This window comes from Lactuca virosa, chromosome 3 (assembly GCF_052849685.1).
Source record: "Lactuca virosa cultivar CGN04683 chromosome 3, Lactuca_virosa_CGN04683_v6, whole genome shotgun sequence".
Lineage (NCBI taxonomy): Eukaryota > Viridiplantae > Streptophyta > Magnoliopsida > Asterales > Asteraceae > Lactuca > Lactuca virosa.
The window spans coordinates 366,479,898-366,624,076 of NC_136428.1; the positions used below are offsets into that span (position 1 = coordinate 366,479,898).

The following is a 144,179-nucleotide window of genomic DNA, read 5'->3' on the forward strand; positions in this document are numbered from 1 at the left end:
GTTGCTTTAGTTTTGAAAACTGTTTCTACGAGTTGATTTCTTAATCGTTTGGTAAAACTGTTTTCTGTGTTAAAAGCATATTGAACATATAATTATTTTATACAAAATAATATACTTTGAGCACAAGTTTCCTTGTACTTTTGCCTATATTTCCTCCCTGAAAACCTGAAAAAAAAAACTCGGAAAAAGCATAGGGGTATGAACTCACCGTTTTGACGCGGGATTTGAGTGTAAGTTGCTAGGAATTGTTGAGTGTCAAATAAAACCTTGGGCACAAACGGATCCTATTTATCATGTAAAAGTACACATATGCATTAGGTGAGGGCATAACACTATTTGTTATGTAAGGAAATCATCATAGGGACCAGGAAACACTTGAAACTAAGTGTTAGAATCGCATGTGATTTGAAAATGGGGAGTTTGCGGTCATAAAAGGAGTGTACGGTCAAGGGTTTACGGCCCAACAGGGTTTACGGCCCATATGTTTACGGCCCAAGTGTTTGCGGTCCATGGGTTTACGGCCCATGGGTTTATGGTCGTAAACACTTGGTGAAAGGTGCGATTTTCGGTGTTTCAAGGTCCTTTCTAGCCTTCTGGAAGTGTCCTAAGCCTCGTGCCTAGTTCAAGGAAGAGTTTAAAGGTCAATAATCGACCAAAAATGGAGTTTACGGCCATTGAAGGGAGTACGGCCGTAAACCCCTGTGTTCATGCGTTTCAGGTCGATTTTTAGGTGAAAATCGATGGTTTCTAGTAGATGACTAGTACAGATGGTAGTTACCTACTGTTAAGAAGCTTGGAATGAGGTTTTTAGCCACCAAGAACTAGTGTGTGTTCTTGGTGAGAGGGAAAATCTAGAAAAAGATGAGATTCATGAGATAGGAACATGGATTTACCACTAGAAGTGAGATAGAAACACAATCAAAGTGAAGAATCACTTACATTCTTGAGGGTCCTTGAGCAATTTCGAAGTTTGTAGAGAGAGAGAGAGAGAGAGAGAGTAGAGAGAGAAAGCTCCTGAGATGTGTAAAGTGAGAAATGAAGGCCACTCATCCCTTATATAGGGGTGAGTTTACGGCCAAGGGGTGGGGTGGAGGGTTTACGGCCGTGAACAGGGTTTTTGGTCGTAAACAGGGTTTACAGTCGTAAACTGAGTTTGCGGCCGTAAACTCCTCTCGAAGGGGTGTTTGGCTCGGATACTACTCTTTGACTTGGAAAAACACATTCTTGGACCCAAACTTTGATTGAACTAAGCTTAGAATATTCCGTTAGACCAAAAATAATACTAACATGAACGGAAATAAATCCGAATTGATTTATTTAAAATGCAAGGTCCTTCCCAAACTAAGAAATTTGACGGAATTAAATAAAAACCCAAATTTCATTAACGGAAACTGGGTAAGGATAACGGAAAAAGTTTCGGGTTGTCACAAAAGAGGACTTACAATTTAATTGAAAATGTTTGGAAATAAAGGGGGAATGGTGTTTTCGGAGGGGAAATGGATGAACTCGGTGGGATGAAGATTTGAAGATTTGAATGTGGTTGATGAACTCGGTGGATGAACTCGGTGGGATTTATGAATATGGGATGAAGATGTGAGGGTGTTCTTGGATGAAGATTGAGAGAAAATTTGGCAAGAAGGTGGCAAAAGTGTGAAATGAATTGGGAAATCGGTTAGACACACACACACACACATACACACACACACACACACACACACATATATATATATATATATATATATATATATATATATATATATATATATATATATATATATATATAGGAGAGTGTTCGGCCTTATTGGGCCCAAACCATGAAAATTTGGTCCTTAATGGGCCTTAGTTTTGAGAATTCGGTCCTTCATGACCGAATTCACCCTAAAATCGGTTCTAAAGTCAACAATTTGAGGGATGTTCGATTTCTTAGTCAAAAAGGCAAGTGAATTCGATCCAATCTCTTTAAAATGAGGTGATTTCGGTTTCTTGGTCAAAAAGGAAAAAGGGAATTCGGTCTAACCCTTAAGGAAATCAGTTTTGGTGTTTTAATAAGGATTTCATGACTAATTACAACATTTACCCCTTTATGTTATCATAATTCATAATTAGTATTAGGCTATAGAGTTGAAAATGCAACCTTTGATTAATTTAGTGTAAACTGTGATCAAATCATATGTGATTTTTATGTTAAGCTTTAAGCTTTTAGTATTCTTCTTTACTATGAATTAGGTTCTAGAGTGAAGGGTTGCAATACTTATTTAAACTAGAGTAAGCTATGATTGAACTAGTGTGGAATTCATTAACTTTTATTGACTCGAAAGAACGGGTTGTCACATAGATCGAGTTCGAACAGCTAAGGTGCATTCATTAAAAGTTGAATTCGATATTCTTAACATGAAAGAATCCGAGATAGATGATGATTTCTCAGCGAAAATAAATAACATCATGAGGAACATTCAGGTTTTGGGTGATACCATTAACAAAGAATACATGGTCAAGAAGATCTTATGAGCCATGCCTTCAAAGTTTGCTTACATTGCTTCAACCCTCAAGCAATTTTCTGATCTTGATACCCTGTCCGTTGAAGTGGTCATTAGGAGACTGAAAGGTCACGAGAAAAGATATGTGGACATGTTGCAATCGAAGAAAAGGGATTGTTACTTATTCAATTAGAATGGATAGAAAGACAGGAGAAAGAAAACGAAGAATATGCTCATTCTTCACAAGAAAAAAATCGCAACAACACGCAAATCGAAAATGGACGGGGAAGAGGTTGTGGTGGAAATAATGCAAACCGTGGAGGTCGTGGAAGAGGCAACAACCATCAGTCTCATGAAGACACTCGTGGTACGTATGATAATCGATACAAGAGTCATATTTAATAATACACTTGCTAAGAATTTAGGCTCTATGCTACAGAATGCAAGAACCCAAGACGAGAGAGACACCAAAAAGCTAACATAGCCCAAGGTCATGAAGATGATGTACTAGCTCTATTAATGGTAGTAGTCTAAAACAGTGAGCTCGAAGATGAAGTGTTATTGAATGAAGAAAAGGTCAACCCAAGATTGATAACAAAAAGTAAAAATGCAACATCAATGCAAGATGTGATATCTTGATAATAACGCGAGTGTAACATACATGGTCAACAAGAGGATGTATGATTAATTATATATGTGTATTTATTTATATGAGTATTAACTATAATAAAGAAGTTGTAGTTTGTTTTACCATCCGTCGGTAATTACTTATGAAATACTGACAGTTAAATTAAAATTTAATTTTTAAAAACTTTTGTTATTAATCAGTTTGAAATGACCGACATTTTTCTGAAAATTGGATAGTACGTTATTATTCCGTCAGTAAGTCGTCAATAAACTAATATTTCACCTTTCGTCACAATTTCGTCGATATTATCGGTCTAAATTTTATGTTGTCAATTTTAGTTGTAAAAACCCACTTTTCTAGTAGTGTTTCCGTCCTATGCAATTCTATAACCGCATGCCTCCTCTTCTCTATATCATCTACTAAATTTGATTGAAGTAGAGAGCCATCATGTTGAAAACAACGTTAGTATGGATGGGTATGGATCTTTGCTTAGTATGTAGTAAGATACTCTAAAAATAAGTATTAATTTGAATCTGTTTTAAAGAAAAACAAATAGAAAGGGAAATAAATATCCTTTTACCTTTTATTATTATCCATCTTCCTGCTCATTAGATAAAGACAAATGCCAAATTAAGAGATGAAATTAGGAGAGATAATTAGTGGTTTTCACATGTCATTATTCTATATGAACGTGAAGTTAGGTATAAACAAAATATAAAAACAAAATGTAGAAGGATATTTAATATTATTAAAGGGATATATATATATATATATATATATATATATATATATATATATATATATATATATGTATATATATATATATATATATATATATATAGAAAAGCACAACCAATTATCCATGTATATACTGAAAAACACGTATATTGTCTTTAAGTTCAGAAAATCCCTTATATTATTATTTATGTTTCAAATAAAACCAAATTGAAAATATTAGGAGAAATGACATGCAATAAAATATGATATGACATACATATCTTTCATATTTTCTCCATTATATGTGAAAACATGTTGAACCTCCATCAATTTCAATTACTTTTTCTAGATTGTGTTCCATGTATGAAATTATGCAATTGATTTCTCCTTCCTTAACTAATTTTTTTTATCATATTTAACATCTAGGTCATATTAAAAACCAATACTTTGGTTTTATTTGAATGGTAAATATTAACATAAGTATTTTTCAAACATAAAGATAATATAAGGGTTTTATAAAGGTTTTTCCGCATATATATGTATAAATGGTTGTGCTTTTCTGCATATATCCCTCAAAAGAAAAAAAGGTTGGTCATCTCGACAAAGATAAATAAAATTTGGAGTTTTACAAAAGCCTATTGGACTTGGGTAGGCTCTCAAAATTCAAATGTATGGCATGGGAAATCATATACAAGAGCAAATCTAGAAATACTATAGGGAGGGTAATCAGGGTAAATAGATTCTAGAAGGGGTGAAGTCCATGTTTTTAGTGTATTTCATTTCAGGTTTCTGTTCTGGATTTCTTTAAGTGTAACATCCCTATTTTTCTATAATATATATATATATATATATATATATATATATATATATATATATATTGTTTTTCGGAGTACAATGTACGGATAATACTTGTTCCCAACTGTAATATAAAACTCATTTGTCCAACATTGTAAGATATAATTTCCAAATGTAATAAAAAAACCCTTTTTTCTCAATCATTGTCAAAACATAGTCCAAACTATTCAAATCTGAGTATAAAATAGAAGATGCAAAAATCTAGAAACGACATGCTGATGCACGTGTATAGTCATGCCTGGCCCTTCCTACGGTCTGAGGAAGTACTGCAAAATAGTTAATCAACAACTGTAAGCCAAGGCTTAGTGAGTTTTCCAACATACCATATACAACAATATACATACAAGCATATAAGCACCGACTATCTAGGCTCACAACACTTTAGTTGTTCTTGCCATCAATTCACCATTTGGACTTCAACATAATGTTGCTCTGCCCACATCTTGGCATTCCGCACAAAGCTGGAACGCCTTTGCCCCATTCTAGTCTAACATGTGTCCTGGACTCACAACCTATCAATGTTTTGTCATTAACACGAGTCTATAGGCTCGTGAAATGTTGTTTACGCCCTCAACTCCTCATACATATACATCAACATATATAATAGACAAATAGATAACTCAACATCACAAGTAATAGTCTACAAGTCTACCTGCATACAAGGACACATATTTCAGTATATAATATAATGAGAAAACACACTCGAACAACTACTCGTACAACTATTAATGATCCAACCAGTGAGTAAGTGCTCCAAACACGAAACGCACTATAATTCTATAACTGATGGGAAGCTAAGGAAATCTGATAACAAAAGCTAGATCATACAATAATCCGAATAACACTAAATGACTATTAAATAAGGATTAACCAGTCAAGATAGTCAGGAGGTAGGATAATTTTGGCATATAGCTTTTCTGAAATCCAACAGCTAAGCCAACATGTCTATCATAGATCCTTCAATTTTGGCATATATTTTTCTTTCATTTTATATAAACAATATCTAATATTTATATAGTGAAATGATCTTCCAAAATTCATATCTTCTTTATACGACGTCCGATTTTGTCGTTCTCTATACTCACGGGTTCATATTTTCATCTACTACAACTTTCATATGGATAAATTTAGCTAAAAGTAATTATATATCTACTTGGAATTTCATAAGAAAATATTTATATTCCTTTATGATGTAAAGTGAAAACATGGTGTTACAACTCTCTTCCACTTACATGGATTTCATTTGCAAAATCTAACTTTTATAAAACTTAAATATAATGCCTACGCACCAACTCCTTGGGGTTCTTGAGACCAACTCGGAACCTAGCTAATCTCGCCATATCATTTCCACCCATATGTACTTAACCAACCACTATACTTCTTTTTCCACCTCAAACCTATCCATGAACTCCTTGAGAAGTCTCCAAAACTAGGGAATCGTCGGTCTGAGCTTCACGAATTTGTACTCTACAACTGATGATCACTTCTTGATGTATGATGTCGATCCATTCCTTTGACGAGGAAAAATGCTAATCTCATTCTGAACGAGTACCTAGTGTAATTCGTTCATAACAACCTACGAAATCTACATTCCTGATCATACCCATAAAGGGCGTCTGGTACACCGTCCTAACTTCCTTTCAGAACACCTTTCCAAGGTATACCCTCCCTAACAACTCACAACCTTAAATTTTAACGAGTTTCTCCAACTAGTTTAGGGGATTAACAATGTGAAAATCAACCTAGGTTACTAAAGTGAACTGACTGGTTTGAAAACTTCTAGAACCAATATTGCAACATTGGTAACCGACTCATGATAAATCTCTTATTTTCCAAAACCACCACATCACAACGAACACTATGTCACCAATATCCTTCCCATAAAGCGCTAACTACTCTACTTGTGTCAAAACACAACTAACATTGAGCAAATCACACATACGCATGTTCATAATAGATCACAACACCATCCAACTACTGGGACTGTAGACTCACGGTATGCCACTATTTTTTTTATTATCATGCATCAGTCTTGAAGACTCAGGCCTAACACCTCCATGGGTCTGTAGGCTCGCAACCATTATCCTACCGACCTAAAGGAACCCAGTCATCATCCCCTTTCTTTGAAATATACCAGTCACAACACATAGCAAGATACGTACTAAACTAAACACATAGTCAACCCTAAAGTCAAAAAACCGATGCATCGCTTGAAGAATATATAGCCGCACGTATTCAGGAAAGAAGATAGACATTCAAACACTAGTTCCTACTTGAAAACAATTAATCAGACGAGAACAAAACATAAGGCTCTTAAATTTCTCACTCAACGATCTACCAACCTAATGTAACCTTTAACTGAACGAACGTATCTAGGAAATTACACTATCCGCCAACGATCCTATGTTTTTTCTATCACACCAATCAAAACCCTGCACCCAAAAATTGAATAGCTTGAACAAGTCTCTGATGATGTCCTACTAACTTAATACAACCCTAAATCCCAGAGGGGGTTCTTAGGTTCCCCACTGCATTACTGGTTAAACCTTTACCAACATCACATCAACACCTTTTTAACTGACGAGGCATCCCCAAAGCTGAATCTCCACCAACCACAAACCACCCATGCAGGTTCTTAACGAGGAGTCGCTCTTATACATGAACCCTTAGTAATTCATGCTAGAGACCCCTGGTTAACCTCGGTTGCTACAGATAACATCAAGACCAACCGGTAGAACATCAAGACCTTCTATAAATGGACATAATCCAACCTGAAATTTCCCTTCTAGGCATCCCGTATTCTACCTAAACACACATCAGATGATAAATAGAAAGGTCATTGGAAGAAAACACACTCTTTTATGACATCGATCCTCTGACTGTAAATCCTTGGCTTTAGGGGTGAGCAGCAGAATAGGATACCCGTTTTCAGAACCGAAACTGACTCAGAACCGCCGATTCCGGAACCGAAACCACATTAAACGACTCCGGTTCCGGTTCCTTAAGTTGTGGAACTGCCTTAAGCGGTTCCGGTTTCGGTTTTTATTTTTTCGGAACAGTTACCTGCTGGGTACCCGTGGGTACCGAGTTTATTGTTCTATTAAAATAATATATACAAAACACAAATGGTCTTGGATATTTACATTTACAACGACAAAAATATTATGAAAAGAATTCTACTAATAAAAAGTGTTCAAATAAAATTATTAGCTTGTTTATATTGAGATGAAGCTTAAATCGGTACCTACTGTATTTGAGTTGGCTTTAATTTTTTAATAAGGTATCAATATTTAATAAGAACTAATAAGAAATACAATTAAATCATATTGTAATTATATTCTGTTTAGAATAAAATAAAGAAATGGCCAGCGTCGGACGTGTTTTTCTTCTTTATTCAATCCACATGTTGCTCAATGCGCACAAATGAAGATGGTGTATAGGCCGATATCCCACATCGCTTGGTTTAACAAAACTTGAATAATTATTTAGCTTATAAAAAGAGAATACCCCTTGTTCCATTACCATTACAGCCAAAGGTTTCTGTAAAAACTATAAATAGGATGCAACGTTCATAGAACATTATACATGAGTTCTCTAAACACACAATTATGAAGAATTTCATGATTTTTTTCTTTAAATAGTTTGAATTTAATGGAAAGCGGGTACCCAGAACTGGAACTGGAACAGTTCCAAAGTTTTAAAAACCGATGTAACCGGTTCCATTTAGATCCTTATTGTGAGCTAACTAAAGTTTCTATATCTATGCCTCCCCCGAGTGGTCCATCCTTATTTTGCACGAAAGCACTCGACGCTTCCTATGGTAACTACTCGACTTACTGAATTCCTTGTCTAGCAGCTTCATTGCTGTGAGGATAAATCTTATATCCTTGAAGGCATGGCCCTATATCGTTCTCTTGGATATCCGAGTCGTACCTGAGAATTCGGTAATTTCCTGGATCCTACCTAACACTTGGAAGGAAAGTTTAACCATTCCTTGAGAAGCACACCGGGAAACTTATAACCTATGTGTATTCTAGTAGAAAACTTCCTTATCCTTTCATCCGAATAAGAAAACAAAAACTATTAACCCTCACCTACTTGTGTTGCAACTCTCATAGACCTTGAAATCGACACCGAAAGTCGAGGTGCCCCTCGCACTTTCGCCCCAATGGTCGATTCTTCCCCACTTGGGTTCGAACCATCATTTGTGGCTAAACAAAATCTATCAAAGCCTAAGTTGGCTCTGTCTATGTGATTTGTAGCCCCCTTTCGACTTGGAAGAAAATCCTGATTGTCATATCAGTGAATTTGATGCTCCCAACGTAGCATTACTGTTTGTGCCCACGACGATTGATCTTCTCTTATATCATGACCACATACCAAATAAGATCACGACAAGTACAAAGTCGTCCACCAATGCACACATATAAAAATGGTAGAAGAGGGAATTAATATTTACTAACATAATGGAAATATCTAGTAACAACGACGTTTGCTGAACTCAATACCATCCTTCCCACTTCTTTGGGACAATCAACCTTGTTGTGTTCCAACTGACCCTCTAGTAATGATCCTCCTGAACATATCTGAAACACTTGGATATAAATGCATGAAAGACACTATCATGCATTTTTCCACACAAGCCACAACGATCACAACTTTCCTAACTTCCTGAGCGAGTATCAAACTCTTAGACTTCTTAGTTGCCGGTGGTGCCTGAATTTGCTTATTCTCTTTAATTCTTTGTGGGACCTTCAATCCGAACTCTAAAATCAAACCTCCGACTTTTACCAGATACATCCTCTCCTTTCAATGTTGGGTCGGAAATTCATTCCCTGACGCAGTCTCTACCTTGACCACATTAATAAACTAAGCGGTTACATCCTAACGACTCTCCATTTAATTATGCAAAAAGTAAACTGGACCCTTGCCTCTACGGGGCAAAAATAGTATGAAAGACCCCTTGCATCTACTCTATCCATCGCATATGAAGAACTTGATCCTTCCTCCTTTATAATCTCGGGCGGTTCATACGCAACCAGTTCATAGTTGTTAACATCTCTAGACCATGGCTTACTCAGCCCGACGAAGGCCGCAATCGTTATGTCGATCACCTCGATCACCTCATTCATAATTCTCATGACTAAAGTCGACACTATAACGAACCAAGTTCTTGGGACCTACGAAAAAACTATCTTACTTATCCATGTATGCATTATTCAAACATGATCCATCATGGCCACTTGGGCTCGAACCAGAACCACTCTTCTAGACATCACCATACCACAGGTAAACATGGAAACAACACAGAGCAAATTCATAGTGTTAAACACACTATCTACCTATCTACTAGTTCCTTAGTAATTTGTGACTCCTCCTGATCCAATTTTGTATCCTATGTTTCCGGTAGTACAAGCCTATACTACCTTTCACACCTATGCGCACTTGTTCCAAGAATTGTCCCAAAGTTCCTAAGTCACTACACATGACAATCATTAAACATTCTAACATAAATGTATATATCCAAGTGAGCACATACAAAAAATATTTCTAGACTCCACTAGGATTTTTGCATCGCTACCAGGCGCCCTACTTAATGAGTATATGCCCTATAAATCACATACTTAACTTCCTAAACTTTCCTTATAGGATTACTCCCACATATATGCTCGTATTAGCATATTTTAACACTTTTCCTAGGTTATTAGGAATACCACATCGCCCTGCTATCAGCCGTGGAAGAAACTTCTAATAATGTAGACTAGTATCTGTCAAATAGAATTACATGCAACTAAACTTAAACAGTCTTTCCACTGAAAGATCCTGCACTACAATGGCTAGACTCAGACAAGAGTTGTGAAATAGATCCAAATCAAGCATTCTAAAACTATTTAATTCTATGAGCACGTAATATAACGCATTCTCTAATTAGGTAATTAATATCAATATAGGTCTCAAGTAGCATATAACAAGCATCTCCTAAGGTTATAGGGAATCTTAAGTATCAGACAGTTCTATCATGTAATTCTTGAAAATATCCTTAGCCTACACACTAGCATTTATTTCTAGTAGTTCTCATATCAAAAAATATACACTACAAGAAAAAGGTGCTTCTATGACTAAAATATCAAAGACTGATTAATCAGTCTTGGATACAATGTATCTAGGACTAATGAATTAGTCTTAGATACTATCTAGGACTGATTTTAATTTGTGAATCATTAGAGTCTGGCCAAACTTATTCGAGACTGAAATTCAGTCCCTATTATGTTTGCATCGATTTAGGTTTGGTAGGAAACACATTAGGGACTGAATTTCTGTCTCGAATAGTTTAGCGCAAACTTTGACTTTGGAGGGGAAGTTATAAGGGACTGATTTTCAGTCACTGATAAAGTTGTGTCAGTCTTGATTATGTAAGGAACTTATTAGGGACCGAAGTTCAGTCATTAATACAATTGCACCAATTTATCCTACAGACGAGAAACTTTATAAAGACTGAATTTCAGTCTCTAATAGACATGCACTATTTGACATTCGAATGAACACATATAATTGGATAGATATTTGTATTTAAGAATGATTATTTAGTCATAGATGCCATATATCAAAGACTGATGAATCAGTCACGAATACTAATTCGAAGAAAACTTATTAGGGACTGAAATTCAGTCTTGGATAAACTAAACACATTTGGCTTCGGAGAGAAATCATTAGGGACTGAATTTTAGTCTTTGAGACACCCATGCCCTCCACTCCACATCATCCCATCTATTCCATTTACTTCCAGTAACCACCACTCGTCAACACATATAACCACCATCTTTAAGCTCCGACTATGGAGCGTTAGTTTGTGTTTTAGTTTGTGCTACTCAAGTGATCATTTTCAAGAAGGGTGTGATGGGAAGATGAGTGGTTTGGTCATTTTCTTAGTTATTAACAATATATAAATAATCAATAATCAATGAGGACATTTTATATATGGTATGAACCGAGACTTCAATAAAAACAAACAATGAGGACGATCCAAGTTAGAATAGAAAATGTTGGAAACTAAATGTGTAAATTAATACAAACCATATGGACTATTCATGTGATTTACTCTTAAAAAAGAAGGTTTTGAAAATCGGATTGTAGACTGAACCAGCCGTCTTACATGTTCGATGGTCCAACTTGTCCAACCGGTTGGACCGGTCTCAAAAACCGGATGATGTCATAATTATATTATTATTAATTTTAAATATATACAAAATTACATAAAATAAAAATAATAAATATTTTTTTAAATTTCCTTTTTTACCAGTTCAACCAGACCGGTTCTTACGGTTCTTACCGGTTTAACCGGTTCTTACCAGTTTTTAGCGGTTCACATGACGAGCAATTTTTTGGCCTCTAAGAACTGGATTCGTGACCGTTCCCGATTGAACCGGCCGGTCCGGTCCGGTCCGATTTTAAAACATGGTAAAAAAAACAAAAATTTATAGCAATTTGTATAAAACGGAAATAAAAAACATTGAAATTCAGTTAAAAAATATAAAAACATTTAATTCTTAATTGAAAAGTACGAGTCCTAAATTATTAAAAAATATAACAAATAAAGTATGAATATTGCAAATAAGGAGGAACACGCCTGTGGTTTGGACGGGATACGGGATCAACACGATCTTTTCCGGAATTGCCGAGAGCATGGATATAGATTACTGGAACGGTTATTCAATCACATTCGGCCGCACAAAACCCTATCAATACCTTACCAAAATTGAAGCAAGACTAGCGACTGCAAGGAGTCAAGGGCTTTGTGAATTATTCGTCAATTCAAGGTAACATTATCTGTTTGTAGCTTTGATTTGATCGACTTTCATTTGGAATATGGTTATGCTTGGAATAACATATTGAAAGTCAATTCCAAAAAGTGTGATATGAATTGTCAACAAATACAGGTCGTATAACATGAATTCATTTGATTTGGAATATCGTTATGCTTTGAAGATGATACTCTTTTCTGTTAGAAATCTTTTCCCATTTAGATTTGATTAATTGTCAACAAATATAGGTCGTATAATATGAATTGGTTCATTGCAAAGATTATTGAATAAATTACAGAAATGATTAGCAACTATAGGACTTCTTTTCAATAAAAAAGAATCCAACTGTAAAAGCAATTCCAAACCCATTACATAATCAATAATAATAGTTAACTTTGTTTGATGAACACGAGAACACCCAAACTTAGACTTCTTTTCATCAATCATATCTATAGAGCTTTTGGCTTCCTTACTCTATAACTGTTACCTCCTTTCATGGCATCTGTTGGAATAATCAAAATCTAGGAAAGGTTTCACCCAAGGGTATTTTGGGTAAAAACCATCATATTTTTAGTTTTTGTGTTAGATTTGGATTTGTTTTGGTTTAGTATGAATAGGATATGTATCAATGACGTTTTAATTAAGCTTTATTCACGTTTTTCTAAAAAAATCTTGGAGTACAAGCAAAATTTCCCAGAAATTTTTTCCCCTGTTTTGTTCTCCTGTTCCTCCTTTTCCTCCTCTGTATCATGTTTTTTTGTCCATGTCCTGCTGTGATTTCTATGTTTGTTTATTTTTTGTGACAATCTTTGTGAAAATTTCGAGTTTCATGTAGAAGATGGTGAAGAAGAGTTTGTGGAAATTGTTGACGTTGAAGCTTTTGAAGACAATTTTGATGATTTTACTGATTATGATACTATCCCCAAAGAAATTAGTGAGGAATTACCTGAAGATTTAGAAGGTTTAGATGATAGCAATGAAACAAATGTAGCCCTATGTGATTTTCAGACGATGAATATGAATAATTGTAATATTTTTCTACTTTGTTGGTGTATTTTGTAATTTGTTACATTTTTAAAACTTATTTACTATGATTATGGATAATTGTATTGTATTTCTACTTCATTGGTGTGTTTTTAATCTCTTAATATTTAAAACTTTTAGACGATGAATATAAATAACTGTACTCTTGACTAACTTGTCTATAAATCACATCCTTTGCAGATAAAATGTGGATATTTCTAGTGATGATGACGATTGTTAATCTCGGAGGTTCTAAGCGTGTAAGGAAAGAACCACGACAAATTTCAGTCACATCATCAGGTGAAGGAAGTGAAGGTGAACTCGATCCAAAATTGTGGATGCTTCGTCGACGTAAACGTGTTATGGCATCCGTTGATGCAACAGGTAAACCTTATATGTTTTTACTATTTACTAAAAAACGAGTTAAAGAAAAATTTAAATGTAATGGATTTCAGATTTCTGTTTTTGACCTGATTTGTGTTTTTAACTTTAAATCTAAAATTTTGGACAATGTACTTTTTACAACCTTATAAAAAACTTACACAATGTATGGGTGTTATTTGGTTGGGTAATTCTATTTTCTGGTTATTCGGGTTTGGGAAATGTACTTTCTAATTTCTGCAGGAGGAAGTGGTCCGAGAAAAAAATCCTCAATCAACATCAAATTTGCTTGTTGGTGAAGGAACTGTCTCTAACACAACTGAGCCAGTAGTTTGCCAAAATACAGATTCTTTTCCCAAATCGGGCACTACAGGTAAAGATCATCAAACCATGCATATACACCCATGCTTTACACAATTTCGTGAAGATAGATTACAATATCATTTTCTTTTTTATTTTATAAAATCCACTACTATGTCTTCTTTTGCATCCTTTTTTTAGTTTTTAAAGATCATCACACCATGCATATACACCCATGCTTTCTTATACAAGATAACAACAATTCCACTATGATTGCCAGAGAAGAAAACCAGAAAGAAAACCAAATCCCTGTTTGTTTTATTAATTATCTCCTTCAATTTAGTCTATATCTCTTCATCTCTATCTATCCTTACATCATAAACGTAAAATTGTTACATCCTTTCATGGAATCTGTTGGAATAATCAAAATCTAGGATAAGTTTCACCCAGGGGTATTTTTGGAAAAACCATCCTATTTTTAGTTTTTGTGTTAGATTAGGATTTGTTTTGGTTTAGTATGAATAGGATATGTATCTATGATGTTTTAATTAAGTTGTATTCATATTTTTCTCAACAAAGCTTGGAGTACAAGAAAATTTTCCCATAAATTTTTTCCCCTGTTTTGTTCTTCACCTGTTCCGCCTCTGTATCTTGTTTTTATGTCTCTGGCCTGCTGTGATTTTTGTGTTTCTTTCTTTTTTGTGATAATATATGTGAATTAAGTGATTAATTCCCAGAAATCTTTTATTTTATTTTTTATACAGTAAGTATGAAAAGTGAATGTAGGTCTATAGCATTCATATTTTAGTGTACCCTTAGTTTGAGCACTCAAACAATGTTTTGTGTATTTGTAATACATGTTTAGTAGACCATCCACGTTTTTTAACTACACTTATGTTTATACATTTACATGCTTATGGGACTACAACAACAGGAGGGAGTGGTTCTAGAGAAAATACTCAACTGGCTTCATTAGCCACAGAGGAAGTAGTTCCAAGTAATAGTAGACAATTTATTCTTTTATTTATGATATTACAAATTATGCATTAGATGATGTATACTTTCTGTCGTGTAGATCAACCACAGAGGCGGAGGCGAGGCCCTAATATTAATAAAAAGGCTTCACAGATTTTGGAAAAACAACCTATGCTCGAATTACATTGACAAGAGATACCTATACAAAGAAATTCATTGGGGATTCAGCAATATCTTTTGCAACGGAGGTTGGAATTGTGGTGCGGAGCTTTTGTCAAATGGAATTCCATACATGGGAGAAAGTAGCAAAAGAAAATAAAGAAGAAATGATTAACAGATTACGTGTAAGTTAAATTTCATTTTCCTCAATATATTCATTTTTTGTCAAAATTTAAACTTCATAAATGGAAGTAATTTATTATTAAAATTTTATTAATAATGTTCAATTTTAATTTATGTATTCAATATAGGAAAAATTTGAATTACCGCACGAAGATAAAGTTCTGATGGAGTATGTAGATGAACAAATGCGGAGGCAATGGAACGCACACGAAATATTTTCAAAGATTATTGGAAGAAAAATGGAGGAATGACAGATCCACAATTTGCAAGATCTAAAATGAAGCCAGATTGTCGTAGCGAAGAAGATTGGGGTTATTTGTGCGATTATTGGGAATCGGATAAAGCGAAGGTAATTATTAAATTCTATAAACCTTATAATTTCATCTTAGAATTCTTATTCTATTTCTTGTAGTATTATAAAACATGCGCTGTCAACTATACAAAAATATACACCTGTAACAAAATTCTCTCAATCTTGCACATACACATTTTATATAATTAACTCTTATTTATATATTATTAACCACGCATAGTTCAAATTTTGTAGCAATATGCTGAACAAATGAAACATAATCGGGGAAAACTTGTTATTCCAAGTAGAGGAGGCTCAAGATCGATAGCAAATCACAAATTTGCCATGGTAAACTATCAAATTAATTCATATTTAAATTAATATATTCAAGATAAATTATTTTTTACCTTTACTTATATTAATCTTTATTATTGCAGACAAATAAAGAGACTCAGATGCCCCCCAACCCAATCGAATTATATCATAAGTTGCATTTTGATCCTATAAAGAAATGGATAAATGATGAGTCACGCATTCAATACGTAAGAATGATTTCTTGACTAATATTGATTTTTAGTTATAATATATTGATATTGTTGTTATAAGTTATTATAATATGTTTTTATGTTGTATTAGGAAAATATTATCCAACTCAAGGAAGAAGAATGCGCCAAATTAGTTTCGGCGGGAACAAGCATTACTCAAGAAATGGAATACGACATAGAGAAAAAAGTCATTAAAACTATTTGTGCCAAACATAAAACATTACTATCTGGATGGGAGGCTTCAAGTGGACCTGTTATGAGGAAAAAAGATATACATCTCTTATCAACCGCATAAACATCTCAATCAGCCTCAAAAGACGAAGAAGATATGAAAAGTAAGATTGTTGCACTTGAGGAGGAGGTTCGAATAAATGAACAAAAAGTCAAACAAAGTGAGGAAAAATGTGAAAAAATGTTCCAGTTTATTATCTCGAAGTTCCCGGATACTCAAAACATATTATGTCCACCCGATGAAGATGAAGCCCGTGCATACGATGACATAACAGATATATCAGAGCAAGCGTAGCAAGTGTAACATTCTTGACCATTCATTAAAATTTGGAACTTCTTTCACTTATGGTTTAGTCATTGACTAATTTCTTAGACATTTTTGTCTGTTCTTTTAAATTTGTACATGATGTCTAAATTACGGTTTATTTATCTAGTACTAGTTCATTTGGTGTATTAACAAGCGCATTGTTTATATTAGTCACTATAAATGTTAGTTTAAGACTAAACTTTGGTTTGAAACTATAGCAGGTTAGGGACCGAATGACATTATATATGAGACTAATATTCAGTCACTAGAAAATCAGGTTAGGGACCAAACGACATTGTATCTGAGACTGATATTCAGTCACTAAAAATCCAGGTTAGGACTAAATGACATTCTATCTAAGACTGACATTCAGTTACTAAAAAATCTGGTTAGGGGCTGAATGAAAATGTATTTGAGACTGATATTCGGTAACTAAAAAATCGGGTTAGGGACTGAATGAAAGTGTATATGAGACTGATATTCAGTCAATAAAAATCAGGTTAGAGACAGAAGATGATAACATTTAAGACTAATATTTAATCTTAAATAGATATTATCAGGGACTGATATGACTTGAGTAAGGATTTTAATGAAGCGTATTGGAGACTGAATGATATAGTATGTAAGACTGATTTTTAGTCCCCAAAAGTTATTATCAGGGACTGATCTTATATGAAATCGTGGATTTAAAGAAAACACATTTAAGACTGAATTTGATATTATCAGGGACTGATTATCTGTCTTTGATACTATTACATATTAAGGATTGATTTTCAGTCCCAGATTTAAAAAAAAAATACACTATCTAGGACTAGGTTTCTGGGACTAGGTGACAACCGTCAAAATTCGAGTTAGTTCTAGATTTGATAAACTTAGTTGCACATATAGGCACAACACATATTAGACTTAGTAATTAGAAGCTAAGTTATAACCTACTAGAAACTTGGAAACAAATAGAAACAATGGATGGTGTACTTAGATTTCACCTTGATATGTGAATTCTACATCTACTAAGCTGTAGTGACTATCCATATTTGGATCACTCTTTGACTCGAACAATATTTCATGAATCATGTACACACATCATGCACTTGACCTAGAAGTAGAAGTTAGTTCAAAGTCTCATAGAAACTTAAGTCAAATTTGAAGACTAGGACTAGTATACTTGATTCCTCAATTTCGCTTGAATCTCGGAATCACTACATAGAATGCCAATAAACCGATAAAAATAAATTACAAACATTATTTATAACTATAAAAGAGTTATAATACCATAAGATAATTTAAAGTCTCAAATATTCTATTTATTTTGATATTCAAAGTTTATTAAACTCCAAAACCCTAAAAGCCCTAAAAACTCATATTTATAAACTTTAACCTTAAAAATCCTATAAAAACAATTATGAACCTTATAATATTATCTTATCATAATAATTATTATGAAATAAAATTCAATGAAAAATAAAGATTTAGTTATTAACATTTACCCTTGATTTATAAGTCAAAAATCAAGAGTTTTATGCATAAAAACTAGGTTAAGGTGCACATTTTATAAAAAGTTGGATATTTTTATAAAAGATTTGAATTTTTATAAAAGAAACAAGAGAGAGAGAGCCTCTCCTCCCCTAAAATCGGATCCCTCTCTCCCCATATCTCTCTCACACTCTCATTCTCCAACACACACACACACACACATCTCTCTTCTTTCTCTCTCTAGAAAACTCTCTCTACCTTCTCTCTACTTTTTCTCTCCAAACACCACTCCATTATCTCTTCCTCCCTCTAAGAACCAAGAAATTTTCCATAAAACAAACCCAAGAACACTCCTCAAACTCGAAATCTTCATCATCTTGTGGTATTCTTGAAGGTAAAATCGATTTCTACTTCACTTTTCCTTCAAGTTTTGCTCTTTTTCTTACACTTTCTCCTTCTTCATCTTCTTCAAACTTGTTTTCTTTTTGTTAAAATGGTTTTTACAACATGATGGATGTGTTTTAACACCATGCATGTATGATAAACAAGGTTGCATGTTCATGATCTTAGTGCAAAAATCGATTTTAAGGAGTAAAACATCAAACTCAAGTTAAGAGTTTTTGAGAAACAAAATTTTGTTCATAAATGCATGTATAAATTTTGATAAGTTTTAATCTTTTGATCTCTGGAAACATGACTAAAATATGAGTTTATCATGATATATTTAAAATACTTGAAAAGATTTACTCAAGGAAATGATGGAAACCCACTTTTCTAACCAATCATCATGCATGCAATCTGCCAGATTTCTTTACCTGACTTTAAATTGTCATATCTCACTCATTTCTTAGCCAAAATTCGTGATTCTTTTTCTGAAATATAATATTTTGAGGTAGCTTTCAAACCCATCTGACCTCACTGGAAAATTCCAATATTTCGATTTGTACCAATTTTTACAAAACTGTTGCTCAAACAGCACTTTCCTTATGAACATTTGTTTTGTGTTGCATGTTCAAAGGACTTATTCATCACTACAAATCATTCAAAAATTATTTTAAACTCTTAAGATCATGTATTAATAGGAACAAAAAGATCTTGATTCAAAAGTCTTTGTAACATGTTGCAAAAATTGTCAAAGTAACATCAATAATCTTTACATAAATCACAAGAACCAAGTTTTCTCTATACATTTTATTAAGTCTTTAGGCATGGTTTTCAACATCAAAAATAAGAAAACAATTTTTAATTGTTGTTAAATTGTATGAAGATGCATTCTGGAAATTTTCAGCTCAATATATATTTTCTTTATTTTTATATGAAAATAATAAGAAAATAGAGTGTTAAATCATATAAAATACTTACACTAGTAAATAAATTCTGGAAAAATTCTTGGATGGTTCTTTAGGTTAATAAACATCTCCCATGAAGTTTCAATGACTTTTGTTACAGTTTAATATGGTTTTGAATTTTCTTTTTGTTTAGCCCCAATAAATCATAAAACCACCTTAGACAATTGGAAAAGGCTGTATAACAATTTTCGCAGCTTCTACCAGAGGTATAAGACTTAGAAAAATATTTTCAGAATTTTTCATAATGCATTCCTATTTTTCTCCGATTTTTGTACTTATAATGGCCTAAAAATAGAAAAACTAGTTCTGCTCACCCAAAATTCATGAAAATTTACCAGAACACTGTTTAGTACATTAGGAGGCTACATAAAATTTTTGATGATTTTTCTCTTCTGTATACTATTTTTCTCCTATTTTCTAAGATTAAATACACTTAAATACACAAAATCGGATTTCAATATATAAAAACCACATTAGGTATTTTTCCCAGATTATTTACTCTGTAAATGAAGTGTACAAAAATTTTGGTAATTTACTTTAACTGTTTAATAATTATTCTCCAATTAATGATTATTTAAGAGGATAAAACAAAGACAAATAGAAAGACTAATTGAAAAATATATTTTATATTTTTCACAGCTTCTACATGTATAATAAAAGTGTTACAAAAAGTTTGGGTAATTTTGGAAACTGTTTTCTATTTATCCCCATTTTTATTAGAATAAATGCATAAAAATCATAAAATTGGGTTAAACAGTTTAGAAACCCCTTTTTATATTTTTCTCAACTTAATTATGTGTAATGACATTGTTATAAAAAGTTTGGGGTATTTACATAACTGATTTCTATTTTTCATGAATTTGTATCTATTTAGAGAATTAAATATGTGAAAAATGGTTATACATATTCATAATCCATGAAAATTTATCTAGAAGTTTTTTAGTACATTTAGAACCAAAATCTGAAGTTTGGTAATTTTTATTAACTGTTTAGTATTTTTCATGATTTTATGGTTATTCAAGAAACTAAAATCGTGAAAAATAGTTAGACAAATCAAAAATTCAAGAAAATTTATCTTAAGGTGTTTGACATCAATTAAAACTGAAATGCAAAGTTTGGGAAAGTTTAGAACTAAATTGATTTAGTTTTGAATATTTAATCATTGGAACACCTCTAAAATGTTAAATATTAACATTTCAATAATGAAAATTTTCCACTTAAATTGTTATATAACAATTGATTCTTTGAAATTTAATTTTCACAGAAAAATGTTTGTAACTTATCAATATTAAATTTTGACATAACATTGGCATAATTCTATTGTAGTAGTAACTATACTAGTGTTAGATTTCGATTAGAGACTCACTAGCGAATACCATTATTGTAGGAATCGGTAGTGGTACACGTGGAACGTAGTTCAAGGCATCATTTGCATCATCTCAATGCATTATGAGTATTCACGCACTCCCCTATTTTCAGTTTTTATGTTTTGGGGTGGAAAAGCATGTCCCGAAAAACTATTATTTGAATGTTGTATTTAAATTGATTTGTATGAAACATGATTGCTATTTTATTGCTATGTCTCTCTATGTATGTCTATGCAACACGGAACATGAGAACTTATCGTACTCAGGCCCTTCCCTTATCTCTAACCATTAACTCTTTGAGCCAATGGTCATTATGGATAGCGCTATTAGGAATTGACAACTCCTCACTCGCCCTATTGCTGGAGTGCATGATACCATATTCATCTATGGAACGATAAGCATAGATCTTGATAGGGCTTCAGTCATAGGTTTGGTTGAGACTCATTGTTTGCTCATACACATACAAACTCGTTTCTCGTTATAGCAATAAACTTGTTATTAATTATAGCAATGAACTTTGTTTCTCATTACAACAACGAACTTTTATTACTGAAAACTTATATACATGTTTTAGCAATGAAATTGTTTGCTCCTTGTAGCAACGGAACTGATTGCTCATTTTAGCAATGAAACTTGTTTACTCGTTTGAGTAACGAACTTTATCTTCCATGAGAATATGAATGTTGCATCTTATTTGGGCAACATACTTTATCTATCACGATGACAAAGAACTTTGTTTTTACAAACTTATTTACTCATTTTAACAATATACTTTTATTATTGGAAACTTTTATCAAAACTTTGATTTCAATTCATGGAACCAATATTATTTTGTTTATCTGTGAGTACTCACCAACTATTTTTATAGTTGACGCTCGTTTTACATGCTTTTTCAGGAATCATCGAGTAAGTGGCACTTAGGGACACATCATTGTTAGGAGCATTCGCATGTGTTGTATTTCAATTTACATTGTTATTTCTTTTAAAATTTGTTCAAACCATTGTAAATTGTAAAGATTTTTAATACTATGGTTGGTGTTGTCTTCTAACTTTTGCTATGAAACCCTTTGTACTGCCACGCCCTGTGTTTCCGCTTTAGCGGGGTGTGACAGGAAATGGTATCAGATCCGAAGGTTATAGAGAATACCGGTTTTCCTTTGGAGAACCACAACTATAGCCAAAAAATTTCTAAGCGTTTTTAAAATACTGAACATACTACTGGTATAACTAATTCGAGTATGCATTATCAGACTTTAATTAAGTATAGCCTGGCCAACTATGCTTAATTAAGGAAACTTAATGTGAGGCTTGAAACGGTTATAGTAGAATTATGTTCAAAACGATTTTCAGTTTGAACTCTTGAAAAACAAAGTTTTTCGGTGTGCGTACGAGCATTGCATATTATAGGCATTCATCTAGGTACACTTAGAAACTAAGTGCACTTTTACCACAATGTCTTTATTTAGAAATATTCTTGTCCCTTATCAAGTGCTAGGTTAACCACTTAGGTTATATCACTAGCCACTCTAGGAGCAATGCACTTAGTACTGAGAATGAGTATTCCTTGGTAGCTATTGACTTTAGATGTAAGGTTAGTAGCTAGATATACACTAGTAATAATCATAAGTCGAAACCTGTACGAATTATTCCTCAATACCTCTTCATCGTCTTCGTACTAGAGTTACAACTATGAAAAAGTGTTTCGATATCGACACGAATGATAATTGGAGCATCGCGTAAGGAGGTAGATGAGTCGCCACTAAGTAATCATTTGGATACCATTGGTGGGCATTCCGGATTCGACTCACGAGGAGACACAGAGGTTTAACCCATACGTGAGACCTTATTACTACGCTACGATTTAGCTCTAGGTTGTTTCCACCTTGAGCTTAAAACTTAACATTGGATATCCATTTGACCTCTATAAAAGGTCGTAAACTGTATTGAGACCATAAAACGTTTTTCAAACAATTTTTCTTGTCCTTTATCTTGGGGGAAAAGACATCGGCACTCGCCTTAGACTCGCATTAGTATTTAGGTACGATCAGCTACACTAACATACTTATTCCTTACTTCTTAATCTTCCATCGAAAAATTATTTGGCTTCATCGTTTTTATTTATCATCAATAAAATATTTTATAACCACTTCATTCAACTTAGTATACATTTCCTAACAATTTAAGCCATGTTCTCGCTAAAACTCTTTTGACAACTTGCTTTAACTTAACGCTTTTCTTCAAAACTCAATTTAACCAATATTGGTTTTTAACATTGCTATTTCAATTTCAATTCAAATCCATTTCAACGGATAGATATGCTTTTAAGGGCATATAAACCATTTTAAACCTTGCTTACCATTTTGACACGTTTTCGAAAAACTTAGAAACATTTTCTTTTATAAAAGTGTTTAAACTCTATGCTATAAAACTTAAACATATGACATTGAAGTTCATATTATGTGAAAAAGTTTCATTGAATCTTCAAAACACTTTTATTTGACTTTTTAACAGCTTTCTCATTTAGACATTGTAATTTATTTTAATGTGTTTTCTCGAAACCCAACATGATATTTATGAAAATTTCTACTTCAAACATGTTTATAAGACATCTCTAATGCTTGTATTTCAAAACATAGCTTATTTGTGTACTTTGCTTCAATATGGTTTTATAATCTATAACGTTTTTAAAATTTATTGCATTTGAATAATTAGTGCTCACTTTTAAAATTCCAGTGACGCACTTTCGACAATGCACAATTATTCATCTAAATATGTAAGTTTTTACCTTATCCGTTTTAACCATTGTTGGACACCAGTAAAAAAAAAGTCAAAATTGTCAGATTTTCAATTGCCATTTGTAGGGCTTCTTTTTTTTTCACAAATGGAGTTTAACTTAATATGTAACTTATGAATTTTTAGCAATCCTTAGCAAACACTTTAGAACTCCCTAATGTCTATTTAATCATCAATATACATCAAATATTGAAGTTTGAAATATATCTCAACTTGGTTTTTAATCTACCTATAGGTATTGTTCTTATAATTTTAGCAATAACAATCATTGCCGCCGCTACCTTCCTTTTTCTTTCCCCCGCACTTGATTTCTTGCTCTCCTTATGATTTTAGATCTCGCACGCCCATAATAGTAACATAATACATTGTCTAATTTTGTTTCTTTCTATTTTGCTTCTCCTAGTATCATGTTCGTACACATACAGACTAGAAGTCTACCCTTTTCGTTTTGAGCGATTTATACGTGTATAGTCGTGAGACATAATTTTGATTTAGTCAACTTTGATATATTCAATTACGCCTTTTACCATATACATCTTGTTTTTATTTTGAAATCTACAATAAACAAGTATTCCTTATTTACATTTGCCCTTTCGTTCTAAATTCGGAAACTTGATTTAAAATGCAAGTTTCATTGTATTTTTGCTTATAAGTAATACAAAGATGAATACCCTTATGCTTATAATTTTTCTATATCTGAAAAATATATGTGAAAGATATATTTCCTTATGTTTCTTCTTTTCTTTAAATACATCAAAAGTTTTGAATTTTACGATTATCTATTCTCTAAATGATTGTTTTTGTGGAAACACTAAACTATGAATGCACTATTTTCAAAGATTAACATTTTTACACCTTTCTTAAAATAGTATTTTACTTTGCAATTTTCAGTGAGTCCCTAAACTCTCAAACTTGTTTTCATAAATAGTCTGACCCGTAAGCTTGAATTTGTCCTGACTTAGACAATTGGACAATTTCTCAAAAGTTTAATACAAATATTTCTATACAAATTCCTTTAATGACGACTTAAACCTTTAACCTTAATTAATCTTTATATTATTTTACTACTTTGTTGGATCGCCACACATGTATCTTCATTATCTTGGAATTATTACACATTTTGATAATAGTGAGATTAATTATCATTTTTAAATACACATTTTGATAACAGTGAGATTTTTATCACTTCTAAACACTTAAAATGCTATCTACACAATGTGATTTAACTTATCATAAACTTTCATCGCTTCTATTTGCAACAATGACTCTCTAAATATATTTATTCTTCGAATAAGGTTTTATTATTGTAAGAGTAACCGTAGTAGTAATTATAGCCTCGGAGATGCTCAATCATTTCGTAATTTATTTTGTCGACGACACTTAATTAGCCTTTACATTTGAGATGTACCAAAACTTCGTTGCCTACCCTTACTACGTATTTTTAGGAACTTACCCTCGACCGCTTCTCTTTCATTCGTGGTACCCCTTCTTATTTTGGAATATATCTTTTCCAGATTTAGTAGCCAACCCGAAAGTGAACAAATTGTTCCTAATCTCTTCTTTTTTTTTAAGCGGCGAAGTTACACTTAGTGTTAATTTAGAATGCGACTTAAGCATCAATGCGGATTTAACGCTCAGTGCAGTTGGTGCTTCAGCAAAACTTATAACGTTCTTTTAAGTTAGATAATATCTAACTATATAATCTTTTTAAACTAGGTCGCCATGGTTGGATCATGATTTCCATGATCCTAATTTCTCGCAATCTAGACTGTAGAACTCGAATTAGGGAACCATTAATTTGATTATAGCTAAAGAGTTGGGCTGTTCCCTTGAGCAATTAACCCAAAATAATCAAAGAGCTCTTCAAGTTATCATCTCTCCAATTATACAATTGTATTCGGCTGAGTTCTAATAGAATGTGTCACGAATTGAATTTCGGGACGAAATTCTTTCAACCGGGGGAGACTATGACAACCGTCAAAATTCGAGTTAGTTCTAGATTTGATAAACTTAGTTGGACATATAGGCACAACACATATTAGACTTAGTAATTAGAAGCTAAGTTATAACCTACTAGAAACTTGGAAACAGATAGAAACAATGGATGGTGTACTTAGATTTCACCTTGATATGTGAATTCTACATCTACTAAGCTGTAGTGACTATCCATATTTGGATCACTCTTTGACTCGAACAATATTTCATGAATCATGTACACACATCATGCACTTGACCTAGAAGTAGAAGTTAGTTCAAAGTCTCATAGAAACTTAAGTCAAATTTCAAGACTAGGACTAGTATACTTGATTCCTCAATTTCGCTTGAATCTCGGAATCACTACATAGAATGCCAATAAACCGATAAAAATAAATTACAAACATTATTTATAACTATAAAAGAGTTATAATACCATAAGATAATTTAAAGTCTCAAATATTCTATTTATTTTGATATTCAAAGTTTATTAAACTCCAAAACCCTAAAAGCCCTAAAAACTCATATTTATAAACTTTAACCTTAAAAATCCTATAAAAACAATTATGAACCTTATAATATTATCTTATCATAATAATTATTATGAAATAAAATTCAATGAAAAATAAAGATTTAGTTATTAACATTTACCCTTGATTTATAAGTCAAAAATCAAGAGTTTTATGCATAAAAACTAGGTTAAGGTGCATATTTTATAAAAAGTTGGATATTTTTATAAAAGATTTGAATTTTTATAAAAGATACAAGAGAGAGAGAGCCTCTCCTCCCCTAAAATCGGATCCCTCTCTCCCCATATCTCTCTCACACTCTCATTCTCCAACACACACACACATCTCTCTTCTTTCTCTCTCTAGAAAACTCTCTCTACCTTCTCTCTACTTTTTCTCTCCAAACACCACTCCATTATCTCTTCCTCCCTCTAAGAACCAAGAAATTTTCCATAAAACAAACCCAAGAACACTCCTCAAACTCGAAATCTTCATCATCTTGTGGTATTCTTGAAGATAAAATCGATTTCTACTTCACTTTTCCTACAAGTTTTGCTCTTTTTCTTACACTTTCTCCTTCTTCATCTTCTTCAAACTTGTTTTCTTTTTGTTAAAATGGTTTTTACAACATGATGGATGTGTTTTAACACCATGCATGTATGATAAACAAGGTTGCATGTTCATGATCTTAATGCAAAAATCGATTTTAAGGAGTAAAACATCAAACTCAAGTTAAGAGTTTTTGAGAAACAAAATTTTGTTCATAAATGCATGTATAAATTTTGATAAGTTTTAATCTTTTGATCTCTGGAAACATGACTAAAATATGAGTTTATCATGATATATTTAAAATACTTGAAAAGATTTACTCAAGGAAATGATGAAAACCCACTTTTCTAACCAATCATCATGCATGCAATCTGCCAGATTTCTTTACCTGACTTTAAATTGTCATATCTCACTCATTTCTTAGCCAAAATTCGTGATTCTTTTTCTGAAATATAATATTTTGAGTTAGCTTTCAAACCCATCTGACCTCACTGGAAAATTCCAATATTTCGATTTGTACCAATTTTTACAAAACTGTTGCTCAAACAGCACTTTCCTTATGAACATTTGTTTTGTGTTGCATGTTCAAAGGACTTATTCATCACTACAAATCATTCAAAAATTATTTTAAACTCTTAAGATCATGTATTAATAGGAACAAAAAGATCTTGATTCAAAAGTCTTTGTAACATGTTGCAAAAATTGTCAAAGTAACATCAATAATCTTTACATAAATCACAAGAACCAAGTTTTCTCTATACATTTTATTAAGTCTTTAGGCATGGTTTTCAACATCAAAAATAAGAAAACAATTTTTAATTGTTGTTAAATTGTATGAAGATGCATTCTGGAAATTTTCAGCTCAATATATATTTTCTTTATTTTTATATGAAAATAATAAGAAAATAGAGTGTTAAATCATATAAAATACTTACACTAGTAAATAAATTCTGAAAAAAATTCTTGGATGGTTCTTTAAGTTAATAAACATCTCCCATGAAGTTTCAATGACTTTTGTTACAGTTTAATATGGTTTTGAATTTTCTTTTTTTTTAGCCCCAATAAATCATAAAACCACTTTAGACAATTGGAAAAGGCTGTATAACAATTTTCCCAGCTTCTAACAGAGGTATAAGACTTAGAAAAATATTTTCAGAATTTTTCATAATGCATTCCTATTTTTCCCCGATTTTTGTACTTATAATGGCCTAAAAATAGAAAAACTAGTTCTGCTCACCCAAAATTCATGAAAATTTACCAGAACACTGTTTAGTACATTAGGAGGCTACATAAAATTTTTGATGATTTTTCTCTTCTGTATACTATTTTTCTCCTATTTTCTAAGATTAAATACACTTAAATACACAAAATCGGATTTCAATATATAAAAACCACATTAGGTATTTTTCCGAGATTATTTACTCTGTAAATGAAGTGTACAAAAATTTTGGTAATTTACTTTAACTGTTTAATAATTATTCTCCAATTAATGATTATTTAAGAGGATAAAACAAAGAAAAATAGAAAGACTAATTGAAAAAAATATTTTATATTTTTCACAGCTTCTACATGTATAATAAAAGTGTTACAAAAAGTTTGGGTAATTTTGGAAACTGTTTTCTATTTATCCCCATTTTTATTAGAATAAATGCATAAAAATTATAAAATTGGGTTAAACAGTTTAGAAACCCCTTTTTGTATTTTTCCCAACTTAATTATGTGTAATGACATTGTTATAAAAAGTTTGGGGTATTTACATAACTGATTTCTATTTTTCATGAATTTGTATCTATTTAGAGAATTAAATATGTGAAAAATGGTTATACATATTCATAATCCATGAAAATTTATCTAGAAGTCTTTTAGTACATTTAGAACCAAAATCTGAAGTTTGGTAATTTTTATTAACTGTTTAGTATTTTTCATGATTTTATGGTTATTCAAGAAACTAAAATCGTGAAAAATAGTTAGACAAATCAAAAATTCAAGAAAATTTATCTTAAGGTGTTTGACATCAATTAAAACTGAAATGCAAAGTTTGGGAAAGTTTAGAACTAAATTGATTTAGTTTTGAATATTTAATCATTGGAACACCTCTAAAATGTTAAATATTAACATTTCAATAATGAAAATTTTCCACTTAAATTGTTATATAACAATTGATTCTTTGAAATTTAATTTTCACAGAAAAATGTTTGTAACTTATCAATATTAAATTTTGACACAATATTGGCATAATTCTATTGTAGTAGTAAGTATACTAGTGTTAGATTTCGATTAGAGACTCACTAGCGAATACCATTATTGTAGGAATCGGTAGTGGTACATGTGGAACGTAGTTCAAGGCATCATTTGCATCATCTCAATGCATTATGAGTATTCACGCACTCCCCTATTTTCAGTTTTTATGTTTTAGGGTGGAAAAGCATGTCCCGAAAAACTATTATTTGAATGTTGTATTTAAATTGATTTGTATCAAACATGATTGCTATTTTATTGCTATGTCTCTCTATGTATGTCTATGCAACACGGAACATGAGAACTTATCGTACTAAGGCCCTTCCCTTATCTCTAACCATTAACTCTTTGAGCCAATGGTCATTATGGATAGCGCTATTAGGAATTGACAACTCCTCACTCGCCCTATTGCTGGAGTGCATGATACCATATTCATCTATGGAACGATAAGCATAGATCTTGATAGGGCTTCAGTCATAGGTTTGGTTGAGACTCATTGTTTGCTCATACACATACAAACTCGTTTCTCGTTATAGCAATAAACTTGTTATTAATTATAGCAATGAACTTTGTTTCTCATTACAACAACGAACTTTTATTACTGAAAACTTATATACATGTTTTAGCAATGAAATTGTTTGCTCCTTGTAGCAACGGAACTGATTGCTCATTTTAGCAATGAAACTTGTTTACTCGTTTGAGTAACGAACTTTATCTTCCATGAGAATATGAATGTTGCATCTTATTTGGGCAACATACTTTATCTATCATGATGACAAAGAACTTTGTTTTTACAAACTTATTTACTCATTTTAACAATATACTTTTATTATTGGAAACTTTTATCAAAACTTTGATTTCAATTCATGGAACCAATATTATTTTGTTTATCTGTGAGTACTCACCAACTATTTTTATAGTTGACGCTCGTTTTACATGCTTTTTCAGGAATCATCGAGTAAGTGGCACTTAGGGACACATCATTGTTAGGAGCATTCGCATGTGTTGTATTTCAATTTACATTGTTATTTCTTTTAAAATTTGTTCAAACCATTGTAAATTGTAAAGATTTTTAATACTATGGTTGGTGTTGTCTTCTAACTTTTGCTATGAAACCCTTTGTACTGCCACGCCCTGTGTTTCCGCTTTAGCGGGGTGTGACAGACTAGCTTAGGACTAGCGAAATCTGTAAGGGTCGAAATATTGTAATGAGTCGAAATATGTGTTGATGTCTTCGAACATTTTTGTAATGTATTTTACTAAGGCATTGTATTCGAAACTTAATGTTTAGTCCTTAGTATATTTTTTGTACGCTTTTCTCTCCTATATATATGAGTGTTTACTAGATTCTTAGTAACGAAGTCTTTACAGAATATTCACTTGTACTCTGTAAAACTTGAAAGCGTAATAGAGCCAAACAGATCATATTTACATTCTGTGTCCAAATTTCATATTCATACTTTGAATTCAACTCTAATTAATTCAATACTCGATTCTTTGTTTCATCAATTGGTATCAGAGTAGGAATCATAATCTCTGATCTGATTTTTACTTTGTTCAAAAGGTTTTTGAATCAACTTTTTGATTCAAAAGTTTCCGCACTTTTTGAAAGTGAAAATTTGTCTAGATCTTAGTCTGTGATTCGATTCTGCACTTAATTCATTGAATCGAGTGTTCTAATAGTGATTTTGATTTGAATTAAATAGTTTGTTGTCAAATTTTCAAAGTTTCTTAAAAATTCTCAAGAATTTTTCCGTACATCAATGGCGTCTTTCAATTTGAATTCCATGACTTTATTTTCTCATCTTCTAGGATCATCCACCAAAATTCCTATGCTCATCCCTGAGTATTACGATCAATGGGCTGATCGTATGCAGGATTATCTAAATGGATTGGATGAAGAACTGTGGAATTGCATTTCTGGCAATCTCAATCCACCATCGAATGTTCAACCACTTGGATCATCTTCTGAAAATTCTGAAGTTGAGAATCAAACTGATCGTCTGAAAAAGCTAGAGAAAAGGTGTGTAAGAGAGCTAAGAGGAGCTTTGCCTCCAGTTGTGTACAACTATGTGAGGAGTTGTACAACTGCAAAGGAAATCTGGAACAATCTCAAGGAGAAATTTGAGGGAAGTGAGAAGACAAGAGTTAACTCTGTGAAGCAATGCTTAGTGGAACTGAAGGACTTCAGACAGAAAGAAGGTGAAACGATTGAAGTTTATTACGATCGTCTTAATGAATTGATATATCGATGCAATCGATATGGTATCACCAGGTCAGCCATGGAGTTCAATCTAATCTTTGTTATGGGACTTCGTAAGGAGTGGCGTAGTGTGAGTATGATGGTTAAGAATCAATAGAGCTTTGATACGTCAACTCTGAATGATTTGTACAATCAACTGAAGACTCATGAAAGCGAAGTGAACGAAATAGCTGAAGAAACGAAGGCAAGTTTGGGAGGTCCACTAGCTTTGGTTTCGAAGATCTCTGAAAAAGAAGCTGAGAAAGACGTTTCGGATGAAGATGAAGGGTTCATCATGAACTTAGATGATGAGGCAATTGCTTTCTATTCAAACAATCGTGTGAAAAAGTTCTTCAAAACGCCTTTCAATTCGAAGGCAAAGTTATCTGAGAAAAAAGGGAGTTATGTGAGTAAAAGTGCTGGGGATGAGAAGAAAAAGGAAGAGATGAAAGATACGAAGCCTGTTGAGGGAAAGACAGAGAAGAAGTTAAAGGGAGATGCTGGGATTGATTGTCATTATTGCAATGGTGCTAATCACCTTGCGAATGACTGCATGCTTCGAAAGAAGGATGAAAGGAAGAATAAGGTCAAGGATGAGGCGTACTATGCTGAGAAGCTGGAGGAGGTTCGTGCTAAAGCCAAAAATTTGTCTCTGGTTGCAAAGGGTGCGAATGAGGATGAAGAAGGTACTTATCAAATCTGGTCATCTGGATCAGATGATGAGGAGATGCGAAATCCAACCCACGGGGCAATGTTTGCAAAGATGGAGGAAGAATCAGATGAGGAGATATACGAAGTGCGTGGGAGATGCTTCGTATCAAAAGCTGCTGACAAATCTCCGATGACCACAAAGGTACGAAATATTCTTGAATCTTTCAATATTCCAGTACATGCTTATAATTCTGAATTAGTATCTTTCGATGAAACTGTTATTTACTTTGATTCGATTGTGGTATCTGCTAGCAATGAGGGCAAGAAGCTGTCTATGCAGTTGCTAGAGACACATAAGAAATTAGATTCGAAAATCACTAAGATAGATTGTTTAGAACTTCAAATAACTAATATCATGGTTGATAGGGATAATTTGTCTAGTGATAATAAACTGTTGTTAGCCCAGAGGAACATTTACTGTAACTCTGCTAAAAGATTGTATGGGAAATTAACTGAACTTCATCATTCATGCGAAATCAGTAAAGAACAACATAGAAAATTGCTGCCATTTTTAGCTTTATGAAAGAGCTACGGTAGATAACATTTCGTATGACTGTGAAAAGGAAATAGCTGATTTTAACAAAGTTCCGAATGATAAGTATAGATATGGAATAGTCAAAGTTGATGAAAGTATTGATGCGAATGAATTAGTTAACATTGTGAATGATACTTTGACTAAATCTGAACAAATTCAAATTTTGAAAAAGACTGTGAATTCAACGTCTGATTCTCAATCTAATTTTGCTGATATTATAGATAATTCTGATAATATTAGTGAAATTAGTGAGTTTGAAGATGTTGATTGTTCTCAGTTGTCTGTTGTTAATGTTGCTTCAACATCTAAAGGGAAAGAAAAAGTTAAGGATTTGATGGTTGAAAATGAAACTGATATACCCTCAACTTCGAAAGTTTGTGAAATGAACTTCATGGATCTCAAAGATTGCCAAACTGATGATAGTGATGATGAAGAAGTAGAGAAAGTTTCGAAAGAAAAAGCATCCTCAAAGGAAGAAGAAATTCCACGAATAGTTGTTGATCAAGTGTATGGTGATACACAAAAGTTCGAAAAAGTAATGAATGAAAAAGGTGAACATTATCTTGAAACGAACACAGTGGTCTATCCAAATTTCAAATGCACAAATGATGTCATTTTTCCAAATCAAATTTTTGTAACTACTGGAAATGTTGAGAATATCAAACCAGAATTAAAGAAATTGGTTGAGGAAGATAATTCAAAAACAACCGAAGAAGGTTTGTTTGCAAATCAAAACACAGTTGAAAACAACTTAACAAAGAATTCGTATAAGTTTCAACGACAAAAACCACAAAACCAATGAGTTGAAAAATCGAAAATTGAAAAAGAGAAAACAAAAAATGTTGAAAAAGAAAATGAAAAAGTTGTCAAACTGAACTCTAAGGAATTTAAAGATCAAATTGACAAATTTTCGAAGGAAAACAACATTTCGAAAAGACAAGCAAGAAAGAAAATATTTTGGCAAAATGTTGAGTCTCAAAAATTGTCTTAATCACAATCAAACAAAAATGTTTTCAAAGCGAAAAATTCTACTTTTTCAACAAAAACTCAACAATCATCTCAATCAAATTATACAAGGTCTGAAGTGAATAAGCAAACAAAGTTTTCGAAAATTTCTAAATCAAGAGTATTTTCAAATAAATCTAATTCAAATCAACAAATTTTTCAACAACAACATCTTAAATCAAAAGTTGGTTCATCATATGCTTACTCTTTTGTAACAAAACCCAAAGTTGATTTTGTACCTCAAAAGCCAAATTTTCCTAATCACACAAAAACAGAAACTATGAAAACGTCACGAGAAAAAGGAATGACTTCTAAGAAGAACATTGATCATTGGCTTGAAGGAAAAGGAAAAATGTATCAGTCAAATGCATATTCAAAGGAGCAAATTCATGATGCATTTGAAAAATATATAAATACTTCTTCGAATGGAAGTTCATCATCCAAGGATTCGAACATCACGGTCAAAGCTTGGAGACCAGTTACAAAAGCAAAGACAGTTCAGTCACAAACTCAAAATGCGAAGGGTAATGTTAGTAAACATTCGAAACTATCAAACATTTATGTTTCGGTTCCTTTAGATGATGAAGTAAACTTAATCGATAGTCTCAAAACCAAGGTTTGTGATTGGGTTAAAAGTTCTAAATTACATTCGAAAATGAAATCTAATTTCCAAGGACCCAAAAAGCCTTGGGTACCTAAAATTTTCCATTAATTGCAGGTATTGTGTGACGAGCAATATGATAATAAATGGTATATTGATAGTGGTTGCTCTCGTCGCATGACTGGAAAGAAGGAGAATTTACGAGATTTTCGAAGTCTCAAAAATGCAGGAGTAGTAAAGTTTGGGAACAATCAAAAGTGTCAAGTCAAAGGATATGGGAAAATCATGAATGGACAATTCACAGTGAATCATGTTGCATATGTTGAAGGTCTTCAACATAACTTGATTAGTGTTTCTCAACTTGTTGTGGGCACTGGCAATCAAGTTCTTTTCAACGAAGAAGGAAGTGTTATTTCGAATGTTAACACAAACGAAATATTACTGAAATCTAAAAGGAAAGGTGACATGTTCGCTCTGGACATCAATCCAATTGTAGGCAAACCAGCTGTATGTCTTCTTTCGAAAGCCACATCTGATCTAAGCTGGTTATGGCATCGAAGACTTTCACATCTCAATTTTCGAAACATCAATAAACTTGTGGTACAAGATCTGGTAAGAGGTTTACTTGTACTGAAATTTGACAATGATTCTTTATGTGCAGCTTGTGAAGTTGGCAAGCAACATAAACAAGGTCATCCAATAACAATTGATTCGAAAATTGTTGCACCACTGGAGCTTTTACATATTGATTTGTGTGGTCCTTCGACTGTTTCAACTCTTAACAAGAAACAATACATTTTAGTTATTGTTGATGATTTTTCAAGATTTACGTGGGTTTATTTTCTCAGGCTTAAATCCGAAGTTGCACAAATCATGATTGACTTTATCAAGAAGATGGAAATCACGTTGAAGAAGACTGTTCGAAAAATCAAGAGTGATCATGGAACTGAATTTAAGAACAATGTTCTTGATTCATTTTTAGTGGACAAAGAGATTTCGCATAATTTTTCATCTCCATACACACCACAACAAAATGGTGTTGTAGAACGAAGGAATCGCTCACTATGCGAAGCAGCAAGAACCATGTTGGCATACGCGAATTTACCTCAATATCTTTGGGCTGAGGCGGTTTCAACTGCATGTTTCACTCAAAACAGATTGTTCATTCATCGTCGTTTTAATATTACACCATACGAAATTCTGAATAATCGTAAACCAAATGTGAAATTCTTTCATGTTTTCGGATGCAGGTGCTTTATTATGAATCTCAAGGATCATCTTTCGAAATTTCAAGCAAAAGCTGATGAAGGGATTTTTCTTGGATATTCGCATAATTCTGTCGCATATCGTGTGTTAAACAAGAGGACACGAAAAGTGGAAGAAACTTTCAATCTCACGTTTGATGATTACTATGTTAAACAAAATGAGCATAAATTTTCAATTCATCCAATTTTACAAGAACCTCACAATGAATCTGAATCTATACAAATGGATGATATTGATTATGATTTGATTTTTGGAATTTCAGATCATGCAGTCGATGCTGAAATTCATGCTCCTGATAATCACATACCCGAATTTACGAAACTTACTGATAATACAACATCAGATCCTCAAGAAGGCGAAAGTAAGCAAAATAATCCAGTGGAGGGGGAGCACTTGGATTTGAATACTCTAAATGATGAAGAGCATTCTTTCGAGGGGGAGACAGAACGATTGAATGCTGATGTTGAGGGGGAGCATGTTGTTGAGGGGGAGCTTGATGGTGAGGGGGAGCATAATGTTGATGATGCTTGTTCAATTGCAGGCTCAGAAAATGATGAAATGTACGAAGATGCACCTTTGGAATTTGATCCATCATATCCACCATTGAAGTACATTTTGTGAAAACAACTGATCAGTTAGCTGATATTTTCATGAAGGCATTAGATGAAAAATCTTTTGTGCGAATTATAGAAGGACTTGGAATGATCGATGGAAATTCTGTTCCATGCGAAAAAGAAAACTGATGGTGGACAATGAATGAATCAGAGGCGCTGAATAAAAGAGAATGCAAAGTCATTCAGCATTCAGCGGTTACTGTTCCTGGTCAACGCTTCGACCGCTTCGAATTCGCACGTTTGTCACTTATTTTAAAGCGTTGAGTTAGTGGTTACTGTTCATAGTCAACGCTTCGACCGCTTCGAATTCGTACATTTGTTACTCATAAAGAAGCTGTTTGCAACAAATATAGTATCTTTTTCAACTTTTCGAAAAATCAAAAATTCAAAAAGATTTTCTTTTGTTTTGTTCTTAAATTTTCGAAAAATTCAAAAATCCAAAAAGATTTTCTTTTGTTTTGTTCTTAAATTTTTGAAAAATTCAAAAATCCAAAAAGATTTTCTTTAGTCTTGTTCTTAAAATTTTCGAAAAATTCCAACATTCAAAACGATTTTCGTTTATTATGTCTTTATTTTCGAAAAATCCAAAACCACAAAAATAATTTGATTTTTACTTCTTTTTAGTATTTTGTTGCAGATATTGATCACAATACAGAGGGGATTAAGCTTGTCGTACTAGGATGAGGTACAATTTTTTTTTTGAATTAGTTAGGTTGTCCCTAGAAGCATGCTGCTGCATGTTGCCCAAAAGCCTCCATGACTCAATGTGTGTGTACGAAAGCCTTAATGAAAATTTTCATATGAAAATTTCTTCCCAATCAGGCTTATATTCACATTAGTCTCTGAGCTACCTGACTCTTCTCAAAATGAGTTAAGAGTTTTCTGTTTGGTCCAATATCATAACAGAGGTACACTTCATGTCTTATACCAATCTTTTTCATCTATAAAGTTCTTACACGATCACACACAAAGACATATGTCCGAGAGGTCTCTGATCAAACCCGTCGAGACTTAGATATATCAAAACTCTGTGTTTATGATCTAACATCATGAGTCCGTGATGAAAGTGAAACCTAAATTTCTTGCAAAATTAAGGAATTGATGGGGAACTAAGTTCCAGATGTTTACGAAACTTTTGTTTCTGTACCAAAGTTCGAAACTCCAAATCATATTCATTTCAAATGCGTGGTCTTGATCAAACATTCGAAACCCACGATGTTTGTTACCCAACAAGGTCCAGTACATAATTTTTTTCTTGAATATGATTTTCGTGTGAGTTTCATTCGAATGTCCTAGTCATGATTAAAATTTCTCAAAGCAACTTGTCACTGACTACACTGGTTAAACAAGTAATTTTTGTTACACTTTATCACCTTATGTTTAGATTGACATGTAACGAAATTTTGAACCTACCCACGAAGCATTCTCAAAAGAAGCCCTTTGATACTTATCCAAAAGTATTCAATTGTAATTCACGGGAACATACACAAGCAGTTGATCATCTCTCTTGATGATTAACGAAGCAACCTTTGCCCGGGGTTTACCAGCCTTCGTGTCAAATTAAATTTTTGACATCACAAAATCCTAAAATTTTTATTTCTTTGTTTCTTGTCTAACTTTCTTTGGAACACTGCACACACGAAATCCTTGAGGTTCTGAATAATACCAACTTAGGGTGATGATTTCGAACATCTGGCATATGACTTCGCTTTTTATCCCAAAAGTGAAAGAGCCTTGCTTCCATTCGAAGGGTTCCGATGGTTACAATTCTCTTGTAGGGGTAATGACAGGCTGGGTATAGATGACGTATAGTATTCTGTCCGGTTTTCTAGGTGATGTGACAGACACTTTTTGACGCATGGCTATCTTTACGCAGTAATGGTCCGATTTTTAAGATGCCACGTCGGATCTCATTAAATGCATCCCGCTTGAAATTCAAAAATTTAGGGTTACATATAAAAGGGGATTCCAGGGTTAATTCTCCGTTTATGCGATCAAAAAGCAAAAGCAAAATACACAAATTCTTTGTTCATCATTCTCTTCAAACCCTAACAATGGCGACTTCTGCTTATGTCGATCCTTCCACTGAAGATATTTCATCCGCACCAGTTATGAAGATTCAATCCACTAACTACTATGTGGATGGTGAAATTTCTCAATATCCCGAGGAATTGAAGATGCTCATCGTTGCTCTGAAACACTCTGTTTTATCCACGGCGATGTTTAATTCTTTTTCAGTTCCAATATCCTGGCTTTCTCAAGCAGGATCCACTGCAACATACAACAAAGCCTCAGATACAATCACTTTCCATCTTGTGAATGATAAAAAGGTTAGGTTATCCAAGAAACTTTTCTATCAGATTCTTGCAATTCCGAATTCGCCTCCTTTTGTTGAATTCACATTCCCACAAATTGTCCATATGTTTAATGAAATGGGATATCAGCCCCCATTGTCAAAAATCAGTGATTTTAAGAAGTCTGGACTTCCACGATTATGGAATTTCTTGTTTGGGATCTTTTTAAGATGTTTGACTGGCAGAACCGTTGGCTTAGACAAAGGAAGGATGGAGGTGTATGCTATGGTTGCAGGCCTCTACTATGATCTTGAAGCAGATTTTTCTACACAATTATGGAAGGAATTCCAAAAGGGTGTAGAACATACGAATACTGTTCATGGCATTTCGTGTGCACGATATTGGAGCCTTATTTTACAGTATTTTTATAATAAGGAAGGAATTTTAGTATCAAATGAAGAAGAGAAGGTTACTTTTCAATCTTATCATTATCCGAAGGAGGTTGTCGATGATGCTGATACTTTTCCAAGTGTTGCTCAGATTCCAGATGCAATGCTTAAAAGGGTGGATTCTACGAATCCGGTTTTGGTAGCATATCTGAAAACGGTTGATTCTTCTATTCAGACTGGGATCTTGTTGCCTAGAGAAGAGAAGAAGTCCAAAGAGTCGAAGAAGGCTGATCCTGCTTCCTCTGAAAAGAAAACACAGGATTTGAAATCCTCCAAGTCTCCAAAGAAGAAGGTTGATGAAACCCATGTGATTGAGCCAATTGTTGAAGAAACTCAAGAGAATGTTATAATTCCTTCGAAGACTGGGATGTTTCGAAGAATCAAGATGAAATCTCTTCGCAAACGCAAGTCACCTTCACAAAAAATGGTTCGAAAACCTCAGATTACTCATCAGGGTGTGCTTATTCGTGAAGTACCAGCTCCTGTTTCTCCGGGGTCAAAGAAATGAGTAGCTGAGGATATGGCAAAACACTTGTCACAAACGAAGAAGAAGAAGAAGACTCGAAAACTTGTTGTATCTACTGAGTCCACAGAAGACGATGAAAGGATACCTGAAACCCCAGAGTTTAATCATCTCATTACCAGTTCAACTCCTGAGAAGACAGATGTCATACCACCCGAAGTTTCGATTGCCAAATCAATTTTTGAGGAGGTTCGAACTTCAGGCATCCCTGTACACGTATCTGATACGGATACAAATGTCAATATGGGTGAAGGAGGTTCAAAGAATTTAGATCAAGGTACTCCTTTCGAAACAATTGTTTCTGTCACACCATCATCTACAATTCCCATTACATCAACCACAGACTCACCTACCTTCGAACAGATCATATATCAACCATTTACTTCCATTTTCTCTTCTCAATCCACTGACCCAACAAAACCACCTTCTCCTATTCACGAAAACATTGATATGGAGACAGAAACAGACAATGAAGGCTTTGGAGGTACATTCGAAGATTTGGAATTTCATGAAGATGAAGAAGAATTTCCTGATCATATGCTGATGACAATGAAGCAGTATAAAATTCTTAATCAGAAGTTGAACTCCATAATTCAATCCCAAGCCGATCTTGGAGGAGCTTCATCAATATCGAGTCTGGAAATCGATACTATGTTAAAGATGCTGGAATCAAGAATAATCAGCAAAGTTTCTGGAATGGTGAAAGCTTCAGAGTCAGTCATTTTGGAGAAGGTTAATTACACGGATCAAAATAATGAACTTCGTGTTAAAAATCAACGATCTGATTTTATGGGTGAAGTTAAGAATCTAAAAAGCATAACAAAAGAACGAAATATTCTTTTTGTTCAAGAAGTGAAGAAGGTAAGAGAAGATGTTAACAAACATATTCATGAACTCCGAGAAGAAATGCAAAAAGAAGTTGCAGCTGTACATCATGATAATGCATCAGTGAATCAGAAGGTCGATATCATTTGTGATGCAGTCACTCGTTTTGTCAAGTTATATGAAGGTTTGAGTCCTCAAATAACTCAAATCTCAACTTCCGAAACTGCAAGTTTTGAGGAAGTGATAAAGCTGCTCAAGGAGTTAAAGGAGATTTCAACAAAGCCAGTTTCGTCTCCACTGATTACTCCCGAATTTTTATCCCAGAAGTTCGTTCAGTTCGAAGCCAATCTCAATAAGCAGCTTGCACCACTTTTTTGCATCTCAAGTCTTCTTCCCACAACAACTGCCCCTCCTGTTTTTACAGGGGTGCAAGGGGGAGAAAGGAAATCAGGTGAAGAAGAAGCGAAAGTGGTGGGCAAAGTATTTCCTTCGAACATCCCTTCAACAAAACCGGTGATAGTTACTGCTCAACCAGTGACTTCAACTATTATAACAACAATGCCAACTGCAAGACCAATTTCGAAAGGAATTGTGATTGGTAAACCATTAGAAACTGGTGGGAGTGGTTCGAAGCCAAAAGAAGTAACAGAAAAACCGGCTTCAAAAGACAAAGGGAAATCAATTCTTGTCGAAAAATCAAAAGATGAAAAGAAGGCGGAAGCAGAGGCTGAACTGGAGAAAATAAGGCTCATCCAAAGTATCATGACTCAGAGGGCTAGTGATCCGAAGGGGATGAATAAAGGTGATCCAGCAAAACATTATAACTATGAGACAATCGAAGCCAAGGTTGCTTTCAATCACATGTACTCATTCGAAAAGAAGCCAAAGCAGAGTTATGTGATCACGAACACTGATGTATGCCAGTTGGATTTCCCGATAAATGAAATGATGTTTATCATGCCACAGTTCAAGGCTGAAGGGAATTTCAAGGAAAAAGATGAAGGCACACACATGAAAATTCGTTTTCATGCTGTACTTGGAAAAGCCCCTGAGGAGGTATGGTCACTGATCAAAATCAAGAAGGTGATCAGTATGAAAAAGGATGTGGTTTTCGAAAACACAGTCCAAAACATTAAGTATGTGGTGGCCAGGGCAAATGGAAATATTTGCGAATTTACAATTGCAGATTTTCCATTGATGAACTTGTATGACCTTATACAAGTTGCATTGCTCTTGAAAGACATATCATTTTCTTATCTTCAGAACACTGAGCCGGAGGAATTCAAGCTTGGAGTTGCTCACATCAAGATCTTTATAGAAAATTACTATGAGTGCCTAGCACTAACTGATGTGGAGTTGGCTACTGCCAAGGGAATGGAGATAAAGGCCCCAATGGCTCCTTCGAAGACTCAGACTGAATTAAAGAAATATGCTAATGGAGAAATCTGTCTAAAACCTTTTGGGTTAGTCTTCGCGGGAAAAGATAAAGCTGGGAAAGCGAAGCGCTTCTTGTTCCAGGCAAGCGAAGTGGAAAGATACTCTACATCTCAATATACGAACTTAATTGTTCGTATGAATCACTGCAAAAATAACAATGATGGAGATAAGAAGGAGTTGAAGAAGGTCATCTCATGGTACACAGAAGTTCGAAGAGTTTTGCTGTACTCCATCACGCTTCTAACAAACTGAAGACTTCGACTTTGATTACAAAGGGGGAGATTGTAAGGGTCGAAATATTGTAATGAGTCGAAGTATGTGTTGATGTCTTCGAACATTTTTGTAATGTATTTTACTAAGGCATTGTATTCGAAACTTAATGTTTAGTCCTTAGTATATTTTTTGTACGCTTTTCTCTCCTATATATAGGAGTGTTTACTAGAGTCTTAGTAACGGAGTCTTTACAGAATATTCACTTGTACTCTGTAAAACTTGAAAGCGTAATAGAGCCAAACAGATCATATTTACGTTCTGTGTCCAAATTTCATATTCATACTTTAAATTCAACTCTGATTAATTCAATACTCGATTCTTTGTTTCATCAAAATCAGTCCCCGATTCTCATTAGAGACTGATTATTAACCATCAAAGAATGAATATGTCAGTCTCTGATACCCCTTTTTCGTGTAGTGATAACAAGTATGGATATTTTGGGAATCACTTTCCTTTCTGAGCTTCGAATGATTGTATGCACCACATCCTTTTCCCTTTCATACAAACTTCTGTTCTAAAAAGGTTTGTAAACTCTTTCTTTTTTAAAATGGTCTGAATAAAACTCTTTTCTAAAATGTTTTGTAAAATCATTATTTTGTATAAAAAGCATGTTCCAAAATGTTTGTAAAATTATAAGATCTTTAGTTTGAGTTTGCTATTGCACAAGTGTTCATCCAAATCCCTCAAATGAAGGCTCTGATACCAACTTGTAACATCCCTATTTTTCCATAATAATTTTTTCGAATTTCAGGGTACAATATACTGATAATATTTGTTCCCAACAATAATATCAAAGTCATTTGTCCAACATTGTAAAATATAATTTCCAAAGGTAATATAAAAATCCTTTTTGTTAAATCATTGTCAAAACATAGTCCTAACTATTCATATCTGAGTATAAAATAGATCATGCAGAAATCTTGAAACATTATGTTGATGTGCGTGAATAATCGAGCCTTACCCTTCTTATGTTCTAAAGAAGTATATGCAAAATAGTTAATCAACAACTACGACCCAAGGCTTAATGAGTTCCCCAACATACAATATATAACAATTTATATACAAGCATACGAGCATAAAGTACCTAGGCTCACAACACTTTAGTTGTTCTTTCCATCAACTCACCCTTTGGCCCTTAGCATAAAGCTGCTCCGCCAGTATCTTGGCATTCCACACAAAACAGTAATGCCTCATCCCCATTCTAGTCTAACATGTGTATCTGGACTCACAGCTTATTGTCGTTCTATCTTCAACACGATTCTATAGGCTCGCGACATGTTGTCATTCACCGTCAAATCCTCATACAAATATTTCAACATATATAATGGACAAGTAGATAACTCAACATCACAGGTAACAGTCTACAAGTCTACCTGCCTAATAACATACTACGGTCTAACCATATCCTAGAATACAAGGACACATACTGTATTATATAATATAGTGAGAAAACTCCCTTCAACAACTATCTGTGCTCCAAACAAGAGACGACCTATAATGCTATAACTGATCAACAACTAAGGAAATCTGATAAAAAAATCTAGATCCTTCGCTAATCCCAGTAACACTGAATGACTATCAAATAAGGATTAGCCATTCAAGACAGTCGGGAGGCAGGATAATTTCGGCATATAGCTTTTCTGAAATCCAATAGCCAAGCCAACATATCTATCGTAGACATTGCACTTGTAAGTAGATTAATCATTATAATAACTATGATTAATGATTATCTAATATACAAGTTTATAATAACAACAATAGGTATACTCCATATCAAGTTATACTTTAAAAGAAAGTGTAACATACCCGATTGAAGAAATCTATATAGTTGCGAGCAGAACTTCATGCTTGATCCTTCTCCCGAGGATCCTTCCGAAACTTCCAGTGCTTCACTACTGATACTAATGAAACTACAAAACGAAAAGTCGAATAAAGAGGGACCAAAATGCTCGAGGGTAAGAGAGAAAATCTCATTGAAAAAGGAAAATGGTGCAAGAAGTGATGAGGGATAACCTCCTATTTATAGGGTGACTATGGGCACTGTTCACTGTTTACTATTCATTATTCACTATTTATCCATAGACATTGGGCGAGGAGGGTGCTGGGTCGGAATCTTCTATTTTCTCGATATCATTGGATAATTGTAACTTCTTCATATGAACTTTGTTTCTGATGTTCTTTATATCTATAGTTTCGTAATTACAAGTACTATAACTTTCATTTAGGTTACTTTGCCCAAAACATAATATATTTTGCTTTCATTTTATATAAACAATATCTGATATTTATATAGTGAAATGATCTTCTTTAATTCATAACTTCTTCATACAATGTTAGAATTTTTCGTTCTTTGTAAACTTGGGTTTGAATTTTTGTCTACTACAACTTTTGTAAAGATTACTTTAGCTAAAAGTAATTATATCTCGATTGGGAATTTCATAAACAAACGTTTATATGCCTTTATATTGTAAAGTGAAAACAAGGTATTACATCAACTGTCACGTTACTATATCCATCAACACTACAACCACCATTGTCGTCCACATAACCAAGAAATCCACTTACAATTGCAGTCTTTCAAAAAATAGATTTACGGGAAGTTTCAATGGATTACCTATAACTTGTATTGCACACCTTGTAATTGTACTTTTCCATTAGGGTAATTACTTATATAACAAGTTGCAGGTAAGTAAATTTTGGGAACTCTATGTTAATTTTATGTTATGAACATAGACAAATAAAGCAGATGAAGAATCCACATTTTTAAAATAAAAAATAAAAAAGTCAACTACTTTCTTCGACCACAAATGAACGGAACTAGAAAAGAATAGTGGTGTGTGTTCTTGTGAAATGATCATAACTCAAACTTCTAAAATGCAGTTTGTGCTTTGTCTTTCAAAATACTCACTCTTGTTCTTTCTAAATCGATAATTAGTGAGGGTGCTAGTTTAAACCATATTTCTTGGTCATTATAGGCTAAATTTCAAAAATAATACCCTTCCATCTTTGTGTATTTTGTTTATCCTGTATTTTTTATATTTTTATAAAAATACCATCACCTTGAAGTCGCGTGGCACCTTGCTTTTTATTACATATAACATCGTTTTAGGTGGTATATTATGAAGAAACTAGATAGTTTCCAGTCGAGTATAGTCATGAAAAACTTAACAAAACCAAGAATAAAAAATTATGCAGATTTCTCGCTATAGTTATTATGGAAGGATTAAGCAATTCGATATTATATATAGTGTGTTGGTCATGATTTTAAAATTTTAGTGCTTGCAAGTTTATTTTTTAAGTAACCCTTGCATCTAAAACCTTTTCGAGTTAATAATGTTGATGCAAAACAAACAAATGATTAGAAATGACTAGACTCAATGGTAACAAAGAACAACAAGAACATTTATGTTCTTAATAATTTTCTCAAATTCTATCATAAACTTGATTAAATCTAAAAGAATGTCAAAAACAATATTGATAAAACGCCATTATTTATAGTAGACTATATTAATGCTATATGAAAATAATAAGAAAAAACTTAAAAAATGGTCCATGGGGTTTGCACTTTCTTAGGAAACAAATCCAAACCTCTTAAAATCAGTGGAAATTGTCTTTTCAGCTAGTTTCGTTGTGTATTTGGTCCATTAGAAAACTTAAATTACTGTAATACCCTTGATGTATTTATTTTCTATTTTTCTTTAATTTTTGTTAGATTAATACTTATTTTTATGTTTTAAGAATAAAAAAATCAGAGAGGGCCGACAACATCTCTCTCTCTCTCTCTAGACACATCAGAAAAAGAAACTTACACACACTCCCCCACCCCACCCCCATCTTCTTGTTGTTGCTGTTCCTCATCTGCACCACCACTCTCTACCATTCACCTTATTTCAGTACCCTCACGTCAATCCTCATTAACCTCCACCACGATACCAATCTTCTTCTTCTTGTTCTCACTTGTTTTTTTTAATATGTTTAAGTTCATGGAGAATATCTAGAATAGAGAACCATTAAAAGGGAAAATGTATGAGGATCATATAGTCACGACTGTAGTATCGGTTGAGAGATTGATTTCATAAACTTCATTGGACCTATAATGGAAAAAGCCCTCTGTTTCATCTCCGATTGATTCGTTGAAAATTCGAGGGGGAGTTGTTCTTGATCGCTTGGTTCTCGTTGGGATATTGAAGCCAGGACATCCAATTCTAACTTTGAGGGAGATAATGTTAGGGTGCAAAGTTCTCCTTGGATGTGATGTAGGCTTACCCTCTTTAGGATGTGTAATGGGTTGAGCTTTTCCTATAAATTAGAAGTGAGTAGCTTCCATTTATGTAAGAACCCATATGAGAGATTAGTCTAGTGAGAGAAATATTGCAAGACACACTTTGTAATAACTTTCTAGACTAATGAGAGCTTAAACCATTTTATTTACATCCTGTGTTCTTGATATTTTTTGATTCACACAATGATTACATATTTCGCATTTGACATCATAATCAAGTCACTAAAATTGGTATCAGAGCGGGTTCTTGAAGGTTTCACAACTATTTCAAGAAATTGATTCATGATGACAATTTTGATTGGGTGAATCATTAATCAAAATTCATGTTGTATGTTTTCTTTCTTTGGAGAGTGTTTTTGGTTCTAGAAATCGAAATAATTCTTTAATTTTGATTCAAATTCGATTTTCAATTACTCTCTCTAGAATTTCATTCGAAATCACTTTCTCTCTCTAGAATTTTGATAAATTTTGCTTTCTCTCTCTAGAAGTTCATTCAAACTCACTTTCTCTCTCTAGAAATATCCAAGTTCTTGTGATCTTTTTGTTAATTGATTAAATATGGTGTGTTTGGATTATGATTCTTGGATTGTGATGATTGAAGATGTCAAGTACAAAGTCAATGAAGAATAATATTATGGATTATTGTTGAAAGGCGGATTGATTACATGGAACACTTTAATTTCTTATCGGAACAAGAAATATGATTTTGTAAAATTGATATTTCAACCTCTTTGTAAGATTGAAATTCTGAATGAAATAACGATGAATATGTTAGTTAGGGAAGGAAATAAAAAGGAGGGAAGACAAAAAGAATTGTTCAGAAAGCAATATGTTTCTTTGAGTGAAGATCCAAGTGATCTTCGTGCTCTTGAATTTGTTGAAGATGTTCCTGAAGAACATAAAGATGTTCTTGAAGAATTTCATCATGTTCATGATGTTCTTGAAGTTCAAGAAAAGGGATTCAATGCGATTCTCATGAAGTTGTGAAAGCTTTTTGTTCAATTGGAGTTCAAACTGATGATTGTATGTGTTCTTGTGATTCATTTGAAGGAATGGTACCTTATAGAAAGCATTCAATCCAAGATGTTCAAATATATCAAACTCCCAAGGATATGATTCAAACTTGCAAGGTTTAAGTTGTCAAGAACAATGTTGTTTTTGGATTCAAAAATTCTAGATCCAAAATGTGGAAAAAGAAGAAGAAGAAGAAAAGTAAAACAAAGTAAATTTGGTTACCCAAGCAAAATTCATCAAATGTTGGTTTGATGCCGAAATCAGTGAATAAAATTTGGATTCCTAAGCAACAATCATCAAATGTTGCCATGGTATCGAATTCCAAAGCCAAAATTGTTGAAGATTCTCAAATTCAAAATGATGATGAAGTTAGATCTTGGAGAAAAGAGAAGAAGCTTCATGGGTGGTACAATGTACAATTTGGAAATTTCTTAGTTCCAACCAAAGAACCTAGATGTTCATATCATTCTCAAGGATTTGATGTTGGATATTCCATGTTCGATTCGATTAGTGCAAATGGGAAAAAGAATATTTAAGGAGGCTTCTCAAATTCTCAAAAGGATTTTGAAAAATTATTATTGATATCGATACCTTGTTGATTGAAGAACTGATGATGTAATGAAGATAATGATGAAAAATTAGCCCAAAATCTCGATCTACTACTGTTCATTTTAATAAATCGAAAAATCAGATATTTGAGCCCAATCAATGAATTTTTACTGTTCATCTATTCATCTCTTTTTTTAGCCCAAGTCGCATTCGATTTCATCACACACTCTCTTTTTCACATTAGTTACATAATCAATTCAGAAAATGTTTGATGTTAGTTCGATTGGGGTTTATGGACAAAAGTATTGAGAAATTGAGTTGTTAAGGGCCAAATCGAATTCTAGTTCCAAATATGTGGCTTTCACAGATTCAAATCACATGTTACGTTCCAATTTTGACTTTTCTAATATTCCTTTGACTATCGAATCGATATCTTGATATTGAGTTATTGATTACGAGTTCTTGATGTTTTATTTTGATGTTTTCATCTGGAATTTAGACTAAGAATGTTTGAAATCAATTCCCACAGTCGAAAGTGATTCAAGCTTAATAATCGATAGTGAAGTCTCGAATCGACTCATTTGAGTTCAAGGAATCGAAAGTTTGACTGTAAGGAACGAAACTGAAAACGAAAGTCAGATTATTGAAATCGAAAGGTAAGTCTTGATTTATTGATAGTCAAAAGTTTTGGATTTCGAATGTAGTAATCTCATAATGAATATGGAGGTTTTTGGGAAGTCGGTGGGGATTTTGCGTCTGGGAAATTATTGATTTCTATTCTCGACACTCGATTTGGATTTTTGATTATGGAATAAACGAATGTTGAGATTCAAAGTCAAAACTTGAATTGGAATCTAAAGTTAATACTCGTTTGTTTGATAATCAAAAGTGTGGAGTATTATGGAATGAATGTTGTGAAAAAGGTTTGATATCAAAACTCAAGCCTTATAATCTAAAGAGAAGACTCGACTCGACTGCAATTGAATTGATGAGTCGAATGATTGGAATCGGAAGTTCAAGGATCGAAAGTGTTGGCTTGTAATCGAAAGTTGAAAATGTGAATGGTTACTTTCGAGTGGATGATTGGGAATAATCAGATTTCGATTGATAATAGTCGAAAGTGATGTCGATTTCGATTTCGATTCGTATTAGCTTGAGATTCGAAAGCCAAATGGCTTAAGGATCGAAACTTGGTAATTTGGAGTTGAAAGTGGACTAATACTGTTTGTTCTTTCACTTCTGTCAAGTTATAAAGTTTTGCATATGGTCCCTCATCGTTCGACGTTTTGACAGCTTCTACCCAATTTTGAATCACGGGTGTATTTCTGTGAATTAGGAAGCCGATTTTTCGCAATTGGTCCCTGGAGTACTTGCAAAAATGGCTGTTTGTCCCCAATTTCCGAATTTCTTGCAACTCTCACCCAAAAGTAGAAATCTTCACAACTTTTGAAGATTTTCTCTCGGCTTTTTGTGATTGTTTTTGGTGCAAGATTTTTCATGATATATGAGCAATGTGTGTTCATTTTCAAGTCCAGGATGTCAAAGATTTGAAGACATTGGCGTATTTTTTGGATTTTCTCAGATTGAAGAGTTTCATTTTTTGTCACACATCGAGGGGGAGTTTCATATGGTTTATTCCTCGAGTATTTCTCATACCCTTTTGGCGTTTTATAATCATTGTTGATTATGAAAAGGGGGAGAAAATTGAAATGGGTATTTGAAGCTTTTTGGATATTATTTTTTAAAGCGGATTTGAAGACCAATGTTAATTCGAGGGGGAGTTGTTCTTGATCGCTTGTTAAAGTGCAAAGTTCTCATTGGATGTGATGTAGGCTTACCCTCTTTAGGATGTTTAATGGGTTGAGCTTTTCCTATTGATATGAAGTGAGTAGCTTCCATTTATGTAAGAACCCATAAGAGTGATTAGAGTAGTGAGAGAAATATTAACACCCACTTTGAAATAAAATTCTAGACTAATTAGAGCTTAAACCATTTTATTTACATCTCGTGTTCTTGATATCGGTTGATTCACATAATCATTACATATTCCACATTCGTCATCATAATCGGGTCACTACATCAGGTGAGCAATGGTACATTGAGTCACTCCTACAACCACAATCCTTATCACCCATCTCTTGAATAAAACTCCAAGCTGCTACGAAGGCATCCTCAACGTTGCCGACCAAGTAACAACATAAGTTGTAATTAAAGATCTAATACTTTCTTCTCAACATTCAAAGATCAGATTCCTCAGCACCAACTCTAGCAAACTGAAATGAGTAAGGGTTTTGTTATGTCATACCCCCAAACCGGAGCGACGAAAACGTCCGGGGGTGGATGACTTCATGTAAAGTATCACAACACATGCATTATAGTAACCAGAGTACAACAACCATTGCATTAATAATGTATACGTTTTACATAGTGCTCAAGTCATTGTATATATGACATCAAAAATTATATAGCAAAAGATATAAGACATGACTCTATACAACTCCGTCTTCTAAAAATGCAGGAGATGTACCTGTCTACTGGTTCCCTGAGAATACAAGTATTTTGAAAAAGAGAGTATCAACATTTAAGTTGGTGAGTGCATAAGTAATTGTGATTAGAAATTTTTTGTTTGTTTCTTGAATAGTAATCATGTTTATTATTCCAGAAAATCCAATATTTTCTAATATAACTGAAAAGTAGTTTTAATACCATAAAATCGTACTGTATAAGTGTTATTGTACTGTAATGTAATGTAACATAGTTTTAATTCAATAAAACTATAAAAATAATGTTTTCTGTATTGTTTATGTTTTCCAAGTTCTGTAATTGTACTCTTTGAAAATCCCGTAAAAGTAAGTATGTCCAGCTCCACCAGTTGTAAATTGTAATGTAATACTGTAAATCGTATTATTGTAAAACCAGTACTTTGTATTCGTACTCTTTGATTTAATTAATTATACACTAATCGTATTTGTTCATATCTTTTTGGTGAGTTATTATAACCATATTATGACTAGATGGTCTGCTATGACGCTTTGTAGGCGTCAGAACTGTTAACGACATTTGTCACTCATAGGCATACTAGCCCGGCTGTAGCGAACAGTCTGAGTGCGGGATTGTCAATCCCGTATAGATCTATACACATTTGTCTCGCTCTCTGTCGGGAGATTCTAATTATAATATCAGGACTTTAACTGTATTGCCTAAATGAATAAGCAACTAAAAATTGTCTCACAAAAAGCATATTGACGATTACGTATATAACAAATGATGAAAAGTCATTTTAAAACAAGGGATAATCTGATAGTATGATATTTCTCTAGTATTCTTGAATGTAAATTATTTGTACAAGAGTAATCTGTTAAACTTTGTATAACTGAGTCGTGAAAATAGTTTGAGAGTTCCATAAATTATACCTATTATAATTTATATGTGTTTTCTGTTTGATATGTAATATTCATGAAAGTATCCCCTTTCCTCGACATGTTACAAAGGGAATATGAATTTGATTGAATTAACTTTTATATTCATATATATATATATATATATATATATATATATATATATATATATATATAATTAAAATTGAAACGACATTCGGACAAATAATTTTACCTTGAGCCCACATCCAAACAAGGAAAATGGAAATAATGCGAATTATCAGTCCTAAGCACTTTAAATCTTATATATATATATATATATATATATATATATATATATATATATATATATATATATATATATATATATATATATATATATATGATTTTGGAAAAATATAAATTAAAAAGAGTTTATAAAACATTAAAAGTCATTTTAAAAATATTTAGAAATCATTTATTTGTAAACACAATATTATTGTGTTAGACTTGTATCCCCCCCCCCCTAAAACAGTGAAAAATAGTAAAAACGCAGGGGTATGAACTCACCTTGTGTGTGAGTTCCTGGTTGGTTTCGATGTGGTTGCGATGATTCCCGGTATAGAATACGTGTGACTAACCGTATCCTAATTATATTTTACACATAATTACATGTATAAATTAGATAACTAATCATTTAACAAGGTAAATGATATTAGTTCATATGGATTACATACAATTAGTGAAGAAATTCATGGGAAAGAAGTTTGAATGTTCACTGGATATATGTGTTGATACCTGAGAGCAAATGAAGAACTAAGGCTTGAAGTTTTGCGAGAGAATGAAGTGTTTACGTTTGTTGAATGTGCAAATGATTTCATTTGTTTCTTAAGTATGAAGGATAGTCCAAAGGCGGTGAAGTGTTTACGCCCTAAAAAGAGCTTTGGTTTGTGTTCACGATCACCTGTTGGCCGTGAACACCATTTGTTCTTTATTTTCCATCTGTGAACATTTTGATCATTATCCCTTTAGGCCGTAAACACAAAGATCCTTGGATCTTTGGACCGTGAACACCATTTGTTCACTTTATGAATCCGTAACCTCCTTTGATGCTGCTTACTTAGGCCGTAAACTCCATGTGGTGGGGTATTTTGTGTTTTAACTTTGATACTTTGACTTATCTTGACTTATATTGTGTTATAAATGTGTAGCTTGTAATATAAGTGTTCATAACTTATAAATAAGTATGATAACAAAGTATTTTCCTTGATATTTAGAGTTCTCATTGTGTGATGGTTATGATGTTAATTCACTTGCATACAGTTGTAGCTTAGGCTTCTATTCGGAAAAGCCCAATTTACATTGATTTGAAATTAAGGGTTGTTACATTATCCCCCCGTTAGAGGGAATTTTGTCCCGAAATTAAGACTATAGAGATACAAGAAGACTAGGGAAAGAGATGTAGATACTTCTGTTTCATTTGATCCTCCCGCTCCCAAGTGAATTCAGGTCCCTGTTTTGCGATCCAGCGAACCTTCATTATCGGTATACGACTTTGTTTGGTTTTCTTTACTTCCCTATCTAGGATTTCTACTGGTTCTTCCATGAAGTTGAGGTTCTCTTTAATCTCAATTTCATCGAGTGGGATAACAAGAGTCTCGTCGGATATGCACTTCTTTAGGTTAGACATGTGAAAGATAGGATGTATGTTACTGAGTTCTTGAGGTAATTTGAGTTTGTAAGCTACTTGACCGATTCTAGCAAGAATCTCGAACAGTCCAATGTACCTTGGATTTAGTTTGCCACACTTTCCAAAGCGTATCATACCCTTCCAGAGTGAAATTCAACATAACACGGTCTCCAACCTGGAACTCCAAGGGTTTTCTCCTTTTGTCTGCGTAGATTTTCTGTCTCTGGAGGCTTTAAGTCGTTCTCGAATTTGTACTATCTTCTCAGTAGTTTCTCGAATGATCTCCGGACCAGTGAGAGTGCTGTCAGGAATTTGACATCTAGCCAGTTACGTGTCACCCACTTCAACCCAGTACAGAGCTGACCTGCACTTGCGACCGTACAGAGCTTCGAATGGAGCAACCATAATGCTAGTATGGTAACTGTTATTGTATGAGAACTCGATTAGTGGTAAATGGGTATCCCATGCTTTACCAAAGTCGATCACACATGCTCTCATCATGTCTTCTAACGTTTGAATCGTTCTCTCACTCTGTCCGTCGGTTTGTGGATGGTAGGCTGTACTCATGTCCAACCTAGTTCCCAGACATTTCTGTAGTGACTACCAGAAATGTGAAGTGAATATACTATCTCAGTCAAAGATAATAGATATTGGTACACCGTGCAGTCTAACTATCTCTCTAATATACGTTTTAGTTAGCTTTTGCATCTTGTCAGTTTCCTTTATTGGTAAGAAGTGTGCGGATTTGGTTAATCTATCGACGATTACCCAAATGGTATCATGACCACCCGTTGTCTTGGGTAACTTAGTTATGAAATCCATCGTAATCCACTCCCACTTCTATTCGGGGATTTCCGGTTGTTGTAGTAGACCTAAAGGCTTTTGGTACTCTACCTTGACTTTGGCACAAGTAAGACACTTGCCTACAAAGGTAGCAATCTCAGCCATCATGTTTGGCCACCAATAAAGTTTCTTAAGGTCCAGATACATCTTGTTTGAACCTGGGTGAATGGAGTATCGCGTCTTATGTGCTTCGTTCATGACAAACTCTCTGTAACCACCGAACTTTGGTGTCCAAATCCGGTTCAGAGGTATCGGGCTCCATCACCTTTGATGTTGAAGTTTTTGTCCATTCCTATTAAAGTTTCACCTTCCACATTTTCGGGTTTCAACGCCTCAAGTTGAGCCTCTTTGATCTGTGTGGACAAATGTGAATGGATAATCATGGTTAGCGACTTTACTCGACGTCTCAAGTATTCTTTTTTGCTAAGGGCATCAGCTACTACATTGGCTTTACCAGGGTGATAACAAATTTCGCATTCGTAATCATTTATTAGCTCCACCCAACGTCGTTGTCTCATGTTCAGATCTTTCTGGTCGAAGATATGCTGAAGACTTTTATGGTCCGTGAATATTGTACATTTCGTGCCATATAGATAGTGTCTCCAGATCTTCGGAGCAAATATCACTGCTCCCAGTTCAAGGTCGTGAGTTGTCTAATTGACCCCGTGTGTCTTAAGTTGTCTCGAGGCATAGGATATAACATTTCCTCGCTGCATAAGAACACAGCCTAGCCCTGGGTTAGACGCATCGCAATATGCTATGAAGTCTTCTGTTCCTTCCGGAAGAGACAAGATTGGTGCAGTACATAGGGCTCGTTTTAGTGTTTGAAAAGTTTTTTCTTGTTTCTCTCCCAGTTAAAAGTTACACCCTTTTGTGTCAGGGTGGTGAGTGGCTTAGCAATTCGGGAGAAATTCTGAATGAACCTGTGATAGTAGCTAGCAAGGCCTAAGAATTGACAGATTTCTGTAGGCGTTTTGGGTGCTGACCAGTTCTCGATTGCTTTAATTTTGGAAGGATCCAAGTGTATTCCCTCTTCACTGACCACGTGACCTAGGAAACTTACTTTCCTAATCCAAAATTCGCACTTTGAGAACTTCGCATATAGCTTCTCTGCTCTCAATGTTTGCAAGACTTGTCAGAGATGTTGGCTATGCTCCTCCTCACTTCGTGAGTAGATAAGGATATCGTCTATGAAGACTATTAGGAATTTGTCCAGGTATGGATGACACACTCTTTTCATCAAGTCCATGAACACTTCAGGTGCATTCATTAATCCGAAAGGAATCACTACAAACTCATAGTGAACATAACGAGTTCGGAAGGCTGTTTTGGAAACATCTTCCTCTAATACTCGTAACTGGTGATACCCGAATCTTAAGTCAATATTTGAAAAGTAGCTTGCACGTTGTAGTTGATCGTACAGGTCATCAGTATGAGGTAAAGGGTATCAGTTCTTGATGGTAAGTTTGTTTAGCCCGCGATAGTCTATGCACATGCGGAAAGATCCATCCTTCTTTTTCACGAACAAGATCGGTGCTCCCCAAAGTGAGAAGCTTGGTCTAATGAATCCTTTGCTAAGAAGTTCGTTCATTTGGATGGATAGTCCCTGCATTTCTGATGGTGCAAGACGATAAGGTGATTTGGCTACAGGGGTAGCTCCAGGGATTAAGTCGATTCTGAATTCGACTTTTCTTTCAGGAGGAACTCCTGGAAGATCATCGGGAAAAATGTCGGAGAAATTACAAACTTCGGGAATGCTCTCGAAGTCTTTCATTTATTGATTTTTGTCTGATACGTGAGCTAGAAAAGCACAATACTCCTTGCGAAGATACTTTTGTATCTTGATACAGGAAATGATTTGTAGGTTCGCACCGGATTTGTCACCGTAAATGATAAGAGTTTCATTATTGGGCAGATTAAGGCGAATGGCTTTCTCGTAACATAGGATGTCGAAACGATTAGGACTTAAGCAATCCATACCAATGATGACGTCGAAAATTTTTATGGAGACCGGCATCATGTTGATTGGGAAGGAAAAGTTATTTAGATTAAGGGTACATCCTATGTATATATTGTTAGTGCTCTCGGTTTTCTCGTTGGCCATTTCTACAGTGAAGGTATCTTTTAGTGGTTGAGAATTTTGTTTAAATAGGTGTTCAAATTTATGACTCACGAAGCTCTTCTCTGCACCACTATCAAATAGAATGGATGCGTATGAATTGTTGAGAAGAAATGTACCCGTGACTACAGTAGGATCTGCCACGACTTCCTCGTGACCAATAACCAGTATTCTTCCCACACTACCGGCATTCTGCACCTTTGGACAATCCTTTTTGAAGTGCCCAGTTTGACCGCACTCATAACATGCCCGACCTACTCCAACGCCAAGAACTTGCGTGATTGGTTGCGGAGGTGATCTACAGAATTGGGTTGTGTGCCCTTTTCTGTTGCAGTTCCTACATTGCATCTCACGGAAATTTCCATTGTGATGGAAATTACACTTGTTGCACTTCGTTAATCTACCATCATACTAATTTGCTGGTGTAAGAGTAGCAGAAATGGCAGCAGGAACAGTAGTAGCATGAATTGCCACTATCTGTTGTTTCTTGGAAGGCTCTTGGGAAGATTGACCCTTCCTTTTGTTCCAAGGCTTTTTCTTGCTGCTGTTGTTGTTGTTGTTGTTGTTATTTGATTTGAGTTGTTCTGGAGCAGCAGTCATGAAGCCCTGACGAACTCCATGATCTACTAGAGAATGTGTCAGTTGTTTGGCACTATCAAATGCCATAGGTTTTGAAGCTAACACACTCCCTTGGATCTGAGGTGAGAGTCCCCATATATACCTTTCGGTTTTCTTGCTCTCTAGAGGAACCATTCCAGGACATAGGATCGCTAAATCACTGAATCTATTGGTGTAAGTTACTATGTCTGTACCTGTCATGGTAAGACCCCAAAGCTCTTGCTCGAGCTTTTGTACTTCACCTCTAGGGCAGCACTCTTGCATTATTAACGATTTTAGATTTTCCCAACTCATGGAATTAGCCACTACAAGGCTTAGTGACTTTACATGGCCGTTCCACCATGTAAGAGCTCGGTCGGAAAAAGTGCAGGCAACAAAATTTCACCTTGCTACCTTCAGGGCACAAGCTGATTTCAAAGACTACTTCAATTTTCTCTATCCATTGTGTTGGAGCCATGACTCCCCTAGTCCCATTAATGGTCCTAGGTTTGGCATTCGTGAAGTCCTTATATGTACACTCTCATGGGTGTCCATGACTTTCACCATGATTTAAGGGATGAGAACCACTCCCAGATCCGCTGGCACCGGTTGTATTTATATGTGACATGGCGGCTGCCACAGCTGCAGTGACCGCTGCTTGAAACATATTAGCGTCAAACTGTGGAGGTGGCGATGGAGGAGGTGGAGGTGGTGTTGGTGCTGCATTGACATTGATACGCCTTGGATTTATTCTTGGAGGCATATTTTTCTTTAAGAATCAAAAGATAAAAAGGTAATAAGACATCAATAGAGATTATGAATCAGATGTCTTTGAACTGATTACACTAGTTTAGCATGAATTCTGAAGGGATTTTATATAGGAGTCTACCACAAGGAATAACTTGCAAAGTAATAACACGAAATTGGATAGTGATTCTTTTTCATAGGAAATAAGATGCCTGTCAATTTTTATTGGTATAATAGATACATAGAGTTCGGAAAATTTGACCTTGAAGTAGGTCTACAACATACCAACTTAAAGAAAAACTTTGACAGTATACCGACCTATCGAAAGTGAAATTTCGAGGTTGTACAATGTACATGAAAACTTCACTAGTGTATATACGTAGACTTAAACTATATACTATATTCAAAAGAGTAAGTAGAGTATTCTCTACTCGCGAGGAGTGTTGTTTGGTTTGCTACTAGATTCAACCTTGGATTTAGCCAACTGGCGTTCTATTGTAAACATACACCTTTCTAGTGTCGCTTGATGTTCTCGAAGTTCTCCAATTTTAGTTTGGTTTGCAGCTAGTTCCCTTCGCAAGGCTTCGGTATGATTCCTGGTTGTTTCATGGTTTTCAATCAGGTGGTGAAGAGGAATCGTGTTGACTCTAGTGGTAGCATCAACCTGGATAACTCGGTCGATGGCAGTTCTTCCTTGTTCATCGTTACACGCAACACGACGAACTATCACAGGGAGAGCTCTATCTGTTGAGCCTCCTTCATTAAGGTTGTAGAAGCTTCGGTGTCCATTGTAAGTACAGTCATGAGCCTGCTCATGACTCCCCCTATCTAAGTTCACTGACCACTGCGGTGTCGGACCTTGGAAGTTCTGACGGGGATTGAGATTTTGTACAATTTGAGGTGGATTATAAACTTCTGGTTCTGAGTTAGAATCTTCCGGAAAATCTTTTTCGAAGTCTTCTTCTATCCAACCCCCGTTTCCTTGGTTAGGAGGGAACGGGTCTCCCGGTGAATGAAATCCAACCATGTTATCTATGCGAGAATAGGGATATAAGAGATATCTAATAGATTTAGTAAAAACAAGTAAACAACTTCAAGTTTCCATATAAGAAACTTATAGTTAACAGTTAATGTATTATAGTGTCTAAAATACTCCTATAGTATTTTAAATTTTATGTTCTGTTCTAGGGTTCTTCTGTATATGTAGAGTTGGTAAGTTTTAGACTTGTCGCAACACTACGATCACTCCCAAACACATGCTGGTCATATCTCAAATAAATATAGTTGATCAGACTATATTTATCCCAGATATGATTACATAACTGTTCAGGTTTAACTGTAGTGTCCAACATCCAAATACTTTTATGTTGTTATGACTGTGATTTTGTTCTTGTATATATGAGTGTTAGTATACTTCTTATAAAATACTTACATTTTGAAAAGTATACTTGCAGTCAGAACTCTATAGCCCCAATGTATTTATAGTCGTATATCTTATAAAATACTTACATTTTTAAAAGTATACTTGCGGCGGAAACGTCCGGGGTTGGATGACTTCATGTTAAGTATCACAACACATGCATTATATTAATCAGAGTACAACAACCATTGCATTAATAATGTGTAAGTTTTACATAGTGCTCAAGTCATTGTATATATGACATCAAAAATTATATAGCAAAAGATAGAAGACATGACTCTATACAACTCCGTCTTCTCAAAATGCAGGGGATGTACCTGTCTACTGGTTCCCTGAGAATATAAGTATTTTGAAAAAGAGAGTATCAACATTTAAGTTGGTGAGTGCCTAAGTAATTATGTTTAGAAGTTTTTTGTTTGTTTCTTGAATATTAATCATGTTTATTGTTCCAGAAAATCCAATATTTTCTAATATAACTGAAAAGTAGTTTTAATACCATAAAACTGTACTATAAAGTAATGTACCATAGTTTTAATTCAATAAAACTATAAAAATAATGTTTTCTGTATTTTTTATGTTTTCTAAGTTCTGTAATTGTACTCTTTGAAAACCCTGTAAAAGTGAGTATGCCCGGCTCCACCAGTTGTAAATTGTAATGTAATACTGTAAATCGTATTATTGTAAAACCAGTACTTTGTATTCATACTCTTTGGTTTAATTAATTATACACTAATCGTATTTGTTTATATCTTTTTGGTGATTTATTATAACCATACTATGACTAGATGGCTTGCTATGACGCTTTGTACGCGACAGAACTGTTAACGACATTTGTCATTCATAGGCATACTAGCCCGGCTGTAGCGAACAGTCTGATTGCACGATTGTCAATCCCGTATAGATCTATACGCATTTGTCTCGCTCTCTGTCGGGATATTCTGATTATAATACCAGGACTTTAACTGTATTGCCTAAATGAATAAGCAACTAAACATTGTCTCACAAAAAGCATATTGACGATTACGTATATAACAAAGGATGAAAAGCCATTTTAAAACAAATGATAATCTGATAGTATGATCTTTCTCTAGTATTCTTGAATGTAAAGTATTTGTACAATGGTAATCTATTAAACTTTGTATAACTGATTCGTGAAAATAGTTTTAGAGTTCCATAAACTATACCTATTATAATTTATATGTTTTTTATGTAATATTCATCAAAGTATCCCCTTTGCTCGATATGTTACAAAGGGAATATGAATCTGATTGAATTAACTTATATATATATATATATATATATATATATATATATATATATATATATATATATAATTTAAATTGAAACGATATTCGGACAAATAATTTTATCCTGAGCCCACATCCAAACAAGGAAAAGGGAAACAAAATCAATTATCAGTCCTAAGCCCTTTAAATCTTATTTATATAAATATATATATATATATATATATATATATATATATATATATATATATATATATATATGATTTTGGCAAAATATAAATTAAAAAGAGTTTATAAAACATTTAAAGTCATTTTAAAAATATTTAGAAATCATTTATTTGTAAACACAATATTCTTGTGTTAGACTTGTACCCCCCCCCCCCCCCCCCTAAAACAATGAAAAATAGTAAAAACGCAGGGGTATGAACTCACCTTGTGTGTGAGTTCCTGGTTGGTTTCGATGATTCCCGGTATAGAATACGTGGGATTAACCGTATCCTAATTATATTTTACACATAATTACATGTATAAATTATATAATTAATCATTTAACAAGGTAAATGATATTAGTTCATATGGATTACTTACAATTAGTGAAGAAATTCTTGGGAAAGAAGTTTGAATGTTCCCTGGAGATATGTGTTGATAATTGAGAGCAAATGAAGAACTAAGGCTTGAAGTTTTGAGAGAGAATGAAGTGTTTACGTTTGTTGAATGTGCAAATGATTTCATTTGTTCCTTAAGTATGAAGGATAGTCCTAAGGAGGTGAATGTAATGTTTACGGATCTAATCTCATTGGCAACTTAAATGGGATAAGAATTGAAGTGTTTACGCCCTAAAAAGAGCTTTGGTCTGTGTTCACGGTCACCTCTTGGCCATGAACACCATTTGTTCTTTATCTTCCAGCCGTGAACACTTTGATCATTATCCCTTAAGGCCGTAAACACAAAGATCCTTGGATCTTTGGACCATGAACACCATTTGTTCACTTTTTTAATCCGTAAACTCCTTTGATGCTTCTTACTTAGGCCGTAAACTCCATGTGGTGGGTTATTTTGTATTTTAACTTTGATACTTTGACTTATCTTGACTTATATTGTGTTATAAATGTGTAGCTTTTAATATAAGTGTTCATAACTTATAAATAAGTATGATAACAAAGAATGTTTCCTTGGAATTTAGAGTTCTCACTGTGTGATGGTTATGATGTTAATTCACTTGCATACAATTGTAGCTTAGGCTTCTACTCGAATAATCTCAATTTACATTGATTTGAAATTAAGGGTTGTTACATGTTAAGATAGCTCCGGTTGGTCGATTTTTATGTTTGATTTCACTTGGATTTTCATTGACTTCATCTAGGTTACATCGAACTTGGCAGCGGTTGGGTTACATCGGGTTTCATTGATTGCATATGGAAATGGAGGCGCTGATCTCCTTTCTTCCATCGTCTCCTATGTTCGGTTTCATAACCAAATGCACATAGACAAATTAGATCTTAATTGTTTTTCTTAGAATGGAAAAAATAGGTTTATTGTTAGGTTTTGAATTGATTTTGGTGTATGGGTTTTGATTATAATAGGGATGGTAGTTTTGGTTTTAGATTCGTTAAGTTTTGGAGAGAGAATGAGATATGGGGTGGTGGGTATGTAGGCCTTGTTTTAATATTTATTATTAATAACTTTAAAAAGTGGAAAATAAATATATCAATGGTATATTAAGCTTTTTAGATTTCTGAGAGACCAAATATGCAATGAAAGATGCTCAAAAGTACCATCTATCCATTGTTTTCAAGGTTTGGACATGTTTCATGTAAAATGCAAACCATAGAGACCATTTTTGTAGTTTTGTCAAATAATTATCTCTAATTTAGGAGATAGATCTTGACTAATAAAGAAAATACTAAAATACAAACGATGCGTTCACAACAAACTTTTGAGAGTATTTAGCTTTTAGCATTTAAATAAAAAGTTCGATTTAAAAAAAAGTTTCGTTTGAAAATACGGGCTTTTAGCTTTTAGTTTAAACAACCAAATATAAAACTACGTCATATAACGTTTTTAAAAAAAAGCTATTGGACTTATTAAATATGTTTTCGATATACTTATTAATTACTTCAATTATGATTTCTTGAGAAGCCATAAGAAGAAGTACATGTTTATAAAAAAATGTAAAAACCTGAAAACTCTTGGTAGACATTACCATCACCTGTTTCCATAATAAGAAACATTAGAGATGATATCTTATTTTTAACACCAACTTCTTCTTCAATGGTTTCGCCTTCATCTTCTCTTTCATAGACGAGTTCCATATCATACACTGAATTAGTGTCACAAAATAGACAGTTCTCATCTTCATCCTGCTTGTCCCAATAGATTGGTTCAAATTCAGACAAACTTGAGAGGTATACCTCTAATCGCACAAATTCTGGAGTCTCGATCGCACGAATTCTGGAGTATCATACGATCTTTGAATTAATGTTTCTCAACAGATCATCATGATATCCTCCTCCGCGACTATCTTGTCTTGGTCCGGAAAAATATTTTACCACATATCGTCACCGTCGTCCCATACACCTCGTTATGATTTAGCCTATTCTCCTGGCGAGCATTGATTCAACAACTCAATTACTTGTACTCGCCATCACAAGTATTCGATCACAATGTTTTTTTTCACTATATCGGTATATATTGCGGGTCTCTAACGTCAACCGTTGTATCTTCATGCTCGATATTGTAATGATTTGTAGTTATGCGAGGTCTCCATGTTGGCTGGACTACGATACCAAATGATGTAGAATAAATAAGGATCGGAAATGAGGATTGAACGGTAACAAAGAACTACAAGAACAATCTATGTTCTTAAGAATTTTCACTTATTCTATCCTAAATGTGATTAAATATAAAAAAACTGTCAAAACAACAAGGATAAACATATAAATAGACTAATACAAATCATATAAAAAATAATTTTCTTTAATTTAGGAGATATATATATATATATATATATATATATATATATATATATATATATATATATATATATATATAAACCAACTTTCATATTATATTTTTTGAAATAGAAAATGTAAAATATGATCTTTGCATCACATGATCTTAATTTACTCAAAGGGTATGTTTGGCAAAAACTAACTGTTAGTAGTTAGCGAGTAGTGGTAGCTGGTAGCGTGTAGCTGATAGTGTTTTATCAAAAGGTATGTGAGATATCTTTTAGATTTGAAGTGTTTGATTAAACTAATCGATAAAACACTAGTACAGAAAGCATTTGTTGATGCAGTTAAAATAATTAATTGATGCGGTTATCGAACCGCACCAACAAATATCGCATAAAAAAAGCCCACATTTAATAGTGCGGTTATAAAACCACATAAAAAAAAACCAAAACCGCTCCAAAAAATAATATGTGAAAAAAACAAACCGCACCAAAAAATCATGAAAACCGCCCCAAATAAAGAAATAGCAGCAAAAAAAAAGTCGTCCCACCGGAAAACACCCATCGTCTCTATCACAGGTTTGCTACGGAGAAAACAACAATCACCAAGCCGCATCACCTTTTTCCGCCATTAATCATCGTCTAGCATCTCTATACTGACCACGTTCACAACTGAGCTCACAAAACATTAAAACACCATCGGTTGACACCATCACTATCTGCCTACCATAGCCGGAAACCACCATTACAACATGAAAAATGCCCTACAACCCCTGTGACTAACGTTTTTTCACTCCTTAACCATCTTTTTTTTTTGGAGAATAATAAACCACCAAAACTTGACACCATGACCATCTGTTTCACCTTTGGTCAACCATCTCGCCACCTCAGACCAACCTTATACCACGAGAACACCGTCAATAGAGCACCTGCCTTTCCCGAGAACCATCCACGCACCACCATCTCGTACATATTTCCGATCCACCACCCTTGTTCTACCTTAAAAAAATCAAACGTGAATCGTAAAAAGAAAAGAAACGAAGGAAGAAGAAAAGACATTGGTTTTTCTGTTTACCTGCTATCCCCAGAACTAACCACCGAGAAAACCAGGCAAAAAAAGGCCCTACCTTCGCCGAGAACCATCGACACACCACCATCTCTTACATATATTTTCGATGCACCAGGACCACCACCCTTATTCAATCTTAAACAAACCAAACATAAGTTTTAAAAAGAAAAGAAGGAAGTAGAAAAGACGTCTTCATGTTCTGCAAAGGGAAAAAGCATACACAATATAGGGCACACATATCTATTGATGCGGTTCCCAAATTTTATCGGTGCGATTAATTAGAACGAAAATTTAAGAGGGAAATGAAAAATTAGAATGAATTTTTTTAGAGGGAAGAAGAAAATAATGGTGCGGTTCTAACTGTTTTTTTGATGCGGTCTCTATTTTTGTAAATGTGTTTAATAGTGCGGTTTTGAACAAACGCACCAAATAATGCGTTTTTAATGTCTTTTGGTGCGGATATAAGAAAACCGCACCAACAAATAGTTTAAATGGTGCGGTTCCTTGGTTTATTAATGCGAAACTATTTTAATAGTGCGGTTTTAGGCTTCCACCGCACCAAAAGAAAAAACTCAATCGCACTATTAAATCGTTATGTACTAGTGAAAACTTGTAGTGGCAAACAATATTTTTTGTTCAAAACGGAGCGTTTTGTTAAACACTAGAAATTAGAAGCTCTCAAACGCTCCTAAACGCTCTGTATCAAACACACTAAAAGGCTCTTGATTTTTTTTTTTTTTTAATGATAGTGTTTTTGAACGTGCCTATATCTAGCAATCATTCCAGACTTTGAATAGGGAAAAGTTTGTCATTTAGATATATTTTTCTTGGATATATTAGGTTATTGTTTTGTGATGCTAAATGAACCATATGGATAGAACATGTGTGTGTGGGTACATCAACATGTGAGTGCGATGGAGGTTTATTTAAGATCAACTGATCATAAATTAAGATATTAAGGAGATCGAAGATTCACAATGCAGAAAATTAGAAGATAAAGATGACAATTGGCTTGGGAGGCAAACACTATGCATCAACCCACACTAGATAACACCAATTCTTTGGTAAACATAAAATCAGTAAAGTGCATAGTTTTGTACATCTTTGAAAAGTTCAAAACTAACACAGGCAAAAAAACAAAACAATAAGAATGATCTACGACCAATTCTGTGTTCCTAGGTTGCCAACAACAAGAAAGCATTTTATTTTAACAGACAAAACTATGATCCATGCTAAATGCGAAGCGTTCTTGCCGCATATATCTATGAGAGATAGAGAAACAGAGAGAAAGAGTGGGAAAGAATCATGTGCGAAAATTCATAATTATTGAATTGTATTAGCGGCTTGTAGGTTTCTTGAAACAAAATAAAATACATTACATGTACATGTCCAGAACATGTAAACTTCTACGAATTTTAGGGATTTGAGATATGCCTGCCATCCAATTCTCCTTCTCCAACAAAAATGCGATCTTTCTATTTTGTAAGGGCTTAAAGTCATAAACATACTAAAAACTAACGCTGGTTATGTGAACATTCAAATTTTTTTTCTTGAACAGCAGATTATATTTGAAGAAAGACCAACAAAAAACTGGATAACAGCTGTGCAGCGGATGGAAGTTTGGATTTTGGAATTTTTAACAATCGCCAAGTTCAAATAAGTTGTACAAATTACAGTATTAGCTCTTTAAATAAGTTTTATACAATGCACCATGATTTATAAACATTCAACGTAAAAGAATATATAGATTGGAATTGAGAAGTACTTCACCTAAATAATTTACTCTCATTCTTGTTGTGACGTTGTGCTTCCTTCTCTTTCCATGGCCAAAAAACATTATATAATTGTAATTGTATAATTGATAGAAGCACTGAAGTCTCTCTCTCTCTCTCTCTCGATCGATCGATTCATTAATGGAAGGCATATACTATGGATAATGACCAAGACGTAGCTCCAGATCAACTTCCTTTTCAAACCAATCTTCTTGCCCAACCTTTCTACTCCCTATATTGCTTACATCCAATTCAGAGGTCCCAATTCCAAGATTCAGATTCACCCTCAAACTCTCCTCGTGAAGGGCACGACTATCGAACTCCGAGGCAGCAAAACTCCATGGAAAATTAGGGTTTGATGTTGTAAATTGATAGCCATGATCACCCGTAGGATACACAATAGAAGACCTCAAATAATTAACCTCCTCATTAGGAATAACCTTGAAAGAATTAGGAGAAACTATCAAGTGATCTTTCGTGTTTGCTGAAGCAGCAGTAGTCGTAGTAAAATTATGTTGGTGCTTAGCTTTGGCTTTGTCTTTCCTATGGATGTTCATGTGACCTCCTAAGGCTTGAGCGTTTGTGAACCCTCTTTTGCAGTAGGTACACTCATAAGAACGGCCCAGACCATCTTTAGCGCCATCAGGAGGCAACGAGCAACCACTAGTTTCCTGATCGCTAGAAGTTTCTGAACTCCCGTGCTTCTCAGAATCCATAACGTTTAGAAGGGATGACGACGAACACTTTACTGGATTTAAGGGTATACCAAGATCAAAAAATCCCTTTCGTCGAGAGAATAGAGTGATTATAAGATTTAGGGTTGATGAAGTTAATTAGGACGAAAATGGTAGGAGGTTATGTATTGACCAAAAGGAACGTTCCATTGGAGATGGGTGACATTAAAAACGGATTTTCTTAGTTGTAATTTTGTGTTCGGCCGGCCTCGAACTTAGCTTTGTGTTTACGTCTAAATTATACGAATTCAAATGATGATGTTAGTGGTATATCTTCATGGCAACTTATAAATATAAAATTTGAATATATACGTCTTGGTCTTTGAAGAAAATGTAACATCTCTCTCTCTCTCTCTCTCTCTCTCTCTCTCTCTCTCTCTCTCTCTCTCTCTCTCTCTCTCTCTCTCTCTCTCTCTCTCTCTCTCTCTCTCTCTCTCTCTCTCTCTCTCAAGTCACCTACATAGAATTCATAATTCCGCATAATTGGAGGGTCTATAGAGAATAGATCCGCAAAATTATCAGTCCAGCAGAGTTTAGTGATACAACGAGTCTAGCTCTAGCTCTATAGTGTTATGATAAGTTGACTATTATAGTACTTTTGTATAAGGCATAATATCTTACCATATCTGTATCTTGTGTCAATTTAGTGTTTTATTAGAGATGTGATTCTCATAACGTAGTATTTACACTTTTGTACTAGTTGTCCCTCATATACCCGTGAATGTACTTCTATAAATAAACGTTTATGGTTTTATAGAAACTTGTTCATGTTCAGATTTATCAACACAAAAATTGTTCTACTTTACATTTCTTGTTCTTCATTTTATGTTATTGTTGTTTATATTATGTCATTTATAATTATACACTTAACTAGCTTATTGTTTGGTGCTTAAAAGATCCTCAGCCAATTGGTATTAGAGCCAACTTGGTTGCAGTACTACAAAACTAGGGAGTTTAAACGACCATATTCATTAGAAATGTGTAGGAAACAACTATTCGCGGCACTTTTCGACAAAACGAACTTCGTTGCAAATAGTCCTCAGGGAACTTTTTCTTACATATTTCCAATAATGCTTCTGACAAATTTCTAACAAATAAATGTCATCTGAAGTACCGACCCTCTCCCCATACACCACATTTTTAAGGATTTCAGACATATTTCCTACAAAAAAAATTTCAAAACAATTATATCATACACATTTTTTGTTGTAAATAAGAACCAATAAACATGCAAGGAAACTGATAAATAATATTGAGAATTATATATCGATTAGTTGCGAATAATATCCAATTATTATTAATAAGATTATCAAATCAATCCTTCTCGGTTAGATATGATTATAAGAAAGGTAGAAGGAGAGTGCCACATTATTGGACGAAAGTAAACACAAGACAGTAATGTAAAATCGACCTGCTAACGACTAATCTTGATCTTAGAGACCTACACGGATCGAACTCCTGTCCTTAAAGGTTTTTATTTCGCTTCTATCGGTTGTAAGAAACCGAGTAAAACCCTTGGATTTAATGCAGATTTACCAATTTTCCAACAACAATGGAAAATGATAAACGCACAGTGAATACTGAGAAACCGGAAGAAATCGCCAAGAATACTGAGAGAGCCTTGAATTTTCATGCGTCAAATATGAATCCCAGAGAGCGGTATTTATAGATATCGAAACCCTAGAAGACAATAAAGGGGCCCCTCATAGGTCGACCCCTTAGAAACACTAGGGCGATGACTTGCTCTCCAAGCAAGCCGTTTTCTAAGCCTTCTAGAATATTATGTTGCCTTATTCACGAAGTCAACGCTGGTCAACCGTTTGACCGGATCGGTCAAACCGACTTGACTCGAACTCGCCAAAAATAAAAGGTATTCGTCTCTTAGAGACCGATGCGTCGTGCGAAATGTCAAGTGCGCCTAAATCGAGCCATTTCGCGCACTCGCGACGTCGGCTAGTGCTAGGTTATGCTAGGCGTGCGTATGTGGGCTTGGCCCATCCCTTGATCCACCAAATCCTTTGAAGGCCTATTAGGGGAAAAGCCTTATAAACCTGTACAAGGTTTCTTCCCCCGCCAATATGGGATAAAGGAAAATAGCTAACTTGCTATTACGCCTTCATAATTTCCAACAATCCCCCACCAAGTTGGAAAGTTTCCTTTCACTCAGACAAATGATGTCACTTGGGTGTCACAAAGATTAATCCCTACTTTAATATGAACAAACAAGAAGATACCAATTCAATGGCATCCTTATAGGTTTAAACCATGAACCTTGTGACATCTCCAGTTTACCCCCAGAAATCACATGTCGTCTTTGCGTTCTCCTTGAGCACTAATATGGCCATGCGCTATAAATCCTTTTCATGACCCTTTAGAAGATAAACCACTAATTTTCACTTTAGGCGCAGCACCACCTCTAGATCATATAGGCAAAGTTTTACAACATCTTTGTTGCTTAGATGTCACTAAAACTTTTTTAAGAGTCGTAACTCAACCTTGTTCTTGGCAACGACGTACTATCCTGCCTCACATGGATCAATCATTAATGATAGTACCTTCTATCATTAGTGACTTCGTTGTTACCGTTTAAACTCGAGAATTAGGAGCACTAATGTCAAGTTAGGTTTCCATCACTAAGAGATTATATTGTTGTTTTAGACCCATGACTCTCATGGTAGATGTAACCAAATCTCTCGTCAGAGGTTTTGTAAACGGATATATGTCAAGTTCCTACATGTCTTGACATAGACAACCTTGATGGTACCACTTTCAATTAGTTGTCTCACAAAATTATGTCATAGAACTACATGTCTCGACTTCCCATTATATACCCTATTACATACTTTAGATAGTTTGGCCTCACTATCACAATAGATGGGTATAAATGGCATTGGAATATCCCGCAGACGGATATCCATGAGTAGATCACGAATCCACTCTGCCTCTTTGCCTGCTGCTGCTAAGGCAATTAGCTCTACTTCCATCATTGAATAAGCAATGCATTTCTGTTTCTTACTCGCCCAAGAAATAACATAGCCAACTAGAGTATAAATCCAACCACCTGTGGATTTTGAGTCACTGGTGTGATCTATACAACTAGCATCAGAATACCTTTCTATTATTCTATTTGATGACGAATACGTCAACTCAAAAGTTCATGTCCTTTTCAGGTATCCCAGTACTCTACCCACTGCCTTCCAGTGCTCCGTCCCTGGATTTACAGTATACTAACTAAGTTTGATTATAGCGAATGTGATGTCAGGTCGAGTGCAGTGTGTTGCATACATCATGCTTCCAGCTGCACTTGCATATTCTAAATGAGCCACTGCTCGGCCAAAATTCACATTTGGTTTCACTCTTGAATCAAAAGTAGTGTTGAATTCCTTAATATTCAAATGTTGAAACTTTGTCAGAATTTTCTCTGTCTAATGAGATTGATTCAGAGAAATCTGACCGCCTGTCCTTTTCACCTTGATACTAATAACTATATCAACTTCTCAAAGATCTTTCATCTTAAAGTTCGATGATAGGTATTTATTCGTCTCAAGAATACCTTCTAGGTAAGCTCCAATGATAAACATATCATCAACAAAAATACATGTAACAGTTATGTATTCAGAAGTGCATTTGGAATAAATACACATGTCTGTACACTTATGCTAAAATCCGAAAGCAGTCACAATGGTGTCAAATCTCTCATGCCACTGTTTGGGAGCTTGCTTTAAATTGTACAAGGATGTAATAAGTCTACACACTTTATTTTCGTGTCCATGTATCACGAAACCATTAGGTTGCTCCAAGTAAATCTCCTCCTTGAGATAAATTCAGAAAGGATGTCTTCACATCCATTTGATGAATTTACAATCCTTTCAAAGATGATATTTCTATGAGAGTTCTAATAGAACTAATCCTAGCAACTAGGGCATAGGTATTGTAACATCCATAAAATTCATGAAAAAATTAAACTTTTAAAACAACCCATAAATCATCATTGTTTACAAAATAGTTTTCAAAACATGTTTAATATCATAGTATTTCCCCAAATCAAAGAACAAAACACGAGGAGGTGCACGATCACGCCTTCACCTTCTCGCGATAATCTGAGGTACCTGAAACGTAACCCAAAACTGTAAGCCCAAAACTTAGTGAATTCCCACAAAATACCAACACATCAGAATATCATAATAATAACAGCAAATAACATGCATACATAGCCTTCGGTCTGACTAGAACGCCCTGTCAGCCTGCAGTCCACCTGGTACGCTCACAGAACCTTCCGCATGATTGGTATGCCACACCAGGCCTTCAGCCTATCTGGAAGGTTTTCCGGGCCTTCGGCCTGACTGGTACACCCCACTGGCCTTCAGTCTATCCGGGACGCCTTGGGTCTGTTGGCCTTCAGCACAAAGCTGGACCACCTCAACCCAACCACACACACACACACACACACACACACACACATATATATATATATATATATATATATATATATATATATATATATATATATACACACACACATATAACAACAAACATGCAAATAACCAGCCAGTATGTTAGGACATAATTAATGGTTTATACTTTACTTTTGTTGGATTTTAGTGTTCTCGGTCCAGGACCGAATTCTCTATATTCTCGGTGGTGTTTGGACCGAAATCACCTTGTGATTTCGGTGGGCTTATAGGATTTCGGTTGGGATTGGGCTTGTTAAGGTTTTGTATTAGGTTTCGTATATAATGTATTATCAGCCGTGAATGAGAGAGTTGGTCAGTGGGTCATTCTAAGAAGCTGTTATCGAGTTAGAAAAAGAGAGAACCGAGACTAAGAGAATCTTATGTACCCGACTATAGATAATTAATAGTGTGCATTGAAGATTTGTGATTGTGTTCTTAATTCTCTTTAACTGTTTCACATTAGTCACTAAATTGGGATTCCACACTAATTATTATGACTTCGATTGATACACGAAATAGGGTTTTACATAGTAACAACAAACAGATCTTACAGAGCACTAAGCATAGCGTCATCCTATATACCAGGATACCGATCTAGCATATCACTACATCACAATAGCATATATAACAGGATATCAAATCCAAAAGGTTTCCCTTGGTGCCTTCGACCCGCAAGTACAGTGAGGCAAACTCACCTCGCAGACGGAACATAAATGATGAGGTCTAACTCCGAACTCTCAGCTCTCTACACAATACCTACATCCATTAAGTGACCAATTCCATCAAGATCCCAAAATACCCAAAAGACCCTCCAAGTCCAACTTGGTCAAAGTCGACGGTTAAGGTCAACAGTCCATGTTGACCCAAGATGTCGTGTTTCCGTTGACCACGCCTTGTTCTGCGTGCATCCAAAGAGACGGGAAAACTTCAACCAACACGTTGTGTTGACTTGCAAACACGCCGTGTTCGCCAGAGTTCCAACAACTTAATAAATTTAGCTACCTTTTCAACTCCAAGAGATCCAAAGCTCAGATCTAGACCAACAATGTGATTAGGAAGGATAAATCTGCCAACTTTATCCTTTGGGGCCACCAAAAGGTCCAAAAACCCAAATCACAAGCTTGATAATGCAAGGGATTAACCAAAATTCTCTTAATCTTTAAGATCTGAAGTCCATCCTTTCCAGAAGTGGTTTAAAGACCTAAACCATCCCAAAGGTCGGTGCTTTTTAGACATGCATGTCGAATGCATGTCTTGAACCTATATTAAGTCAAAAAGGGGATTTATTACCTAATCTCTATGCATGGCATCAAAACTTGGTTAAAGACAAGATCCAAGCCACTACTAGGTCACCTTGACCTGGAGATTCATAAAGTTGCAAATTTTATATGATCCATCCATTGCAACATCCAAGAACAAGGAGGAAGAGGGACAAAACTCAAGATCTAACAACTTTGAGTGATAAAAATCGGGTCTTGGACACTTACAAAGGTCCAGGAGAGTGCCAAACTGAATAATGGTGCTTGCTTGTTGGATCTTTGCTTCCTTCTTTCACCTTCTTCCTTCAAAACACCAACTAGCTTCACAAAAGGGAGAGGAAATGATTAGGGTTTCTTTCAGAGCTTGAGGTGTTGATGGAGGTTGAGGGTGAACAAACCCTAGCCTCCACATTCCTCTAAATAGGGAGAAAAACATTGAATATTATGTTTCCATCTCAGTGGTCAACACGTCGTGTTCCAAGAGGAAACACATCGTGTTGCCCGAATAAAATCCAAGCCTTTTAATACCTAGAAACGTCGTGTTGGTGCCTCCAACACGCCATGTCCAAACCTCAATTATACCCAAGAGTGCTACCACTTGACCCATTTGACATCAAATAGAATTATAGAGATGAATTTAGAAGTACCTGAACATCGGGGTGTTATAATTCTTCCCCACTTGAACTAGACTTCGTCCTCGAAATCTGCCACAACGAACAAATCCAGATAATGCTCCTGCATCATAGCCTCTGGCTCCCAGGTCCACTCAGAGCACCTCTGGTGCTGCCACTGAACCTTTACCAACGATATTTCTTTGCTACAAAAAACCTTCATCTTCCTATCCAGAATAGCTACCAGCCTCTCAACATAGTTCAGGCGCTTATCGACCTCAATATCATCCAAGGAAGCCACTGCATCCTCATCCAATACGCAGTTTCGTAGCTGTGAAACATGGTAAGTGTTGTCAATCTGACTGAGCTCCTCAAGAAGATCCAATCTATAAGCAACCTTGCCAACGTTGGCAATCACCCGAAAAAGCGCAATATATCGGGGCCCCAATTTTCCCCTCTTCCTGAAGCGTATCACACCTTTCAAAGGTTAGACCTTCAGTAACACCATGTCGGTGACCTGAAACTCCAACTCGGATCGGCGCCGGTCGGTATAGCTTTTATGCCGACTCTGAACGGTTTGCAGTCTCTGCATGATCTGGTGAATCATCTCCGTTGTCTGCAGGACCACTTTGGTCCACCCCATATCCCTGTGACCAACCTCGCCCCAGCCAACTGGGGTACGACATCTCCGCCCATACAAGAACTCTGTTGAATCATAAAAGTGACCCTCTTGAACTTCAGCTACCGCAACCATTTCTGCTACCGCAACGGCTCAGCACCCGCAGTCATCTTTTTCATCAGCAACCGCAACCACAACCGGAGTCAATCTTCCGCAGTGAACTTAGCTAGATTACTTTACTTATCTTTATTGTAATACACTCTATTGTCCAGTATGCCTTGCATGGCTACTTATAGAGATGTAATCTAGTGCTCTTCATGAGACTCTATAAATAAGAGCTCATTCTCTTGTATTTGATACGGATAACTTATGCATCTATTCTGAATACATTTCTCTGAAGTTATCTTCTCTATTTCTCTATCTATCTACTCTTCACTTCTTACTCTCAATTGTTACTAGAACATAACTGATTATAACCTCTCTCCGGAGCAAGTCTTTGAGACTTAATCACTAAGTTTGATCTACCTTATTAACTCGGTTTGAATGCATTCCTTGTTATGAATCAACTTATGTGTATACTTGATATAACAATTGTTGTCATTTCTATTTCTTTACTTTTCCGCAACTAACTCTCTAACTATCTAACTATAACTTATTTATATTATTGTTGAGCTTTCAGATCCTTTGAGATTAACTATTCCGCAATCTACTTGTTCTAACATTTGTTCAAGTGTGTCTCTAAGTTTTTCTCTCAACAATTGGTATCAGAGCCATAGTGGTTGCTTTTTGAAAACGGAACTCTGATTTTCCAAAAGGCTTTCTATACCACTTGAGCTCATTTCTAAAAAAAACAACTTCAAAATGACACAATCGTTATCTCTGAATGTTTACAACAGTGTTGGTGGTTCTAACCGAGCCCCAATACTGGTAGCAAATGAATATCATCACTGGTCACAAAGAATGGAAAGGTACTTGAGAAGACTTGGTAGAGATGTATGGCGATCCGTAGAAGAAGGACCACATGTCCCAGTCCTTACACCTGTTCAAACCGACGACGCTACAACCAGATTAGGAGGAGGTCAACTAGTCATGAGCCGTCCCACCAAGGATGATCTCGATAAAATGGAAAATGATGCTGTTGCTTTTTATGAAATCTCCTGTGGAGTTGCTCCTGACAACTTCGATATTATCATAAATTGCAAATCAACAAAAGAGATCTGGCGAAAGTTGCTTTTGTACGAAGGCTCAGAACAAGCACAAGACAAGAAGCTTACAACCGCACTCAATGAGTTCAACAACTTCAAAGCCTATACTGGCGAAAGTTTGGAAGACTCCTTCAAAAGGTTCAACCTGATAGTCACCAAGTTATCCAATGCGGGCACCATCCGCAGTAACCATGAAACCAATCTTCAGTTTCTTAATGGTTTGGGAAGACATTGGACTACGGCTAAGATGATAGTCCAAGGCGATAGAAAGATTCACTCTGTCACTCTACAAGCTCTATGGAGAGCTGCAAGCACAAGAATCCACCGTACTCAAAGACTGTGCTGACTTTGGAGGACCACTTGCTCTCATAGCACAAACTCCACCGCAGTCACCTTACTCTTCGTCGTATGACACTCCACCGCAGTGATACGAAGCTGATTCAGAGTATGATGATGAAGAAGAATTTCAGAAGGCTATTGCTCTGGTTAGCCAACAGTTCAACCGTCTACCACCTCCTTCCTTCCGCAAGAATCAACAGTTCAACAAACCTCCATTCAACCGTAACTTCGGTTCCCAGAATAACCATTCTCTATATCCCAAAAGTTCTCATCCACCACCGCAATCTCAAAATAATCAACCAAAGGAGGTACCGCAGTCTCCTCAAACCACTGACTCCGGTACTCCTTCAGAAGACAAGACTGATGTTGTAATTTGTCACAAATGCAACAAAGAGAATCACTTTGCAAGAGATTGTAAGGCCAATGTAGTGAAAAACAGAGCATTCTACCTTAGAATGGCTCAAGAGTTGGAAGATAAGGAAAAAGCAAGGGCATACGTGGCCCATGTCAAAAGAGACCATCAAGTTTGGTCATCCGGAGACGAAGATGAAGCCATCAACAATGTCAAAGGAAAAGGGAAAATTTGCATACTGGCCACTGCGGATGATGATGGGTCTACAATGCTGAACAAGAACTACTGCTACATGGCAAAGGATGGAACTCTAAGCATCGTCAAACAAGTAAAACTCATGATCCAAACTCTAAATTATAACATGCATGACTGTCAACCCTACATAGATGATCTTAATGACACGTGTGCTGCCGTCCTTACAGACTATAACAAAGCCTTAGATGAGAAGAACATTGCATCCCAAGAGATGTTCCACGTAAGAGGACGACTGGATAACAAAAGACTTAAGATGGCTATGTTAGATATGGATCTAGAGTTAGAAAAAGATGCAAGAATGTTAAGTGAAACCCAATTAGAGATAGCTTTGAACCAGAGAGATTTAGCTCAGAGCGAAATTGTACGCTTAAATCTCTTAATTGAAAAATTGTTTAATGAAAGTGAAGCTATTGAAAATTTGGTGAACAATGGAATCGTGGACAATACATACAATTGGGGTTGGTCAAATGGATATCCTACCGCAATGGATTCCTCACCCCGGTTCAACAAAGACAGACTGTATGTCCCTCCTGACCGAGAATTTCATTTCCCAGTCAATGACAAGACCTTTCCCGAAGATATCAAAACTCACTTTGGTAGACTGCATACTCTAAGCAATAATTGTGTCATTGAAGAAATTGTGCCTGAAGTTTCGGGTCACACATGTGATCTAATCCCTATCTGTGGCACCATCTACCCAAATTCTCAAACATCATCCGTAGTTGATGAAGAAATAGTCATTGAAGGTCCCGAAGTCTCAAAAGACTTTCCACCGCTGTCCTCAGACCGCAGTGAATCACACTGTAGCCAAAAGTTCCACAAAAGTCCCACTGCAGTCTCAACTCAGACATACTCTGTAGTAGTTAAAACGTCACTACCGCAGTCCTCAGCAAAAGGAACTGTGACTCTTTAGGCGATTCATCATGAATTACCTACCTATAGAGAACATTGAAGTGGGACAATGCTCTCAGATCCCAGAATCTTCAAGTTCAGATGACTCAAGCCCACGTTTTCACAATCATTCTAAGAATTCCAAGAAACCGCAGTTGAACAACAATGACTGCGGTTCACCAAAATCCTTGTCCAAAAAGGCCTTCAGAGAGGAAATTGGATCTCGAGGCACAAACAGACAAATTTTTTCAAAAATTAAGAAGCATGTCAGAATTCCAAAGTCCAAGAGTCCAGAAAAATTTGTTTTCTCACACTACATGTCAAGAAACTCTCCTACCAAGAAAACAAACAATAAGGAATGTCAAGTTTCATCAGTCATTCCTAGTTCCTCTAACAAAAATCAAAAGAGTGTAAAGTCTTTTCAAAACAATGGCTTTCAAGTGTATTCCTTGGATGATCCAAAATGGAAGGGTATCTTACCCATTCCAACACTTTTAAAGTCACATCAGAATTTCAAAAGGTGGAAAGGCATTCTACCAACTCCACCAAAAAGAACTCAGAGATCTACACGTGCAAAATCTTTTCAAAAATGCACTTATTCAAAACCCAACAACACTCATGTCAGGAGTTACCCACCTCGGACCGGTAACAAGTCCAATTCATCTTTTAAACCGCTGACCAAACATAGTGTCAGATCAAAAAACAAAACCTCTTTTTTTAGATGTCAGTGTAGTTGTCAGAAGGATTTATCTTATGTCAAATCCAATCGGAGTCAGAAACCTCGTACTTTTTCAAAAACTCACAACACTCCAAATCTACTCAAACACCCATGACTAGGACTAAAAGTTGACAAGAGACCTGTCCCTGCAACCTCGGTCCATGCATCATTCAGAAACACATCAGTTGCCCCAGGATCCAAACTAGTTTGGATGCCTAAACTAACCGTGTAATTCTCAGGCTTTGTGCAAGGAGGAACAAGAAGATGAGTGGTTAATTGACAGTGCCTGCTCCTTGCACATGACCGGAAGGTTAGAGTACCTTCGGGATTTCTGGCCAATATGCAATGGTGGAAATGTCACATTTGGCAACAATGCGAATGGTGTCATCCGCGGTTACGGTGTTCTGACTACGGGGAACTTTTCCATTCAGAAGGTTGCTTATGTAGAAAGCCTCAAACACAATCTCATCAGTGTTGGCCAACTATGTAAAGCAGGACATCGTGTTCAATTTGATGATCAATTTTGCTACGTAATGACAAGTGACAGGAACACATGCCTGATCAAATCCCGATCCGAAGGTACCATGTACCCTTTGGATGTCTCTCTGATCATTGGTAGACCGCAGTTGTGTTTCCTATCCAAAGTTGTATCTAAAGTCAGCTGGCTATGGCACCGCAAGCTAGCTCATCTCAACTTCAGGTACATCAACCATCTAGTCACCGGAGAACTAGTCTGCGGTCTCCCTATTCTCAAATTCAGCAACGATACTCTCTGTCCGGCTTGTGAATGTGGTAAACAATCCAAAGCAAGTCACCCTATGATAATGGACTCTTCTATTTCTGAACCACTGGAGCTATTGCACATTGATCTCTGTGATCCATGAACCGTAGCCAGTCTCCACCACAAGAAGTACATACTGGTTATTGTTGATGACTATACACGCTTCACATGGGTCTTCTTCCTCAGACTCAAATCAGAGACACCGCAGATTTTTATCAACTTCATCAAAGAAATCGAACTTCAGATCAAGCTTCCAGTTAGACGCATCCGCAGTGATAATGGCACTGAGTTCACTAATCATCTTCTCAACAGTTTCTTGGTGTCAAAGGGCATCACTCACAACTTCTCAGCCCCATATACACCGCAACAAAATGGAGTAGTTGAAAGAAGGAACCGCACACTAGTAGAAGCAGCCAGATCCATGCTTAACTTCGCCCATCTTCCTCTCTACTTCTGGGCTGAAGCTGTAGCAACCGCATGCTTTGTCCAAAACCGAAGCATTGTGTGCAAACGCCTCAATAAAACACCATATGAGGGCCTTAACAACCGCAAGCCAAATGTTCGCTTCTTTCATATTTTTGGGTGTAGATGTTTCGTGATCAACAACAAAGATCAGCTCAACAAGTTTGCACCGAAGTCTGATGAAGGCATATTCCTTGGTTATTCCACCAACAAGGTTGCTTATCGAGTTCTCATCAGGCATACAAGGCTGATCATTGAAAGCTTCGATGTGAAATTTGATGATTCTCACATCCGCAACGCCCCTCCATCCACTGCAATCATGGAAAGCGATATTCCTGCCTCTTCAGGTCCCTTAAATTTAGTTGAAGTCAATTATGACGATCTTTTCGACCCTGTTGAAACGGCGAAACTATCCGAGGTTCTTGTGTCACCCGCAGCTCAGCAACAACACGTTGATGTTTCTGGACCACCTCTATCTGAAGTAGCATCTCTCAATACTTTCACCTCTCCGGTTGAGGAGGAAAGCTCTACTCCGGATCAAGCAACAACCATCGAGGTTCCAGTACCTGATGCTGTTCAAAGTCCCACCCGCAGAGTAGCATTACCATCAAACGTATCTTCGGATTCGGATGATGAAATCATAGAAAACATTGACACTAGAACCAATCCAAGGATTATCACTCTCCCATCCGCAGTCCAGGAGGAACCTTCTCAGGTTCCAGAGGAACTCCCATAAGCAATCCAGGGAGAACCTCTACCAACTGTTCAAGAAAACTCCACTCTTGTTCCAACAAACCAAGATGACTCAGCAGGATGTTCTCAAATCCAGGGGGAACTGCCATCTCCAACCGCAGATTCTTCTGATATTCAAGATATTCCCTCTACCGCAGCTGTTGATCATCTGCAACCCCATATACATGTATGGACGAAGGACCACCCCCCAGGTTAAATCATCGGCAACCCATCCGCAGGCATCTAAACTCGATCTTCCCAGGACCTATCTGGCCGCTGCCACTACGCAGCATTCATGTCCTCGGTAGAGCCCAAAACGATCAAAGAAGCATTGCTTGAACCTAACTGGATAGCTGCAATGCAAGAAGAGCTAGAAGAATTTCAAAGAAACAAAGTTTGGCAGCTCGTTCCGAAGCCACGTGGTCACTCCATTGTTGACACTAGATGGGTGTTCAAAAACAAGTTGGATGAATCTGGTGCGGTAGTCAGAAACAAGGCAAGGCTACTTGCAAAGGGGTATAGTCAACTTGAAGGCATTGACTACGACGAAACGTATGCTCTGGTAGCACGCATGGAAGCTATCCGGATCTTCCTTGCATACGCAGCCCACAAGAACGTCAAGATACACGAAATGGACGTTAAGAGTGCCTTTCTCAATGGGGAACTAAAAGAAGAGGTTTATCTTCAGCAACCTCCAGGTTTTGAAAATGCTGAATTCCCAGACCACTGCTACAAGCTTGAAAAAGCAGTCTACGGTCTGAAGCAAGCCCCAAGAGCATGGTATGAGACTCTTTCTGAATTCCTCGTCTCATCCGGGTACAAGAGAGGAGTGATTGACCCCACGTTATTTAGAAAAGCAAATGGTGACCACCTTATGCTTGTACAAATATATGTGGATGATATCATCTTCGGTTCGACTGATCAAGGCATGGTGGATGAATTTGCTGAGCTCATGACCAACAAGTTTAAAATGAGCATGAATAGAGAGATCAATTTCTTTCTAGGACTTCAAGTGAAACAAATTCCGCAAGGGATATTCATTCATCAAGAGAAATACACCACTGAAATTTTAAAGAAATATTCCATGGACAACTGTTCTTCTGCTAAGGTCCCTATGGCCTTCGGTTATAAGATCTCTGCTGATCTCGCAGGCGACTTATCGAGGTATCATTGGTTCTTTGATGTACCTCACCGCAAGCAGGCCAGACATTGTCTTTGCAACTGGTGTATGTGCAAGATATCAGGCGAACCCAAAAGTGTCACATATGACCGCAGCCAAACAGATACTACGGTACCTGAAAGGAAGCAAATCTCTTGGTCTACGGTACCCCGCAGGCAATGAATTCAGCCTGCAAGCTTTCACAGATGCGGATCATGCCGGATGCAGATTAGACCGCAAAAGTACTTCAGGAAGATGTCAATTTTTGGGTGAAAGACTTGTCAGCTGGTCTTCAAGGAAACAAAGATGTGTTTCTCTATCTACTGCAGAAGCTGAGTATGTGGCCGCAACCAGCTGTTGCTCTCAAGTCCTTTGGATGAAAACTCAACTAATGGACTACGGGTATAGAATGCTATGGATACCGATCTATTGTGACTCTGAAAGTGCTATTGCTATTTCTCACAATCCAATTCAGCACTCCAAGACGAAGCATATTGAACTACGGTATCATTTCATCAAAGACCACATCTTGAAAGGTAACATTGAACTCATCTTTGTCCCTTCTCATGAAGAGATTGCTGATGTGTTCACAAAAGCGCTCGACTCCACAAAGCTTAACACCTTCCTGCAAATATTAGGAATGATGAATCCAGACCCACAATTATTTTTGAGTTGATAGCTACCGCAGACCATCCTTGGTCTCCGTTGCGGTTCTAACTAAGAGTTACTTATGATAGATGGTTTTGGTACCGCAGTCTAGGTACCGCAACCATATATCATACTTATCTCTCATGGGTCTTTATTGTCTGTTATTACTAATCTTTGTACAAGTGTTTCTTCTCAGTTCCTCACTGCAGTCTTTTCCTTGTCCATCCGCGATGACATTCCCAACCGCAATGAAATTTCCATCCGCGATCATTGTGATAATTTCTCAACTGTTTCATCAACGCTTGAACCTTTGTGTGCTATTTAATGATCCTTCATTAAATAAGAACATTAAATAAAAAAAAACAATCCCTTGAGAAACTGTCTCATTCTCTTTCTGAATAAACCTTGAGTCAGACCTATTTTAGGGATGATGACAAAAAGAACGTGTTTCCATAAACTCATCCCTAATTTGTCTTTTCCTCTCCCCAGCACGTCCCATCCATTACAACTTCCTTTCCCCTCACCCCACGATTACCTGACACATTGATAGATGTCTGACTTTTCATTAAATGCAGCCCTCTTTTAGTAAATCTCCCAAATCTTTTTAAACCGTTTTAAATATTTGTGGCTGAGATTTAATCCCAAATTCAAAGATTACCCCCAAATACCAAACAACGTTTTTACCTTATCTTTACCTTTTACCTAGGGTTAAAATTTTTCAACCCTTTTTAAACCCATCTTCTTCCCAAATTCACTTTACGCTTTCTAAACATCGATCATTCCCTCTCAAAAAAAAAACCTTCAAGAACTCTGTTTTCTACTTTTTCTCTCAAACTCCAACAATGGTGAAATCAGGTGCATCAAAGAAGCAATCCAAGGCTTCAGGCTCAGCGAATCCCACCGGTTCCGACTCTCCAACAATCGCGTCAAGCAATTTCCGAGCAGTGTTTGAAGATCATTCTTCATACAATGCTCCAACCAAGCTTATGATCAAATTTTTGAAGAACCATCCACTCTTTGGTCCCTTCGACACATTTACAGATGTTGTTCCAGTTTCTACCCTCTTCAAATGTGCATTTTCTGCTTACCGCCCAAACGAAAACCCCCAAGAAGTTCATCTCAACCTAATAAACGATTCTTTGGTCATATTGTCCAAAGAAAAGTTTATCATTGCCATAAACCTTCTGCTTCATCCATCCATCAAGATCTTTTCTCCTTCAATGGCGGACATTACCTCTGCACTCTACCAAATGGGGTATCAGAAACCAATTCGAGGGATTAGTGAATTCAAGAAAAATCAGCTGCCTGCGGTATGGCAGTTTGTGTGTCATTTTGTCATCCACTGTCTATCCGGCAGAACCGGAGGCATAGACAACATGGGACTCAAGCTATTGGAATTGGTATGGAGCATATTCACCGGACACAACGTAAACTACGGGCAGATCCTATGGGACGATTTCCTTCAATACATTCCCAAAGAAAGCCCAAGGGAGAACTCAACCGAGCTCACATTTGCACGATTCTGGTCACTCTGCAGCTCAGACCTGCATGCGGACGCTGGAATTGATATGGTCAGTGAAATCAACTTCTTTGTCACTAAGGAGCTCAAAAGGTACAATCCTTCTTCTGATCAAACTGTTTTTGGACCTATCCGCAGACTCCCTACCCACATTCTTTCTACACTTGGTCTTGAGACAGCTGATGTCTCAGATCACATAGAGGCTACGGAGGGTATTGCCCCATACCCTTCTACCCCACCTCTTCCATCCGCAGCCATTAACCCTGAAGGTACCGCAGTCCCTTCTGCCTCTACACTCTCCAATCTTTCTCAAAGAAGAAAGCAGTTGGCAACCAAGAAGAAACAAAGGACACCCAAGAAAGATGCTCCCAAACGAACCGCACCCACGAAGAAACGAAAAACCAAACCTACCCCAATTCCATCTAGCAGTGATTCTGATGAGGATAGGCAACCAATTGCTATCCTTAAGAAAAGAAAAACCGATTCCCCTGGCCAAATGCGTGACCTGACCTATACTGAAGCCTCTCAAAAGGCTCCAATAGTCCTTGGGGTGGCCGCAGACCCATTCAACACCACAATCATTTTCCAATCAGACTTAGAAAGTGAGTCTGATTCACAACATCGTGGAGACTCCCCCCCAGTTCACTCCCAAGGGGATGATACTGGTGCACGACCTAAGGTCTCCAGGGCTTCCCGACTGCATTTCTTTTCACCCGAGGAGTTGCACTCCATCCTTTTGAATGTCACCCAAACACTGCAAACACCTTCCCAACCGCAGGGCACTTCTTCCGCCCATGCCAGAACTGAGCCGAGGCCACACTTGGCCACGGGTCAAGGAGACCGAGGGAGCTCAGGAAATCCTACTATGCTTACATCCGCATCAGGTGGTTTAGGCACGGTGAGCACAAACGTGCAAGGATCCGTGGACCCGAAGGACACTTCGGTGCGTTTCCAAGGATGTGACGGAGAAGAATCTAATGACTCATGGTTACGGTACACACCTGTAACCGAGTCAAACAAAAAGAAATATGTTGCCTTCAGAAGGGCATTCCAAGCCCGCAAGGAACAACAGATCAAGCAGCAACAGCAAAAGGAGCAGGAAATCCAGTCCGTGGCACGGTATTGGGCAGACGCAATCAATAATGCCAATACCGTAGCCACCATTCTCAAAGTTCAAGACTGGATGGACGAAATGGCTGAAACGATCCGTAAAGCTCAAGCAACAGGTGCAGCTGCAGGTACCTCCAGAATAACTAAAACTCCCAATCCAATTCCCATTCCATCAGTCCATGGATCACAAGACGAAGGAACCGCAATCGAACTCAGTTCAGCTCCCACCTTCGGTCTTGATGATGACGACGTACAGGAAGTCAATAAGCCTAGCCCTTCTGATGATGACCTCATGATGTTTGATGAGGAAGAGGAATCCAGCGGTTCTCAACATTCAACTTCCAAGCCAAATGAAAAGAAGAAAAAAAAGAAGAATGTTGTCACCAGGAAGGAGTTCATGAGCTTACAAGCCAAAGTTGATCATATCCTAGCTGCGGTCAAGCCAACACAACCGCAACAAGAAGACAACCCGGGACCGCAGTCCCTGATCGAACGTATTGAATGTCTGGAAACAAGGGAATGCATGGCTGCAGAGAGAATTTCTCTCAAAGTAGAGATGGGGATCCGGTCCCTTGACAACAACCGCAAAGCCGACCACAAGGAATTTATGGCTGTAGCGGAACGCCTCATCACTGAGCTGACCGCAATCAAAACAGATCTCCAAGCGGCCATCACGGATCAAGCCACTCAGTCTAAGAAATTGATAGATGAGACTCATACTGCTTATGAGTCCACTATCTCTGTTCTTCAAGCCACAATTAACAGACTGTAGAAATCCCTGTCCTCCAACTTCCATGGTCCCGAGATCCTCCAGCTCACAAAAGAAATCCACAAGCTTCTCCTCAGCTCCTCCATTCCCAACAATCAACAATTGGCAGAAGCCCTCAAAGCTCAATTCCAAGAAGTCTATGCCAAGGTTGATGGACTTAAACAATGGCTTGAGGAAGCTCCTCCGTTGCATCCCTCAAGAGGGGGAAGTGAAGAAGAAGAAGTCCATCACTCTGAGCAATCCATCTCTCAGCATTAGAGCCCTCCCATCATCACAGAAAAAATTACTTCACCGCAACCATCTCAACATACTCCATCTCCTCACACTTCACCCCAAAAGGAGTTCACTCCCAACAAGCCAGAGACTCCTCCTCACTTCAAAAACCTTGCGGAGAACATGTCATCTCCAAGCTCAACAGACTCCCCTGCCACCGCCCAAAGGAAACACGACTGGAAGGCAGCCAAACTAGCAGAGCTTATCTGGAGAGAATGCGGTTTTGATACCATGATGGATGAATCCTTGATAAATTCTTGGATCAATCCGCACCGCAGGCTGCTGGATGAAGACTACCGACCCCACCTTACCTACGCTGAACCCCCCTCAGACGGTTACTGGGATGTCCCAATATCTCCAAATGCCAAATACTTCACAGTATTTAAGCAAATCGACCGCAACCTTCCTGACCACAAGAGACTGCCAATGGAGTTTGAGAGACTCAGTCTTTTTCACACTAAACATGCCTCCTCCATTGAAAATATATGGTCTAACGATAGACCATCCGCAGTCAAGAACTACAAAGTCCGGAAGTTCATGAAGGCTGACTACATCCAATACACCCTCACGAGAAGGGAGCATGACTACGTCCGCACCCAGGCAGACTTCCCTTGCATGAATCCGGAAGAAATCTTCCTCATTGCCAAGGTGTTTCAAAACAAATCAGAAAAGCATCCCAAAATGAAGATTACGCTTGAAAAGGCCAACACTTTTCTGAAGGAAACTGTCTGCGACTTTGCCAAGATAGATGCGGATATCCACCCCACCATCCTCAAGAAGTTTGATCTCCCACCTCTTGAACCTGCGCCAATGACTACCGAAGGCTTTCAAGAAAGACTTTCCTGAACTTGGAGTCATATTCAAAAGGAAGACTGACAAAGTCAAATATTTCATTCCTATGACTGCCATGCATCGCCTCACAAGAAAGCAGCTTGACATCTGTAGGGTCGGAGTTGAAAGATCGAAGCATACTACCGCAGAAGTCAAATTCGAGATCTTAAGAAGGATCAATTGGCTGGAAAACATCAGGAAGTTTTGGTGGATCCTGATCAAGTTTCTCAAACTTGATAGCTGAACCGAAGTTAAAGAGGTCACTTAGGGGGAAATTGTTGAATCATAAAAGTGACCCTCTTGAACTTCAGCTACCGCAACAATTTCTGCTACCGCAACGGTTCAGCACCCGCAGTCATCTTTTTCATCAGCAACCGCAACCACAACCGGAGTCAATCTTCCGCAGTGAACTTAGCTAGATTACTTTACTTATGTTTATTGTAATACACTCTATTGTCCAGTATGCCTTGCATGGCTACTTATAGAGATGTAATCTCGTGCTCTTCATGAGACTCTATAAATAAGAGCTCATTCTCTTGTATTTGATACGTATAACTTATGCATCTATTCTGAATACATTTCTCTGAAGTTATCTTCTCTATTTCTCTATCTTTCTACTCTTCACTTCTTACTCTCAATTGTTACTAGAACATAACTGAGTATAACCTCTCTCAGGAGCAAGTCTTTGAGACTTAATCACTAAGTTTGATCTACCTTATTAACTCGGTTGGAATGCATTCCTCGTTATGAATCAACTTATGTGTATACTTGATATAACAATTGTTGTCATTTCTATTTCTTTACTTTTCCGCAACTAACTCTCTAACTATCTAACTATAACTTATTTATATTATTGTTGAGCTTTCAGATCCTTTGAGATAAACTATTCCGCAATCTACTTGTTCTAACATTTGTTCAAGTGTGTCTCTAAGTTTTTCTCTCAACAAACTCAAAGGGCGGAGCAACAATGATTGACTGATAATTTGTGTTGTAGGAAAACTCTGCAAGAGGTAGGTAGGACTCCCAGCTCCCACCAAAATCGATAACACAGGCCCGAAACATATCCTCAAGGGTTTGTATCGTCCGCTTATTATGGTCGTCGGTCTGCGGATGATAAATTATGCTGAAGTGCAACCTCGTGCTCAGTTCCTCGTCGAACTTCTGCCAGAAACGGGAGGTGAACCGTACATCATGATCTGAAACAATGGCGACCGGAACCCCATGGTGAACAACGATCTTGCGAACATACACATCGGCCAACTTCTCGGCCGAAGAACTCTCCCGAATCGCCAGAAAGTGGGCACTCTTGGTCAATCGATAAACGATGACCCAAATATCATCTAAACCCTTTGCCGTCTTTGGCAATTTGGTGATGAAATCCATCGAAATTTTCTTCCATTTCCACATGGGAACCTCGAGATGCTGCCACTTGTCATATGTCCTCTGATGCTCAGCCTTGACCACCCTACAGGTCATCCATCTCTCCACATACCAGGCTATCTCTCTCTTCATACACGGCCACCAATAGCTTAATCTTAGATCTCGGTACATCTTAGTGGCCCCCGAACAGATAGAAAAACGAGATTTATGAGCCTCCTCCAACACAATCTATCTGACCCCACCAGACATTGGAACCTAGACCCGACCACATCGGGTTAACAATCTGTAACTATCCGAGACGAATTTGAAAATCTCACCCCTGATCCTCTCTTTCTTCCAATTCTCTTCTCGAACACCCTCAGCATGAGCCTCCCTAATCAATCCCAAAAGCGGGGAATCCACTGATATCCTCATACACAATACCCCAACTGAAGACCTAGCCGACTTGCGGCTCAAGGAATCCGCTACCACATTCGCTTTACCCGGATGGTAAAGGATCTCGCAGTAATAATCCTTAACTACGTCTAGCCACCTGTGCAGACTCATATTCAGGTTCAGCTGATTCATAATATTCCTCAGACTCTTGTGATCCGTGTAGAGAGTACATGTCACACCCCGGCGGAGGCGGCGGAACACGCTTAGCTGTGTGACTAAGTTCATGGATCACAGGTAAACTGAATATATAACACAACTACAAGAATAAACAATATAGCATTCGTGTTCCATCTTGATATTTGAGTACATGGTTTTTACAAATAATAATAATACATGAATTTCCTTAACAAATAGGCATATAATACAACAACAAGTCAACTAGGTCACCTGTAATCCAATCTGTCTTGAATGCATGTTTTGTGATTTCCTGAGAATACATGTAATTTTGAGGGTCAACACAAGGTTGGTGAGTGTTACAGGTTTTTTGCTAACAACAGTAATACTTTTAAAAAGTCTAAAAAGTATTTTCTTTATAAGTAAACCATATTTAAATAAACTTTGAAAAATCCAAACAATATCTTGACATAAGTAATTTCATGCTTAAAATGATTTTTAAATGAACCAAGTTTAAAAGTTGTGGTAAGAGAGAGAGAGAGAGAGAGAGAGAGAGAGAGAGAGATATTCGAGTTAATGTTTATAGTGAGTCCTATAACTGAGCTATATGACTTGAGTGTACCCGACTACACCACTTCATTGGACGTTGTAGTAAAAATTGTAGACACCACTTCGATTCATAACATGCTTCTTATAATATGCAATGTCACATAAAAATCATATAACTTTGTATCATGTAGTACTTTTTGTGTGAATTGCTTATTTCACGATAAAATAACCATAATACGTATACAAAAAGTTTATAATAGCTTATCCGTAACAATATGGTAAATTGTTAAATAATAATATTTTTATAAACTAGATTTATTGTATTTTCGCATAAAAATGAAATTGATTTGTATAAACAAAATATTTAGGCACATGTATCCGCCCCCCCCCCCCCCCCCCCCCCCCCCCCGCCCCCCCCCGTAAATAATTAAAATATTAAAAAGGGGCCGTAAGCACTCACCCTTTAAACGTGAGTTCCATTTGTTCAAATTTGGTTTCTTTTGAGAAACTTGTCGTGAGAAACCACAAATCCACCATTCTTGGACTTTGAAATACTCCCTGGTCCATTTTGTAACGAATTTAAACTGTTGGGGGTTGTTTGGTAATTTTAATTAACTAAAATAGGAATGATTTGGTTAAAATAATTCAAGGGAGGGGTTGTTTTCAATAAATGGATTCAAGGATTGAGGATTGGATTGATCTTGTAATGTATTTGTCAAATGAGGGACAATTTTGATAACTTTAAATGTAAGTTTGAGCCTTCTTTGACTTTTGAATGGGTCAAAATCAAATCCCATTTCTTTTCTTTTTAGTTCGAAGGCCCATATCAGTTTATCAAATGGCTCCATCAAACGAAAGGGGCATCGTCTTCTTCCCCCTTCGACTGATCTGTGTAGTTCGTATTAATCGAGTAAATGAAATGTAATCAGTGTTTTAATTGAATCTAGAACACAAGAGTAAATGGATGGCTCAATTAAACTTCTGAAGGTTACAACAGTGAATAGAGTAAGAACACGAAATGCCCAAAAGTTACTCTATCTCTAGAACCTATCACTATTTATGAGGGCTAAATCTGATACGCTTCGACATACAACAGTGCCCCTATGAAATATATACAATGAAAGATGAAATACAAACTTTGACACTAAGACGGACACATGACACTTCGACATCTCACAACACACTTCGACCTCAACATTCTCCCCTTTTGTGAGCAGTGTCGAGTCCTAGGTCATTATCATCTTCTTTTCCTGATGAAGAATCCGTATAATCTCCATGTAAAAAAACGATTGTTTTGTGAACCTCAACTTTATCTCCTTCAGTATTCCTCTTGCAATTATTGATATGAACAAGTAGATTCGTATACTGAGAATTAGTGTATCTTTCAACATCCTCAACTCTGAACAAAAACTTAGTATTCTTGTTGTTTTTATTCTTCCCAACAAAAACTATTCCCAATGGTTTAACACAAATTTCACCATCATCAAAATCCTTCAAGCTTCCCATACGTTTCAACAAAGATTGTGGCATAGTAATTTGTTTTCCCATTGCCAAAGTCAGCTCCACATCCGTTAAGGCAAGACAATCATGATAATTTGTCAATGAAAAGCTTGATATGTGAAAATTCAAGAAAGAAATCTTCTTTACTAGTCACCTGAAGTTTCGAAGCATCAACCCCACTTAAAATTTTTGCCACATAGATAAGATCATTAAGATTCATCAAGGGAAAATCAGCCACTGTGAAATCACAGGCCACATTATTTGCACGAACTACGTGAATACGAAAGTTTTGTAATAACCCTCCGAATAATTAATCCTTGGTTATACCCAACACCTTGACAATTTTTACTGATGACCAAATCTCTTCTTCTTTCTTTCCAAGTACTGCATGAAACCTCATTTTCAGCTTCTTGAACTCTTCTTTATCTTTGAATATGTCTATTAATTGATACCGAGCTGATATGAACATCATATGGTTGATAGAAAAATCCAGTTGTTGAAGTCTGAATTTTCTATCTCATAGCTCTTCTTTGGGATTTTCAGAAAATCATACATGTTACCAAGTGAAACAATCTGTTCGATTGTTTTGTAACAGTATGGTTTGGTTAGATCACCCTTCTTAATACCAGGAGGATCTCCTTGCCTTTGTCTTAGAATACTTTGGATCTGCCTTTGTCTTTTAATTTCCTTTTTCAAGGCAATCTTCTTTTGTTCTTTAGTTGGATCAATGTTGATACCCTTCCCTTTTCCTTCCATTTCTTTCTTTGATGAAGGTGGCTCGAACTTGATCCACCAGCAGATGAACCAATAACAATACCTATGGTTAAAGGCTTCGAAGTCATGGTAGTTGACATTGAAGTTGGAAGCGAAGTAGGAATTTGTGTACTCATAACCTTCCCTAGAACATTTCCTTGAGAATGATCTTTTGACGAACCAGTATCAACACCTTTTGAAACACCAGAACCACCACCCTTTTCTCCCCTTTGCACCCCTGTTTTAATAGGTGGGACATCAAAAGGCATCAAATTTACAAACTTCATAAGAGGAGCTAGAGCAGCACTCAGATTAGAGTCCAACGAAGAAAACATTTTGGACAACGATTCTTGGGAAACCGAAGATGAAGGAGAAACATCAAGTTTCGAAATTAACTCATTCACATTCCCCAATAACTCTTCCAGTTTAACAAAATGCTTAGAATCAGACTCAAACTTAAAATCGACTTTGGTGATAAGAGAATTATAAAACTCAACAAACTTTGTAACAACATCAGCAACTATATCAACCTTAGTATGAAGATTGGAATAGTTCTGATCAACTTTTGCAACCTCCTTGTTCATCTGAGAATGAAGTTCCTCAATTTTGAAATTAACATCCTCCTTCACTCTGTTCACTGCTTCGACAAAGAAAAGATGTCGTTCCTTAGCAACTGCCCTTAAATCTCTAACCTCATGAGTAAAAGAATCAGACTGTCGCTTCAAACACTCTTCATTCTTCGTATCCATATAATCCATGATGGGTTTCAAACGATGTTCTTGGGCTTTTAACAAAACATCGACTTCAATCTCGAAGACAGTATTTCGACTTCCTGTAACAGCTTGAATCTGAAGCAAAGAATTCAACTTGCGATTCAAGATTTTGAATTATTTTCCTGACATCAACATGTTATCATGAATATTCTCATCCTCAGGATCGAACTGAATATCGCCAAACAAAACCATGTAATCATCATCATCTTGATTAACCTCCAAAGTAGACTTTGGACCATTAGTTGATTGAGAAGGAAACAAAGAAGTGATAGGTTGATCCATAATATTTGAAAAAGTAGGCGTTATAGTGGAAGTAGGTAATGAAGTGGGAATTGGTGAAATGAATGGCGGTAAAAAACTGGAGGTATGAATAATAGTGGGTTCGAATGTAGATGAAATAATGATGGAAACATGAACAGATGAAGTAGAGACATTCGAAATACCTTGGGCTTCATGAGTTGACATCCCAGCACCCGTGTTGACATTTGTATCCATATTAGATATGTCCACAATGATGCCTGAAGTTCATACCTCCTCCGGAATGTAATTGGCAATCGAAGTCTTCTCATGGATGGAAAAAATAGATGAATCACCCAGATTAGTAGTTTTGTCCACATAAGATGCTTTTACAGAGCCACTAAGACTGCCAGTCGCCTCGAAAGTCGACTTGACTAGTGAGTCTCTCTGGGGTGAATCGAATCAAAAATCATCATGTCGACCAGGAGAGTCATTACCTTTGAACTCAGCCTCGACCACAAGTTTATCGAGAGGATCTTCCAATGCCTTCTCTTTCTTCTTGACCTTTTTCACCATAGCCTCTGCTTTTTGTTTCTTTGAGGCAGGAGATACCGGAGCTGGAACTTCGCGAATCAACACCCCTTTTGATTTAATTGAGGTTTACGAATCTTCTTGAACTTTGAAACAAAAACCGCTTTTGGTGAAATGATATACTTCTCCACAACATTTTCAATAATTGGCCTTAATTCTGGTGAATGACAAGGTCTATGAACTGACTTCTTTATTATTATCAAGAAACCTGTTTTCGAAGGCACCACCTCCTTTTGAGCATCCTGCACTATGGATTCGTGAACATGATCTGTAACAGACTTCGTAACCTCCTTTTCAATTGTCTCAGGAACAAATTTAGGCTTTTCAACATTTGAATATTTCTTGGGACTTTTACCACGTTTTGAAGTTCCAATAATCCCTTTTGGTAACAAGACGTTTGTTTCGCCAGTAGGATTGATAGATTGAAGATAAGCCACAAAAATAGGATTTGTGGGATCAACCTTGCGAAGCATCGCGTATGGAATCCTTGCAACATTGGGAAAAATCTCCAAGTCATCATCACATTCTTCCGATGTTGATAAATCCCAAACTCAGATTTGGGTACATCAGCAGGAACCAAAATACCTTCCTTCTCATACATATATTGCAGAATAAAACCCCAATATCTTGCACACGAAAGACCATTAGCTACATTTGTGTGTGAGATACTAACAGCAAATTCCTTCCATATGTGAGTAGCATAATCAACATGCAAATAATAATACAAACCAACAACCATGGCATAAATTTCAAGTCTGCCTTTATCCAATCCCACACTTCGACCTGTCAGGCATCAAAGAATTTTCCAAATAAAAAGTTCGATACACACGGTAAAGAAGACTTTTTAAATTGACTGAGTTTAGTGAATAGGGGTTGATGACCCATCTCATTGAACATATGAAACACTTGTTCATTGGTAACCTCATAGAAATGTCCAACATTGGGAATATTCAATATTTGAGCGAACTTGTTCTTCGTGAGATTATACTTCTTGTCGTTGGTTAACTGGAAAGTAACTACCTTACAAATTTTGTTAAACACGGCAGTAGAATCGGCCAACGATAACCAGGTCATCGGAACTGAGAAAGAAGTCATCATCCAATAGATAGAATTGAATGATTTAGAGACACAATCAACATTTGCAGTTCTTCAGGGTATTTTGAGACATCAGGTTGAACCATATAGTTGGATCCTTGAATCTTCAACAATGGTTGAGATGAATCTTCATCAATGGTTTGAAAAGGATCAACTGGAACATTTGTGGCCGCCATTGTTAGGGTTTAAAGGTTGTCGAGAACAGAGAAGGATAAGTAGATAGAATTTTGGGAAAATCTTTAGCCTGATCGTGTAAAGTTTGAATAAGATATCCCCAGAGTCCTTTTATACTGAGACCCCAAGTTTGAAGTTGAAGCGGTTAGCAATAAATTCATGCCACGTGTATCCTTGAAAAACGGACATGTAGCCGTAAAAGTAGCCACGTTTGAAAAGTAATGAGCACTTTTCTTGGAAAAACGTTAAATAACCCAACCATCACATCAATCTGACGTTTCGCTTTCCCCAAGAGGATAAGAACCGTCACTAGACCCTTCGTTTCGAGGTTGGGATCATTCGCTTTTGGGATGAAAAACGAAATCATGGCCAGACGTTCAAAATCTAGTTTTGAGTTGGTATTACTCAAGACCTCAAGGATTTCTTGTGCAAATGTGTGACAACGAAGTAGTGGGAATCAAGATAAGAAAAATATGTGAATAAAGTGACATCAAATCATCATTTGATGTAAAAGTAGATGGATCTCGGGTAAAGATCACTTCATTCGACATCAAGAGAGATATCAAACTGCTTGTGTGGTATCTCGTGATATACAATCGAATACTCATAGAGGAGTATCGAATGGCTTCTTTTTAATAAGGCTTCAAAGGTTGACACAATTTTGTTCATGATCACAACTTAACATAAGTGTGAATTCGATGATCAAAATTACTTGTATGACCAGTGTAATTTATAACAAGTGAAGGTTAGATAAATGCTTAAGTGATGAAGAAACGAATTGATATTTAGATGAAAATCATATTTCAAAAACAAATAAGGACTGGATCATGTTGGGCAAAAATGTCTTGGGATAAGATCATTTTATCAAGACCATGCAAATCGAAATAAATATGATTTTGAATATCGAAGAAAGGTTTAGAAACAATTGTTTCGTTAAAATCTTGAACATGAAGTTCACCGCCAATGCCTTTAATGGTTGGAAATTTTGGGTTTCACCATCATCACTGTCTCATTAATTAGGATCATTAACACAGACTTGTGCAGTATCTACATTTTGCTTGGTTTCTACCAGAGATGTCGAGGATACGCAAGTGAAGTACATGACTAATGAAGAAGTATGTTGATGAAAAAGATTGTTCAAGAACCATGTTGTACCTCTGCGAATGATAAGGACCAAGCAGAAATCTCTTAACTCAAGATGAGAAGAGAAAGGTAGCTCGTCGACTAATGCGAATATAGCCTAATTGGGAAGGAACCCTCATAGTGAGTGATCCATTAAGGCTTCGACATACATTGAGTCTGTGAGGCTTAGGTCGACATACAACAACATGCTTCTAGGGACGCCTAACAAGTGCAAACTGCAGAAATTATACCTGTCCCTTCAAGTAACGAAGCAGTGACCACCATTTGATGTCGATTGGAATCTAACCTGAATATCATAAAACACACAAAGGAAATAAAATATTTTGGATTTTTGGTTTTGAAAATTAAAAGAACAAAAACAAGAAAATCTTTTGGGAATTTTTTTTTTTAAATGTAAAGACAAAAGAAAAAATATTTTTGGATTTTTGATTGTTTTTGAAAATTAAGAATAAAATAAATAAAATCATTTTGGTCTTTTGGATTTAGAAAATCGAAACAAAATGATAAACAAGACAATGTTACCAGACGAACGAAACAAAGAGCATCAAAATGGAGACAAAAGTCACCGATATTTCAAAGCAACTTAGATAACGAAGGATATTCTGAATCATTCAGCGATATGTCGAAATCGAAGCATGTCGAATGTTGAACAATGAACAGTAAGTTTTGATTCTCAGCGAAGTGTCGACTCCTCGTTATTGCATGACGAATACTCATTTGGAACAAAAGTTGGTTCAATCATTCCTAATCCAGACAAGATCCTAAGAACAGACTTTTCATCCAAAGGCTTAGTAAAGAGATCAGCAAGTTGATATGTTGTTTTCACAAAGTGAACTTCTATGTTTCCATCCTCGACATGATCCTTGATAAAATGATATCGAAGTGAGATATGTTTGGTCTTCGAATGTTGCACCGGATTATGATAAGTTCGAATTGCACTTTGTGAATCGCAATACAAAGGTATCTTCTTCATGTTGATTGTGTAGTCACGAAGCTGACTTTGAATCCAACAGATTTGAGAAGTGCAAGCTGTAGCAACAACATATTTTTCTTCTGTTGTGGAAATTAAAACACAGGTTTTGTTTCTTCGATTGTCAGCTCACAAGCTTCCCATCCAATAATTAACATCCGCTAGTAATGCTTTTTCTGTCGAGTTGGCATCCACCCATGTGAGCATCTGAAAATGATTGAATGAAGAAACCAGTCTTCGAAGGGTACCACAAACCCAACGAAACTGTCCCGTTGAGATAACGCAAAAATACTCTTTACAACAGTTAGATGAGGTTCCCTGGGATTTGACTGATACCTAGCACAATTGCAAACAACAAACATAATATCAGGTTGACTAGCAGTTAAGTATAGTAACGAATCGATCATGCTCCTGTACAATGTGAGATCGATAGTAGGCCTGTCCAACGAAGGTCAGAGACATGTGCCAATAGCCATAGGTACTCATAATTTCAAACTATTCTTCATTCCAAAACTTTTCAAGTAGATTGCAAGAATACTTCTCTTGATTGATAAAGATTCCTTCTCTTCTTTAATGAATGTTTAATCCCAGAAATTGTTGATCTTCCCCATCATGCTCATTTTGAATTGACTCTTCATCATATTCTCAAACTCACTCGACAATGTAGGGTCAGTAGAGCCAAAAATAATGTCATCGACATAAATTAGAACAAGCATGATATGATTCCCAACTTTCTTTTGAAAGAGAGTGGGGTCAACTTGTAACGACGTAAATTTTCAAAACAATTTTTCATTGTTCAACATAACATATCTCATAAAGTAATCTCAAAACACAAATGTATCAAATGTTATCTCAGTAAAACATATCCCAGAATCTCAAATACATAATCCTCTATTAGTGTGTACAGATCACGCCGGCGCCTTCCCGCGATCCTCGCTAGTACCTAAAACACATATTACATAACACGGTAAGCATAAATGCTTAGTGAGTTCCTCAAAATACCACATACAACACATACGCCACTCGAGGCTATAACTCGGTAAGACCCTCCGGTCGATGTGTCTCAGCGGAACCCTCCAGTCCCGTAGCTCGTTGGACCCTCTGGTCCGGTCTAGCTCGTTGGACCCTTTGATCCGGTCTAAATCATTGGACCCTTCGGTCCGGTCTAATCGAGGAACCTCTGGCCTCGTAAGTCAATGGACCCTCCGGTCCGGTCTATATAACACATAGCATACACATAACACAATGCACATAATCTCAATCATACACATAACACATAAGACCCTCCGGTCTGCACATAAATACCACTCTAGCTAATGTATAGTGAGAAGACTCACCTCGTATGATGTCTAGTAAACTCTCGTGCTCGATATCCTCGATCTAGCCTCTGCCTATCAAAATGATAATATCTCTAATCAATACTCTTTTATATTCTCATCTCTAAGGAATGGGTAGAAGACCATTCTACCCCTCTATGGCCTCTCTTGAATCAGTTTGACCAAACCCTGAGGTCAACTGAACTCAACTCTAGTCAACGGTCCAACTTTGACCAGACTCACCGAGTGCACTAAGGTGACTCGGCGAGTCCATGCGTGTCCTCTAAATCCTCCTAAGGCCTTACTAGACTCGTCGAGTTAACCTTTCACTCAACAGGTTACCACTGATCACGAATCGCGGGGCAACCCGATCCGACTCGTCGAGTCCTCTTATGGACTCGGCGAGTTTCCTCCATGGCAACGCTCATTTGGCCTTCTAAGGTCAGATCTGCTTCTCTAACTTATAGATCTGGCCTTCTAACACCCAAAAATCATGTAAAGGTCTGAACTTGAGGCTCATGCATGGTGTATTTTGCTCCATACACCATTATGACTCCATTGAAGCTTCATAGCTTCAAGGTTCCAAAGTTACTCACTAAAAGCTACCTACTTTCTGGTTCTCTGGACCTCACAAGGTCCAGATCTACAAAATAGCCCGAAAAAAGGGTTGGATGCACCCAAAACCCCATCAAATGGTGATACAAGCCCTAACTTATCAACCATAGAAAATTTATTCAAACACTAGGGAGACAAGAACTTGTACCAGATCTGAAGCTTGAATGGAGATGAAGCAGATCCACTAACTCTCCTCTAAGATCCTTGCAACACTCTTGACCTTCTTCTTCAATGAAATGGCCTCCAATTAGCCTCTTACCCTCTTTAGCTCACAATAACTCTAGGGTTTCTCTCAAGGGACGAAGACACTGGTGGGAAGGTCCAAGGAGACTATAAGTACCTTTAAATAGGCCCAAGCCCGAAAGAATTCGGGTTTCTGCCAACAGCGCTGACTCGGCGAGTCAGCTTGTCGACTCGTCGAGTCCATTCGTTTTCCACGTCACCAAGTCACGATCCTACTCGACGAGTTAAGGCGCCAACTCGTCGAGTCACTCCTCATAACTTAGAAAATAATGCTCATTTTATCATACCTGGAAATCCGGATGTTACAATTCTCCCCCACTAGAATCAGACTTCGCCCTTGAAGTCTTACTCTGCAAACAACTCTGGATGCTGCTCCCACATCTCCGTCTCAGGCTCCCAAGTCAGCTCGGACCCTCTCCGATGTTGCCACTGGACCAGAACCAGAGGCACCTGCTTGTTCCTCAGAACCTTGATCTTTCGATCCAAGATCGCGATCGGCCTCTCAATGTAATTCAGGCTCGCATCCACATGAACATCCTCTAGCGGTACTACTGTCGTCTCATCGGCTATACACTTCCTCAATTGGGATACATGGAAGGTATCATGAATCTGGCTCAACTCCGCAGGTAGCTCTAAATGGTATGCTACCATGCCCACTCTCGTGGTCACCCTGAACGGACCAATGTATCGGGGCCCCAGCTTGCCCCTCTTCCTGAATCGGATCACTCCTTTCCAAGGAGATACCTTCAGGAGTACGAAATCTCCAACCTGGAACTCGAGCTCGGATCGTCGCCTATCCGCGTAACTCTTCTGGCGACTCTGGGTTGTCAGTAATCTCTGTCTGACCTGCTGAATCTGCTCAGTTGTCTTAAGCACTATCTCAGTGCTACCCATCACTCGTTGTCCTACCTCTCCCAACAGATGGGGGTCCTACACCTCCTCCCATATAAAAGTTCAAAGGGAGGCATACCAATACTCGAATGGTGGCTGTTGTTGTAAGAAAACTCAGCTAAAGGTAGGTATGTGTCCCAACTTCCCCCGAAGTCCATAATACATGCTCGAAGCATGTCCTCGAGTGTCTATATCGTCCGCTCACTCTGTCCATCCGTCTGTGGGTGGTAAGCAGTACTGAAGTGCAATCTCTTACCCAAATCCTCATGGAACTTCTTCCAGAACCTGGAAGTGAAAAGTACATCTCGGTCTGACACAATCGAGATCGGCACTCCATGCCGCGACACCACCTCCCTCATCTATATCTCTGCCAGCCTCTCTGTAGAAGAGCTCTCACTGATAGCAAGGAAGTGAGCGCTCTTTGTCAGCCGATCCACGATCACCCAAATTGCATCAACACCTCTCGCGGTCCTCGGCAATTTGGTGATAAAATCCATAGAAATATGTTCCCACTTCCATTGGGGAACCTCTAGTGGCTGCAATTTGCCATGCGGACGCTGGTGCTCGGCCTTAACCCGGCGATAGGTCAAGCACCTCTCTAGTACGCATGCGACATCGCTCTTCATGCAGGGCCACCAATAGTCTCTCTTCAGGTCCAAGTACATCTTAGTGGCCCCGGGATGGATCGAGAATCTCGATCTATGCGCCTCCTCCATCAAAGTGCTACATGCCCCGCCTGTATACGGCACCCAAATCCAACCATGGAAGGTCTTAAGCCCTCGACTATCAGTAACAAACTCGGATACCTGCCGAATCACCCGCTCTCTCTTGCGGTTCTTCGGTCTCACAGCCTCTGTCTGGGCCTCTCGGATGGTATCCAACACCGAAGTCTTCACCGTCATCCTCATACATATATCTCGAATCGGGGCACTCTCTGCCCTGCGGCTCAGAGCGTCGGCTACCACGTTAGCCTTGCTCGGGTGGTACAGGATCTCACAGTTGTAATCCTTTACCACATCCAACCATCTCGTCTGGCGCATATTCAGGTTGGGCTGATCCATCAGATACTTCAAACTCTTGTGGTCCGTGTATATGGTACACCGAAACCCATACAAATAATGGCGCCATATCTTGAGGGCGAGCACCACTGCTCCCAACTCCAAATCGTGGGTGGGATACCTCGTCTCATGAGGCTTCAGCTGCCTCGATGCGTAAGCTATCACGTGCCCTCTCTGCATAAGCACCGCACCCAACCCCGATATAGACGCGTCACAGTACACCACAAAATCCTCCATTCCCTCCAGAAGGGTTAAAACATGTGCTTCGCATAATCTCTGGCGAAGCGTCTCAAACGAGGTTTGCTGCTCGGGACCCCAAGTAAAAGCAACGCCCTTCCGGGTCAATCTGGTGAGGGGAACGACAATCTTGGAGAAATCTCTAATAAATCTCCGATAGTAGCCGGCCAACCCCAGAAAACTCCTGATCTCGGTTGGGGAATCTCGGCACCTCCCAACTCATAACAGCCTCAATCTTGGCCGGATCGACCAATATCCCATTCTGATTAACGAGATGTCCCAAGAACTGGACCTCTCGTAACCAGAAATCACACTTGGAGAATTTGGCATATAGCTTCTTCGATCTCAATACTCCAAGGATCTCCCTCAGATGCTCCTCATGCTGCTCTTTGGATCTCGAATACACTAGAATATCATCGATGAACACAATCACCGAACGATCCAACATCGGCCTGCATACTTGGTTCATGAGGTCCATGAACGCCGTTGGCGCATTGGTGAGCCCAAATGGCATCACCACGAACTCGTAATTCCCATAATGAGTCCTAAATGCCGTCTTCTGGATATCCTCATCACGTACCCTCATCTGGTGATATCCAGACCTCAAATCTATCTTGGAAAACCAAGATGCACCCTGCAACTGATCGAACAGATCGTCGATCCTCGGTAGTGGATAACGGTTCTTGACCGTTAACTTTTTCAACGCCCGGTAATCAATGCACATCCGGTGTGAACCATCCTTTTTCTTGACAAAAAGGATCGACGCTCCCCACGGCGAGCTACTCGGTCGGATGAATCCCTTCCCCAACAGCTACTGAAGCTGTGAGGATAACTCCTGCATCTCCGGTGGTGCAAGGCGATAGGGTGCCTTGGCAATAGGTGCTGCCCCCGGAACCAAATCGATGCGGAACTCCACCTGCCTCTCGGGAGGAACACCCGGCAACTCCTTGGGGAAAACATTCGGAAACTCTCGCACTATCGGTACCTCACCGACAGAACTCGGCCTCTCTGCGGCCCTGCTGTAGACTCTGTCTCGCTCTGGCAGCCGAATAAAATGCTGACCCAGATCGGGTACCCTCGCCATACACCGTAAGCACTCCCCCACTAGGGTCTCGTATGATTACCAACTGACGCTCGCAGTCAATAACAGCTCCGAATCAGCTCAACCAGTCCATGCCCACGATAACACAGACATCCCCCATCGCAATCGGTACCAGGTCTATCGGGAACTCAACACCGAAAATTTCGAGTACACATCCTCGAATCACATCAGTAGCATACATCGCTCGCTCGTCTGCTATAGAAACTCGTAGAGGTCGACTCAACGCCTCTCGTCGGATACTGATGTGCTGGCTAAACGCTAATGACACGAAAGATCGACTCGCACCCGAGTCAAATAACACTAAAGTAGGTACAAAACTCACAAGAAAAGTACCTATGCATACCACAATATAAGAACAATATCTCAAACTCAGTATAAGTAAATAAATGAATACATACCAGCCACGACATTGGGCGCTGCACGGACCTCCTCCGCTGTCAACTGAAAGGCTCTCCCACGAGCCTTCAGTGCCTCGGCCTTCGCTGGCCGGGCCTCGGTAGCTCTAGTAGCAGGTGCAGATCCCTGTGCTGATCCCTGAAGTAGCTATGGGCACTCGGCCTTCCGATGGCCAGTCTGGTTGCAGTGAAAGCAAACTGCAAACCCCTTGGGGCAATCCCTTGCGAAATGCCCCACCTTGCCACACATGTAGCACAACCCTGCTCTGCACACTCCCTCATGGCTCTTGCCGCACTTCCCGCAAGTGCGGCCGTTCGGACCTCCAGATCTCGAATCAGCGGGCGTTGCCCGCTTGGCTGCCGGCTGAGACTGTGTTGGCCGCCTATCCCTCCTCTGAGACTCGGCCTCCTCCCTGGCCTGAGTCTCTAACTCAATCTCCCTCTTTCGGGCATTTTCCTGGAGCTCGGTAAATGTCCGGTATGTCGAGTTCGCCACGAACTCACGAATGTCTCTCCTCAGAACGCTCAGATATCGGCTCATACGTGCCTGCTTGGTAGACATGTGCTCAGGGCAAAACAACGCCCTCTCATGAAACATCAATGTAATCACAGTCACGGACTCCGTCCCCTGCTTGAGGGATGAGAACTCCTACGCCAACCGTTCCCTCTCCACCAGGGGGACATACTCATCTCGGAACATGGTGGTGAACCTCTCCCAGGTCACTGCTGTAATCTCTGCAGGAGTGAAGTCTGCCGTCACAAACGTCCACTAGTCCTTCGTTCCCAAGCGAAGCTGGTTCAGCGCGAACCGTACTCTCAGATGCTCCGGACAAGAACATGTGTAGAAGCATCCCTCAATGTCAGAGATCCATCTCATCGTGGCTATCGGATCCTGAGTCCCATCAAACTCTGGTGGCTTCGTGTTGCTGAACTCCCGGTACAACAACGAGTCACCCGCCTGTGGCCTAGCAGCGGCAACGACAGCGGTGGCCGCAGCAACAGAAGCATCGGTAAGAGCAGCGTACCGCTCGTTAAATGTCTCAATCAGCGTGGTCTTGATAGACCCAAACATCTCTGGTATCTCAGCTCGAATGGCTGCAGCCACCTCATCATGAATCATCCTGCGAATCTCATCAATGCTAACACCGCTGCTCTCTAGAGTAAGGCGCGTACCCACCATGATGTCTCTGAAACACAACACAAAGAAATCAGAGACTTGCTCAAGTATACTCGCACTCGATAACTCAACCCTACTCGTTCCTTAGTACCCTAAGGATTCTTACTTGGACTGCTCACTGATCCGATGTTTCCAGTAGTACGGGCCCTATACTACCTTCCACAACGCATCAGTATTCACCCCAAGTCCTCCTCCTAGGATCCCAGATCACAAGTACTCTATATCTCGCTAACACAGACTACCCTCCAGTAGACCACTCATAAGCTCCTCGCTGCTACCTACTCACTCTCGAAGTATCTCATAGTAGCAGTAATCTCCTAGCCTAAGGCATCACAAATCAGGCCACTCTAGTCCTAAATATGAATACCCATCCTACTCTATCATGCATAACACATCACATAATATCTCATAACGCATAATGTAAGGGTATTTTGGGAAATCACCGTTCGGGCGTTGGCTGATCGTACACACTGCTTCGTTCTGCTTTTCTCAAATCTTTTACTCTTTTTAGAAAAATTGTTTCTTTTATGAAAATTTTTCTCAAATCCTCAGTTTGAGTTCAGATACGCCCGAAGGTGCATCCGAATCCCTCAAACCAAGGCTCTGATACCAACTTGTAACGACGTAAATTTTCAAAACAACTTTTCATTTTTCAACACAACATATTTCATAAAGTAATCTCAAAACACAAATGTATCAAATGTTATCTCAGTAAAACATATCCCAAAATCTCAAATACATAATCCTCTATCAGTGTGTACAGATCATGCCGGCGCCTTCCCGCGATCCTCGCTAGTACCTGAAACACATATCACATAACACGGTAAGCATAAACACTTGAGGCTATAACTCGGTACGACCCTCCGGTCGATGTGTCTTAGCGGAACCCTCCAGTCCCGTTGCTCGTTGGACCCTCTGGTCCGGTCTAGCTCGTTGGACCCTTCGGTCCGGTCTAAATCATTGGACCCTCCGGTCCGGTCTAATCGAGGACCCTCTGGCCTCGTAAGTCATTGGACCCTCCGGTCCGGTCATTATAACACATATCATACACATAATACAATGCACATAATCTCAATCATACACATAACACATAAGACCCTCCGGTAAGCACATAAATACCACTCTAGCTAATGTATAGTGAGAAGACTCACCTCGTATGATGTCTAGTAAACTCTCGTGCTCGATATCCTCGATCTAGCCTCTGCCTATCAAAATGATAATATCTCTAATCAATACTCTCTTATATTCTCATCTCTAAGGAATGGGTAGAAGACCATTCTACCCCTCCATGGCCTCTCTTGAATCAGTTTGACCAAACCCTAAGGTCAACTAAAGCAACTCCAGTCAACGGTCCAACTTTGACCAGACTCGCCGAGTGCACTAAGGTGACTCGGCGAGTCCATGCGTGTCCTCTAAATCCTCCTAAGGCTTTACTCGACTCATCGAGTTAACCTTTCACTCAACGGGTTACCACTGATCACGAATCGCGGGGCAAACCGATCTGACTCGTCGAGTCCTCTTATGGACTCGGCGAGTTTCTCCATGGCAACGCTCATTTGGCCTTCTAAGGTCAGATCTGCTTCTCTAACTTATAGATCTGGCCTTCTAACACCCAAAAATCATGTAAAGGTCTGAACTTGAGGCTCATGCATGGTGTATTTTGTTCCATACACCATTATGACTCCATTGAAGCTTCATAGCTTCAAGGTTCCAAAGTTACTCACTCAAAGCTACCTACTTTCTGGTTCTCTGGACCTCACAAGGTCCAGATCTACAAAATAGCCCGAAAAAGGGTTTGGATGCACCCAAAACCCCTTCAAACGTTGATACAAGCCCTACCTCATCAACCAAAGGAAATTTATTCAAACACTAGGGAGACAAGAACTTGTACCAGATCTGAAGCTTGAATGGAGATGAAGCAGATCCACTAACTCTCCTCTGAGATCCTTGCAACACTCTTGACCTTCTTCTTCAATGAAATGGCCTCCAATTAGCCTCTTACCCTCTCTAGCTCACAATAACTCTAGGGTTTCTCTCAAGGGACGAAGATACTGGTGGGAAGGGCCAACGAGGCTATAAGTGCCTTTAAATAGGCCCAAGCCTAAAAGAATTAGGGTTTCTGCCAACAACAGTGACTCGGCGAGTAAGCTTGTCGACTCGTCGAGTCCATTCGTTTTCCACATCACCAAGTCGCGATCCTACTCGACGAGTTAAGGCGCCAACTCGTCGAGTCACTCCTCATAACATAGAAAATAATGCTCATTTTATCATACCTTGAAATCCGGTTGTTACACAACTGATCCTTGTTTAAATTCCGATTGCTTTAAAAAATTGTTAAGAGTTGCATACCAGGCACATGGTGCTTGTTTTAACCTATAAACAGCTTTATTGAGAATATAACAATGATCAGGGAATTTATCATTAATAAAACCTGGTGGTTGCTTGACATACACAGTCTCTTCCAGTACACCATTCAGAAAAGCACACCTGACATCCATTTGATAGAAATCTAAGTCCTTGTGTGCTGCATAAGCTAAAAATATTCGAACAGCCTCGAGTCTTGCGACATGGGCAAAGGTTTCTTTATAATCAATACCTTCTTGTTGCGAATATCCTTTTAAAACGAGGGTTGCTTTGTTTCAAACCACATTACCCTCTTTATCAGTTTTATTTTTAAAAAACCATTTTAAGCCAATTACCGATACATCATTTGATTTTGGAACAAGATGCCAAACTTACTTTGTTTCTCTCGAATTCAACTAATTCAGATTGCATAGCAACAATCCAATCAGGATCATCCAATGAAACCTTAACTGTTTTTGGTTCTATCTTTGAAATAAAAACATTAAACATGCAATACTCTTGATGCACATTTAGTACCTCATTTTTAGCTCGAAGTTGAGCCCTTGTTAGAACTCCAACATGAGTATCACCAAGAACATGTTCTTTAGGATGATTTTGTGTCCATTTGTCCAGTGGTGGATATGAAGGATCGAAATCCAAAGGTGCGTCTTCAAATAGTTCGCCCATTTCAGAACCTTCACATGTATTCGACACATTATCAAACATATCGTGAAAAACATCAGCTTGAGTAGTAGAATTATTCAGTATAGATCCATTTTGCTCCCCCTCGACAATAGGATCAAGATTATAATGCTCCCCCTGGACATCTGCATTTATATGACCATGCTCCCCCTCGAATGTATGCTCCCCTCAACATTAGGTATCGAATTCAAGTGCTCCCCCTCCACTTGATCACTTTGCAACACTGGGTGACTTTCGACATGTATTGGAGAATTCGTTGTTGATTGTGAAATATCATCATCCTTAGTTATAGTCAAATCATCAGAATGTTTCGAAACGTTAGGAATCTGATTATCTGTAGCATGTACTTTTGCATCGATAGCCCTGTCAGAAACACCAAAAATTAAGTCATAATCAAAATCGAAAGAATTTGAAAATGATGACTCATTAGAATTTTCGTTAAGAATAGGCTTCTGTGCGAAAGTCTTTTCGACGCGTTTAACAAAGTAATCCTCGAAAGTTAGATTGAATGTTTCTTCAATCTTCCTTGTTAGCTTATTCAACACCCTATATACAACAGAATTATGTGAATATCCGAAGAATATCCCCTCATCAGCTTTTGACTGAAATTTCGAAAGGTTATCCTTAAGATTCATAATAAAGCACCTGCAACCAAAAACATGGGAAAATTTCACATTTGGTTATCGATTGTTAATGATTTCATAAGGGGTGATGTTAAAACGACGATGAATAAAAGATCGATTTTGTGTGAAACATGCTATCGAAATGGCACCGACCCACAGATATTGAGGTAAATTTGCATATGTAAGCATCGTCCTTGCTGCTTCGCACAGTGATCTGTTCCTCCTTTCGACAACACCATTTTTTTATGGTGTGTAAGGAGATGAAAATTTTTGTGCAATTCCAAGATCAGTCAGAAATGAATCAAGAACTTCATTCTTGAATTCTATGCCATTGTCACTTTTGATCTTTCTCACTCTCTTACGCAAACTGAGTTCAATATGCTTAATGAAATCGATCATTACTTTAGCAGTTTCAGACTTATGTCGAAGAAAGTAAACCTAGGTGAAAGTTGAAAAGTCATCAACAATGACCAATATGTACCTCTTTTTGTTGAGTGTCTCAACAGTCGAAGGACCACAAAAGTCAATGTGAAGTAGTTCGAGAGGTTCGATGATCTTCGAATCGATGACAATTAGATAATCTTGACGATGTTGCTCCCCTTGTTCGCATGCGGAACATAATGAATAATATCAAGCATTAAAACGCATAAGCCTCGAACAAGATCATTTACCACCAATTTGTTTAAATTTTTGAAATTCAAGTGAGAAAGTCTACGATGCCATAGCCAGCTTAGATCAGTCGACGCCTTCGAAAGCAAGCATACAGATGGAACACCAACGATTGGCTTGATATCAAGAGTGAACGTATCTCCTTTTCTTTTCGACTTGAGCAACACTTCTTTGGTTTCTTTATTCGTAATGACACTTCCTTCCTCATCAAAGACTACTTGATTGTCAGTTCCCAAAACAAGTTGTGAGACACTTATTAAATTGTTCTGAAGACCTTCGACATATGCCACTTGATTAACCGTGAACTTTCCATTCGTTACTTTGCTATATCCCTTAAATTTACATTTATTGTTATTCCCAAACTTCCCTATACATGCATTTTCCAGGCTTTGATATTCTCGCAAATTTTCCTTGCTACCAGTCATGCAACGTGAGCAACCACTATCAATGTACCAATGTTCATCGTATTGCTCGTCACATAAAACCTGCAATCAATGGAAAAATTTAGGTCCCCAAGGATTTGTGGGTCCTTGGTGATTAGATTAATATGCATTATGAAATGAAGATCCTAAAACCCAATTACGAACTTTAGATTTCAAACTATTGATTAAGTCGACTTCCACAGACTTAGGTATCGAAATGAAATCATTCAATGGTTTAGAGTCGATACTGACTTTCCCTTTACCATCGACAGTTCGTTGTGACTCAACTTTCACTTTCGGAACAACTTTTCGCTTTTGAATAGAGGGATTTAATTCCCTTGAAGATGAACTACCAGTTTGAGGCTTATTTAAGTAGCTTTCATAAGCATACCAGATTTCCTCTTGAGAAAACTTCCCAGATTGATATGGCTTTCCTTTGCGTTCTATCCAATGATTAATGTTCATCACATCAGATTTCCCTTTGGCAAACGAAGCTCTAACTTGTTGCATCAAAACATGGTTGGAAAAGTGAGGTTGTGTAGGTTTGAATGGTTCAGTCCTCTTCCCATTGACTTCCAGTTTATCAAAGTGTCGTTTTGGAAATGATGATTGTGCATGTGGTTGGTAATGATTTTGAAAAAGTTTATTATAACCGACATTTGTTCGATTAAAAACTTGCTGTTCATTTGAAAACCGTCTTTGATTTTGATCTTGAGGAAAAAATCTTTGTTTATTTTGTAGAAAACCATTTCTATGAAAATTGTTTTTGAAAATCTTGCATTTTGTTGATTAGGAACAAAGGTCCTTTATGGTTGGTTTTTAACAAAATTCTCATTTCTTTGTTTTTGTGTAACACCCTGTTTATTTAATAAATAAATAAACAAATAAAATAAATAATAATGGCCGTAAAACCCCGAGTTGTATTTTATACTATTTTAATTTAGCTTTATGGTGATAGTAAGTTGATAGGAGTGGTTCTTATCGGGACTCGAATGTATTAAAATCTGCAAATGGGGGTTAAAAATATAATCTTCGGGTTAGTTTACAAAGAATTTTTGAAGTCAGGGGCTACTTGGTAAATTATAGGACTCAAATTGAGGAGGTTTTGGAGGATAGGGGCTAAATGGTAACATATAGAGTTGATTTGTAAATAGTTCTAGAAGGAGGGGTTAGAAAGGTAAAATGTGGATTACATTTGAATACAAAGGGGCTTGGAGGGACTATTAGTGCCATTATCACAAACCATTGAATGGAGCCGGGTATAAAGGGTTAAGCAAACCCTAACCCTAACTCATTTCTCTCTAGCCGCCATGGAACCTCCAGCCGCCACCACCCTCTCCACCCGCCATTACCTCCTTCTTCATCTCCGATCCAGCGCTGCCATCTCTCCCACCGTTGTCGTGTTACTTGGGAGGAGCGGGAGAGTCTGGATCGTGGAGGTTGCGATTGTTGCCGACGTCGTGTTAGTCGGTGACGGAGGAGCAGCTCATCTCCGTCGCTGCTGCTTCACTCCACTCTTTCTTCTCCCTCAGTTCGTTGAGGTTCCATCGTCCCTCCGCGTGTCTTTCTTCTTTCTGTGCTTGTTGTCGCCTCCGGCTGTTGCCCGTCGCCGAGATGTTGGTCGCGGTTACATTTCTGAGCTTGGTGTGGGCTACAATCTCACATCTATTCATGGCAGGGGCTGTGTGGGTCGTTTCGCGAAGGGGAGTATGTTTCAGTTCGTTTTTGCGTATGGAAGCTCGGAAATCAAGAGAACCACCGCCACCACCTCGCGGTGGCGGCTGTCACCACAATACGTCAATGATGCCGCCATGTATGTGTATGTTGGTGCGTTTGTGTTCATTGCTACAGCGAGAGGGTGTTGTGTGGAAGTCTAGTTGGCCGGAGAAGCTACCGCCACCACCGTGAGGTGGTGGCTGCCACCATGTTTACCGCCACCGGCCACCACAAGGGTGGTTGTGTGTGTGTGTGTGTGTGTGTGCTTTAATTAGATTAGTGTGTGTGCATGCGTTAATCGGATTAGCATTGTAAATTGTAACACAAAAATTGGAATAATAAAAGAAACCCTAACCACCACCGTCTGGTGGTGGCTGCCACCACCGGCCGCCGTGTCGGGTGGTGATGTGCTTTGCCTCGTTGTGTTGACTCGTTTGGGGTGCTTGAAACCCTAATGGGCCCAAAGAAGCCCTAATGGGCCCAATGAAGCCTAATGGGCTTAGTGAAAACCCTAATGGGCTTAATGATATTCTTGTGGGTCTAATAGGCCTAATAAAGCCCTAATTGACCTAAAAGCCCAACAAATTGATAAATGGGCTAGTATTTGGGTTGGAAAACCCTAATGCCAATAAAACCCTAATTTGAGAATTAATCGGGACACACACACACGGTAATTATTTAATAGCATGAGATATTAAATAATAATCATTGGCAAAAAAATTAATCTAAGCAATATTGGACTTAATGGATTAAGTCCTTAGTGGATTAAGTCCTTAATGGGTTAAGTCCTTAATGGGCTAAGTAGGAAACTTAACCCTAATCATCATTTTATGTGAAACCCTAATTTCACTTGGGCATTGAGTTGGGCCTTTCCATTGGGCCTTGATGATTGGGTTATTAATGGGCCATCCAAGAACAAGGAAATGGACTAGAATAATTTAATGGGCTTTATGGTAAGGCCCATATGAGGAGTTGGGCCCAATTTGGAAAATTCGGCCATAGATGGGACATAGTATGGGCCTTTATGATTATGAGATATTGGGCCATTAGAATACCAAATGTTGGACTGGACTTTTTGGTTGGGCCTTTGAATAAGACATGTAAAGGCTTGGGCCCAATTTGGAAAATTTGGCCATATGTTGGGCTTTGAGCCGTAGTTTGACTTTTGGGCCTTTGGATTGGGCATCGGGCTTGAATCAAGCCAAGTTAGGGGTAGAGTAGTCTTTTACCCCCAAACATTGACTTATGGTTATGTATTGGAACCCAATTATTAATTGGGTGTTATTTGGTGTTGACAGTTCGAGAATGTATCATCCAGCAGCTGGGGTTGAGTCTGCGGGACTTCAGCAGTGTGGGATTGTGTCTACGAAACTTCAGCAGTGTGAGGTGAGTTACCTTCCAGTAGCGGTGGGTCTACGGCCACAATGTCGGCCCACCAGTAGGAGTTGTATGTTAGATGATTGTCTTTGTGATATTCATCTAGGTTTGCTACTACCTGATATGTTCACGTGCTAGTATGATATGTTATATGTGATAGTGGTAGTTGGGGCAGAATAGTCCCTAAGTTCGGTCGTTAGGACCGAAGGGTAGGTCGGGTACCCCATAATTGCCTGACAGTATGCTTATGTTATGATATTATGTGGTAGTAGTAGGAGGTGAAATAGTCCTCGTATGTCGGTCGAAAGGACCGACGGGTAAGTCAAGCACCCCAGAATGGCTTGACCTGGGTAAGTCAAGCACCCCAGAATGGCTTGACCTGGGTAGCCAGGCACCCCAGAATTGCCTGGCAGTATATGTGTGTTATATGGTAGTGGTAGGAGTGAAATAGTCCCCGGTAGTCGGGCGAAATAGACCGACGGGTAAGTCAAGCACCCCAGAATGGCTTGACCTGTGTAAGTCAAGCACCCCAGAGTGGCTTGACCTGGGTAAGTCAAGCACCCCATAATGGCTTGACGTGGGTAGTCAGGCACCCCAAGAATTGCCTGACAGTATGTTATTGTATGGTGTGTGGTATGATGGGGGAAATCACTAAGCTTTGTGCTTACGGTTTACAGTTTTGGTTTCAGGTACTCGTTTTCAAAGGAAAGGAGCCGGCTTGATCGCAGCGTATCACACTATGTTTTCCGCATATGAGATCTTTTGGATTACACTCTGATATGGTTTTATGATAATATGTTTTGATTACTGACACTTTGGTTTGACACGGGATATTATTATGAATGTTTTTATACTGATGGTTTTATGTGATAACTTACTTAAAAATGAAACTTTTGGCCTTGAATTTTGGGATGTTACAAGTTGGTATCAGAGCCTTGGTTTGAGGGATTCAGACACACTCTCGGGTGTGTTTAAACTCAAACTAAGGACTTGGTATGAAAATTTTCAAAAGTAAAACCATTTTATAAAAAGGAGTTTGAAAAGAATTTGAAAAGAGAAAAGAACTTTGAAAAGAACAAGGTGTGTGATGCGTGCAATCAGCCGAGCTCAAGTAAGTTTTCCCAAGATACCCATACCTGTTATGTTATGATATGATTATGAGAACTGCATGCTAGATCAGGGCTAAGGATCTAGGAGGATGCCTTGTATGCCTATTGTATGTGCTTGTAGACTTGCATGCTAGTACTGATCAGTCAGTAATAGGATAGCCTGTTTAGGTTATGCCTGATTGTATGAGCCTTTGAATTGCATGTACAGATTCCTGATTAGAGGACATAATAATTTGATTGGAATATGATGTTTAGATTTTCCATTGTCTGAATGTTGTTTGCTTTGTGCTTTGTGGGACTCTTAGTGATGTGAGTTAGCTATTAAGTGAATGTGCTAAGTCACATGGGACACAGGCCAGATAATCTCAGAGTGATGGACTTGACCCTATTGCGCAACTCTTGTCTGAGTCCAACCGTTCTAGGGATCGGTCTCTTACTCGAAGGATTATCTGATCTCTGTTGCATGTGGCTATATTCATAAGGTAGCTAGTTGGCATTACTGGGAATCTTTTAGCAGTTGAGGACTGGGTGAGTTCGGGAACCTAGGAAAGCCTAGGATATGTTTCAGTGGGTTAGAAGCGAGGTTTAGTGAGACTTGGGTGTACCAGTTGAGGAAGTGACTTGGAGGATCCGGTAGGATTGCTGAGGAAAGTATGGATAGGTGTGGAAGGTAGTATTGGGCCCGTACTACTGAAAGCACATGATCCATACTCGAATCGGTGAGAGTCTTGGAGAATCTGAGAAGCTTCAGGGAGAAGTTTGTGACCCAGTTTGGGGACAAAGGATGTTTCAGTTGTTGCAACTTAGCCATTGGCAAGTGAGCCAGTCAGCGTGACAGGGCGTCAGACCCCGAAGGATATGATTTCCAAGAAGTTACAGATACGAGATCGATTTGGAGCACTTTGAGAAGAGAGGTTCGTGCTAGGTGGGTATAGTAGAGGGTCCCGAGAAGAGACCCATGACTTTTGATCATCGGGTGAAAGGCCAGCAGGGCCTGGCTCAGTGCAGCACGTACAGGAAAGTGCACAAGGGAGTTTGTCGCTCCAAGGGTTTAGGCTGCTATAGGGTAGCGGGGTTGGTCATGTCAGCAGAAGGTGATCAGTATTCCTCCAGATGTTGCGGGTATGTCATCTTCTATTGCTATTAGATGGATGTTGGGGATACGTATCGCGTTGGAGTTATGAGTGAGTTTGGATAAGTTAGATCTCGGGTCGGTTTCCTGCTAGTGTTTGGGTTATCAAGGATCATATATGCCATCCTGCGTGCCGAAAAACCTTGATGAACCCATAAAGGGACGCATCTTGCGGAGTGGGTTCCACGCGTACCGTTATCATTTCGGATCTTTGTCGGGATCTATGATGGAGTATTATTTAGAAGATACTCGGTCAGGGTTAGAGTGATAGTTCTCCAGTGAAGTCAGCGTTCAGGGGTTCTATCATTGTTCAGGTATGGTCGGTAATTGTCTATGGATGAACTTTGGAGTTCAAGGCACTACCGTAGGTAAGACAGAGTTGGTGACATGAAAAGGGTAGTGTCAGTCGCGGGTGTTAGATGCATAAGTCGTTGGTCATCGCATGCTCAAGAGAATTGTATTTTCGCATTGGTTGTGTTTGGTTAGAGTTCAGTGGTACTGCAAGATTGGAAGTGGGAACGAGGATCCATCAGCTAGGGTGAAGATTAAGGCCTCCAGTTGTTAGCATGGGAGATGGATTGAGGTTTCAGACTGGATCAGATTTCAAGAGTACTCATCAAGATTTCAGAGGATGGGCGATCTTAAGGTTTGATTGGTGATGGATCGCTAGCACTGCTAAGTACAGGTTATCGTCAGTGGACTATTAGGAAGTAAGAAGGATTGGGAATCCTTCAATTCTTGCGTACAATGAAGACTTAGTCGAATCTAAGTGGGGGAGAGACTTTTCGTAAAGTTCTCCGAATGTGTGTTCTGGTTGCGCGAGGTGCAATATCTTGGGCACCTTGTCAACCAGAAGGGCATTCTGGTCGATCCGAAGTCTCCAGCTGAGATTCGGAGTTTCCTGGGTCTAGCGGGTTATTACCGGAAATTTATACGAGACTGCTCCGAGATTGCAGTTCCTTTCACCCGACTGACCAAGAAGTCGGTGGCCTTTCGCTGGGGGCCTGAGCCGCAAGCAGCCTTCGAAACACTCAGACAACGGTTGTGCGAGGCACCGATTCTCACCCTGCCAGGGGGTGTAGATGATTTCGTGGTTTACTGTGACGCTTTGATCACGGGCATGGGTGCGGTACTGATACAGTGGGATCATGTGATAGCAGGTTTTGGGAACCAAGTTAAAGCTCCAGTTAGGACTCGAGTTCAGTTGTGTGTTAGGTCGAGTGCGTGTTCGACCGGTGTGGAAAGTGTTGTAAGACTACGGGGGTAGCCGTACCATTCACTAACAGTCAAATAGTATGGAAAGTGTTGTAAGACTACGGGGGTAGCCGTAGCATTCACAACAGTCAGATAGTATGGAAAGTGTTGTAAGACTACGGGGGTAACCGTAGCATTCACTAACAGTCAGGTAGTATGAAAAGTGTTTTAAGACTACGGGGGTAGCCGTAACATTCACTAATAGTAAGATAGTATGGAAAGTGTTGTAAGATTACGGGGGTAGCCGTAGCATTCACAACAGTCAGATAGTATGGAAAGTGTTGTAAGACTACGGGGGTAGTCGTAGCATTCACTAATAGTCAGTTAGCGTGGTAGGTGTTGTAAGTCTGCGGGTGTAGCCGTAGCATTCACCAGGTTGGCAAATAGTGTAAGGAGTGTTGTAAGTCTGCGGGTGTAGCCGTAGCATTCACCGGGTTAGCGGGTAGTGCTAGAGTGTTGTAAGTCTGCGGGTGTAGCCGTAGCATTCACTAGGATGGTAGATAGCATGAGCGCGTTGTTAGGACGCGAAAGGAACAGGATTACACATTAGTCAGGTGTAGCAGTGACGGCGTGGCAAATCCATAGATTGGTTTATGGATTTCCCCAGAGGAATTAGACCTGGTTAAGCCAGTGATAAGACTGTAGGAACGCCACTACAATTATGAGATCAAGGAAGCAAGAGATTGCTTAAGGTCGTTGGTGATATAAACTTACCATTGGTCATGTAGCAATCACTTTTAGCCTTGGATTCGGTAACGTCAGGATTCGACGCATGGACCCGATCGGTTGGATCAGGAGGTTGTTAGAGCCACAGTGGCATGATAACTAGTGGCAACTAGTTTCAAAGAAGGATTTCATTCAAAAGTCGTGTAGAGCGACTGTGTAAGAGTCTTTCGGCTCCGTAGTCGGGTTGGAACCCGAAATTTCAGAGGACTGATGGATGAATTGAGACCAGGAAGGTCTCGATAGATTCAGGGAAGTAGCTATGTAGCAGCATACTGCTTCTGGCAGTCAGTGATTGGTCAGTTTCAGCGTTGGGTCAGTGATCCTGTTTATAGTAGGAACCTCGAGTTATCAGAAGTTGAGTAGTCAGTTGAGGGATAAACAGAATAGATTCAACAATAATGATTCAGTATGAGGGGTCTGTCAGGGATTCAGATCATCCCGAGACAACAGATTTCAGACGGAGTAGATGAGATCTTGTTGCGAGGAATTCGTTCACCTGCGGATTTTAAGGCTTTACGAGGATTGGTCATGGCTACCCTGGGAAGGCTAGGGTGTGCCCATGTTGGTGACCATGCAGAGTGACTGGGTGTGTAAGGAAGGATAAGTAATGATTTCGAGGGCGAAATCTAATTTAAGTGGGGGAGAGTTGTAACACCCTGTTTATTTAATAAATAAATAAACGAATAAAATAAATAATAATGGCCGTAAAACCCATAGTTGTATTTTATACTATTTTAATTTAGCTTGAAGGTGATAGTAAGTTAATAGGAGTGGTTGTTATCGGGACTCAAATGTATTAAAATCTGGAAATGGGGGTTAAAAATATAATCTTCAGGTTAGTTTACAAAGGATTTTTGAAGTCAGGGGCTACTTGGTAAATTATAGGACTCAAACTGAAGAGGTTTTGGAGGATAGGGGCTAAATGGTAACATATAGAGTTGATTTGTAAAGAATTCCAGAAAGAGGGGTTAGAAAGGTAAAATGTGGATTACATTTGAATAAAAAGGGGCTTGGAGGGACTATTAGTGCCATTATGGCAAACCCTTGAATGGAGCCGTGTATAAAGGGTTAAGCAAACCCTAACCCTAACTCATTTCTCTCTAGCCGCCATGGAACCTCCAGCCATCACCACCCTTGAATGGAGCCGTGTATAAAGGGTTAAGCAAACCCTAACCCTAACTCGATATAACACGTAAAGTCACGTACTTTACGTCCATACATGGGCCTTTAAGCTCACAAGGACCAAAAATGAGATCTACAGGATGCATGGGGCTGTCATGGCCATAAAGTTGGCACCTTTATGCCATGAGAACCCTCCAAAGTCCAAGATCTGAACCCATATCTCCACATTACAGCCCACAACCCGAAAATGGCTTAGAAATGCCCTAAATATACCAAAATCCAAGCCCTAAGTTGATTAAACACATGGAAAGTCAAGATTGAAGCTTTTACATTAAATGAGTTGGAAATGGAACACAATCTCTAGATCTTCTAGCTTCAACTTGAACTCCCAAGCTCCTTTCTTCTTCTCAAGCTTCACAACCACCAAAAATGCACAAAAATGACTTAAGAGCACTCAAACAAGGCTAGGGTTTCAGTATAAGGTCTTCTGGAAGTGTGAGGGACGATGGAGGCTGATTTGGGAGGAGATAAGTTGTTTAAATAGGGTGCAAACCCTAAATATTAGGGTTTTTTCTAGACATCTCCTACTCGTCGATTCGGTCTTTCGACTCGTCGAGTAGGTCACTTAAAACCCCGATCAAAAAGTCGAGTCTACTCGACGAGTTGGGCCTCCAACTCGCCGAGTCCCAGAGTAAATTACAACATTTCTTGAATTTAAATACGTACCAGGAATCGGGTGTTACAAATCTCCTCACTTATTTTAGACTTCGTCCTCGATGTCTGCTGCTGAATCTGGAAAAAGCTCGGGGTAGTGCTCCCTCATCTCTTTCTCCGGCTACCAAGTCCATTCTGACCCCTTGCGGTGCTGCCATTACACTTTCACCAGCTCCACCCTCTTGTTCCTCAGATCCTTCGACTTTGTGTTAAGGATTGCCACTGGCCGCTCGATGTAGTTCAGGCTGTCATCCACATGAATATCCTACAAGGGCACCACTGCCGAGTCGTCCACTAGGCACTTCCGTAACTGGGAGACGTGAAACGTACTATGAATCTGACTGAGTTTGGCTGGCAGGTCCAGCCTATATGCAACCTTGTCCACCCGGGCTACAACCCTGAAAGGTCCAATATACCTGGGGCCCAACTTGCCCCGCTTCCTGAATCGAATGACGCCTTTCCAAGGCGACACTTTTAGGAGAACCATATCCCCGACCTGGAACTCCAGGTCCGAACGGCGCTTGTCGGCATAACTTTTCTGCCGACTCTGAGCAGTCTGAAGCCTGCTCCTAACCTGTTGCATCCTCTCTGTCGTCTTGAGCACCACTTTAGTGCTCCCCATGACCCTCTTTCCGACTTCATCCCAACAAATTGGGGTCCTGCACTTCCACCCATACAACATCTCAAAGGGAGGACGATCGATACTCGCATGGTAGTTGTTGTTGTAGGAGAACTCAGCTAACGGAAGATAGGTATCCCAGCTACCACCGAAGTCTAACACGCACGCCCGCAACATATCCTCCAATGTCTGGATGGTCCTCTCGCTGTGACCATCCGTCAGCGGGTGGAACACAGTGCTGAAGTGCAGATGAGTGCCCAACTCATGATGGAATTTTTTCCAAAATCTGGAAGTGAACCGGACATCTCTGTCTGAAATCACGGAGATTGGCACTCCATGTCGAGCTACTACCTCTCGGATGTAGATATCGGCCAACTTCTCGACTGAGATGCTCTCCTAGATCGGTATGAAGTGGGCACTCTTGGTCAACCGATCCACGATGACCCAATTCGAATCCACTCCCCGTGCAGTCCTGGGAAGCTTGGTGATGAAATCCATAGTAATATCTTCCCATTTCCACATGGGGATGCCTAGCGGCTGCATCTTGCCGTGTGGCCTCTGGTGCTCGGCTTTGACCTTCCTGCAGGTCAAGCACCGCTCTACATACCAGGCGACGTCACGCTTCATGCAGGGACACCAATAATCGGTTCGAAGATCTCTGTACATCTTTTTTGCCCCGGGATGAATCGAGAATCGGGACTTGTGTGCACCTGGCGCACACCCCCATGATAGGGAACCCATAACCTACAGTGTAGTGTCAATAACCCTCGGCTGTCGTAATCGAAGGAGGAAACCTGGCCCACAATACGCTCACTCTTACGATGTTCCTCCTTCATGGCCTCTTGCTGGGCCTCTCGAATCCGCTCCAACAGCGGAGTCACCACGGTCATCCTCATGCAGATGTTTCTGATCGGTGCTGCCTTGCGGCTAAGCGCATCGGCCATGACATTGGCTTTCCGCGGGTGGTAAAGGATCTCACAATCATAATCCTTCACCATGTCTAACCACCGATGCTGCCTCATGTTCAGATTCGGCTGATCTATGAGGTACCTCAAACTCTTGTGGTCCGTGTAGATGGTACAACGGGCCCATAGAGGTAGTGTCGCCAAATCTTAAGGGCGAAGACGACCACCCCCAAGTCCAAATCATGAGCCGGGTAGTTCGCCTCGTGAGGCTTCAGCTGCCTCGAGGCGTAGGTGATGACATGCCCTCTCTGCATCAAAACTGCGCCCAAACCCGAAATGGACGCATCACAATACACCATGAATTCCTCAACGCCCTCGGGCAGGGCGACGATCGGCACCTCGCACAGTCTCTGTCTCAACGTCTCAAACGCTGCCTGCTGCTCAGGCCCCCAACGAAAAAGAACGACTTTCTTCGTCAGTCAGGTCAAAGGTACGACTATCTTGGAGAAGTCCTGAATGAACCTCCGGTAATAGCCCGCCAATCCGAGGAAACTTCGAATCTCAGATGGAGACTTCGTAACCTCCCACCTCATCACAGCCTCCATTTTGGCCGGGTCGAGCAATATCCCGTTCTGGTTGACCATGTGCCCCAGAAATTGCACCTCGCGCAACCAGAACTCGTATTTGGAGAACTTGGCGTACAAGCTCTCCCTCCTCAGGGTATCCAAAACCACTCGCAGATGCTCCTCATGCTGCTCCTGCGTCTTGGAGTAAAGCAAGATGTCATCAATGAAAATTATCACATATCGATCCAGCATCGGTCTGCACACGTGGTTCATGAGGTCCATGAACGCGGCAGGAGCATTGCTGAGTCCGAAGGGCATCACCACGAACTCGTAGTGGCCATAGCGAGTCCGGAAAGCAGTCTTCTGTATATATCCTCATCCCTGACCCTCATCTAATGGTAGCCTGACCACAAGTCTATCTTGGAAAAACCAAGATGCTCCCTGAAGCTGGTCGAACAAGTCATCTATCCTCGGGAGTGGGTAACGGTTCTTCACCATTACTGTAACGCCCGTAGATCAGGGCTAGTCAATTTAAGGACAAGGAGCGTCAAAAATGACTTTTTGATGGAATATTATTTAGAAGGAGTAATCTTAACTAAGTTGTAGTATATGTTACAAGGATTTCATACATATAAAGAACGCTGAAATCCGAGTTATAACGAAGAAGTTATGACCTGTCAAAGTTTCGCAACAGAACCGGCACGACACGACGCGTCGTAAATAGTGAATTTACGATAGAGCAATATTTGGCCTTAGCGGTCTAAACGAAATTCATAGAATACGTTACACCGAGAGTGTGCATAAAAAGAACGTCCAAATCTGACATGTATGAGGAAGTTATGATTTTTCTAAGTTTCAACTTAGCGGTATGCAGCCCAAAGTTCGAATATGAGATCGAGTGATTTCTAGCCGAAACAATCTAAATGAGAGTCAAAGATCTCGTCGATAGTAGTCCAACGGTAAAAAGACAGACGAAAACGGACGTTGGATGAAGAAGTTATGAGTTTATAACGTAGTTTTCCTGTCCCGGCCTACTAAAAATAAATATAATAAAAATTAAATTCAAAATTAGACGACAGAGTCTAAATGAGAATTGTAGAGCATAATCTCACCTACACGTGGATATAAAGAACGTCGAAAACGGAGCCTGTATGCGAAAGTTATGAATTTCTGAAGTTCGGGGCGCGAACCCCAACATTGTGTCAGAGTTCATGACGTGAAAAAGGGGTCACGACGTGAACTCAATAATGACGTCTTCTAGAGCCTGACAGACAGAACATCACGACTATGCACCTGATGACGTCCAAGGTCACGACGTGAAATGATGGTTCACGACGTGAAAACTGAATTTTCAGCCCTATAAATAGAAATCAAAGGCAGCTGGTTTTGGTTGCTAATTTCTCAACCTCTCTCCTACTTTACTCATCTTTAGGCCATCTTTTAGCCCCCGAAGCCCCGGTATCATCCCCGATACCCGAAGCGAGTCCCGACACTCCGAAGATCCCGAGAAGAAAAGAGTTTCAAGCCGAAGCTCTGCCCGCGAGAAGCCCGGTGTGTCAAGATATTCCGGTTTCATCGAAGAATAGTACTTGAAGAGCCGTAGTGCTGTCCGATCATCGTTTTATCGAGTGTGTAGTTACTTTCTTCTAACACATATATATGAAGTGTTTGCCATGAAAAACGTGATACATGTTATATATTGTTTGTCTATTTGAGATGGGTGTGGAATTGATGTTTTATATAGGTTTTAAATGATTTAAACTATATATGTATTTATATCTACGAAAAGTTTGGGTAGAACAGGGGTAGATGAAATAGTTGGTGTGTGATGAAAGATGATATGAGTAAACCCTGGCGACGATGTGACTTCGTGCCTATTGTATAAACCCTGGCGACGATGTGACTTCGTGCTTATTAGATAAACCCCGGCCACGATGTGACTTCGTGCCTATTAGAAAAACCCCGGCGACGATGTGACTTCGTGCCTATTGTATAAACCCTGGCGACTATGAGACGTAGTGCCTATTGTATAAACCCTGGCGACTATGTGACGTAGTTCCTGTCGTGTGAACCTTGGTAGCAATGGACCTTAGATAAATTACTTAGGTCAATCCTTAGGAAAGAATGGATGAAGGATAGTTGATTCTTAGGGTAAATTCTTAAGAAATAAAGGAGATATGGGGATGGGTAATTGGATTGATTGTTTGATGATTGAATATAATAATTGTATTATTGTGGGTTGAAAACCCTATGTGCTCACCAGGCTCCCAAGCCTGACCCACTCAGTTTTCTTTGTATCACAGGTATCGATACGAAGTTGCTTTACACTGAGAGATTAAAAGAGAAGTACATCACTAGTGTAAACGAATGTAAGTTCGGTTTATGCTTATGTGTCTGTATTGACCAGGACATCCCAAATGTTTTAAAACGAATAAAATACATCTCTTCGGAGATGCTTGGATAAAGTATTTATCATGTTTGTGGGAACAAATTCCACAATACTTTTAATCAAATGATTACTCTGATTTTATTTGAAAAAGCATAAACGAAATCGGTCTTTTCTGGACGTGAAATTGGGGATGTCACAGTTGGTATCAGAGCATTAGTTTAAGCGAACTAGGAATTTGTAGGATTTCTAAACTTAAACTTAGAATGTTAAGTGAAGATTGTGAGAGGAGCGTCTGTTATATTTTAGACACGAGCGCTAGTATATTTTAGGAGGGTTGCCTAAAATGCTTTTATGTGCTAATTGCTATATGTTTTCCATATATGAAATTATTTGTTCGGATCTATGGTTTGTTGCCGACCGGATATGGAAACCTTATGTGTTTAGGATTCTAAGCGTACGTCGACGGTATTAGAACTAGCATGTAAACCTTTCGGAGTGATATGGAAGATTTTAATATCTATCGGGAATGAGGATCTAATTTCACCTTATTCGGTGTATAGATCAAGAATGGCAAGAACTAGAAGCGGAGTCGGAAACGCAAACGCAAACGAAAACAAGAATCAACGGCCTCAACCACCAGTGATTGAGCAAATACTTGTTGTAGCTGCAGCACCTGAGCCAATGACGATGGCCAGAGTGCAAATGATGATTCAGACGATGTTGGATCGTCAGATGGAGGAGACAAGGCGATTACTGCAACATAATAGGGAAGAAACTACGATCCCTGTTGAACAGCCAGAATTGAATGAAGGGCGGTCGGAAGGAGGAAACTACAGTGGGACTGTTGGTTAAGCCAACCCACTGATAGTTAGGCGAAACAACCAGGATGGAGGAAATGATGGACGGGGATTCAAATATAAGGATTTTATGGCATCCAATCCACCTTCTCTTTCTGGGAGCCCGACACCGGTGCAAGTTATGGACTGGATCTCCGAGATGGAGACAATGTTTGAAAGTTGTGAATGCAGCAATAGACAGAAGACCGCGCTCGCGATCCCTCTGTTAAAATCTGGTGTACTGAGCTGGTGGAAGTTGCTAGCTGATTCGATGCCCAAGGGAGAAGCTGGCAAGATGTCTTGGGAAGACTTCGTGGTGCAACTGAAAATGCAATACTGCTCTGAGCAGGATCTTCTGGAAATCAATAATGAGTTTCAGAATTTGAAGAAGGGAAAAATGAGCGTCACTGAATACGCTACTAGTTTCACGGAAAAGATGAAGCTTGTTCCTTATCTAATTCCAACTGAACTCTCAAAGGTTAACAAGTTTGCTCACTGATTACAAGCGGACTTTGGCCCGATAGTCAAGCAAGCAACCACTCTGAAAGCCACCATCTAGGCTGCTAAGAATGTCGAGACTCAGATAAGAGAGAAGGGCCTGGAGAGAGCTGAAGTTCGGGAGAAAAGGAAGCATGAGGGATCTTCAATGATCAAAAAAGAAAGCAAATTCTCGAAATCTGGAGGAAGAGATGAAGCTAAGTGGTGCGAGAAGTGTAAAAAGAAACACTTCGGGAAGTGTAGCGAGGAGATGACTTGCTACAAATGTGGGAAGACAGGGCATTACGCCAACAAGCGCACATCTAACAAGGTGTGCTACGGATGTAACGAAGAAGGGCATATTTCTAGAGACTGCCCAAAGAAAAACGCACCGCCACAGCTAAGGGCATTCCACATGATCCTCGACGAAGCAAATAACAACGCTAGGAATTAGAAGTAAAGATTTAATGCCCGAAGATCAAGTTATGAAGTAACAATGTGAATAGTAACATGTGGTGTAGCCTATTAGAGGCATGGTATAGTGTGAGCTTGAACCTCTGTGTAATTGTTTCAAGAAATAATATAGCCTGGTTTTGTTATCTGATGTGTTGAATGATTGTATGATTTATGAATGGTGACTTGGTCGACTGCGGGACAATACTTGGGACAAGTATGAGTAGGTGTGAATGGTAGTAGAGGCCTATACTACCGGAAGCACAGGGCTCGCAATTGGATCAAGGAAAGTCACAAGGTTACCAAGAAACTAGTAATTGATTCCGTTTTATTCAAGTATGTCATTACCTTTGTTTCGGTAATGACTAATAAGATGGTTGTTATTTCGACCCTAGTGGTCATATCAAATTGAGTCCGACTACGGTGAGTTTGTTACATGGTTCAGAGGACCAAGTTCGATGTAACATCTGACTTAAGTCAGAAGATTGAAATCAATGCGATCATTGGTATCACGCTCGTTATTAATGAAGTTTGTAGCTGGAAATGCTACATGTTAAAATGTGGTTATATCGCATTAGAACATGAAGGAAGGTATATTCCATTTTGGACTTTAACTCTAAAAGACCTAAGTCTAAGCATTGCATCATACGATGAGAGGTCATTAGAGCACGACCCATCGGTTTGTTACAATAGATAAAGGAAAGTATTTATCCTAAGAAGAAGAAGGAGTCCTCAATAAGGACTTATTTTGTAACTCGAAGGTTATGATTGAAAGTCCAACATAGTACAAAAAGCAGATGCAAGATTGAGCATCGTCTGCAGTCAAGAAGCCCTAGAGTTAGATACTCTTTCGAGGAAACATCGAGGTTACAGTTATTACCTAGGATGAAAAGATAACGTGTGGAATCATTATGCAAGCCCTATTTCGTTGATGATTTTGGGACGTAATCATCCTAAGGGTAAGATAATTGTAACGCCCGTAGATCAGGGCTAGTCAATTTAAGGACAAGGAGCGTCAAAAATGACTTTCTGATGGAAGATTATTTAGAAGGAGTAATCTTAACTAAGTTGTAGTATATGTTACAAGGATTTCGTACATATAAAGAACGATGAAATCCGAGTTATAACGAAGAAGTTAGGACCTGTCGAAGTTTCGCGACAGAACCGACACGACACAGCGCGACGTAAATAGTGAATTTACGATAGAGCAATATTTGGCCTTAGCGGTCTAAACGAAATCCATATAATACGTTAAACCAAGAGTGTGCATAAAAAGAACGTCCAAATCTGACTTCGTATGAGGAAGTTATGATTTTTCTAAGTTTCGACTTAGCGGTATGCAGCCCAAAGTTTGAATATGAGATCGAGTGATTTCTAGCCGAAACAATCTAATCGAGAATCGAAGATCTCGTCGATAGTAGTCCAACGGTAAAAAGACAGACGAAAACGGACGTCGGATGAAGAAGTTATGAGTTTATAACGTAGTTTTCCTGTCCCGGCCTACTAAAAATAAATATAATAAAAATTAAATTCAAAATCAGACGACAGAGTCTAAATGAGAGTTGTAGAGCATAATCTTACCTCCGCGTGGATATAAAGAATGTCGAAAACGTAGCCTGTATGCGAAAGTTATGAATTTCTGAAGTTCGGGGCGCGAACCCCAACATTGTGTCAGAGTTCACGACGTGAAAAAGGGGTTCACGACGTGAACTTAGTAATGACGTCTTCTAGAGCCTAACAGACTGAACATCGCGACTACGCACCTGATGACATCCAAGGTCACGACGTGAAATAATGGTTCACGACGTGAAAACTGAATTTTCAGCCCTATAAATAGAAATCAAATGCAGCCGGTTTTGGTTGCTAATTTCTCAACCTCTCTCCTACTCTACTCATCTTTAGGCCATCTTTTAGCCCCCGAAGCCCCGGTATCATCCCCGATACCCGAACCGAGTCCCGACACTCCGAAGATCCTGAGAAGAAAAGAGTTTCAAGCCGAAGCTCTGCCCGCGAGAAGCCCGGTGTGTGAAGATATTCCAGTTTCATCGAAGAATAGTACTTGAAGAGCCGTAGTGCTGTCCGATCATCGTTTTATCGAGTGTGTAGTTACTTTCTTCTAACACATATATATGAAGTGTTTGCCATGAAAAATGTGCTATATGTTATATATTGTTTGTCTATTTGAGATGGGTGTGGAATTGATGTTTTATATAGGTTTTAAATGATTTAAATTGTATATGTATTTATATCTACGAAAAGTTTGGGTAGAACAGGGGTAGATGAAATAGTTGGTGTGTGATGAAAGATGATATGAGTAAACCCTGGCGACGATGTGACTTCGTGCCTATTGTATAAACCCTGGCGACGATGTGACTTCGTGCTTATTAGATAAACCCCGGCGACGATATGACTTCGTGCCTATTAGATAAACCCCGACGACGATGTGACTTCGTGCCTATTATATAAACCCTGGCGACTATGAGACGTACTGCCTATTGTATAAACCCTGATGACTATGAGACGTAGTGCCTATTGTATAAATCCTGGCGACTATGTGACGTAGTTCCTGTCGTGTGAACCTTGGTAGCAATGGACCTTGGATAAATTCCTTAGGTCAATCCTTAGGAATGAATGGATGAAGGATAGTTGATTCTTAGGGTAAATCCTTAAGAAATAAAGGAGATATGGGGATGGGTAATTGGATTGATTGTTTGATGATTGAATATAATAATTGTATTATTGTGGGTTGAAAACCCTATGTGCTCACCAGGCTCCCAAGCCTGACCCACTCAGTTTTCTTTGTATGACAGGTATCGATACGAAGTTGCTTTACACTGAGAGATTAAAAGAGAAGTACATCACTAGTGTAAATGAATGTAAGTTCGGTTTATGCTTATGTCTCTGTATTGACCAGGACATCCCAAATGTTTTAAAACGAATAAAATACATCTCTTCGGAGATGCTTGGATAAAGTATTTATCATGTTTTCTGGGAACAAATTCCGCAATACTTTTAATCAAATGATTAATGTGATTTTATTTTAAAAATCATAAACGAAATCGGTGTTTTCTGGCCGTGAAATTGGGGATGTGACAGTTGGTATCAGAGCATTAGTTTAAGCGAACTAGGAATTTGTAGGATTTCTAAACTTAAACTTAGAATGTTTAGTGAAGATTGTGAGAGGAGCGTGTGTTATATTTTAGACACGAGCGCTAGTATATTTTAGGAGGGTTGCCTAAAATGCTTTTATATGCTAATTGCTATATGTTTTCCATATATGAAATTATTTGTTCGAATCTATGGTTTGTTGCCGACCGGATCTGGAAACCTTATGTGTTTAGGATTCTAAGCGTACGTCGACGGTATTAGAACTAGCATGTAAACCTTTCGGAGTGATATGGAAGATTTTAATATCTATCGGGAATGAGGATCTAATTTCACCTTATTCGGTGTATAGATCAAGAATGGCAAGAACTAGAAGCGGAGTCAGAAACGCAAACGCAAACGAAAACAGGAATCAACGGCCTCAACCACCAGTGATTGAGCAAATACTTGTTGGAGCTGCAGCACCTGAGCCAATGACAATGGCCGGAGTGCAAATGATGATTCAGACGATGTTGGATCGTCAGATGGAGGAGACAAGGCGATTACTGCAACATAATAGGGAAGAAACTACGATCCCTATTGAACAACCCGAATTGAATGAAGGGCGGTCGGAAGGAGGAAACTACAGTGGGACTGTTGGTCAAGCCAACCCACCGATAGTTAGGCGAAACAACCAGGATGGAGGAAATGATGGACGGGGATGCAAATATAAGGATTTTATGGCATCGAAGCCACCGTGTCTTTCTGGGAGCCCGACACCGGTGCAAGTTATGGACTGGATCTCCGAGATGGAGACAATGTTTGAAAGTTGTGAATGCAGCAATAGATAGAAGACCGCGCTCGCGATCCCTCTGTTAAAATCTGGTGTACTGAGCTGGTGTAAGTTGCTAGCTGATTCGATGCCCAAGGGAGGAGCTGGCAAGATGTCTTGGGAAAACTTCGTGGTGCAACTGAAAATGCAATACTGCTCTGAGTAGGACCTTCTGGAAATCAATAATGAGTTTCAGAATTTGAAGAAGGGAAAAATGAGCGTCATTGAATACGCTACTAGTTTCACGGAAAAGATGAAGCTTGTTCCTTATCTAATTCAACCTGAACTCTCCAAGGTTAACAAGTTTGCTCACGGATTACCAGCAGACTTTGGCCCGATAGTCAAGCAAGCAACCACTCTGAAAGCCGCCATCTAGGCTGCTAAGAATGTCGAGACTCAGATAAGAGAGAAGGGCTTGGAGAGAGCTGAAGTTGGGGAGAAAAGGAAGCATGAGGGATCTTCAATGATCAAAAAAGAAAGCAAATTCTCGAAATCTGGAGGAAGAGATGAAGCTAAGTGGTGCGAGAAGTGTAAAAAGAAACACTTCGGGAAGTGTAGCGAGGAGATGACTTGCTACAAATGTGGGAAGACAGGGCATTACGCCAACAAGTGCACATCTAACAAGAAGGTGTGCTACGGATGTAACGAAGAAGGGCATATTTCTAGAGATTGCCCAAAGAAAAACGCACCGCCACAGCCAAGGGCATTCCACATGATCCTCGACGAAGCAAATAACAACGCTAGGAATTAGAAGTAAAGACTTAATGCCCGAAGATCAAGTTATGAAGTAACAATATGAATAGTAACATGTGGTCTATCCTATTAGAGGCATAGTATAGTGTGAGCTTGAACCTCTGTGTAATAGTTTCAAGAAATAATATAGCCTGGTTTTGTTATCTGATGTGTTGAATGATTGTATGATTTATGAATGGTGACTTGGTCGACTGCGGGACAATACTTGGGACAAGTATGAGTAGGTGTGAATGGTAGTAGAGGCCTATACTACCGGAAGCACAGGGCTCGCACTTGGATCAAGGAAAGTCACAAGGTTACCAAGAAACTAGTAATTGATTCCGTTTTATTCAAGTATGTCATTACCCTTGTTTCGGTAATGACTAATAAGATGGTTGTTATTTCGACCCTAGTGGTCATATCAAATCGAGTCCGACTACGGTGAGTTTGTTACATGGTTCAGAGGACCAAGTTCGATGTCACATCTGACTTAAGTCAGAAGATTGAAATCAATGCGATCATTGGTATCGCGCTCGTTATTAATGAAGTTTTTAGCTGGAAATGCTACATGTTAAAATGTGGTTATATCGCATTAGAACATGAAGGAAGGTATATTCCATTTTGGACTTTAACTCTAAAAGACCTAAGTCTAAGCATTGCATCATACGATGAGAGGTCATTAGAGCACGACCCATCGGTTTGTTACAATAGATAAAGGAAAGTATTTATCCTAAGAAGAAGAAGAAGTTCTCAATAAGGACTTATTTTGTAACTCGAAGGTTATGATTGAAAGTCCAACATAGTACAAAAAGCATATGCAAGATTGAGCATCGTCTGCAGTCAAGAAGCCCTAGAGTTAGATACTCTTTCGAGGAAACATAGAAGTTACAGTTATTACCTAGGATGAAAAGATAACGTGTGGAATCATTATGCAAGCCCTATTTCGTTGATGATTCTGGTACGTAATCATCCTAAGGGGAAGATAATTGTAACGCCCGTAGATCAGGGCTAGTCAATTTAAGGACAAGGAGCGTCAAAAATGACTTTCTGATGGAAGATTATTTAGAAGGAGTAATCTTAACTAAGTTGTAGTATATGTTACAAGGATTTCGTACATATAAAGAACGCTGAAATCCAAGTTATAACGAAGAAGTTAGGACCTGTCGAAGTTTCGCGACAGAACCGACACGATACAGCGCGACGTAAATAGTGAATTTACGATAGAGCAATATTTGGCCTTAGCGGTCTAAACGAAATTCATAGAATACGTTAAACCGAGAGTGTGCATAAAAAGAACGTCCAAATCTGACTTCGTATGAGGAAGTTATGATTTTTCTAAGTTTCGACTTAGCGGTATGCAGGCCAAAGTTCGAATATGAGATCGAGTGATTTCTAGCCGAAACAATCTAAACGAGAATCGAAGATCACGTCGATAGTAGTCCAACGGTAAAAAGACAGACAAAAACGAACGTCGGATGAAGAAGTTATGAGTTTATAACGGAGTTTTCCTGTCTCGGCCTACTAAAAATAAATATAATAAAAAATTAAATTCAAAATTAGCCGACGAAGTCTAAACGAGAGTTGTAGAGCATAATCTCACCTACGCGTGGATATAAAGAACGTCGAAAACGGAGCTCGTATGCGAAATTTATGATTTTCTGAAGTTCGGGGCGCGAACCCCAACATTGTGTCAGAGTTAACGACGTGAAAAAGGGGTTCACGACGTGAACTCAGTAATGACGTCTTCTAGAGCCTGATAGACTGAACATCGCGATTACGCACCTGATGACGTCCAAGGTCATGACGTGTAATGATGGTTCACGATGTGAAAACTGAATTTTCAGCCCTATAAATAGAAATCAAAGGCAGCCGATTTTGGTTGCTAATTTCTCAACCTCTCTCCTACTCTACTTATCTTTAAGCCATCTTTTAGCCCCCGAAGCCCCGGTATCATCCCCGATACCCGAAGCGAGTCCCGACACTCCGAGGATCCCGAGAAGAAAAGAGTTTCAAGCCGAAGCTCTGCCCGCGAGAAGCCCGGTGTGTGAAGATATCCTGGTTTCATCGAAGAATAGTACTTGAAGAGCCGTAGTGCTGTCTGATCATCGTTTTATCAAGTGAGTCTGTAGTTACTTTCTTCTAACACATATATATGAAGTGTTTGCCATGAAAAACGTGCTATGTGTTATATATTGTTTGTCTATTTGAGATGGGTGTGGAATTGATGTTTTATACAGGTTTTAAATGATTTAAATTGTATATGTATTTATATCTACATAAAGTTTGGGTAGAACAAGGCTAGATGAAATAGTTGGTGTGTGATGAAAGATGATATGAGTAAACCCTAGCGACGATGTGACTTCGTGCCTATTATATAAACCCTGGCGACGATGTGACTTCGTGCCTATTAGATAAACCCCGGCGACGATGTGACTTCGTGCCTATTAGATAAACCCAGGCGATGATGTGACTTCGTGCCTATTGTATAAACCTTGGCGACTATGAGATGTAGTGCCTATTGTATAAACCTTGGCGACTATGAGACGTAGTGCCTATTGTATAAACCCTGGCGACTATGTGACGTAGTGCCTGTCGTTTGAACCTTGGTAGCAATCGACCTTGGATAAATTCCTTAGGTCAATCCTTAGGAATGAATGGATGAAGGATAGTTGATTCTTAGGGTAAATCCTTAAGAAATAAAGGAGATATGGGGATGGGTAATTGGATTGATTGTTTGATGATTGAATATAATAATTGTATTATTGTGGGTTGAAAACCCTATGTGCTCACCAGGCTCCCAAGCCTGACCCACTCAGTTTTCTCTGTATCACAGGTATCGATACGAAGTTGCTTTACACTGAGAGATTAAAAGAGAAGTACATCACTAGTGTAAATGAATGTAAGTTCGGTTTATGCGTATGTGTCTGTATTGACCAGGACATCCCAAATGTTTTAAAACGAATAAAATACATCTCTTCGGAGATGCTTGGATAAAGTATTTATCATGTTTTCTGGGAAGAAATTCCGCAATACTTTTAATCAAATGATTACTCTGATTTTATTTTAAAAAGCATAAACGAAATCGGTCTTTTCTGGCCGTGAAATTGGGGATGTCATAGTTACCTTGTTCAGCTCCCGGTAATCTATGCACATGCGATGCGACCCGTCCTTCTTCTTGACAAACAGGATCGGGGCTCCCCAAGGCGAACTACTCGGCCTGATAAATCCCTTGTCTAGCAGCTCCTGCAGCTACGTAGATAACTCCTGCATCTCGGGAGGAGCCAACCGATATGGTGCCTTGGCTATCGGAGCTGCACCAGGGACTAGGTCGATCCTGAACTCCACCTGTTGCTCCGGAGGTATCCCAGGCAGCTCCTCTGGGAATACATCAGCATAATCTCGCACCACGGGTACATCGCTCACCGACGCCTTGCCCGCCTCCCGGGTATCCATAACATAGGCGACATACCCAGCGCGACCCTGCTGAAGATAGCGCCTAGCCCTCGCTGCTGAAAATAGTGCTGGTCCACGTTGTGGCCTCTCGCCCTAAATCACCAGCTCTCCCCCACTTGGGGTCCTGACACACACTAATTGTTGTGCGTAGTCTATCACTGTGACAACCAGAAACTTAAATCTTGTACAGCCATTCAATTCAATCAAAGTCAGACTAGTTTCTGCTATCTTTTAACATTTTTAAGAGGCTGTTTGTGAGTATATGAGCCTAGTGTAATGTATGGATGGATGCTAGGATGAGTTAGCTTAAGATCGGGAGGCTAGATTCGAACCAGAAAAACACTCACAAGGTGTTCACGGCCACAAACCTGTTCACGGCCGTGAACCACCTCATATATATATATATATATATATATATATATATATATATATATATATATATATATATATATATGTGACCTCATTTTCTTCTCATTTCTCCTCCTCCTAACCGTGAACACCCCCATCCTCTCTCAAAAAGCTTCGACCGTGAACCCTCCAAAGCTCCAAAAACGTAAGTGTTTCAACCTTAAACTCGTATTGCTTGAAAGACTACTAGATCCTAGCCATGATTTGTCAAGTGTCATCATCATCTTCATGAACTAGAAGGGATCACGGCCGTGAAACCTTCATAAGGCCCATGAACCTTTCATAGATTCATAAGGGCCGTGAACACCTCATGAGGCCGTGAACCTCATGAGGCCGTGAACCCTATACGGCCGCAGACCCATCCTTGGGTGGCCGTAAACCCTTTCAAGCTTCCATTTGTGAGCCTAACACTTCTTTTAGGGTGTTTACTACAATCTTAGGTGGTTTCCCATACTTGTTAGTAGTTATAACCATTAATTGAATACACAGATATGTGAATATATGCCTTATAGGATCCAACCGTGCTTCGGAACTTCATTTGTGAATTCAAGCATCCTATATATATCATATCTTCCAGATCACTCACTACAGGTGAGTTCATACCCCTATTTATTTAAAGTTTTAATGTTTTCAGGGGGAATACAAGCCAAACATCATTGATCATGTGAAATTATACAAAAAGGATTTCAATACACTTAAAACTGATACAATTGACACAACCACACAGTTTTCATACTTTTATCAAATATTCAGATATTTCATCCCTTTTGTATATTGCTGAGCATAAGGGAGGTTTTCAACACAAATCATAGGTTTTTCAATATCTAACATGGGTACATTAACAAATATATAAACTATAACAGGTATAGTTTATGGGATACCTATCTTATCAATGTACAAACATAGGTTCAATGTGATCAAACATATAAGCTATATAGAGTATAGTTTATGAGACATATATTCAACTAGTTTAATTCAAGAATTCATTTTATTCTACATGAAATCGTTAGTATAGCATTTTATGAGTGAGCATTCTTCGCATACTTAGTTAAGTACTAACAAAAGTCCTGAAGTTATAACCAGAGTATCTTTGCGGGAGAACGTGAGTTTGTGTATAGATCTATACGGGATTGACAATCCCGCACCATAACTGTTAGCTACAGTTAGGCCGGCAGGCCTGAGTGACAAAGTTATTTCGATTCCGACGCCTGAAGAACACCGTTCAGGCAATTCAATGGTCAAGTATGGTTATAACAACTCATAAATTTGGTACTAAGAATATACGATTAATGTATGAATGGTAATAACTTCAATTAGTTTTATTATAAAGTAATAGAACTTTTATACACATTAAAGTTTGTAGAGCTTTCTGAACTTACTATACATACTGGTGATAGTCAGGGGTTTTCATGTAAAAAGGGGTTTCTCATTCAAACAAACAATGCACAATACATACAATGGTAACCAGACATATGAACTAATATATTATGAGATTCAGTAATAAAAATACACATGTTAGAAAATAATGGATTTTCTTGGAAACATACAAATATTTTCATTGATTCATCAACAGATTTTCCTTACAAAAACATGCTTATGAACTCACCAACTTTATGCTGATACTCTTTCAAAACTGCTTGTATTCTCAAGGAATCAGTAAACAGGTACAACATACATATTTTTGAGAAGACGGAGCGTATATAGTCACGTCTTTTACTTTTGTTGTACTTTTGATGTATATAAACATGAATCAAACAGATGTAAATGTTTTAATTAATCAACGTAATGGTTGTGTTTACTTTGATTACTATGATGCAATTGTTGTGATACTACATATGACGTCCTCCACCCCCGAACGTTTCCGCCGTTATGGTTTGGGGGTGTGACAGATTGGTATCAGAGCTCTTGTTTATGGTGAACTAAGTATACCAAACCTTACATGGTATACAACTATAAAACACTAAAGGGGCTGAAGTGCTCTGTAACTAAAAGTATACTTTAAAAATACAAGTATTTTTACAAGAAGTATACAAGTATACATACGTACAAGAAACTATAAGATGGTAAGAACTACATAAAAGTATTTAGGGAAAGTTGGATACTACGGTTAAACCTGGACAGTTATGCAGTCATATGTGGGGCCAATATAACCTGATCAACTATATTTGTCCAAGATATGACTAACATGTGTTTGGGAGTGACTGTGGTGTTGCGACAAGTCTGAAACTCACCAAATCCTATACTAATGAAAACACATAGTTAAAATACTATAGGAGTATTTTATAGTACTATAACACTGCAGAGAGTCATCACTTCTAGTACAAATCCTTATAATCGAAAGACCTACAGTTCCTTGTTAATGTTAGTAGCTATCATTATAGGTCTTTATTACTCTTGTAGGATTAAGATATATCTTGCTCAGATATTTGATTCATGATCATATAGGAGGCTTATCGTCATTCTTTCCCTTGTATCTTTTAGAGAAAGATGCCTCCCAGGAAGAGACCCAACAAACAGAACAACAACCCTCCGCCGCCACCACCTCCTTAGTTCGATCTTGTGTTGTTCCAAGCAGCAGTTACGGCCGTTGTGGCTGCTGCAATGTCGCAAATAAACCCAGGTGGTTCTGGTGGATCAGGAGGTGGAACCGATCCCCTAAAACTTGGTGGAGGTCAGGGACACCAGAAGGAGTGTTCCTATAAAGACTTCATGAATGCAAAACCCAAATCTTTCAACGGAAATGGAGGAGTCAATGCCCTGACCCGATGGTTCGAGAAGATCGAATCGATTTTTGAAATTTGTGCTTGTTTGGAGGCCAGCAAAATGAAGTTTGTAGCCTGCACCTTCACTGACAGAGCATTGACCTGGTGGAATAGCCGGGTCAAATCCCTAACTCTGCCGGTAGCAAATGCCATGGGTTGGGAAAGCTTAAAGGAACTCATGCTTGTTGAGTACTGCACAAGGGGCGAGATGCAGAAATTGGAACACGAGATTTGGAACCTGAAGATGAAGGATTCCGACATTGCCTCCTATACAACTAGATTCTGCGATCTGGCTCTTCTCTGTCCGGGGATGGTCACCCCGGAAAGCAAGAGAATAGAGAGATATATTTGGGGATTGACGCCCCCAACTCAAGGAAATGTCTTGGCAGCTAAACCTTCCACTTTCGACAGCGCCAAGTGTTTAGCACAAACTCTTATAGATCACGGTGTTGATCTCGATGCAGTAACAGTCGTTCTTGAACCATCAAAGGAGAGTGGTGGGAAGAAGAAATTTTGGAACAAGCGTAAGGGTCAGTCTTCGCAAGAGCCCTCCAAGAAACAACAAGTAGTCGCGGTTCATGCCGCTACTACCCCTGCTGCTGTTCCCACTACTCCAACAACTCCCATTCGTTACGCTGTAAATTTGCCCTTGTGCAACAAATGCAACTTCCATCATATGGGAGTTTGTAGAGAGATGCAACGCGACAAATGTGGTCGAAAGGGGCACACGGCTCGATTTTGCAAGACACCAACTCAACCGACCAATCAAGCTCCTGGAGCGGGCGTGGGTCAAGCTTGTTATGGTTGTGGGGAGGTTGGGCACTTCAAGAGAAATTGCCCCAAGGCAACAACAGGTGGTAACACAGGGAAGGTACTAGCGATGGGCCAGGAGGAGGCGGTTGCTGATCCCACTATTGTTACGGGTACGTTCCTCCTCAACAACTCTTATGCATGCATTCTTTTCGATTCTGGTGCGGAGAGAAATTTTGTAAGTCATGCATTTAAACCTCTACTCAAGTGTAAATCCCAACCTTTAACCAAAACATTCACCGTCGAGATGGCTAACGGAAAGAAAGAGAGTACTAACAACGTATTCATAGGTTGTACCCTTACCTGAAACGATCATTCTTTTCCAATTGACCTTATGGCAATTTCCATAAAACGTTTCGACGTTATCATTGGCATGGATTGTTTGAGTCCCAATCGTGCTGATATTCTTTGTTACGAAAAAGCCATACGACTCAATCTGCCATGCGGCGAATCCCTTGTTATATATGGCGATAAAATCAGCTCGAACCTCTGTATCATTTCATGCATCAAGGCTCAGAAATATCTGCGTAAGGAGTGCTATGCATTCCTAGCCCATGTCGTTAATGAGAAACAGGAAGTTAAAGACCTCGAGAGCATCCCCGAAGTCTGTAACTTTCCTGATGTTTTCCCCGAAGATCTTCCCGGAATCCCTCTCGAGCACCAAGTCGAGTTCCGTATTGACTTAATTCCAGGAGCTACTCCTGTAGCTAAATCCCCATATCGTCTAGCACCGGCAGAAATGAAAGAGTTATCCAGCCAGCTCATAGAACTGCTCAACAAGGGATTCATCAGACCAAGTTCCTCACCCTGGGGAGCCCCGATTTTATTCGTGAAAAAGAAGGATGGATCCTTTCGGATGTGCATAGACTATCTTGAACTGAACAAGCTTACCGTCAAAACCCTTACCCCTTACCCATAATCGACGATCTCTTCGACCAACTTCAAGGAGCCAGCTACTTCTTTAAGATAGACCTAAGATCAGGGTACCACCAGTTGCAAGTTCATGAGAATGATGTTCCCAAGACAGCATTCCGAACTCCCTATGGACACTACGAATTTGTAGTAATGCCCTTTGGTCTAACCAACACACCCGCTGTATTCATGGATCTGATGAATCGGGTGTGCCGCCCTTTCTTAGACAAGTTCGTGATAGTATTCATTGATGATATACTTGTCTACTCTCGGAGTGAAGAAGATCACAAACAGCACTTGAGGCTAGTGCTGGAAACACTAAGGGCGGAAAAACTATACGCGAAATTCTCTAAGTGCGAATTCTGGATAAGAAAAGTAACATTCCTCAGTCACGTGGTTAGCGAGGAAGGCATACACATGGACCCTTCCAAAATCCAAGCGATTGAGAATTGGTCAGCACCAAAGACACCCACAAAAATTCGTCAATTCTTGGGTCTCGTTGTTTATTATCGCAAGTTTATCCAAAACTTCTCTAGAATTGCTAAGCCCTTAACCACCCTGACTCAGAAAGTGTGAGAACAAAACCTTTACGCAGGGAAAAGGTTTGAGAACTCAAACCTTGAGTGAATGCTTGAGATCAATGTCTGCTTAATAATGGATGTTCAAGTCGAGACTGGAAAGACCAGTCAAGTCTTAGATAATCAATTCAATAAAATGATCAAGACATTAACTAAGGACAAGTGAATAGTGATCAAGGAAGTTAATAAATGAGGAACAAGAGGAATGTTTTTTAAGTGTAATAAGAGTAAATGCCAAAATTGAGAGAAAAGATTTGTAGTTGACTTATATTGAATGCTCCTATATAAAGGAGAGAATGTTACAGCGAATTAACCCAAGTGTTTACATAAGACCGGACAAAAGATACAAGTCTGACATTCTGATTGTCCTAAATCACTTTAGACTAAGTCCTATGAGACGTTACATCAAAATACAAGACAAAAGTAATAAATGCATAAGAGACAAAATAACTTCATTCCGGACAAGTGATGTTCCGGAGATGAAAGTTTGCGTCCGGATCAGCATGCATTCCAGACTTCAGGATCAGCTGCGGAATGCGTTCCTCTTCAACATACTTCACTCCTTTTGTTCAGCTTCGGACATGTTCCAGATCACATCTTTATCTCGGAAATAACAGCCTTCAGAATATGTACTTAGGATTGCTAGAGTTTCACTTTCAGGTTCCAACAATCTCCCCCTAAGTGAACTTAGCAATCCATCGAGCTTAGTTCATTTTTTCCTTGATGAAGGTGTATGCTCGGAACAACCATTCTCGCACTACAATGTACCAAGTCAGTTGACTTACAAACTTCGCTTTAACCTGTTCCGGAGCATCATACTTGCACGCCCGGGAAATGAACTTTTGCAGAGCTTTGGTAGGAACCAGGTGTTTGTCAAGGACTCGGAAGAAGTCCTTCTTGTTTGTTCTCCTGGTGGTGTAGACAAACCCTAGAACCGGTTCTTCGATCGGACCATCTGCAGGAATTTCAGCTTCCGGAAGAACAAAGTCGATCTTTGCCATGAATTGTTCGGTTTCGTAGAGGTCAGCAAGTTCGTAATCACATCTGCAAAACTCAGCAACATAGTCTTTGAGAAAGCTGAGAGCAGAGTGATAGGCACCCATACTGATGTCATCCTTTTGGTTTTCTCTAAAGTACGCAGCAAGAGTAAGGATGTCGTTCGGATTCATAGAAGGAAAATCTGCATCAGTAACAGTCTTTGGAGTTGGTTTGTTCCAGAGAAGATGGAAACGAAACAGAGGACAGTTCAGCTCAAATTTTACCAAGATTTTTCTTCCGAAGCCATGAACCTTAGTGATCCTCTTTCTTGTCCATACTTCCTTGAAAGGTTGAGCATTCTTATCGTAAAAGGTTTTGAGCCTTTCACGTTCGGTCCGGATGATCACTTCCGGATTGTCTTTTGGGTGGAGTGGAGCAAACTTTGTGTAGAACTTGCTGAAGGGAGAGAGAGGAAGATCCAGTTGATCAGTGTCGTGTGAGGGAAGGTCATAGAAGAGAGTTGGGATGATATCCTTGGCTTGAAGAATGCCTTCACGACACAGAGGAGAAATGCCACGCATCGGATCAGGATGATCTTTCAGTGCTTGAATCAATATACTATCCTCCAGTGCCTTTTGGATTTCGTCCTCAGACCATCCAAATTTTTATTTAGGAGGAGGTCCGGAATGAAAGGCTTGTTGTTCCGAAGTCATTGGTTTCTTCCCTTTTTCTCTCTCAAGAGCTTCAATAACTATCTTCATGTTTTCGTCAATGACGAATTCCGGAGTAGGAGTTGGAAGTGGTTCTTCCGGAATGTCGTATGGAGTGCGAAGAGGAGAGCCTTGATCAATTGGGACTATTTTTGGTTCCGGAATTGGAGCAGGAGGTATCATGGAGGGAGTGGCTCGGAAAGCTTGGGCAGTCAGGAAGGATTTTGCCTTAGCCATTTTAATAGCCATTTCGAAAGCATCCGGAAGAGAGGATGGCCATGAGACGGCGGACCAGATCCTCTTCTGTTCTTTTGTCAAAACTTTCGGAGCAATCAGCTTTGGGGCTTGAAGACCAAGAATCCCTTTGGGAGCTTGATCCGGAATGTAGACATCGTAGTCTTCATCTTCTTCTTTTCCTTCAGTAATGCCCAGAGTTCCGGAGACAACTTGGATATCTTCTTCGGAATCGAGGTCTTCATCCTGGAGTGTGAATTCCGAGGCTGGCTTCCATTTCCTGCTTGGGCCTTCTCCCCCTCTTGCATCGGAGACCCTGGAGACCGGTGCAAGCAATAAGTCCTCCTTGATGTCATTAAGTTTGGAGAACACCTTCTGAAGACTGGTAGAGAGTTGAAGAGTCAGGGTGTCATAGGCTTCAGAGGTGGGAGCTTGAGCGGATAGATGCTTGAAGGTGCTGCTAAGGATTTCGATCATCTCATCAAATTTCCTGTTCGGAACGTCAACAATGTTCCAAGTTGAGCGCAGGAGTTTGATTAGGACTTGTTGGATGATCAGATTCATCTCATCCTTCTTCCAGATCTACTTCTCTAAACGTTGAATTTGTTTCTCATGACGAACATGAGTATGCTTGATTAGATCGTTGGTAGCAGACACAAGGTCGTCATGAACCTTGAGCATGGAAGAGATGGTGTTTAGGTAGTTGTCGAGCAGAGTATCATACTTGGAATCAATTTGTTCAACGGTATGTTTCAACCGGATGGAGATCAACTGGTCAAGATGAGCTTCTCTCTCTGTTGTGGATGGTCTGGATTGTTGTGAAAGAGACTGAAGGATGGCGTCAAGTTTTGAATCAATTCCGGAGACTTTTTGATCCAGTTTCGAATTCAGCTCAGCGACAGAAGTCTCTACAGAAGACACTTTAGCCATAGTGTCAGAGACATTGGTGCGGATCTCCAGTAGGGAAAATGGATCAACATGATCACCAGCGGAGGATTCGGAATCGGAGTCCGAATGTTGCGGAGGGGGCTGGTGAGTATCCGGAATTGAGGAAGGACTCGTTTTAGCAGCATCATCGTCTTCTTGAAGTTGGGAGTTGAAGCCATCGTCCGGAGTGGAAGTAGAGGAGATTCCGAAGTCAAAAGCGGACTTAGATACGGAGGCTTTAGACTGATAATGAATGGATGTCATGAGATGAGCATCCGGAACTTTTGTTGCTTCTTCCTCCAACATAACCTCTTCGGAAATCTCTTCTTCCGAATCAGTATGGAAGATGCTCTGGTGAATGACTATTGGGGGCAGTTCCGTAGTAAGTTCCTTGATGGCGTCATCGTCTGAGGGAAGAACAGGGGGCATGTTGCTTTGAATAGCCTGATTCCTCGTGGAGATGAGAGTGGATTCAACTTGAGCTCGAGTCAGATCTGGACGCTTTGATGCTGCCTGTTCACATAATCTTCCCACAAAGGGTCATTAGTACCTGGTCGTCCTGTACGCCTTCCGGGTATCAGACCAGTTGGGGCATCGGAAGTTGGAGGGACTGCTCCTTCTTCCGGATGCTTGGGTTCCGGAACAACGGTTCCGGAGTGTGTGCGTGGGGAAGAAATAATAGGATTATCAAGAGTGACACGTAGGTGTGTTCCAGGGGGCTGCAAGGAACTTTGTTCAACACCGACAACACCCTTTTGGGAGGGTGAGGGTGGAATGTGTGTAGACTTCCCGTGAGTGTGTGCTTATGATGATGAAACATTGAGGGGTACCTCAGATGAGTGGACAGGAGGGGTGTGCGGACGGCCAGAATCAGCCAGAATGTCATGAGTGCCCTCCTGTTGAGAGGGGTCACCGACTTTGGTTTTCTTTTTGGCCTTGGGTTTGGTTGGAGAGGCCTTGCGTTTAGCCGGTTGCTTAACCTTTGGTCCGGACTTAGTGTGAGTGGCCTCTTCCGGAATAGGCTCAACTGAGACCGGGGCAGGTTGTGTGTGGTTGAACACAACCGAAGTCTCAAGATGGTGTTTCAAATAAGGGGATCCAGAAGGAATAATGGCCAACATATTGTCCGGAAGTCGTCTGACCGGACCAAAAGATGATTGGTCCGGAATTCTGTAAGACTTAACAAGTTTAAAGGATACACATACCCCTGGAGGAATGGTGCTCACCGGAATGGGAATGTTAAGCTCCTTGAAGATTTGCTCAATCGTCAAGGCCCAAAATCTAGGGCTCGAAATTTCATTCGGCTTCCTCTTGATGGCAAATTTGCAAAAGTCTTGCCATAGCACTTCTGGAAGATCGACTGCGTTGTTGCGTCCAGAATAGATGCTGAACACCACGTTCAGACAGTCCCTGCTAAGAGTATCAGTGCCACCATGTTTGCCTGATAGACCACGAATGATTAAGTGCATGAGAATGGTCCAGAGCCCGGAAACTGCAGTCTTTTTGAAATCCTTTGCCCGATAGTCTTGATTGTACCCAATGAAATTAAGAAACGTCTGAAACTCTTCAGCAGTTGGTTCCACGACTTTGAAACCAGCAGGATTGGGAGAAATTCCAATGGCTTTGAGGAAGGTCGCTTTATAAACAGGAATGGGGCGATCATTGATAATGGAAGCCATCAGAACATCATCGTCAAGTTTGATGCTCGTGAAAGCACGATGAAGATGAGAAAGAGGGAGTAGAGGATCTGGGGTTTTGGTAAGTGGAATGGAGAGAGGATGATGAGGAAGGAACTCGATCATGATCCTGATTGATTCATCGTAGTCAAGGGGATTTAGTGAAAACAGTTGAGTGGTGTCACGAAGAAAAGGTTCTTGATCAGCCGATGACGATGAACCCTTCGATCCTTTCGAAGATTTCTTCCTGGCAATGGACTTCTTTGGGGTTTGAGCAGTAGAGGCTTGGTTCTTGGAGGACTCCATTGTTGAAGATGATGATAGCTTGAAGAACACGAAGAACTGTGAGGGTTTTAGAGAGGTTTAAGAATTGAGAGATCGTAAAGTGGTAAAGGTAATTTGTGAAAAGGTATTTATAGGTAGGAAAAGTCGAGTCGGGTTGGAAAAGGTAATGATGGTGATCCGAAATCCATCGGGTTGCATTTAATGTTGGGAGGATGAGATTAGACACTTGAAATGAGAGGGCAAAGCAATTGCTCAAAAAATGGGAAGTGTAATCGTCAATTTGTTTTCCATTTAAGAGGGCGTGCAATCGTGTCACGCAAAACGAGGAGGATTGGATAAGGATCTTCTAAAAAGTAACCGTTAAAAGAAAACGTTTCACCTCATTTCCTCTTGGAATTCCGGATGAATCGTTCCGGACAGTGCATGATCCGGAAGATAAGAGAGATGTTCCGGAATAAGTATGATAAAAAAAGGTTTTTCGGAACAATTTTCAAAATTTCCGGAGCATTTATGAAAATTCCGGAGCACTGTGGAATTCCGGAGCAAATTTTAGAAATTCCGGAGCAATTTTGAAATTCCGGAGGATGTTTGAAATTCCGGAGCAAATTTGAAATTCCGGAGCAAATTTTGAAATTCCTGAGCAAATTTGAAATTCCGGAGCATGTTTGAAATTCCGGAGCAAATCTGAAATTCCGGAGCATGTTTGAAATTCCGGAGCAAATTTGAAATTCCGGAGCAAATTTTTTGAAATTCCGGAGCAAATTAAGATTCCGAAGCAAGTTTTCGAAATTCCGGAGCATGTTTTGAAAAAGGTCGATCCAGATCGTCGTGAAGAAGAGAATGAACTGTACAGCTTAAGAAACTCATGGGATGATTAGTAAAAGATATAAGTAAAAGGATCCTATGTATTTAGAGGAAAAATAGTACTTAAGCAAATTAGGATTCCGGAGCATATTTTTCTTCTGAATACTTCTATCAAAGAGAACATATCTCCTGAAAGAATTGAGGATCAGGCATCATCATACCCATTTTGTTCAGAAAACCATTAAATTTGGTTTCATCTAATGCCTTAGTAAAGACATCAGCAATTTCATCGTCAGATGGAACAAAAATAAGTTCGATGTTACCATTTAGAACATGATCTTTAATAAAGTGGTACCGAATGTCAATGTGCTTCGTCATGGAGTGCTGAATTGGATTGTGTGAGATGGCAATGGCACTTTGAGAATCACAGTAGATAGGAATGCGTTGAAATCGGTAACCATAATCCAAGAGTTGAGATTTCATCCAGAGAACTTGAGAAGTACAGCTGGCAGCAGCAATGTATTCAGCTTCGGCTGTAGAGAGAGCAATGCAGTTATGTTTCTTGGATGACCATCTGACTAAACGACCACCTAGGAATTGACATCCTCCTGATGTACTTTTCCTATCGAGTTGAAGACCGCCGTAGTTCGAATCAGAGTAAGCTTGCAGAAGGAAACTTTCATTTGTTGGATACCAGATTCTGAGGTTCTTTGTACCTTTGAGGTATCGGAAAATTTGTTTCACAGCCAAAAGATGAGACATCTTCGGATTGACTTGAAATCTGGCACACAAGCATGTTGAGAACATTATGTCCGGACGACTTGCAGTGAGATAGAGTAGGGATCCAATCATTCCACGGTACTTCTTTTCATCTACTGAAACAACCGAAGGGACGGCAATGATTTTGTGACCGAAGCCCATAGGTATCTTGGCTGAGGCACAGGTGTCCATAGAGTATTTCTTAAGAAGCTCAGAAATGTACTTCTCTTGGTGAATGAAAATACCTTTGTTAGTCTGTTTGACTTGAAGGCCAAGAAAGAAGCTTAATTCTCGATTCATGCTCATTTGAAAACGACTGATCATAAGTTTGGCAAAATCAGCAACCATGGATGAATCGGTAGATCCAAAAATGATGTCGTCCACCTAAATTTGTACCAGCATGAGATGTTTCCCATTTAATCTTCGAAATAAAGTGGGATCCAGTGTACCTCTTTGAAAACCTGAGCGCTTGAGAAAATCAGTGAGAGTCTCGTACCAAGCCCGAGGAGCTTGCTTGAGTCCGTAGACAGCCTTTCGTAGTTTGTAACAGTGGTTCGGAAAGGATAGTGTCAAGCTCACCATTAAGAAAAGCACTCTTAACATCCATTTGATAAACTTTGAAACCTTTGTGGGCTGCATAAGCAAGAAAGATTCTGATAGCTTCAAGTCGTGCAACAGGAGCAAATGTCTCGTCATAATCAAGACCTTCAATTTGAGTGAAACCTTTAGCTACCAATTTTGCCTTATTTCGGATGATAACTCCTGCATCGTCTAGCTTGTTGCGAAATACCCATCTTGTACCAACAATAGGGAGATGTTGAGGAGGAGGTACGAGAGTCCAGACTTCATTTCGGTCAAATTCTGCCAGTTCGTCTTGCATTGCTGTAATCCAATCAGCATGCTCTAATGCTTCCTATATGGATTTAGGTTCAACCATGGAAATGAATACTGAAAAGTGGCATTCATTTTGAATGTTGGTAGCTGAGCGAGTTTGAACACCAACATTCGGGTTGCCAATCACTTGGTTTGGAGGATGATCCTTCGTCCAAACATGCAATCGAGGGAGTTCTTGTGCAGCGGAGGATCCTATATAAACAGTAGAATTGATTTGCTCCCCCTGAATGATTTGAATATTGGGATGATGCTCCCCCTGAACTTCTGAACCAGAACCAGAGAGGTTTACATCATCATCAGAAGGAAACTCAAAGAAGTTTTCGTTTTCATCAATGTTGAGAGGATTTGAGTCATCGAAATCAGCAGCTGCATCTTGGAAGCCATCAACATTTGATTCAGGAGAAGAATTTGCATTATTCTCCCCCTCAACATGTGAAGGTTGAAACGGTTCAGAATCAAATGGAGGTAGGCTCGGAAGAGAACCAGAGAGGTTGTGAGAAACTGGGGCTTCCGAGGGAGTAATTGGAATCAGAGATGGTCGTGATCGTGATTCGGAATCGAGAGCTGTTTCGGAAGGACCAAAGAGGGTTTCAAAGTCAACCTCGAAAATGGTGTGAGGGTTCGGACATCCTGGCGGAGGAGCATCAGACTCCATGATGTGAGTTGTGATGTGAGAGGGGCCAGAATTCCGAACAAAGTTGTCATCAAAAGTAATATTGAAGCTTTCTTCCAGAACACGAGTTCTTCGGTTGAGAACTCTGTAAGCCTTGGATTTTGAAGAGTATCCTAAAAAGATAGCTTCATCAGCTTTAGGTTGGAACTTTGTAAGCTGATCACAGTTGTTTTTGATGAAGCATCTACATCCGAAGACATGTAGGAATGAGATCGTTGGCTTTCGACCATTCATTACTTCGTATGGTGTCATGTTGAGCCGTCGATTCATGATGCTTCGGTTTTGAGTAAAGCAAGCAGTGGATACAGCTTCAGCCCAAAGATAGAGTGGAAGGTTTGCATAATTCAGCATGGATCGAGCAGCTTCAACGAGTGTTCTATTACGTCTTTCAACTACACCATTTTGTTGTGGAGTGTACAGAGCTGAGAAGTTGTGATCGATTCCTTTTTCTGTGAGGAACTTCTCAATGGTGGAATTGACAAATTCTG

General features: G+C 38.4%; 1 protein-coding gene across 1 annotated transcript; it reads right to left on the reverse strand.

The window, feature by feature from the left end:
• Positions 1-65,712: 65,712 nt before the first annotated feature.
• LOC145164921 (uncharacterized) lies at positions 65,713-66,273 on the reverse strand. Its single transcript, XM_079083577.1, has one exon. The coding sequence runs from the start codon at positions 66,271-66,273 to the stop codon at positions 65,713-65,715; it is 561 nt and encodes a 186-aa protein (XP_078939703.1).
• Positions 66,274-144,179: the final 77,906 nt, after the last annotated feature.

What these genes read in the sequence shown, in the direction of transcription:
- LOC145164921 (XM_079083577.1), bottom strand. Translation starts at nt 66,273, where the DNA reads ATGGATTCTGAGAAGCACGGGAGTTCAGAAACTTCTAGCGATCAGGAA.